This window comes from Anguilla rostrata, chromosome 16 (assembly GCF_018555375.3).
Source record: "Anguilla rostrata isolate EN2019 chromosome 16, ASM1855537v3, whole genome shotgun sequence".
Lineage (NCBI taxonomy): Eukaryota > Metazoa > Chordata > Actinopteri > Anguilliformes > Anguillidae > Anguilla > Anguilla rostrata.
The window spans coordinates 30198359-30341540 of record NC_057948.1 but is presented as its reverse complement, the minus strand read 5'-3'; the positions used below and the strand labels follow the sequence as shown (position 1 = coordinate 30341540).

The window sequence follows — 143182 nt, the reverse complement described above, 5'->3', positions numbered from 1 at the left end:
CAGCCCTGTTTAAGGCTGTGGGACAGCCCTGTTTAAGGCTGTGGGACAGGCTTTGGGCGGCCTTGTTTAAGGCTGTGGACCGCCTGTTTAAGGCTGTGGGACGGCCTGTTTAAGGCTGTGGGACACCCCCTCTAAGGCTGTGGGACGGCCCTGTTTAAGGCAGTGGGACAGCCCCTCTAAGGCTGTGGGACGGCCCTGTTTAAGGCAGTGGGACAGCTCTGTTAAGGCTGTGGGACGGCCTGTTTAAGGCTGTGGGACGGCCTGTTTAAGGCGTGGGCGGCCCTGTTTAAGGCTGTGGGACGGCTCTGTTTAAGGCTGTCGGACGGCCCTGTTTAAGGCTGTGGGACGGCCCTGTTTAAGGCTGTGGGACGGCCCTGTTTAAGGCAGTGGGACGGCCCTCTAAGGCTGTGGGACGGCCCTGTTTAAGGCTGTGGGACGGCCCTGTTTAAGGCAGTGGGACGGCCCTGTTTAAGGCATTGGCGGCCTGTTTAAGGCATGGCGTGCCCTGTCTAAGGCTGTGGAAGCCCTGTTTAAGGCTGTGGGACGGCCCTGTTTAAGGCTGTGGGACGACCCTGTTTAAGGCTGTGGGACGGGCCTGTTTAAGGCTGTGGGACGGGCCTGTTTAAGGCAGTGGGACGGCCCTGTTTAAGGCTGTGGGAAGGCCCCTCTAAGGCTGTGGGAAGGCCTGTTTAAGGCTGTGGGACGGCCCTGTTTAAGGCTGTGGGACGGGCCTGTTTAAGGCTGTGGGACGGCCCTGTTTAAGGCTGTGGGACGGCCCTGTTTAAGGCTGTGGGACGGCCCTGTTTAAGGCTGTGGGACGGCCCTGTTTAAGGCTGTGGGACGGCCCTGTTTAAGGCAGTGGGACAGCCTTGTTTAAGGCAGTGGGACTGCCCCCTCTAATGATGCCACCTCTGGCTGGCGTGCTTTGGGCATGGCTCGCTGCACCCGTCCTGCCAGAGCCGGTGAAAAGTCCCTCAAATGGTATGCCAATCGCTTTTTAAGTGTTCCCTTGACCCTGGCCTCTTGCTTTTTTTTTTTTCAGTGGAGGTTTAAATTAATTTGAGGGTCACCGTTTGTACTTCTGACTTTTTTTCATCTTTTTCCGGTTTCCGCTGTGCTTCCAGGGCCCAGGAACGCAGCTTCCTTCGTTTTTTTTGGGGGGGGGGCCTAACGGGGACGGGATGTGAGCCGTGTGAATCTCTGGCTGACGCAACGCTGTGTCACACTCACCCAACGTGCAAGACGGAGAAAGTTTTTTGTCTGACTCTCTCTCTCTCTCTCTCTCTCTCTCGGTGCTGTTTTAAAATTTTAACGCACAAACCTGGCAACATGAGCCAGATAATTACACCGTGTCACTGAGTCTTTATCAATGCGCTGGAAATCCCAGGAAATTTGACCAAAGAATCCCCACTTCAATCCAGTGCTACTCCTGAGGGGGGAAAGAGTGTTCATTCAAAATCTGAAACACCTACAGGTGTACGATCTGTTACCTTCTTGAATCCTGCTTTATTTCCAGACATTGTGGTTCAACTGGTACATGCACGCCTCTCATTTATTCAGGACCCACCTTTACAAGGAGAACAAATGGCCAGGAGCAGGTGTCAGCACGCCGAGCACAAATAATACACTTATCAGGAGAGAAAGCCTCCCCCAGTATTCAAGTGGGTATTTTCCTGTGGAGCAGAGGAAGGTTAGGCCCGCTGAGTTATGTCTCGTGCTAATCTAGCTGGCAAATGATTGACCCTCTCGGCAGAGCGTGTTTGCCAAAGGACCGGAAAATATTATCAGTGACCTTCAGAGAGGGTCACTGCACCAGGCAGAGGGCAAAGGTTAACAGTTAAAAGCTACCCATGTTTCAAAGTAAATGGCTTTTTGCTATATAACAGAGAGAGGGTTTGGAGCACATGGTCCGCACGTATGCTTCTGCTGCACTGATAAAGATTTTTTTTTTGTTTTTTTTTTTCAGAAAAATGTATTAATTTCCACCAACTGCAGAAAAATTGCTGATTCGATCTTTGGTGTACAGACATATACAGTGCATAAGTTTTTGGACAGTGCTTTTTTTTTTGCTGCTTTGGCTCTGTACTCCAGCACATCAGATTTGAAATGAAACAATGAGTATGAGGCTGAGGTGCACACCGTCAGCTTTAAGCTGAGGGTCTTCACATCCATAACAGGTGAACTGTGTAGGGATTGCAGCCCTTGTTATACATCGTCCATAACAGGGAACCAAAGGTAATTGGACAGTTGGCTACTCAGCTGTTTCCTGGTCTGTTTGTCTTTGCGTCAGTAGTTCATGCACAAGAAAGCTAACAAAAGGTTTAGAGTTGATTCTAGGTGTTGAATTTTCATTTGGAGTCTGTTGCTGTTGTCTCTCAACATGAGGTCCAATGACGTGTCAGTGCCCATAACACGGGCCATCATGAGGCTGAAAGATCAGAATTAATTCAAAAAAATGCGCTGGTGAGCTGAGCAATAGGAAACAACCTGGGGGACCACGGAACAGCACTGTAGTGGACGACTGAACTGAATGCTTTCAGTTGTGTAGAAAAATCACTTTTCAAATGTCAAACAGATTAGGAGCCCTCTCCGTTGATGCGTCAACAACAACGATCCATTATCCACCACGTGCAAGCACTTCATAGGATAAAAAAAAAGGTTAAAGTAGTCTCCTAATTAAGGCCTAGATACAGTGTATTTATTCTAAATGGGTCTCCAAAGTATCATGGCTTTGGGAAGAGCCACGGGAAGCTGATGATGGGAGATCAGGAAAAGGTCTTATGGACAGAGATTGCAGGCCAATCTGTTTGTAGAGGCGAAGGGTCAAAGTTTGAAGAGAAGACTTCAGTCCCCAGCTCACTTAAGTTGGCACCAAAGTCCTCTGGAGTGACACGCCGAAGGATCCATCCCATAATATACCGGTCTGATCCACCTCAGTCTGGTTAGCTGTGGCACGAAAGAAAAAACTGACCTGTACAAAGTCTGTCCGTATTTATCTGTCCTGATACCAGGAGCTCACAGTCTAAATCATTGCGGAGGCTGTTAGCGTAGTTAGGCTTCATTTTCTCAGCCAAGATCACCTGCATGGCGTTTGTAGAACAAAAGGTTATCGGCTTCTGATCGTGCAAATGAGAAATCACGTTGGGATGTTGGGGGAAAAAATAGAAGCTATTGCTATACCACATAAACTCGTCTCCAGTAGCAAGTTTACTACTTATTTTTACTGCACAGCAATGAAAAATCATATTTGATCAAATCTGACCAAAACTTGCTCAACAAAAAAACTTTTAAAAACTACTGTGTTATGGACACTGGACTGTGATTCACTGGGCAGCTTCATTATGGAAATATAGCTACATGTCCACTGGTACATATTTATCTACATATATGTATATGTATGTGTCTATACATCTATATATCTTAAAGTGGTTAACAGTCGCTAATTAAGGAAATGCTATGGGAGCACTAGGGCCTCACACTTATGATAGTGAAATGCCTTAGATGCATCACTTGCACACACGTACTATTCATAGCTCACACCTGAAATACTTGCAGATGTGAAAATATGAAATGTTTCATATGTGCATGTGCGAGTATTTTATGTGTGTGGAAATGCTCCCACACACACACACACACACACAAAGCATTTTGTGTACCAGTGTGAATTTCTTTTATGTGCACATGAGTAATATGTGTGTGAGCATTCCACATATATAGCATATTTAAGTACAGTCATGCACTCCTATAGTAGTGTGTGCAAGGTGTAAATTAAGTCCACTTACGCTGGGGGAGTGGATTTCTGGCTGAACACAGTCAATGAAAAATCAGTTGGTCACTGTACACACCAAGGGCCACTGACTGGGTGAGCTTTCTCGTCTTGTCTGTCCTTGTGTGAAGACTGGGCAAGTCTTCTTAAAAAATTTTTTTAAAAAAAACAGGGACAAGGAGGTCTGTATTTCTGGGAAATGCTGAAAAACTGCATTATAGATTTGACATCTTGCCAACGGGTGGGAAAATTTGAAAAGCGAACAAAAATGGAAGTTTTTTATTGATGATAATCACAGACAGCAGAATCGTAGACCATAGGCATGAATAAACCATTTTTATATCACTGGCCACTGGCTACATATCATTTTCGGTATCAAGCCAAATCCTTTTACGTCCAAATAATTCTCAGAAACAGCAATTACAAACTGTTTTAATTTACCGACACAACCATTAGTCAGGTTTGGTCACATGGGGGTTTGTTCAAACAAACTTTATTTGTTGTTCCGTCGTGAGACAATTACAGCACATTGAGCTAGATGAGAACCTTCAGTCATAAAAAAAAGTAGATCCAGTTTTTTTGGCACAAAAATATATTCTGAGGGTGAATGAAGCTAAGGACTCGGTGTTCCTCTCTGATGTGCTCGACAGCTGGCGGTGAGATGGTGTGGGAGACAGAGTCTCATACTGGGCACAGATACTGCAGGCCTCGCATGTGTGCATTAAGCCAGAGGTGCTCCTGCTTACTGGCCACACAGCACACGCGTCTCGAAGAGGATCGGTTTGTGTGATGTTTTATTGCGTTACGATCCGATATAAAAACTAAAAAACAAACAATGACGTTTACCGAGCTGTGCTCTTCATGAATGTACGGCACTGAGTCACAAGGACATCGGCTGTGTTCACTTCATTTTATTTTGTTTGCACTCCGTTGAATGTTCGAGGGCACTTGAATTGTGAGTTGTGTTCTCAACGAGTGTTTTCAAATGCGGGCGATACATTTTGCCTCGTTTTTCTTCCTCCTTTTAAAATAAATAGCGCCCCAGCTGAAGCATGCGCGAGCATAAATCACAATTTTTTGCGCGAGCTTTAATAAAACATGACGGGGCTGAAAGGGCCATGTGACGGGTTATCTGTCAATATTGATCACCTCACTGCTGACATAAGCTCGTCTGTATTATCTCTGCTAAATGACTGGAGTTAAGAGTTTTCGGTTATCATACTGGCAACCTTTGAACACGGGTCACATAAATTGGTCTGGCCTATCGACCATCACCTGGTTTCAAGCTCTCTCTTTTTTTTTTTTTTTTTTGGCTCGCATAAATCTACGCTGGCTAGCACTCCTGGTTTTATTTGATAGGTGTTTATGGCCATCAACCCCAGTGAATCAGCCCATTTTCATGACTTGCAAGTTTTTCATACCCCAGGATTTAAGTCATGCAACACTGAAATTCACTACAGTATCACTGGTATTACAAATGCAAAGTTTTAAATGAATTTAGATGAAATTACTGGATTTTGCAGACATTTTACATGTTATTAGATGTTATGTTTCTTCATGCAGTGTGTAGTGCAGTTCTTTGTGTCTGTATGAACCTGAAAAGCAGATGTACATTTTCCAATGCTGGTGTCAACATATTTCTGTGAACATATTTCATCTTAACATGTGTCCAGGGCTGTTGTCCAAAAAATAATCAAGAGTTAAACTTTATGCAGTCATTATGCATGAATAATATGTATGCTGTAGCTTCAAATTAACTCTACAACTCAAGGGTTCTGTACGAAGCCAATATGTTGTTTTTTTTTTAATGTTTAGTTGGATGTATCGTTCCCACTCAAAGTAGCACTTACCGGCTAACTTCTAACTGCTTTGCTTAAGTGTTCGTGCTGAGCAATTACAATGCAACAGTGAAATAGTCCTTAAATGGGGGGAGAAGTTGAGTGTGTGGGGAAGATCGTACCAATGCTGAACAAGACAACAGTATTCCAGGTTTGTGCTCTGACTACAGTGCTTGGGCACTTAAAAGAGAAATTAAACATAAACTGAGTGAAATTGGCACTTTCTATTTTTGTTGCTACATAATGTGGAAGCATTAAGAGGCTATTTTCCAGGTTACATAAAACAGCTTACACTTTCACCCTACATTGTTTATGGAAAAACGTGCAAATGGTTTCATCCATTGAGTTCATATCAGAAACCCAGCTGTCAACAGCCAATTTAGCCAAATTAACATTTAATTTGCTTTGGGTGTAGCAGATGGGATGGGACTTTCATGGGATACTGAAATACATTTTTATTCTCGGGATTGCTGCTGATATTGGCTGGCAGAGGGGCCAGGCGATGCGATTGGCCGGCAGAGGGGCCAGGCGATGCGATTGGCTGGCAGAGGGGCCAGGCGATGCGATCGGCCAATGAGCACGTACGTATCTGCTGGGTCCACGAGAGGGGCTCCACATTAACCTTTCACATTGCACTGTGGCCATTTAGCAGACGGTGTTTTTCTGAGTGACTTTCACAGCTTACACTTTTTAAATAGTATCTGTTCATACTTGCTTGATATTTTAGTGAAGCGGGTCAGGTGAAGTACCCGTGCCTCGCTCAAGGGTACTGCGACCTCCGGGTGACAGTCCCGGTTCTCTGACCGTTACACTGCACTGCTGTGTGACGGGGGGGACCCCTTAACTCCACGCCCTCTGTTCCCCCTTAATCTTTCCGTTCCACAAGCAAGCGTTTGTTAATCTGGGCACAGATTTTAAACCTCAGCCTGCAACTGCCTCGCACAAACACAACACATTTGCTTCCCATTGGTGGTAGTTACGTCATTTTTTTGTTTCAATTTATTTGAAGTATCTGAATGGAGTTTTTTTTTTTTTAGTCAGGTTGAAACTTAACTCGTGGAGGAAGGGAATGTAACCCCCTGGCAAGATTTGCTTCCTTTAACAAGGTCAAACTGAAAAGTTGGAAAGGTCAAGGGTAGGAGGCTTGTATAGGGTTTTTAGTATGCTGGAAGTTCATGAACGACAGACTTTTAGGTATACATTGACCTGACTAAGTTACCATCATGAAGGATAACTGCCATATTTTAGCTGTTCACCTTTTTCTTTCTTTTTAAAATTGTTTTCTTTACTTTTGCTTTACGTAACCATGTGAAATTCCTTACTTCTCTGGAATCATTAGTAACTAGACGAAGAACAGTGGCAGTTATGTCACAGAATACTCACCTTTGTGCTGTTCTTTGATCACAGGAGAAATCTGTTCTGTGAAGTAGGTGGAAATCCAGGAGGAGAACAATCACAGAAACCATTTTTAAAAATCCGTTATCTAGGAACAATCTGGATCTTTATCGTTACATTTATTTCAGATAAATGCACAGTTTGCTCTAATTCATGACTTTCAGTCAGGAGGCTCCATGGTAGATAATGTTGTGTTTATTTTGTCCTACTTTTCTAATTGTGCAAAGAGAGCTTTAATTGCATCAACAAATATGTTATTGCGGAAACTTAATGCAGAAAATTTTTTGTTGGCTTTATCTTACAGGGGAATGGCACAATATACAGTATAATATACAACAAATGCACAAACAGAAACAATGACACAAATGCAATGCAGAGTAAAAGCAGAGTATTTTTCAGAGCCTAACCCACTTGTCTATGTCTGTACTCCTTCTTTACAAATGCTACACAATGCAACTCATTGTTAATGTGATTCCACCTTTTTGTCAAGACACATCCGGTTCAGGTAACAGGAAATGCCACAAGGAAGTAAAATGACAAATTCACAGAACCTCATTAGAGGTTTGAAGAAAGGCAAAGCTGCTGGCTCTTCATAAATGATCAGGAGTCAGACTGTTTTAATATACTGTAGGTACATTGATTTGAATTTGGCGGGCTAGTTTCACCAATTTATAAATCAAATATTTTTAAATGTCAATAAATACAACATATTGCACATGCCCTGTTCTTCAGAATGCACAGTCCAAATTACTGAAGTACAAGTAGCTGGATAGACAGATGTCTTCAGATATTTTTGATGACTGTTCTATTCTTTTTTTTCCCCAGTCACTTTTGGGAAGTCTTGTTCAGAAATCATATCCTAAACCTTTGTTTGCTGAGCAAAAGTTAAACAGGAAAGTGCAGACTATACACACAATGGCACTGAGCTCTGCCCCCTACTTCTCCCTCCCTCCCTCTCTTTCTCTCTCCCTCTCCCTCCCTCCCCCCCTCTCTCTCTCTCCCTCTTCCTCCCTCTCTCTCTCTCTCTCCCTTCCTCCCTCCCTCCCTCTCTCTCTCTCTCTCGCTCTCTCTCTCTCTTCCTCTTCCTCCCTCTCTCTCTCTCTGACACACACAAAGACACACCATGCTGTGCACATGTTTGTTAGCAATTCAAACTCGAAAGTTAAGTCAGTTCTTTTTGGCCGTAAAACATAGATTTTGACCTACACAACCCTAAGATGTAGTTAAGCTCTCTCCTTGCTTACTTCCTCTGTGAATTCGGCTTGTCTGTGGAAATCCCTCCAAAGAGATTAGTTCGGAACACTTAACCCTACTTGCTCTGTAAGCAGCTTTGCTCGCTCAAGTGCAGAAAGCGTTGCATGATGCTCCCTCACTTAAACCTTTCAGCTTTCCTTGTTGTTTGTGTTTACGTTTACTTCTTTTTTACTTTCGTTCACTTTTGTGTTTAAGCTGAAAATGGCTTCCTCGTGTGCCTTGCTGTGCACTTGGAAGAGCAGCAGAATCTTTGCCCTTTTTTTTAACTGCTGGAAAGATGGCCGTTACTGCATCTGTGAAAATGATAGATTAGCAATTAGAGATTAGGGTGCAATGTGCTATTACTACTGAGTGAATTTGGTCATAGTTGAATGTTTATTGAATGGCTACTGACATGTTGATCAGGCAAATAATGTCTCATAAAAGATCTCCTGGACTTGAATGTTTCAGAGATTGCACAGTGCTTCCTGGTGTCCTGGAGAGTGTGATGGTTTTTTAGAACATCTTTTTAATTTAAGAAAAAAAGGTGTACAACAGCGAGAAACCAGTGTAAAAGTTCACAAAATAATATATCCCCCATCCCTTCCCTTCCCCTGTACATGCACACACAGACGCCTACAATCAGAGTCACACACGCAGAGGTCACGTATATCAAACACTCACAAACAAACAAAAATAAGCAGTGACCGGGTTATAATTCATGTGAACATAGTTAGCCTGTGACAGACATGAAGGCTTAGTTCATACATAAAATATGTGATCTGTTTCCTCTCAGAAAAACAAAATGGTGGTATGATGATTTTGGACGTTGGAGCTTATTGCAAATGGAAGCCTACCTAATTTGTCCACAACTCTTTAACCATGCCTAGTGTGGGAGGGTGGATATCATCAAAAAAAGGCCTAAAAAAGTCAGCTGGTACTGAAACTGACTCAAATCAGGACTACAAATGGAGAACTGAAAACACATTTAAAATAATGGAGACCTTAAAAAACTTTCATTTGAATGCCTTGATTGATTGTTAAGTTTACTGCAATTTGTGTAGCTAATAGCTTTATGTGTTTAAAAGTGTTTCCATATTGCATATGTTTATTAATGTTGCTCCTAATTTTTTTATTCTGCTTGAGATAAAGCAAACCCTGTTTATATTGGATCTTTCTTTTCATTTTTACGTAAGATTAAAATTTTTAAAACTCATTCACACGAACCACGCAGAACTCTCAGTCCTTGTATATAGGAGGACTTTGCTCTCTTCCCAACTTGAACAAGATAACACGGTTAAGTCAGTCCGTAAATATTTAAACCTATCAAAAGCCAGGCTGGAATTTGTCCAATCGTGGCCATTTATCTGTCAGGCTGAAAGTGAATGAACAAAGCTGTTGGATTGTGGCTCGCATTGGTGAGGCTGGAAAATCGGATAATAGCCTGCTGTAATTTGATTGCTACCATTTTGCCCCCAGACACCACAGTGGATCAAGAAACAAATTGGTTGCTTGAAAAGTTTTGTGATGATTTGTTGGTCTTGTGGAGGACTGCTGATAAACGAGTCCAACATGTGAATAAAATAAAGAGCAGAACAAAATCTGCAGGGAGGCTGCCAAAAGAACGCTTCTCTCAACGCCGTTTTAGAAACCCATATTTTAGAGCTTTAACGGTCCCGCAGGTCTCAAACTGAACGCACTCCAAATCCCCCCTGGTCAGCCAATGCTGGAATGGCAGAGAACTGCACAAAATGTGCAAAAATAAATAAATAAATAATTCCGAGCAAGGCTCGCCAGCGTCGTACGCAGTTTTATAATTCATTGATTTATGCGTTTTTTTATTCGCTTTATTGGGGTTGCCAAGCGGTGTTTGAAAACATACGTGCGATTGGTGCGCCGTGATCTTGACTCAGCCAGATCACGGCACACCGGGAAAACGCAATCTGTGGAGTCGCAAGCGTCTTCTCTTCTCAAAGTCCCCGTATCCTGTGAGGTCGATTGTGGAGAAAGGGAAAAAGCAGGAGTTTGTTCTCTCCTCCCATTCTGAACCCGCGACCCGCCGAGCCGCCAGCTTCGGGCTCCTTAATGAGGTTAGTGGTGGAGGTGCCTGGGATAGCTGGGGGGCAGTGCACTTGTGGATTCCACCCCGAGGAAGCGAGGGAGGTCTCATGAGAACATGTCAGTGGCTCTGACAGAGATGTTTAAGGGAGGGGGGGGGGGCGGTCATTGTCTCCTCCATTAGCAGAGGCTTAAGGTGATATATCAGTGGCAGAAACGCATTGTGTGTCACAAGAGAGGCAGTGTCAGTACAGTGGTTTGAAGAGCTGTGATAAACTGCATCGTAGCAGATTCCTTTCTGAAGAGCCCATTCTTCAACTGATTGATAATCCATTTTTCATCTCCATCTTCTGTGCATTCTTTCCTGCATGCCTTGTCTCGGCGAAGTGACAAAGGTGTAGTCCGCCAAGGTGATTTAGTGCCTTCTGCACTCTGAAAAGATTTCATTTAGATATGTTCGACTCACCCGATCACTTCCAATGTCCAGTGTAACACTTGTCTCAAATAATTTTACACATAGCATGTTTTGTCTAAACAAAGTAGTCCATTTTTTTTTACTACTGTATGTAGAACAAAATGTTTTATTTATTGACATATAACATACTGCAATCACTGAAAAACATGGAAATATGAAAATGAATACTTTTTAAATTATATTGAAAAAAATGCTATATTTAAGCCATGGATGCCACTACTTCCTATTTTAATGGTGGCATTTCTGTAAGTATAAAATCTATATACCTGGCTTATGATAACCATAGGCACAATATCTTACATACAACAATTGTTTCTGCAAAAACACAGCCCTCTTAGAGATGACATCAGTGGTACTGCAAGTATACGGGTATTGATCAGCTAAATGGAGAGCCAGAGTTCCTTGATTACTTAAAGTTTGTATCTAAAGACTGTTTTATTGATTCCAGGCCCGATTGTGTCTCACTTTATCTGATGCAGACACTGAGCCATGGAAGAGACTGTTGGGGGGGAGCGGGGGAATGACAGCACATACCTGCTGATAAGAGCCCTTTTCACAACGCTGTGCCTCGAGTGAGCTGTTCTTTGGCTGATGGGGCCATTCTGTAGCTAAATAGTGTGACACCTGACCACACGTCCGTCGGGGTGGGCTGACACGCCCAGTGCACCTGTCTTTTGTAGCGGTCGTTGGGCTTTGTGCTGATGGAAGGGCTGAATTCTGAAATCTGTCTCTCTGGATCATCACAATACAGCCGTCCGTTTCCACAAGAGACTGTGTACAGCATAACTGGTATGACAGTCACGGTTGAGTGTGTTTTTTTGTTCCTAGCGCAAGTTCCCATTTGAGGGCATTGGTCCATACAGTGTCCTCCCTAATCTTTTGTAAGAGTTGTCCCTACGAGGTTAAAATATAAAAGCACCCAAATGAATGATAATTGAAGTTCAGTTCTACAGGTCTATGTGTAAGCATAGCTGCTTTTATACAGACATCTCTGTTTCACCCCCTAAAACCTGAACAAACTCCAAAAGATACATTTGCAAGGTTGGCTTTGCAAGGCAAGATATAACTTCTTTTTTTTTTTTTTTTTTTTTTGGATAATCTGTTTTCCTGGTGTTGAATATTTTTTACTCAAGCTTGGAGCCGATATCCAGGGAATTGAATACCTTTGCTTTGACCCCTGGCTGTGCGTGCGTGCGCACCATATGCATGCATGCATGAGTGTGTGTCAGAGAGAGAGAGAGCGAGAGAAAGAGAATTCGAAAGAGAATGCTCTCTTGTTTCACTTCAAGTTCTTCTGCCCTCACTGGTGGTTGACATTACTGGAGTCATTCCTAAAAGCAGCACTTCTCAAGTGAGGGCTTTTTTGACTTCTCAGTATGCGTGGAATGCGGCACAGTGAATCGCTTGCATCAGTATATTCCGTGACCACAGATGAAGCATTGAAAAGATTCACACTGTGCTCCGAATCTCAAAAACCACAGGCCTCAAACCCCCCAACCCGCTACAAATCTGCTGATTGTGAATCGCTTTTTCGGGCTTTCTGAACGGGCACCGGGTATGTATTCCCGTCTGCCACTCTCGGTCTATTAAACAAAAGTTTTTCACTTCCTCTTTTTCAGTGCTGTCTTTCACCCTGCTGGGGATTGATACAACAATTAGCTCAATGTTATTTATTATTTCCTATGCACAGCATGCCAAAAAAAAGCTCACTCTCCTCCTGTGGTAAGATTGCCAGCCTCCAGGAAATGCACTTGATAGCCCTATATCTGATCAAACCTTTAAGACTGGTACCACACCCCTACAGCTCCTCGTCAGAACGATGCTCCCCTTCAGAATCAGCCCCTTACCGATACGTGCCATTTCAAACACAAACAGAACGGTATAAACACCCATTTCTCTGTTCACCTTGACTGTCAGCCACGGTAAACAAGGTTTTCTTTTTAACATTTATTTCTGCCTGCAGTGTACTGGTCCTGTTTGGGAAAGTTAGGAAAACATGAACTTTGCTTTCGAAAACCTGCAGAACGCCCAGTTGTCCATTTGTTAGAATTGCCTCAGTATTGATCACCAGGGTTTATGCATTAAGAAACGTGTTTGTTTTTTTGAGGACAGAGTTGCCAGCGCGTGGGGTGGGGGGGGGGGGGGGCAGGGGGGTGGGGGGTGTAAAGACAAACATTGAAGCATAGCTGAGGGTTACTGCGGACTGCGGCGTGGTTGTTGCTGGACTGTGTTGGTCTCGAGCAGCAGTGTGCAGTCAGGGGTGACCTGGGGCCCTGTATTTAGAAAGCACATTTTGCTGAGTGTGTGTGTGTTCAGCCTCGGTGTGCACACACACACACTTGCACACACACACACGCGCTTGGCAGACAGGAGAGAATACGGAGAAGCTTCTAGCCACGCAAGATGGCTAGACAGTTAATTACAAGTCATTGAAAGAGCTGTGAATGTTTTTTTTTTGTTTTTTTTTTGCTAATATAAAATAGCAGTTCAATCAGCAAACTTCTAAAATAACCTGTCGACTTGACTAAAACTCTTCCTCAAATGCTCCTCTCCGTAGGACCTTAGTTTCCCTTCTGTGCGACTGTCTGCCAGGGCTTTGCTGACATAGGAGGCTCGTTCTACCCCTGTCCCCTTTCCTGTCTGTCTTTAAAACAAGACGGATGATCGTGACAGTTACTGGCATTCTCTCTGACACGTCGCTGCATCGTGACGTGACGTCACGCCTGGCCAAAAATGCCCTGTGTCAAAGCTGAGACTAATTAAGTAATCGTGCGAGATTTCTGCTGCAGTGAATGCAGCAGTCAAGAATTTAGATATTTTCAGTGCGTGTTCTGTATTTAGATTCCTGTTGTTTTTGCTAGTCTTGCCCTGTGTTTCGTGTTTTGAGCCTGCCTGTGGATTAGACGTTTTTGGTAAGAATAACATTTTGTACCGGGCCACCTGAAGCCTGATAGGGTGTTGACGCCATCTTAGCAAGCTCAGCACTTTTCCATATCACAGCATGGCCAGGGTCATGGCCAGGACCCTGTTTATCTGTAGCATTAGATTTTTATCAGTACAACCGCGCATAAAGCATTTAAGGATATGTGTTCAAGACCCATTTGCATTCAACCAATGTGTCCACATAACCAGCAAAATGAATCCAAATATTACTGATGCAAATTATTCCAATCAGAAGGTTCATATGCATCTAATACGTTAAATGCGCTGAGTGTAAAAACCCGATGCGTTCAATGAACCGAACTGATGAGCTGTTGTGAAATTTCCGAGGTGCATTGTTTCCCCACACCAGGGTTCACTTTGTTACTCTGTCGGGTCATGTCCTGTTACGGTGTCCACATTTGTGTGTGATTACAAAAATGAGTGAGAGGTTTCAGTGCTTGGTTGACACTGTCCAAAAAAATACAACTGAGTGGGTCAAAATATTACTTTTAGGGCATTTAGCAGACGCTCTTATCCAGACATTCTGCATAGCATTTACATTGCATCTATTTATACAGCTGGACATACACTGAAGCAGGTTAAGTACCTTGCTCAAGGGTACAATGGCGGTGTCCTCCCCGAACCTGAATCGAACCTGCGACTGCCGCCCTATAAAACAACATGGTGGCGCAAGGTGTTCCACAACATTTACTGCTGTTGGCAGCCCGTCCGGTTTCTCTTGATTGTATCTCATGATTCATTTGCATATACAGCTGGAAATTTTTTCCCATGGCCACAGATTGTTTGACCACATGAATACGTTTTATTTCACGTGAACCACTTGCATGGTCTGCCAGCGACTGAAACAAGGGTGCCAAACTGCTGTGACTGGAGGGCCGCCATGTCTGCAGGTGCTTGTGGTTTCCTTTCAGTCAGCAGCCAATTAAAGCCCTGAGAATGAAGTGTGTGGACTCCTTAGCCAATCAGAGACGTAAATTAATCACTCGTGCGGAAACACACCGAGTTTGACACCTCAGCACTGAAATGTCACCTTCAGCCAATCATCACTCACCTTCCGAACTCTCAGTTACAATGTGCTGTTGTCATGGGGGTGGTTCCCATGGCAGCAATTAAAAAGCGCCTGTTCTCGAGGATGACGACGGGACAAGCTCTATAAACACTAGGTGGAGGCTGTTTGCTTGCTGTTAGGGGCTACTTGAAGGGACCGGTAATATATATATATTTTTTAATGTTTTTGGACCGCAGCCAGGACAGCCCAGAATGTGTAGGTGAGATTTCCATTCAGCGCACTGTGTGTTCTGGGCATGTTGCGTCTCCTTATGGACGCAGTCCCATCCTGCCCCACCCCGTCCCGCCCCACTCCGCCCCAAGCCCCACCCCGTCCCGTCCATTCCCGCCCCGTCCTGTCCCTCCCCGTCCCGTCCTGTCCCAGCCTTTGAAAGGGATCGGTTTTGGCTGCAGCCGGTCCTCTGTGGCAGAGCGGGCCCTAATGAATACTCATAAATTACCTCTCCTTCTGGCAGCCTTCATCCCAGCAGCCTTCATCTTCAGCCCTTCAGCAACGTGTGTGTGTGCGTGTTTGCGTGTGTGTGCGTGCGTGCGTGCGTGCGTGCGCGTGTGTGCGTGTGTGCGTGTGTGTCCGTGTGTGTGTGCGTGTTTGCACGTGTGTGCGTGCGTGCGTGTGTGCGTGTTTGCGTGTGTGTGCGTGCGTGTGCGTGTGCGTGCGTGTGTGTGTGCGCGCGCGGTTCCTTTTTTTCCAACGCGTCCATTCTTCCCATGCTGTGCCCAATGCTGTCCGTATTTATAGCGGATTCGCGGTGCGTTCTGTTCGCTCTTCAAGCGCAGGCGGGCGTTTCAGGTGCACCGTCAACCGCGGACATTTTTTACCCTTTCTGTTTCGCAGGAAACTTTGCCGTTAATTTTTCTCAGCCCGAGTCTTCTCGCTGTTGTTACATACTGCAGAGAATAATGAATGGGGCCTAAATTACTTCCCTGTAGAAAATAATTGTTAATGTGAAAATAATTTTTTGTTGCACATTTGTTTTTAAATCCAACACATAAATATTTAAGCAGTTCAAAACCATCTGAAATGTGCTGCCAATATATTTCACAATGCATCATAAATTGATTGGCAATTCATTATAAAACTGTAAAAATCCTTTGCCAGAGAATATAGAGCAATTGCCAATATGTCATAAATCAATTTAATTTGTGAATCATGTTGAGACAATTCCCGATCAACGCGATTGAGATACATGTGTCAGATACATCTGAATATTGCATATTACAGCCAGACTGTCATTGTTATAATAATGTTATAGACATTTCTTTCAGTAGCTGATTGTATTTCATTCATCTTTTCTTTGCGGCAGTTTTTTGTGTCACAAACACACACACACACACACACACACACACACACGTTCAGTCCAAGTCACTGTGGAGTCTGATGCAGGACTAGTCATTCTGTCTCAGTGAAGTCATCTCAGTGCAGACACCAGGTATATCGCTCTCTCATGTCTAATCCATCTAAGCAGTGTTTCCCTTTGTGCCTCTGTTGTACATTGTGACGTTCAATCATAAATTGAGTCATTAAAATGACATGAGCAAACATGGATGGAGTAGCACTACTTAGAGGATGCTAGGAAGTGTATGTGTAAACCTCACATGCATAAATCATTTTATCCATCTGCTCTTGGCACAGTAGCAGCATGGCTATAATACAGTAGCTATGGGTGGGCTCAGATGGCAGGTCTTTTTATTTTGCAGGTTCGGATGTGTCGAACGGTGTATTGTGGCAGTGAATGTAAAGTTCTGAGATCTCTCGGCACACTGCGTGTCGACGCTCACCGTTATGAATTGCGTGCGGTGGTTTATTTTCGCTGGTGAATTCGAGTGCGGTGCAGTGCATACATCATCTCGTCAGAGGTGTTGAGGAATCGCGCTCGCTGTCGTAATTGGGTGTTTCCTGTGAACTTTGAAAGGCTTCCCTTCATCAGTCAAACGCAGATCGCTTGGCCGATGTCCTGCGTGCTCTGAGCATCTCAGAGAGTGTAGCTCTGTGGGGAAGCCTTCCCCCCTCGGTGGTGGAAGTCAGCCACATTGCTCCTACAGATGCATCTCTCTCGCTATCTCTCTTTCTGTATCTCTCTCTCTCTCTCTCTCTTTCTCTCTATCTCTCACTCGCACACACTCTCTCTCTCTCTCTCTCTCTCTCTCCTGGCACTCCCTCTATCTCTCTCTCTCTCTCTCTCACTCTTTCTCTCTATCTCTCACTCGCACACACTCTCTCTCTCTCTCTCTCTCTCTCTCTCTCCCTGGCACTCCCTCTCTCTCTCTCTCTCTCTCATGAACACACACACCCTCTCTCTCCCTGGATCTCTCTCACTCTCTCTCTCTCTCGCCTATTTGTTATTTATTCATTCTTTCCCTTTTCTGTGAAGCATTAGCAGATCTGAATACATTTTGAAACCACTAACCCCCGTCCCCCCGTCCCCCTCCCTCGCTCCCTCCCTCCCCTCCCTTCTTCTCCCATGGTCTCTTGATGGGAAGCAAGTCCAACTACTGCACGTCTTCGTGACACATTTTCTTCTCTCCAGGCAGAAGGGCGTGATGGAGAATCCAAGCAAACGGGGCCAGCGTTTCTCCCCCCCCCAGCATCCCCCCCACCCCCCACACTTCTGTAAACTATTAGACACAGCCCACTTCACATCACATCCTCGCTGTCCTTCTGGGCCCGGTGCCTTTGCGAACATGACGAAAACGCTCCTGGTGGCAGGGCAGAGGTGGAGGCAGCGCAGGGCTCGGTAATTACGGTCAACGGGCCGACGCTGGCCACCGTCCACGGCACCGAGAGAGAGAGGGGGAGAGAGAGAGAGAGAGAGAGAGAGAGGGAGAGAGAGAGAGAGAGAGAGAGAGAGAGAGGGGGGGAGGGAGAGAGAGAGAGAGAGAGAGAGAGAGAGAGACACGGGCCATTACCGCTGGCCACCGAAGCACCTTGCGGAAACGGCCTATTCCCCGTTTGACGGAGCGCTCCCCCCGCCGGTGCTCTGCGGGGACCGGGCCGTACGATGGGAAACACATGCAGGGCCCCGCGCCCGGCCCTCATCGCCCCCCGCGGGGAGAGCGCTTGATGAAGTGCTGGAAGATTGATGTGAACAGTTCACAGCTCCTCCGAGGGGCTTAACTTACAATGGGGCTGACTAATACCCCCCTCCCCTCCCCCTCTCAGGAGCGAGGAACCAATGAGGTCCTTACGCTCGGGCGTTTAATGCGGCCATGTTTAGTGAATTCGGTAAGCTCCATTTACATGTCCTCTCAAATAAGACATGCACAGATATGTCCCTGTGTTCCTCTGTAAACCTTTCAGGAGAGAGGAGTGACAAGCTGAATAAACAGCCCAAAGAGCACTTCCTGCAGAACACTGAAGTGCACACATTTTTAAGAGCACTTCATCTCCTGTTTTAGAGGACTCATTAGCTTGTATGAGGGTTTGAAGCATGATAACCACTTGGGTGAGTGTCATCGAGTCAATCAGCCACTTTGATCAACAGACAGTAGCAGATACATTCAAAACAAAGAGTCAGTGATCAACCAATTACAGAATGGGCAGCAGTGTGATATAATGGGTTAGGAACTGGTCTTGTGACCTGAAGGTCACATGGGAACTAGTCTTATGACCTTAAGATCACAGGGGAACTAGTCTTGTAACCTAAAGGTCACAGGTTTGATTCCCGTGTAGGACACTGCCGTCGTACCCTAGCTGTATAAATGGATGCAATGTAAATGCTTTGTAAAAGCTGCGTAATTTGCTCTGGATAACAGCTTCTGCTAAATGCCTGTAATGTACAATAAGAACAAAATGGGTACATCAGTCACCCTGTCCTCGCTCTCAGCTAAGGCATCCAGTAATTAGCCTGCGCTAAATGCCACAGGACCTGTAGGCCTCGACACAACTGCAGGCCTTCGGACCGCTTGTCTACTTTAGCCCCCCTGCTCTGCCCTGCTGAAGAGCATCATGGGTAATGAAGAGCACCTGAAGGCCGGCTCCCCCAGGCCCGCGGGGCTACATCACAGACCCAGCGCACGTGTGCATTGAGGCTGGAGGAGCCCCGTCACACACACACACACACACACGTACGCACACACTGTTCTGAAACACACACACTCACACGCACACACACACACACCGTGAAGCGAGGTCAGCACGCAGCAACGCAGTTCTGAAGCACACACACACACGCACACTGTCACACACCACACACCACCACGCACCACCCAAACCCCTATAAACAAGGAGGAACTTCTGCCAACCCTTTGCACATGCTACTCGTACTCTGTCGAGCAGAAGATAAAACGCGTTTTATTGTCCAGTGTTCCTTAAAGTATTGATCGTATTATGACTGGCAGGCTGAAGTGGCAGTTTGAAACAGGCGTAAAGTGTTTATGGATTCGTGGAGGCGACGCCGTTAATTCCTGTAGGGTGGCTGTGCTGTATATGCTAAACCCCCTAGCCTACACCACCCCGGACCCCCCACTCAGAGGCCCATGGCAGGCATTCCTTCCCCGTGCACATGGCAGAGTCGGCTGGGGTTAGTGCAGGCTCGGCTAAACCCTGCCCACCCTAAGAGCATTATGTTCTCCACGATATTGTGATGGGGATTTGAGAGGAGGTATAATACTACCTCCTGATGTAATTCTTCAGCGAATGCTTGAGGATTGTTTAGAGCTTGTGTGAAAAGCAAAATGCGATACACAAGTTAGCGAAAACCGTGCATTTTATTTTTTGTGGATTGACTTCTCTTTTTTTTTTTGTCCGGTCTCCCCGCCCCCCCCGACAGCTCATAAGTTGTAACTTCAGCAGGGTGGAGTAAACACGCATGATTCGGGTATCAAATAAAAACATACTTTTGGAACAGTGTCGTATAAAACTGAATCACTAAAAATGTTGGCGTGCTTAAATACAGTATATCATAGATACGGAGGAAAATAAATCGTGCAGACCATGGTTAATGTCTGTCAAGTGGAACCGGTCGAACTCACTGTTATGTATGTATTCACTGAAGAGCAGTTTTAACTTCCTTAGTGTTTTGCGTCATTCCGGTATTTGGCTTGGACCGACAAAATGAGCTTATCCCACATGAAGCGTGTGACTTGTGAATGAAAACCATTTTGTGTATTTTCAACATGTTGTGCTCGGGGTATTCACATTATGAAGGCAAAGTGTTTTTCTTTTTGTTAATATAACATTTGCCAATAATAAATGCTGCCTGTAAATGGCTGACACAAAATGCAATTTTTAAAATGAGAATTATTGGTCATTTAAAATGACTAATATTTACTGATGCAACATTAATGTTGGTCGTATAAAAACACTTTCAGATTTAACTCTAATATTTCTTTTGTAATAATGTGTAGTATGAGGAACACTGAGTGGCTGTGCTGTACTGTGGGGAAAACATGTCGTCTTAAGACTGTTCAGCCTCAAGACTGTTCAACAACATCAAATACGCAGCTGAGAAGTTTTCCTCCTTTGGTGTTTTAAAACTAAAAATAAATGATTTTGATTAATCAGCTTTTGATAGGTAATCAGCTTGTAAACAACATCAGATCAGAAAAAGCATTACTGGAGCTTTGATATTTTAGATATAATTCTGAGAATGAAGTAGTCCTCAGATATATATAATATATAAATACAAACAGTTTATTCTTTGAAAAGCCACACTCTTTCTGCCACCAAAATGTAATTTTCATTGACTATATTATTTTTGTTTCATTGTGCCAAAAACAAAAATGTTCAAACATTTGAACGTTTTACGGTGTGACATTGATAAAATCAGTCTTCCTTGATAAAGATAATATAGATGCAGACCATGGGCGCAAGAAAAATTTGGCTGTGCTTACTATCCTTATGGGACATTTGGTTAGTAATGTGGGACATTTCTATCCATATCCTGCAAGAACATATAATTGTTTTGTATATTGTTGTATAATTTTTAATTCACCAAATTTCCCTCGTAGAACATTTTCTGATATTTATTATAAAATGAAAAATTCTTTATAAACAAATTATTATTATCATTATTTTAAAATAAAAGTCCTTTGTATTTTTGGATTATAATGCTGCTGAATACTGCCTAGTACTGTTATACTGTTAAGTTCTTTACTCAGTGTTTTGATAATGCATACAGTTGTGTTTCTTATTTATGAAGCAGCGACCTCTTTAGATCCAGTTGACCACGGGCAGGTTTTTGCAGAACTACCTTACCACAAACATCAATAACGAAGAAGCAGTTTGCTCCCCTGATTTCAAAATCTCAGAATGTGGACATTTACAACACCTCATGATTTCAAAACTCAGTTGACAGTTTTTGTTTTTTCTTTTGGTTGCAGTGCAGTGTAATAGATAATACGGTACCTTGCGCATGTAAGATGGTGCATGGTGTTCGAGATTTGCTCCAGGGCATATCAGAACCATTAAAATGTTTTTAATGTGAGGTCTTGGAGTATGTGATGCATACACACATACATTTTTGCTGACTTACAGTATGCTGCTGATCTTGTGTGTTTCCATCCAGAGTTTAAGTGTTTATTAAAATGAAAGTAATTACCAGGGAATATCCTAAATGAGCATCAGAACTAACAAAGAATAACTGTGGAAAAATAAGGTTTAAAAATAAAAACATTTAATTTATTAATGTGTTGTTCTGTGGTTGTTTTGGCAGCAGCTATAATCCCATGATGTTTGTATGTGTTTTGGTTTTGGAGACCAGAAATCGATTCCAGCCTCTTTTGCACCACGAATGCATAGAGGCCTTTAATAATGGCACTTGAGAACAGTTAAACGTATCATAGGCGTTCATAGTCACAATACATGTAACTCAGAAGTTCTGCTTTGCCTGTGCAGTTGCGAGTACTTTTCCCTTTTAGTCATACGTCATTGACAAGATCAACCAGGAGATGACTGGAGGTAAAGAAACACAGTATGCAGTGATATCAGGTTCACCCGCTGCATCTTATCTGTGAAGATAAAATGCCTGAAAGCTGGTTTGGATCTGGCCGTAACTACGTTTAAGATGCGGGCGATATCGCAGAGAATAGGGGCTGTTTCACGTTATCTGATACTGTACCTGTTATCTGTTTTGCATTTTCTGGCTCATTGGATCAGGCTTAATGTTTAGTTTTGCGTAGGTATGTGGATCCCTGGCGGCTCATTAAAAATCAATCTGTCGATATATTTTCATGTACGTGAACGAGAAAACGGTATATTTCCAGTGTTACGTGAGCTGCTGTTCAGAAGGTTCCGTGAGTTCGAACACGTTTCTGTGTGTTCTAAGCACATCTAATTATATTATTCCATCACCTGTTCCATTACACAGTGAAGATGGACAACCATTTTAGCAATTTAATTACAATGTAAGCAGTTATGTAATCAGTTTAGCAAGTGTCTTCACTTTATTTAATATGCTACTCGCATAATTAGTTGAGTAATTATTTTGCCTGAAGTACATAAGTCTCTTCTTTTTAAAGATGTGTTTGTTTTCGAGTTACAATTCTACTTTGCCATTATGGTTTGACAGTTTGATAGGGTTTGATTTATGCAATGTGCTTAATGTAAAGTAAAAAATGTCACAGAGTTGTGCTAATTTAGTATAATAAAATCTATTCATAAAACTTGACATAGAATCAATTGTTGATACAATATATCAGTATAATTGCTTAAAACCAAAAGTGATAGACTATCAATTGAACAAATGTTTTTATTTATTTTATTTAATTTGTCTGTTTCAAAATGTGTTTAGCTCTTCTGGTAATTACAGTCCAGCTATAAATATTTAAGTCATGGGGCCTTAGGCTTAGCATGCGCAGGGCCTGGCACTGTGACTGGAATGAGCTTTTAGCCACGTTCTCACCCTCAGTGTGTTTAAGGAAGAATATTATACATTTTATTTCATTCTGGACACTGATAAAAGGCACCTTGCATTAAAAAAAAATCAGAAAAGTTAAAATAGTGGATAAACCAGGGACAATCCTGATAAACAAGAACATGCCTGGACTGACATTAGAAAAAAACATCATAATATAACAATAAAGAGACATTACAGTGGGCAACAAGTAGGAACCAGCGTATTATACGTTATGACCCAGAGTGAATATGTGAGTTTTGAGGAGTTTTTTAATGTTTGATGTCAGGGGGGAGGGAGTCCCAGAGTGTGGAAGGCATGGGGCTGAGAGCTCGTTCTCCCGCTGTAGGGGGGTCAGGTGGGAGGGATGGGGAGCAGACCAGCAGAGGAGGAGCGTAAAGTGTGAGTTGGGGTGTAGTCCTGAAGGCGGTCAGAGAAGTAGGGGGGGGTGTGAGGCTGTGTAGGACTTTTGTAAGTGAGCAGGAGGATTTTGAATTGAATGCGGTAGTAAATGGACTGCATTTATATAGCGCTTTTATCCAAAGCGCTTTACAATTGATGCCTCTCATTCGCCAGAGCAGTTAGGGGTTAGGGGTTAGGTGTCTTGCTCAAGGACACTTCGACACGCCCAGGGCGGGGTTTGAACCGGCAACGCTCCGACTGCCAGACAATTGGTCTTACCTCCTGAGCTATGTCGCCCCTGTAGTGGACCGGTAGCCAGTGTAGCTGAATGAGAGTGGGTGTGATGTGTTCAGAGGGTTAGGTATTTGTGAGGATTCATGTGGCTGAGTTTTGAATCATGTGAGGTTTACTGATGAGTTCGAAGCGGAGTCCTGAGCGGAAGCCATTGCCGTAGTCCAGTCGAGAGGTGGCGAATACCTGGATCGAAGTTTCAGCACTGGAGACAGAAAGTGAGGGGTGGGATCAGGCGATGTTAGTGAGGAAGTGAGGAAATGCAGTTTATGGTATGTTCTTTATGTGCAGCTCAAAGGAGAGGGTATTGTCCAGAATGACACCAAGACTTTTAACTTCGGTTGACTGAGGGATTGGGTAACCGTTGGTGGGGGTGATGAAGTTGGGTGCTTTAGACGGGGTTGATTTTGAACCGATAAGCTTAACTTCTCTTTTACTGGCGCTGGGTTTGAGGAAGTTGACAGCCATTCGGGCCTTGATGTCATGGAGGCTACTTATGAGGGAGGGAGGTAGGGGGTAGAGGGGTCGTGGGTTTGGATGACGGATATAGTTGTGTATCGCATGATTCAGCCAAGGGGGAGGAGATAGGTAATCAATCGGAGTGGGCCCAGCACTGACCCCTGGGGAACACCGAGTGTAACTGCAGCCAGCCTATGAGATAACAGTTACGCACCAGCACCTTAAAAGGCCTGCTGCCTAGAGGTGGAACAGTGACTGACTCAGTGACTGACTGTCCCTTTTCAGTAAACCACTCAATAGGTGTCTTCATGTTTTTTTACCCGTATTTTGCCAATTTGGAATGGGAGCCAATAGAGTTGAATTTATAAACATAGCTCATCACTACTACGTCCTCTGTGAGTTCAGATAGTGCCGTCTCTCCTTGCCCACGCGATGCTAGCAGCGACAGCTGCACTGGTGCAGTTTGGATCTGAATCAAGACCGTGGTCTTCACGTTTTTGAATTGCGCTGTTAGAAGCTGTCCACGTAGTGCATCACTTCATTTAGACTGGTATAGAGCTCACTTAGGTTTTTAGATTATGTGGCAGTCATGTTGTGTTTCATTATCGTTATTAGCCAGCTTGCATGAGCGGTGATTGTAACAACATCATTCAGCACATTCCAAACACACTGCATTTAATAGGTAAAGGTTTAATGATTGTCGCAGTTAATTGAAGGATTGTTTGACTCACGGCTTGAAACAGAGGCTGTGTCAACTCCTTTCTCTCTGGGGTGCGGGTCTCTCTGGTAGACAGTCTTGTTTGACTGTAACTACAGATAATGAACCTAAAACTGAACTGTAAATCCTGTGGGACTGGTTACACAACATACTGAGGTATTTAAAGAGCCAAACAAGAATGGTTATCTAATGACCATTGGCAATGAGGGAGTGGTAGAACCTTGCTCTCCCAGTCCCATCACCCGCCCCACCTCTCTTTCTCTCTCTCTGTCTCGCCGCCCCCCCCTCTCTCTCTCTCTCTCTTCCTCCCTCCCTCCCTCCCTCTCTCACTCTCTCCCTCTCCCTCCCTCCCTCCCTCTCTCGCTCTCTCTCTCTCTCCCCCTCCCTCTCTCCCTCTCTCTCTCTCTCTCTCTCTCTCGCTCTCTCTCTCTCTCTCTAACTCTTATCACTGTGGGCCATGGTCACTTATCTGATGGTCTAGACACTGTTTATCCAGCAGGTCAAGCCGGTCACCAGGCTGGCAAAAACTGCTCAGGTGGACTGTTAGGAAACCCAAAGCCGTCCCCTCCCTTTTTTAGACTACGGCACTTCTCACAGTTCCCAGGTCTTCGTGTGCACAGGCAGGTCAAGGGCAATTTTATCCCCCCCCCTCTCCAAATGGCAGACTGCATAAGTTTATACTATTGCTACCAACAAGTGGTAATGTGTCCAGCAAAAGGATTATTTAATGGAATACTAATTAGCATAAAATATCAGCCTGGGTTAATTTTGGTTATTTTTTCAATGTGGGAACTGAAAATGTGCATCGTGTACATTTTAATTAGTTAATTTCGTGTCATTGATTTTCAAAAAGCATATTTATTTACATATGAAAATTTTACTTTTTTTTTTTAGGTAATTTACAACTAAAAATAATTGCTACTATTTATTGTATCACAGGATTTCCTGAGTTGACAGAAAGAAAAGGTTAGTATATTGCACAAATTTAGAAAGCCAAAGAATTTGCGTAGAGACGGAATATTTCTGTCAACGGCAAAGGCCTGATATCAAACAGATTGAACAATATAACCATCAGATGAATGATTATTGTTTATCGCCACCAATGTTCCTGGTAGAACACTGTCCTCACCACGGTGTGAAGGCTTGGCGTCATTAGCTAACGTTAAAGGATTCAGGGCCCTGTTTATGATTAGCAGCAATTAAATGGTAAATGGACTGCATTTATATAGCGCTTTTATCCAAAGCGCTTTACAATTGATGCCTCTCGTTCACCAGAGCAATTAGGGGTTAGGTGTCTTGCTCAGGGACACTTCGACACGCCCAGGGCGGGGGATCGAACCGACAACCCTCCGACTGCCAGATAACCGCTCTTACCTCCTGAGCTATGTCGCCCAGTACTCATGCTGAAGTACCAGCACACACACTGGAGTGCCGACTCCTGAGCACGCCTACGTGCACAGGGCTTAACACGGCACAGCCCGCTCAGCAGCGAATTAAAATGCGTAAAAATCTGAGCGTAATCTCGATCACCATAATCCCATTAAACAAGCCACTGAGAGAGAGGGAGAGACTGGAGCTATTTTGAGAATGTGCAGATTACAAAACAATAGGCAAAGCTTCATGTTCTTAGTCTCAAACTACTTCAGACATTCAATGCCAAGTTGGTGAAAGGTGCCATCAGGCTAATTTTGTTCAGTCTTGTGCTTAAATTCAAAGATGAGCACGTATGGCAATAGTATGTGTTTTGAAATTACATTATTAAGTACATTTATCTTCCTAAATTTATTTATTTATTTAACAGTTGCAGGAATTAGCACAATCTGATGTGCCGTGCAACTAATTCCAATATTTTAGCTTTATCGAAGAATTATCTTGCAAAATTTTTATTGGTCATTTAAAAATAGATCATGACCATGACATTTCACACCAGTACCTCTTTACTGAGATCAGTACTGAAAGATGCACTTAAAAAAATCAAGGATTTACAAACTTATGAATAGCTCATGTCATCATTGTTTTTGAGAGGTTTATGTGAATCACACACATTCCCAAGTACTTAGTTTTTTATTTTTTATTTGCTTTGATCGATATGTGGTGTATTTATTTTGGAAATGTTGAGTGACAGAAACTGCAGTGCACGTACACGGGGGCAGAATGCTGATGGCCGTATCGGGAAGTAGCCTCTGCTTCCTCTTTCGTGTCTGATCAGAGAACAGCAGAGGGGTCTCATGATTGCAGGGTATTTATAGGGACGAGAGGGTACATCCTCTCCCTGCCACTCTCGGCAACCCAACAACGCAGCTTTAAGGCAAACGCACGCACGACCCCAAGTCCCCGTTCATGTGTCTGTTACCTGCTCCTGCCTCTGATGCTCGATTGTAGAGACCCTCTCAAACATATCGTGGGTTCATTCGTTGTTTTTGTGTTGTGTATTAACGGCGGTGGGTGAAAGGCAATGGGGGTGGTATGGGCGGGAATGGATCTGTGGGTTTGCTCCTGTATTCCTGGGAGCCGTGAAATAGCAGTGTTTCTGGGGGCTGTTGGAGATTCTGTGAATGGGGCGGGGAACTGGGCAGGTCTGGGGGCGGGGGATTGGGCAGGTGTGGGGGGGGCGGGGGATTGGGCGGGTGACTGATGACTTGTCAAGTTTTCCAGTAATTATCTTCTGTGTACTTTTGTATTTTATGGAGGGGGCGGGGGAGTTGGGTTTCAAGTTCTTTGCAATCAGCTCTTGCATATTTTACACGGATCTCTGGCATCTTGGGTTCAGACCTGAAACCACCCCCTCACCCTACTGTAGCAACATTTGTGACTGTGATCACCTTGGATGGCATAAACTGAAAGGAAGAGAGACACAGTGTTAAAAATGCTCTGGATTTTTTGTACAAGCTGACCGATGTGCAGTTGCATCATGATGCAGGAACTTTCCAGGTTTGACCGTGGTTGCAGTTATGGTCAGATTTAGTGTTACACATTCGGCTAGGTCCCACTTCAGGAGGTTGGATTTTGAATTCAAAAGTACCCAACTGAGCACGCTTCAGAATACAACCAACTTCGTTGTTCTGGTTAACACCTTCATAATGTGATATTTGAAAGATCCCCAAGAGACACGAAAAGCCCAGGGCCTCCATCCTTTCCCTCCATCCTCTTCTGCCAATGTCACCTGAAGTCCTCTGACGTCAAACTGGGCAAGGGGAATAAATGATTGGCCTCGGAGATAGCCAATGTTTGAGGAGCTTTTCAAACTGAGGTAATCACAACGATAACCTCTGAATAGCAAACTGATATGGGTGCCAAATCTGAAGACGTGCGAAAGGCCTATCAATATCATCGCTGGTAATGGATTGCTCGCAAACTTTGACCGCCAGCTTAAATGAAAGCTCCATGTGGTAGATAATAGACAGGAACCTACCCCACCGAGAAAAAAAAGAGGACACAAAACCACAGCACACAGAGGAGAGGGGCAGATCAGCAAAAACAGCTTTTTGGATTGTTGTTCCCTTGGTTACAGAGCCAACGGCCAATGGGGTCACCTTCAGTCATCTGGGTTTCTTTCCGCAGTGCAATTGCTGTCTTTTTTTTTTCTTTTCTTTTTTTGTAGTTCATTAAAAGACCGTAGAAACAAATACATTCCTTATTAAAATGATGAATTGTTTCCCTCCATGACATGGCACAGAACTTTGAGGTGTTCCAACCGATCGCTTTCTGATGATAGACTCATTTTACTGTCAACAGGAATTTAGCAGAAAGCGCAAAGAGAAAAGAAAGTGCCTGCAGATCCTAAGCAGGCTTTTGAGGTGCACTGTCATTATGAAGGCTGTTTCCTTCAGTTCCAGCCAGAAAAGAAAGAAATGGAGAAAATGTTATTTAGAAAATATAATGTCAGTATTGTACAGTACTGGAAAACAAATTGTTAGCCCAACAAAAGAACATAGTAGTTAAAACCACAGTGGTTGCGTTGAGTGCCTACATGTTCAGCCACTCACAATGCACACTGTTGCACAGTTACACAAGCAAGCGATTCTTTTCTCCGGTCGCAAAGGAAACAAAAAAAAAAGGTCCTTAAGAAAAATGTGTGAGCAATATTTGTTTGGCTTGCACAAATTTTCCTGATGTAAACAATTACTTTTTTTCCATCAACAAGACATCAATAAACTCGAATGGCCGGGCTAGCATTCAAAGAGGAAACACATGTAACATTAGCTGTCGGTAAAATTAGGAAACCAGCTGTTGCAGTTAATGGAGTTGAATCAAAAACCTCAAGATCTGCAATGCAGTGAAAATGCACCACATATCCCCTACCTATCTCCCAGTTAAATCCTGCTTTTAGAAATCACCTGGGAGATGATGAGAAGGGAATGCAACACACATGCTTGAAATTATATAAATCTTTTTTTATTTTTTATTTTTCTGGGTTTCACTTTTTACGAGCAGGATTTTTGCAGCGGCGTCTTATTTTTGTAAGGCGGTCACTTGCCCCTCTCCTTATTCTGCCAAATTAATTCTATATGGATGTTTCATGCATCGAACTGAGAGGCAAAACAGGATGAGCGTATGTAGCATTATGTCATTTTTTTCCCCCCCCGTTCCCGAAGGTGCTATCAATGTTATTGGTATTATTATTTTAGTATCAAACTCAATTCCAGCATCAACTCTGGCAGCCGTGGCAGTTTGCTATTGTTCTCAGGGGTGGATGATATAGAGTAAACATTCTGTCCGCTTTGAACTCCGCAGAAAGCCGGGGAGGCCGCGGGCGGGAATCTTTTTGAGTGCGGCTCCAAGCGATGATGCCGCTGTTTGATTCATTTTGCCTGCCGGCTTTTGGGAAATTGTGCTGACATCGGCTTGACATCTGGACATCCTGCGCCGGCCTGTCGATACGCCGGTGAGTTACGGGCCGAAGCGGCCGCGAGCCAAGGATACCGCGCGGGGCCCACACAGCGCTCGCTGGGTTTTTTCCGAGCGCGCCGCGTCACGAGCGTCGCGTCCGATTCGGGGACGATGACGTCGTCTATCGGGGTGGGGGGTGGGGGGGTGGGGGGCGAGGGAGGAAGTCCAGGAGAGGGTAGCGTGAGGCTACTCGCGGCTGCGTTGCGTTGCGTTAGCCGCGCGCTGCGCAGCAGTGTCCGCGGGGGGCACGGGGTGTCAGAGCCGCCTCGTCGGATGTGCAAGGCTGTTAACTGCAGTCCAAAGGTCGCCCTGCGCTCGCGGCCGAGGCGGACGTTAGCGGAGTCGGCGGTGACGTGTTCCCGTGGCCGACGGGCGGCCGGCCGCGCGGGGCCGTAGGTGCGGGTCGGGGGCGGGCCGGTGCTGCTGGAGGCCTGCCCAGTCACAGCTCACTTTGGACGCGCTGCGATAGCGCGCGGCCGCCAGAGCGGGAAATTTGGGCTCGGGCCCAAGCGGTACCTCACCTATCTGGCGATAGGACGGGGTCCAGAGGGCCTGTCCTCAGCTGCTCTCCGTAACCTTGGCTGTCGACGCTGGCGCTCAGGAGTCCCCAAAAAACCCCATGCCATTTTCACGCCGTCCCACCATGCATCGCGTGAGCGCCGCCGTTTGCATCACCGGCGAAACGAGCCTCTCGGCTCTTCCCTCCGGGGCGACCGAGTGACCTTACCGCTGCAACGTATGTCCAGCTCTCCGCAGATATTTTATCGCTCTCGGATTTGAAATTCGCTCATATTCACATTTGGACGTCGTTAAGTGCTCTTATTTGTGAGGGGTGGGGGGGGTGGGGGGGGTAGTGGGGTGGGGGGGGGTGAGGGCGGTGAGAACAGGCTCAGGGATCGCCTGAGGTGAGCAGATAAATTTTTGTGACAGAAACCCTGTCCTTTATTCAGCCTCAGGGTTACGAAACACTAAAGATAAAAACCGTTGAAGTGTCTTTCCTTCATCTCTCTAATGGTTTTCTTACTTCTTTCTACAGCGCTTTGACCCACTTCCTGGTTGGCCTGAGGAAGGTATTCCTCGAAAAGCCAGTTGAGGATCTAGTGCGCATAAATGTGATTCGCTGCATGCGGCTTGTTTCAGGTGAATGGATCCCGGATAATCTTTAGTCTTTCTGTTGAGTTATCTGTTAAAAAAAAAGGGGAAAAAAAGCTAGTTAGCACTTGTCTCTGGAGGTAATGAGCACATCAGTGCCACACTCACACAGTGTGCTGTTTGAACAATGAACAGCAGGTGTGCGATGATGTGGTCTTGATAACCTGCAGTAACCTGCGAACACCAGTAGAGGGAGGCAGTCTGCAAATGACCACGGCCAGGACCCTGGAGCCGAACTCTGCGCTGCACCCTATTTCTTACGGTCTCTGGTTGCACCACGGTACCTCGGTCTGCTATAATGGAGCTGTTGCGTTTTGGGTTTAAAGCGTAGGTTTGCAATGATGTACCCGTCTCTTATACTTTAGAATATTCGTTTACTGGCTTTCGTTTCCTGGTGACGGTGAAGCCGTGTGTAAATCTGAGGGCTGTGTTCTGTTCTGTGACCCCTCAGCAGACCGTGGCCTCTTATTCCTCTTGTGCAGATGCGCTGCTGGCAGAAAGCAGCCCTCAAGTCACGCCATTCCAAGTTCTTTATTTGTGAAGAAGCAAGTCCCAAATGAAAGCCATCCCAGGCCACGGTCCAATCACACTCCAGCTGGTCACGTTCGTGCAACTGGATAAACAGAGCCCCCTACTGCGTTGCGTACGCCGCTCCGTGCTGTTTCATCAATAACCCGTTTCTGAACCCATCTTCGGATTCCATTTTCGGATACCGTCGAGTCTCTTAAAAGCCATTTACAAGCACAGGCTTTGAAGAGGCAAACCACCATGACACTCCGTAATCTCCATGGAGGTGGCTAATAAGTAAGTGTATACCTCTGATGGAACTGCATGACCCTGATTGTATTTTAAATAAAATATGTGTTTGTTTGTTTTGTGTTTTTTTTTTGTATGTTTGCTTCCTTGTTGCCTAGCCGATGTGTAGAAAGTGATCACTTAAATCATATTTTAGCATACTTTTGCAGTTCAATTGAGCAGGTTCAGCTTTTAAAATGTCTCCTAATTATCAGTCATTTAAATTCTAGCTATTGTTCTTTGACATTCACTTTGACAGACGTGAGAACAAATGAACATCCATAAATGTGTTTATATGACATTGTAATGGTGCCAGACTAAATTTAACACATTTTTAAAGATTTTTACACTAACAAGACTGCAGTCATGTCTCTTCACACGTGCACACAGACGAGATGCTGTTGTCACAGGCTGTTTAAACTGTGAGCTTGGCAGCGTTTTTGGCGGAAAGGGGGGCCACTCCTTCGCGTTCGAGCCGACGGTCGTTCGTTAGGCCCGGTTCCCGATTGTTTTCATTCCTCACGCTCGCCGAGCTTCGCGTTTCGGCATCGCGTCTATCTGTGACAAACAACCGTGGGCCGCGGCAAGCTCGCGGAGGCCTTTCTGCGCGGTGCATCAGGCGTCTGAATCACCCGCTATTGTTCTCTGGATCTCGACTGTGGTGAGCTTTTCCTTCTGCTGAGAATGACACGCTATGTACTTCCGCCCCCCCCCACCCCCACCCCCCCAATTCCCAGCCAGCCCACACAACCAATCATGTGCAGCCCTGTGGTTTACTCTTTAAAGGTTAACCAATGAGGAGGCCTGACGGAAAGTTACTGTAACGAGCCATCGGGAGCTCTGTGCTGCCCATCCTGAGGAAATGGTTTCAGAGCCGTGTGTGACAGGTTCCCTGACAGAAAGAGGCAGTTAGGGCAGCGCGAACTGCGGCGTTTAGAGCACTGGGCCGCCACGCTCGCGAAACACGATTTTGAATTCTGTGTGAGAATTCAGCCGGCGTAACACATGTCTTTCCCTCCTCGTCTTCTCCAGCAAAACTGCCGGTGAAGCCCCACAGCTGTACACGCGGATTCCTGAACGCATACGAGATAAAACCACTCCAGCGGCTAGCAAGAGCGTGAGCTAAGCAGACCGCGATGTCCAGATCGAGAGGGGTTCTGAGTTGGCGTTTCTGCGTTTTCAGTCTTCTAACACAACCCCCTTTTTGCCCAAACACTGGAAAGCAGAGACATCTGAATGTGATCAAATAAATAAATAAACAAACCCCCCCTACATTGCAGGCCTCTAGCTCTTGGTTATCAGCTTTCGAGAGAAGTTTCCCTTCAGCAGAACAGGACTGGCCAGATTCAGGGAGGGGAACTGCAGACCCAAGACCCATCTGACAGTTGGATGATTCATTAATGCAAGGCAGGCCTTGGAAGGTAGGCAGCTTTCAAATCGAAAAACCTGAACAGAGTCTACATGTACATGTCATTACCGTAGACTCAGCCTTCTTCACAGTGCTAGAATTTTTTTTAAATGCCCCATGCCTAATGAGTTAACTCACAAATAAAATCTCAAAACATTCTTACGCAGGACCCTTTGTTTAGTAACTTATCCCAAAGTCATTGTCGCGTTACAGATCTAATGCTTTGTAAACATTCTTTTGAAAGAGCCACACAATGGACCATGTGAAGAACAGCAATGAACTTGAAAGACAAGCTCGGGTGCAATAGGCCCATGTAAAACCTGTCAAATTTGTCAAACGATGCGTACGCGAGTGGGTAACGTTGTTTTCGTTTCATTATAGCGCTCCCTTGGAAACCTGGTCCCCTTGGAAACCAGGCGGATTTGCTCGGATTTACACCCGGCAGTTAGGGTTAGGGTTAGGGTCCTATTAGGCCCAGGAGGCCTATTTTCAGTTTTTCTCAATGGATTGTGCCGTTCGCTTCCGTTTAATGTTTACCTATGTTGTATCAGTGACAACAACAACAAGAATCTTATAATAAGGACGTCATGTAGGCATGATTGCATGTGCTAGTTATGGATTCATAACTCTCAGGTTCTCTTTGTGTGTTTGTGTGCGTGCGTGTGTGAGGTCTCTGGTGCTGTGTATGTACAATGCTCTTTTTTTACACCAATGCCTTCATACCCATAAATAATTTTAATATTTTCGCTAATCTATAGCGATGTCTGGTCAAAGTGTTGACTTAGCAAAATATACAGCTACTGCAGAATGTTGTTTCCAAGCAGCTGCTCTGCGTAAAATTCTAGAAGGGGGCTGTGGTAACAATCTTATGCCCTGGATGGGGTTGGGGAGGGCGGCAAGGGGGCTGAACTGCCCAATCTCACGTCACAGAAGGAGAGTGGGAAAGACATGGTGATATAGAGAAAGATGGCGGGGTTGTCTCTAAATTCATTAATTCAGAGCAAGGGGAAGATTCTGGAAATCATGCGGAAGAATGGCACTCCAAGAGTGAGATGCAGGGAATTCCACCTGTCTGTGAAGATGTCTGTGATGGTGTTTGAGGATTTCTGGAACAGGCTTTCCCGGCTGGTCTCTAATGACTGCCTCTTCTTGAATCCCGTCTCTCCTGAGTGTGTTACGTCTCGCAAAACTACTGACAGGACGTGCCGATAAGTCACGTGAAAAATGATGGTTCCTGTGTAGGCTTAACAGCGAAACGGTGGTTCCTGTGTAGGCTTAATATTCAAACGCTAGGCTAAAGCCTGTTTAGTGGCCGGACTAACCATGAGAAAGCATGTTTTAAGTGCGGAGTATGTGAGGAGCATAAAGTGCTCAGCGTTAAGACGTGACTCTTGTCGATAATGCCATTCCTGAACAGATTTGCTTGGTAAAAATACATGAATATCCTCACACACACGCTGGCCGGGGGGCTATTAATACCCTGTAATCGGGTAATTGCTGACACATTTCCATGTAAAGTGCCTTAGTGTGAATTTGAATTACTGCATGACGTAAAGCTTCTTAAACCACCACCCCCCCCCCCCTTTCAGTGCATTAAAGTAGTCAGCTGTTATGTCCGACCTCTGTATGATGCTGTTTATGTGGTGCTTATGCTGTTTTGGTCGTGAAAAAACATGGAAGTACCAAACGCATACTGACACATTGGCATGGCACATATGCCTACGTTTTATTTATAGACTTGTAGCATTTTATTTACAGTGTATTTAGTTACTATTAATTACATATTAAGTAATCATTTATATGGCAAGGCTACAGTTGCTCAATAGTGAATGAAGCCATAGGTTTCAATGGCATTAAGGAATTTGTGTAAAGAAAAACGTTTGACTGGGGAATAATTGGGGAGTTATATTGTAAGAAATTTAACAGTACACAAATACCTCATTGTTTGTTAGTTATAACACTTGAAGTAGTACTAAGTATATGATTAATTTCTAGTTAATTAAGAGTATATTGTGCACTAGAACTATATTGAAAGGACTATATGAGCTATCAAGACACTATGTTTGGTTGCATTGCTGCATTCAGCAAAAATAAAAATTCAAGTCAAAGAAACAACAACTTTAAACACGTGGCCCATTAAACCATATTTGAATGTGATGATTATCACAGTAGTTTCACCGCAGCCGTGTCTACAAGGAGTGCCAGGGTTGGTCTGAAACCTGCTAAGTCCTCTGGGATTTTTACTGATGGCAAAGCCCTTGCAGGGAATTAAGAGCAATTACCTCTTGTCTGGTTTGTGGCTTCTTCTTGGCTGGCGGAGCATCAGTGTTTTTGTTATGGTTTTTCTTTTTTTTTTTTTTACGAAAACGACTCAAAACAAAGGTGTCTGGACTTCCTTGACTCATATCACATCCCACGCGTGCTGCACAATGGAACAGCCCCTAAAACAACAACATCATCAGCATCACAGAAATCTTCTTTGCTTTGTGTTTTCTGAAAAATGCACATTCCTAAATGAGCAGATCATACTCAAAATTCCTACTGAAACCGATGGGTTCACGGTATTCCAGCTCAAAAAAGGGTTGTGCATAGTACCCTTTGATTGCAACATCTACAAACGGTGGTAATAACACCTGGAATTGGCATTTGCTATTGTACCTATCAACACAATGACCTGGAGAGACACTCAAAATTCTTCATTTTGCTATAACATTTTAGGAATAAAATATAAAAACAGTCATATGTGAAATAGCACAAATGAGCTTTTCAACTTGCATTTTACTTTGCAGTTTTATTGTAATCATTATAGTGCCCTACCTACATTTTTTTTTTTCTTTGTCTTTGTCTTGGGCCTTGATCTGTATTCGTATACTCATGTGGGCAGAACAGTAATATGGCAGCCCTTTAAAGCAGGTTTACCATCTTTTCCAGTTCATAAAGCACTAAATATTGCTAGCGCTTGGACAAGGTAGCAGAACGGCTGCTTCCAGTGCGAACCTTTCTGTGCCAGCAACGTTGAGTTGTGCCATGAACAGAATAGGCCTATTCCCCCGGAATTACGATACTTATCATGAACATATAATCTTCTGGTCTTTTCTTGCGCTTTTAAAAAAAATAATATCTCATGTGCCCTTTTGCTTTGTGTCCTCTTCTCCCCCAAAGCTGGCACCAGTGTGCCTGTTAATCAAATAAAGGTACAAAGCAAATAAAATTAAGTAATAAAAAAAATAAAATAAATAATACAGCATTCCCCGCTGTGCTGCCGTCTGCCAGCGTTCGCTAGCCATTCCAGAGCGAGAGATCTGCGGGGGCGGAATCGCTTGGAACCGTTTCTTGGGGTTAGACGAGTGAAATGGACTCCGAACCGTTGAGAGGAGCCAGGATTGAGAAAGAGGAATGTTGGGGGGAACATGTAGTTTGCTGCCTTTTGGACAGGAGAGTGGACAGAACCCCAGATAAAATAAAACCGTTCCTTCTCCATCGGAAACGTATGGAAGGAAGGCGTCTGGGTGAGCTGTTCTGAGCTCCTCACTGCAACCTCTAGTTCAGTTTCTGCCCTTTTTAACTTCTCAAAGTGTTGATATGAAGCCAACAGCCAGATTACCTCATATATGTGTTTCTGTTACTATAATAACTGTGTTCCAGAGAACCTCAAACAGAATGTGCATCGTTTACGGTATATGATATATCTGCCAAGTAACTCTTGCAGGGCTGCTCAGTTAACTAAAAAAATACTCAGTAATGAATTCCATTATCTGTATGAAGGTGACAGTGTAATTTTTTACACAACACGCATGCACATACTCCCCCACGCACACACACACACACACACACACACACACACAGAGTACACCCCACACAAATCTACAGTATGCCTGCACTCACAGATAAAATCAAACATACATATAAACATAAACACACACACACACCTTTCCTCCTTTCATTATCCCAGTAGTCTAGCATGAGCACACAATAAAGCAGCTTCCTAATGACAGAACCCCATGTGCTCATGAGTACAGGCTTGCCCACTAACCTGCACCAGCCTACCACACCTGACACACCACGCTTTTACTGTGCCCAACTTTATCTCAGTCCTGTTTTGGAAACATCCCTGAGGAACTGAATGGAGAATTAACACTAAGTAAGAGTATAATTTGCGTGGCCGATAGTCTGACAGTCTTTCATCTTCACCTTCTTTTTTCTTGAGAAATACATTGATACTGTTGTCATTCACATCTGTGGTTAAAGTATTTCTCATACAATAATAGTGCTTTTTTTAAAAAAAATTTTTAACTCGGTTCAAAAGAGCTTGCCACGCTACTGAAAAGTTCAGCATTAGGTTCTGCTGAAGTATTGCAAATATAAAATCATTTGCCTGTTAGCCATGGTAAAGATTCATATCTGAACGTTAAAGGTTCCCAGAAATGCTAAGGTTTTAAACTGCTTTGGACAGCAACTAGCAGAGGTCAGTGATTAAACAGAAAATCAAAAAGCAAAAAAGCTCCTTAAGTGAATCCTGGAGTCCCTTGTTTTTTTTAGCTCTGGGCTCTGACCTGTTACATGTGCTCTGGATCAAACCCGGACTGGAGTGCCCTTTCAATTGGTTTAATGAAATTGGACACAAATGGTAAGTTTTTTGTTTCAGAGTCAGGAAACATAGAAACAATGTAAAGCTAACTGCTTGGATCTAAGCAACGTAAAAAAAAATAACGCTTGTGGCGTTGATCCTGTGGGATTCTCACATATCATAACTAATACTGGTGCAAAACAAAAACACAGACGTCAGGGGTACAGTACATAGATGTTTGTAACAATTGCCACATGTTGCTTAACTCATGCAACCTGCAAAAGAAGCGTCGTTCCAACTTCTTGGGCATAATTCACTTGAGCATACCACTTATGTGAGATGTCAGGAGGCCGGGAACAAAGACACCAAATGAGAACCTACAAGCTGTGCTATAGGAGCGGAATATTGTGGTATTAACCTCTGTAATTGGATGATTCTCCCTGAACATGGAATAAGTCAAGTCAATGACTTTCAGTCCGCTGGTGAAGTGTCAGATAATGTAAACCCCCCCCACCCCCCTACCCCCCATTGCCGTGTGCATAGTCTGCCACCTAGTGGTTGAGAAGCAAGATGGCATTGCAGCTTAACTTTGGATACGTTCAGCGCTTTAACTGTTGTACCTTCGGACTGCAGTTGTTCCCTGGGTATACAAGAGCTGTCACCCTGGAGCCAAAACTCCTTTAATGGAGAACGTATTGTACCAACATGCATGGTTCCTTCTACTATTTGATCATTTGAATGGAGACTGTGGATATACTTTTATTGCATGCTAAAAAAGAAATACAAAGTCAGTTATATGGACATTTCCATTGAGAGCTCTCAGTTAGACCAAAGTATAGGTCACTGTACCCCATATCAGATGGAAGGACCGTAAAGCAGTAATGTTAAACTGAACCTTTTTTTATTTCCAAGAGCGGCTTTATTGTCTAATTAATCATTATTTACCGTCTGCACGCGATGTTGCGTGCAGCCTCTATCAGAGAAGTGTCTGCTTAAGAAGACAGAGAAGTTCATGTTGGATCTTGACCAGGCCTTTCAAACTTCGGTGCAGAAATATAATATTGTCCTTATCATGTTCCACTGAATCACTGAGAAGGAGAGATGGATGGCCGTGGAGTTCAGTACCAAAGTACCCAGAATGTTGAAATATTCCCCAGACCTGAGGGGGGGTCATCTATCAGAGGATATGTTTTTTTTTTTTTTTTTTAGATTTTCAGCACGCGTTTTGATTTCGAAATGGACATTTGGCCCCTTTGATATTTTAGTGTGCCCAGCGGAGGGCCAGAGAGGTTAATTGGCGCGTGCGACTTCGGCTTTGGGGGGTGTGTTGGCAGGCCGGGAGGGTGGGGGGGGAGGGGGCGGGAGAGCGTGAGGTCTTCCAGCACTTGGGGAAGGGTAGAACGAGAGGCCAGGCCAGGCCAGGCCAGGCCAGGCCAGAGCTCGGCCCATCAGCGAGGTTTAGCCTGGTCAGCGGGGGCCCCTGGCCGGGAGAGCGGCGGCGGCCAGCACGCGCGTGTGTGTGTGTGCGTGTGTGTGTGCGTGTGTGTGTGTGTGTGTGTGTGTGTGTGTGTGTGTGTGTGTGTGTGTGTGTGTGTGTGTGTGTGTGTGTGTGTGTGTGTGTGTGTGCGTGTGTGTGTCTATGGGCCCTCCGCGGTGAAGCAACACCGCCACGTTCCCTTTCGCCACACGGCCGGCTGAGCTTTGCACCGCGCCTCCGCTCCAAAGCGCGTTCCGGCGTGGGCGTGCGGCGCCCCTCGGGGTCCGGGGGGGGGGGGGCGGAGGGTCGCCTCAAAAGCGATTTCACCCACGGACGCTGCGCTACGGCCAGGGGGCTGCCATTGCCCCGGCTTCCATCCATCCATCCATCCATCCGCGATCGCCCCCCCTTTGGCTGCTGATTGGTGCACGGATTTTGGACGAGGCCCAATCAGATGAGAGGGAGTCCCCGGGCGCACGTGGCAGGAGCCTGTTGCTCAAAGCCTGCTGGCCTGGGCTCAGGCCCCACAAGTCCTGGCTCCTTTCCTGTGTTCTGCTCGTCCCTGGACAGGGCTGGGGGTGACGTGTCCGGGGGGGGGGGGGCGACGTGTCCGGGGGCGTGGGGGTCAGGGCAGGGGGGGCTCCCGAACAGGCTGCACACGCACAGACAGACCCCGAAACACCGTTCCAAGCAGCCTGACCCAGCCTGCCCCTCTCTGGTTCGGGACAGGGGAGCTTTTCCTCTTCCGTCATGTCCTTCCCTGTGTCCCATTTGCGGTCAGACATTAATCTGATGGTTGTTTTTTGCTGATCAAGAGGTATGGGCCTTCTTTATTTTTACCCTTTTAAAAATGGAATTCACTCTATGATTATTATTTTTTTTATTTTTGTTGTTGCGTTTTATGGTGATGATGATGATGATGATAGGGGTGGTGGTGATTTTGATGTTGTTTTGTAATTTCAGGAATTTAATTTCTGTACATTAAGGAAACATGTCCCCCTCAAAATGAATTACTGTGACCATTTATATGGTGCACTCTCACTTTAAGGACAAAATTGAGATGTGACCCCACCTATGAGGATCCAGTATTATGTTGGTGTTTACATCTACCCAGGGGAAGGATTTGGAGAACTTGTGAGCAGCAAGCACAAACGATGATGCATCATCACAACACGTTATTGATTACGACTCGATTGTGTTTTAGTTTGAATGTAGATCTGGTTTCACACCAGGTCTAAGGACTTTACTTTGCATCATTTTGCATTAGTTTCCTTAGAAGGCACAAGGGAGTTATGAGATGGATTTAACATTTAAAAATCAACATCGGGTCAATGTTTGGGGGCATTTTGTACAATGTCCTTCAAAATGGTATGGATAAAATACATTTTAAAACTCCAGTGAAATTGACACTAATGGTTAATGGTTAATTTAACCTGTCGATTGTTTTTAGAGGAAAGCCACAGTTTTGCATTGCAAACAGGCCTTCGTATGTTGCTCTGTAATGACCCCTATTGGGTGCAGTTTGCACAGTGTATGTCAAGTAACTCAAAAGCAGCGAGTACGGTGACGTTATGTCTCCCAATTGTTACCCAATTATATCTATTCTTATTTTCAGTTTAAAGTACCTCCTATGCCACCTGCCACCTGGGACCACTGCGTGCAAGGAAACAAGTACTGCATAAATCTGATACGTTTACAACTGTGAACAAAAACTGTAGAATGAATCTGTTCATATGTACGGTCCTCTGGAAACATAGCATCGCTGAGAAACCTGCATTGGAGTTACTTGAAGTGCATTTTCCTCCTTCAGACCACAAATCTCTGAACGCCTCAAGCCAGTCATTATAAAGTCACCATATATCACCAGAAATTTGTGTATACTTCCATAAAATCCTGCATCACACACTAAGCGCTGTCTGGCGTAATCAGAAACAGAAAGTGAACTATCCCTTTAAGGTGTTTCAGATGTTCGGGATATAGGATGAGGGCCAGAATTACCCAGCCAGATCGAGAGAGAATTTGTCCAGGGACCGGAGAGACACCCATACCCTTTGTAGTGAACAGCCTGAGAGTTTTTTTACTTTAGTTTTTGTCTCATGCAACAACAAAAAAAAAAACGTAAGTTGATTGGCCGTTGACTCTTTTCGTGACTGAATAACTTTGGCCAGTGAATGTTTTGGCTTCCCGTTCTTTAATCACCTTGTCTCAATGCGATTCTTATTCTTAGTCTGTCTGGCTGCTGCACAACAAACCAGATCAAACAGGAGGTTTTCCTTTGGTCCGGGCTGTTCTCCTGACTTGAACTGAGGTATTGGATTGGATGGATGTGTGTGTGGTGCATTTTGATGTGAGGTCTGGTTAAGCAGTCCCCACGGGATATCGATGATGTGCGTATTATGTGATTGTTTTTTTGACCTCTGAAGCATAGGTATGTTTAATTTCAATTTTGGCAGAGACACAATGCTGGACCACCTGGTATCGTGTAGTCAAACATCAAGTCTCACAAGCATGCTAGGCATTCTAGAAATCACATCATATAAAAATATCAGTGGTGACGTGTTTCATTCTCTGTCTTCCCTCAATCCTATGCATATGTTCTGAAGTTTGGATTCAGTGGACTGGGAAGGATGATGAGGATGAAGATGATGATGATGATGATGATGATGATGATGATGATGATCTTGTAGCTGCGCTGCACTGTGCCTCTGGAATTCAATCCCAAGCCATATCGGAGGTGCAGCTACAATTGGTTCTTTTAAATCGTATCTTAAAACTTACTTGTTCTCATGTGCCTATCCCTCTTAGGTTATTTATTTATTTATATTTTTTATTTATTTTTTATTGTAAAGCGCCCTGGGATGTACACATGAAGAGTGCTATATAAGAGCTTATTGTATTGTATTGTATGATGATGATGATGATGATGATGATGATGATAATGATGATGATAATGATTTTTATTTTTCATTCAATGCCATGTATCATAAAAATGTCCAGCCTGTGTGCACTTATAAGACACCATTCATTTAAAAAAAGGCAAATCAAAGATATACACCATCCAAGAGGCACTGACATAAATTATAAAGATGAGGAGGATGAACCAGTCGAAATGTCGTCCTCGCTGACACGGACGGAACCATTCTCGCAGTTCTAACACTTCACCACAAGAGAGTGGTATAGTACTTTCAGAGCAGAGTGAGACCGTGGACGTATAACCTGTTAGCTGTCTACAAGATCACGTCCAGGTAAATTAAGAGTTTGCATTCCATAGGAAATTCATATGAGTTTTTTTAAAAAGGCCGATGCTTTTATTCAGAAAACATAGATATTCAAATATTTCATGTTTTTAATTTATTTATTCATGTTTTTTAATGTTTTAAAAACGTTTAAACGCTTGTTTTCACGAGGTCATCCACAACAGTAGATGGCAGACAGTTTGCAATAAAAGGACAGTTTAAATTGTTTGAGCAAGAAGTTTGAACCTGTCGGGCCACTGTCGTTGTAGTAGCAAAATGGCGTCTGACAGTGATGGTGAAGAAGATTTTGTGACTTATGGAACCCCTTTAGAACCTCTCGAAGAAGGTATTGAAACATTTATAACGTATATTTTCCAGCGGTCGTTTGTAGTATGTGTTATTTCAGAATTATTGGTTGGCAGTATAGTCCCCGTCTTTCAATAATCGCTAATAAGTGGTGAATGCTCACACTAGCCCGCTAGTTCGCTATCGTGCATGTCTTGCTAACTTGTGCTAGATATATTTAGTTGCTTGGGTAGCTAGTTATTAGCCAGATAGGAGAATCTATTCCAACTGAAAGTCAACTAGCTAGGTACCAGCAGCAGTCTGCACTTTGTCAGTAGCGAATATTAAATCGATGATCAGATAAGTATAGCATGGTAGTTCGCCAGGTGATGTTACCGTAAAATTTATTTTCACCATGAAGAATCCCTAACTTGTTTGCATTCTGGGCGTATGTGACTACAACGTGAATCTAACGCCGTTTTCGTCACAGCACTTTAAACGCCAGAAGAGATTCTGACCCGCTAGGGTAGACATGTTTTAGCACGGCGGTACAATTAGAAATAACATCTTTGGGGGAAAAGGCTATATGCTGTCACTATATTTAGATCGAGCCTACCATGCATACAAATAATTAAATAACAATCGACAGTCACCCCCTCAAAGTGACCGAATATATCATGTCAGGAAAATGACACTGTTAGCATTGAAGGCGATAGTCATACTGTAGCGTTACTCATTTAAAGATGACTCTGATGTTTATTTTCGAAGAAGGTGCAGTAGTGTGGACACAATTTTGTCATAGGTACGTATGCTATGTGCACCAAGATGTTGTTAGCTGGTCGTCTTACTTTATGCTGTAATATTGACGTCAGAATCAATTAAGTTATTTTGCACGCTTGTGCCCTTAAAGAGATGTTAATCAGACGTGTTTATTTCAGGGGTTTGCTTGTGTAAATAGTATCATTTGTGCGTTTTTTCTATGTGAAGGTGAGCCCCTGAGGAAGCCGATCCCAATTCAGGATCAGATGGTCAAGGATGAGAAGGGACGCTTCAAGAGGTTCCATGGAGCCTTCACGGGTGGTTTTTCGGCTGGCTACTTCAACACTGTGGGATCCAAAGAAGGTTTGTGGTTGTTGTCTACTTTATTTATTCTCTGTATTATTTGTTGTTTGGTTGATTGGTGAACCATGTGTACTTGAAATTCTGCATTGTGTCGCAGTAGAAGGGGTGTTTACCTCAAAGCATCGGGTGGATGATATGGACTGCACTTAAATACAAACTCGAGACACAAACTTCTGTTTTTGTAGGATGGGCACCATCGACTTTTGTGTCGTCACGACAGCAGAAAGCGGAAAAACAAATGGTCAGACCTGAAGATTTCATGGATGAGGAGGTAACATTTTGGGCCTTGATTTTTTTTAATTGCTTTGGTCAGGGAACTGTATTTCATTTTCTAAACCAAATGAACATGTCAGATTTTTGGTAGTGAATTTTGTTATTGCAGACAGGGAGACGGTTAAGTGTTAGCAGTTCTCACCCAAAACAAATGTATTTTTAATGACTGACCAGTTCTTCCTCCTAACATGTAGATCCATGCTTCACTAATTCTTCCTGTTCTTGTAACTGTTTGACATTCACTGTAGGATCTTGGTGAGCACGGCATAGCGCCCCGCGAGATCACCACCACGGATGACTTTGCGTCCGGGAGACGGGACCAGGTGCGGGACAAGGCCCGGGCCATCACCGCTCTGACCGCGCCCATCCCGGGGGACACTGTGCTGGAGGACCTTGTTGCTCCGGCCAGGTGCAGTGTGTGCATCACACTCACACAGAGTCCTGTTAGGATAGCTGCGTCCAGGATGTAACAACAATGTTCAGATACTCTGCTGAACGTGTGGGCCCGAGGAGTGGAGTCTGTATGATTGTCAGAGGAGTGATGTCTGTATGCTGTGTCAGAGGAATGATGTATGACAGAGGAGTGATGTGTGTATGCTGTGTGAGAGGAGTGATGTGTGTATGCTGTGTCAGAGGAATGATGTCTATGCTGTGTCAGAGGAGGAGTCGTATGTGTGTCAAGGAGGATGTGTGATTTTGTCAGAGGAGTGATGTGTGTATGCTGTGTCAGAGGAGTGATGTCTGTATGCTGTGTCAGAAGAATGATGTCTGTATGTTGTGTCAGAGGAGTGATGTCTGTATGTTGTCAGAGGAGTGATGTGTGTATGCTGTGTCAGAGGAGTGATGTGTGTATGTTGTGTCAGAGGAGGGATGTGTGTATGCTGTGTCAGAGGAGTGATGTGTATCTGTGCCAAGGTGATCTGTATGTTGTGTCAGAGGAGTGATGTCTGTATGCTGTGTCAGAGGAGTGATGTGTGTATGCTGTGTCAGAGGAGTGATGTGTGTATGTTGTGTCAGAGGAGTGATGTGTGTATGCTGTGTCAGAGGAGTGATGTGTGTATGCTGTGTCAGAGGAGTGATGTGTGTATGCTGTGTTTCAGGACTTCAGTGGGGGTTGAGCTGCTGAGAAAGATGGGGTGGAAAGAAGGGCAGGGTGTGGGGCCCCGTGTGAAGAGGAAACCTGCCAAACAGAAGAACGGTGAGTCCTCCTTTTACCAAAACATTTAACCTGTTTAACCAATAGCCTAAACAAATTTGTTTCCCTATAAATGAATCATGTAGTTAAATCAAATGGGTTCATTTTTCTCTGTTACAAAGACTCTTGCCCATTTACTGTCTCATTTGGCACTCTGTTTCTCACAGATGCTGGGTTAAGAGGGTATGGCTGTGCTTTGCCACCGAATGGATCTGAGGAATCTGAGGTACCTGTGACTTCGTATGATGTTGTTGCACTGGGCTGAATGCTCATGTGTCTGCATAAATCAGGCATCATTATGGGTTAAAAAGTTGTTGGAAAATGGCCTTTGGGAGGCAGTGGACTAGGAGTGGAAAAGTCCAGGGTCTCCTGAAACTTTGGTGGGCGCTGGTTGATGACCTCACGTCAGTAACTCTACGTTGCATCTACAAGATTCACTTTTCAGAAATTGTCACAAGATATCTACATACTTACCTGTGTATTCACCATGGTTGTGATGAAATTATGGGATGTCCCCAGCTGAATGCCTCTCAGAGGAAAGAGTGTGCAGAATATTAAGTAATATCTTTGTCCGCATAATTTACTATCTTGTTATATTAATCTATGCCTTCATTGAGATTTACTATTTATGGTGTTGAACTTGTTAATATTTTGTAAATATTAGCATGGTTATTAAATACCCAGCTGAATGACTGTTGTTGGTGTGGACTTGGCAGGAGGAGGAGGATGACTACGTCCCTGAAAACGTGACGTTTGCGCCGAAAGACGTCATGCCCATCGACTTCACCCCCAAAGACGACCTGCACGGGCTGGGGTACCGGGGCCTGAACCCGCAGCAGGCGCTGGTGGGCGGGTCCGGGGCGGGGCACTTTGACCTCTTCACCCTGGACTCGGACAGGGCCAGCAGCCTGCTGGGCGACTCCGGCCCTAAAAACAGGCGGAGGGGCGGGGTAGCGGGTCAGGTCAGTCCCGTTTCATATCTCCATTACATTACGTTTATTAGGCAGACGCTTTTATCCAAAGTGATGTGCAGTAAGTGTGTACCGAAGGTCATTGGAACAACTACAGAACACAGGTCCGATAAGGTGCAACACTCATTATGTAAGAGTTATTCGTAGCCATGAACACATTGAAGTCCAGTTCACACAGGAAGCGTAGGTCAGAAAGTTATGGTTGGTCAAACTAGGAGGCATGACGACGAGCTACATCTCCAGTGTCATACCACGTGTCAGAGTCTCTTATATTAACTCAGTAAAAGCACAATGTGGCAACGTGGCTTGTGCCAGACTGCAGATTTTAAAAAGTAAATATATTCACTTCTGAGGCACATCTGTGAATGTCTCTACAACAGACATGTGTGTTGTAGGCAGTTCACAGTCCAGAAACACTGAGTCAGTGGGGATAGAGACTGGGATGGTAGTTTGCTTCTGCCCTCGCATTTTAGCAGGATCCATGTTTTAATTGCGATTTGTATTTTGCGTATTTATGCGTTTTGGACCTGTAGGCGTTTGGCGTGGGGGCGCTGGAGGAGGAGGATGATGATATCTACCACAGGGACGCCCTCTCCAACTACGACACCGTGCTGGGGGGGGAGGAGCCAGGAGACGGGCTCTTCGGCTGGACGGCGCCACAGCAGTACAGAAACAAGAAAAAAGGTACCAGCCAATCAGAAATGCACAAACCTCCTCCATTCCAAATGGCTTGCATTTACTGCACTGTGTAGGTTGTGTTTTTATTTTACATAACCCTGTGCGACTAAAATGGGTCATACATGCACTGGTATTCACCATAATGCCAACATATACACACTACAGTAGTTGTCCTTTGTGGATGAGACAGACCTCTATGGTACGTTACTGTAATTTGATGGTTTTGCGTATTTCAGACTGACTCTGAAGTCGGAACTCCTTCACGATTATTTCTATCCCATTTGAGATTCCCTCTGAATAGGTCCATTGTGTCTTATCTCAGCAAGAGCTTCCTCGATGCAACGGCAAGACAATAATCGTTTTGTTCAGCTTTGGGGAAAAAGAGACTCATTTGTACCGCTGGTGTAGCTCTTAATCAGAATAACTCCTTAATTAAAAGGATGTCTTTATTTTGTTATACTAGCCGTAAACAAAGGCTTTCGTTGTCAGGGTAGATGCCTTTACAAATGTAAGTGTGAACACGTTGGACATGAATTCTGCTTTCTCTCATTTTACAGTCTCTGTCCTTGTGTTTCTCTCTCTCCATCAGCGCCCAGTAAAGATGCAGCTTATCTGGGTAAAATACTGGAGGGCTTCACCCTGGCTGCCAACCCCGTGGACAATAAAACAGTAGGCTTTTTTATTCCTCTCAGTTTGGTATCAAAGTCTGTGTCATAAATACAGTTTTATAAATGCGTGTGAAATTGCTCTGAAGTGTCTCAGGCTGTGGGGACACAGTGGTGGTACTCTTCTGGCTTGTTCAGGCGTGGATGTGCTAAATGTTCAGTGTTATTAAATGATTAAAGTTAAGAGTTTGGTATATGCTGAGTGGGGGGGCGTTAAGTTTCCCTTGCAGGTTACCGGCAGTCCACACCCTTTCATATCTAACCCATAAAGGATTTATGTGTTCAGAATCTGTTCTGACATGCTGTACACACTATATTAGCTGAGATTCAGTACACAAACGACAAATAAGCAAAACATTTTAATTTGGCCACTTCGTTTTCTCTGGCACTCTGTTTATTAAAATAAGCACTTTGCATAAGCACATGGTATTTTTCCGGTGTGTTTTTAAAAATGTATTATTTATTATTTGATCGTTCACGAAAATAACTCGCATGGTAGTCAATAGCTGTAGGCCTAGTGTGATTTGTATCATTACATTTACTTGTGAAACATTTTTCTTCCATCAATAAGTTGAAAAGAGAGAGAATATATATTTTTACCATTAAAATCCATAGCAGAATTTTCCTAATTTTTGTATGGTCCCTCATGTTGTAGTTTTTTGTTGTAAACCCCAAAATATTTTGTGAATATTGCAGATTTTCCCCCCTCCTGTGCTCCCGCGGGACTACAGGCCGGTGCACTACTTCCGGCCCGTGGTGGACCTGTCCACCGTGAGTCCCCAGGTGGCCCAGGCCCTGAAGGCGTCGGCGGGGCACCTGTCCCAGGACTCCCAGCCTCAGGGGCGTCACCAGCTGGACTCCTCTCAGCGGAGAGAGCTGCTGGGGGAGTCGTCTCTGCAAGGTACCAAACCTCCTCCTAACTTACCTCCACCTGCGTTTGAGCTGCTGCACCTATGAGCAGCTTCCCATCCTCCACCTGCCTGTCAGCTGCTCCACTAGGGAGCAGGTACCAAACCTCCACCTGCCTGTTAGCTGCTCCACCAGGGAGCAGGTACCCAAACTCCACCTGCGTTTGAGCTGCTCCACCAGGGAGCAGGTACCCAACCTCCACCTGCGTTTGAGCTGCTCCACCAGGGAGCAGGTACCCAACCTCCACCTGCGTTTGAGCTGCTCCACCAGGGAGCAGGTACCCAACCTCCACCTGTGTTTGAGCTGCTCCACCAGGGAGCAGGTACCCAACCTCCACCTGCCTTACACTGCTGCACCTGGGAGCAGGTACCCAACCTCCACCTGCCTGTCAGCTGCTCCACCAGGGAGCGGGTACCCAACCTTTACCTGCGTTTGAGCTGCTCCACCAGGGAGCAGGTACCCAACCTCCACCTGCATTTGAGCTGCTCCACCAGGGAGCAGGTACCCAACCTCCACCTGCCTTACACTGCTGCACCTGGGAGCAGGTACCCAACCTCCACCTGCCTGTCAGCTGCTCCACCAGGGAGCAGCTTCCCATCCTCCACCTGCCTGTCAGCTGCTCCACCAGGGAGCAGGTACCCAACCTTTACCTGCGTTTGAGCTGCTCCACCAGGGAGCAGGTGCCCAACCTCCACCTGCCTTACACTGCTGCACCTGGGAGCAGGTACCCAACCTCCACCTGCCTGTCAGCTGCTCCACCAGGGAGCAGCTTCCCATCCTCCACCTGCCTGTCAGCTGCTCCACCAGGGAGCAGGTACCCAACCTTTACCTGCGTTTGAGCTGCTCCACCAGGGAGCAGGTGCCCAACCTCCACCTGCGTTTGAGCTGCTCCACCAGGGAGCAGGTGCCTCCACTAGTGGTCGCGCTAGCCCGTAGAATACTGCACCTTTGGAACGCAGGACATTTAAAAATCTGCGCTTTACACCAATTCACTTTGCGTTCTGATAAAAATAGTGCTCCTTAGAGCTATCCTATGACATTACTGTGTTCCTGATGGCAATGCGGTCATTATATTAACTATTCCGATACTACCGCCTTATGGAAGTACAAAAAACGCAATTTTGTAATTACGTTTTTTATTTTATTTTTTTATATTACGTCCAGATTAAGTACACAACTATGAGAGCACAGGCTTCACGTAAACCCAGGCTAACGATGCTACAGCCCTCTCTATAAAGCGTGCGTCCGCTCATGACAGGCACAGCATATTAGCCCTAATTAAGTGCAAGTAACTGAATTTAAATTGGATGGCTGAGATGTAGCCTGCGTAATAAAGTCGAGGGAAAAAACAAAGCCAGCGAACTTAAACTCACACCATCATGACTCCTACAATATAGCATGCCCTCGCACAGGCAGAAAATCATCAGCTGTACAACTTTAAAAGGGCAGCAATTTTTGTAAACAAAACTGCTTGCATCTCTACTGCCGAACATTATAAAACAAATCAAATGCATTATGGTAAAAAAAGCTAGCTAGAGAGCATGACCTCTCATTTTCCACTTTTTATTCAAATCAAGTGCTTCCTCTGAATCTCGCAGTACTACCAACGGCTGTGTAAATATTATGATCAATAAAAAACACAAATGTCAGACCAAAATCTGCGTTTATGGAACGCGGTGTATTTTTTTCCCTGTGTTTTGGCTCTTATCTGCGTAAAAAACGCAGAATCCTGTGTTAACACGACCTCTGTGCTGCCTGCCTGTCAGCTGCTCCTCCTGACACAGTGTGCCCACTTCTGCTGCTGAGAGAGTGTGTGTGCATGCCTGCGTGCGTGTGTGTGAGTGCATATGTCTGAGTGTGTGTGTGTGTGTGTGTGTGTGTGCGTGCACTCACGTGCATGAGAGAGAGAGGGGGAGAGAAAGGGAGGGAGGGGGAGCTAAAAAGAAATGTGCTCAGATCCAGTTTGGACTGGAAGGTAAAGGTGTTTGGTAGAGCGCAGCGTTAAATAACTGTGCCCACACGCTGAGATGCGTGTAGGACTGTGTGTTTGTACTTGGCCTACTCAGTAAAACTCCCCCACTGTGTGAAGCAGCTTTTTGCTTCAGGTTCTATCGGCTGTCCTTACTTTACCTATGTTTGTGTGTGTGTGTGTGTGTGTGTGTGGCCACCTTAGTGCTTGTGTGTGTGTGTGTGTGTGTGTGGCCACCTTAGTGCTTGTGTGTGTGCGTGTGTGTGTGTGTGTGTGGCCACCTCAGTGCTTTTGTGCGTGTGTATGTGGCCACCTTAGTGCTTGTGTGTGTGTGTGTGTGTGTGTGCGTGTGGCCACCTCAGTGCTTTTGTGTGCGTGCGTGCGTGCGTGCGTGCGTGCGTGCGTGCGTACACCTACCTGCACAACTGTTCCATGACCGCAGAGAGTCCGCATCAGTCACCCCGCTCCCCCTGCCTCCTCAGGCTGGTGTGGTGCAGCTGCGGTGAAGCCGCCATTTTCCTGCGGTGTTCCTCAGCCCCCTCTGTCCCTGCAGCCGCCGCCGTGTGACTCACCGGCACACCGTGTGCCGCTCGTGTAATTAGCGCCTTGGCGGCCTTAATGACTCTCTTCCCCGGCGCTCTGCGCCGCGAAGCCGGTCCCTCATGGCTGCTTATCGGCCCAAGGACGAACAAACAGTCCTGCAGCTACGCCTGTCGCGCCGCCAGCCTCAATATCCTTTACTGTTTATTTCTGAAGACATGAGGGTTGCTGGAGACTGACATGGTGATGTACCTTCTGGTGGTGTCAGGTCATCGCTGTTATTTGGTCATTTTAATGGGGAACTTTGCTCTATTTTGATGATGTTCAGTAGTGGTGGCCTAGCGTTCTTACTTCTGCCATGGCCTGCATTTGACAAGTGCCTCTTTGACTGTGATATGAATCACCGTTACTATGCCGACGGTTACTTGTGCTCTTCAGTGTTTTTTTATTACACCTGTGCTCCTGGGTAATTTAAAGATACTTGTTTAGTGTTCATAAAAAAGTATTAAGAGAATTCTCCAGCTGCTCTGTGTGAGTGCGCAGTAAATGGCTGATGCTAATCTTTCTGGGATCACAGGTCTCCAGCTTGTTGTCAGTGCAAAGCCACAGCTCTTATCCTGATCTTCCAGTCAGGAAGTCCTCCAATATCCCACAGTGCCCCTGGGGGAAGAAAACGGAAGGCTTGTGAAGAACCATTCCCCTCAGTTGAGCTTGTCAGGCTGTGTTAAATGCTGATCTCCTGGCCACCTTTTAGACCGGGAGCGTGAGGGACAGGGTTTCTGGAAGCTCAGATTCTTCCTGTCCGGTTCCCTTCCCCTGTGGAGTAAATTGAGATTTGACCTGCTAAGCTTCACAGCCTGTCTGTGCTTAGAATGGTCTCTACCCACACTGCATTGCTTATTAAAATAATTGATTTACATTATGTATTTACAGTATGCATGTACTATTCTCCCCCTATTATTACTTAAATTCACTTTTAAAATCCTGTGTACATGAAAAGTCAGTTGTATTTGCTTCCCCTCTTCGGGATGTTCTGAGCGTGTGCAGTGGGGGATGTTCTGAGCGTGTGCAGTGGTGACTTTCTGAGCTTGTGCAGTGAGTGATGTTCTGAGCGTGTGCAGTAGAGGATGTTCTGAGCATGTGCGGTATGGGATGTTCTGAGCGTGTGCAGTGGGTGATGTTCTGAGCGTGTGCAGTGGGGGATGTTCTGAGCGTGTGCAGTGGGGGATGTTCTGAGCGTGTGCAGTGGGTGATGTTCTGAGCGTGTGCAGTGAGGGATGTTCTGGGCGTGTGCAGTGGGGGATGTTCTGAGCGTGTGCAGTGGGGGATGTTCTGGGCGTGCGCAGTGGGGGATGTTCTGAGCGCGTGCAGTGAGGGATGTTCTGGGCGCGTGCAGTGGGGGATGTTCTGAGCGTGTGCAGTGGGGGATGTTCTGAGCGTGTGCAGTGGGGGATGTTCTGAGCGTGTGCAGTGGGGGATGTTCTGAGCGTGTGCGGTGGGGGATGTTCTGAGCGTGTGTGGTGGGATGACGTTCTGAGCATGTGCAGTAGAGGATGTTCTGAGCATGTGCGGTATGGGATGTTCTGAGCATGTGCAGTGGTGACTTTCTGAGCGTGTGCACTGAGTGATGTTCTGAGCGTGTGCAGTGGGGGATGTTCTGAGCGTGTGCAGTGGGGGATGTTCTGAGCGTGTGCAGTGGGGGATGTTCTGAGCGTGTGCAGTGGGGGATGTTCTGAGCGTGTGCAGTGGGGGATGTACTGAGCGTGTGCAGTGGGGGATGTTCTGAGCGTGTGCAGTGGGGGATGTACTGAGCATGTGCAGTGGGGGGTGTCCTGACAGTGTTTGTGGTCTGCAGGGCCCAGCTCAGTCTTTGACCTGCTGGACGGTAAGGACAAGGAGCGTCTGGAGGGACTGCGGAAAGCAGCGCAGGAGAGGAAGCCTGAAGGCTCGTCTGAAGACCGGCGCGTGGCCATGGTGGCAGCGGGCGTGGCCGCCGCGGGTGCAGCCGCCGCCGCCGCCAGGGCCTCTTCCCAGCATGCCCTGTCCAGCCGCTTCCAGCCCGCGGGCGCTGAGCAGGCCCTGAGCGCCTGGAGCAGCCCTACGGCGCAGTCCGCCCAGACCTTCAAGCCCTTCGACAAAACCCCGCACAAGCAAGCGCGCTACGACCTGTACATCAGCAGGCTGAAGCAGGGAGACAAAGGTAGAGCTCCCTCTCACAGGGACCGCCCTGCCAGTGTTCATCAGCACTGCTTTTTGGTTCAGTACGCCATTACAGATTACAAACATTACATTACATTGCATTAAAGGCATTTAGCAGATTCTCTTATCCAGAGCAACTTACACAACTTTTACTTAGCATTTACATTGCACCCATTCATACAGCTGGATATACTGTACACTGAAGCATTACAGGTTAAGCACCTTGCTCAAGGGTACAACGGCAGTGCCCTACCCACCGGGAATCGAACCTGTGACCTTCAGGTTACAAGACCAGTTCCTTACCCGTTATACTACACTGCCGCCCACAAACACACGGTGAATGTTGTGTGTGGAGGACGCAGAAAATGTAAAATTTGGTTTTTTTAAAACGGCTGCCGCTGCTGTGTGCAGGCGCTCTGGAGGCCAGCCTGGACCCCGGGATGACGGAGTGGGAGCGGGGGCGGGAGCAGGACGAGTTTGTGCGGGCCGCCATGCTCTACAAGCCCAGCAGCTCGTCCCTGAACAGCCGCTTCACCCGCGCCAAGCACGAGGACGACGGCAGCACCGTGGAGGTCCCGCGTGACCCGGAGGTGGGCCCCGGTGATGTCATCAGCGCGGGCTCGGCCAATCGGACGGCCCCGGGAGCCGATGATGTAATCCCCTCTGCCCTTTCCCTCCCTCTCAGGGTGACGCCGACGACAAGCAGGCGGCGGTGAAGATGAAGATGTTCGGGAAGCTGACGAGGGACACGTTTGAGTGGCACCCCGACAGACTGCTCTGCAAGCGCTTCAACATCCCTAACCCTTACCCCGAGTATGCTTATGAGTAATACAAATCATACTCAATAAAACATGTTAAAGGTTGCACTTTTCATTATATCAAAAAAGAAATAGGTCCTTTAAATCAGATTGCAGTTTTCATTAACAATCTCATAGTGCTTTGCACTTACAGACTGCAGAGACGGAAGAATAAAACATAGATTAAAAAATCTGAAATGTGCTCTTAACACAAACAACGGAAGTGAGACCTGAAGGAGATTTGTGCATGTTCCTGTTCCCCTCTCGGGGCTGAATGCAGTTGCATTGGCACAGTCTCTGACTGAGCGTGCATCTTTTATTTACTAACCCGCCCCCGTTGAATTCCCAGGTCAGGGCTTGTGGGACTGCCCAAGGTAAAAAGAGACAAGTTCTCCGTGTTCAATTTCTTAACCATGACGGACGGCGGCGGCGGCGGCGGCGGCGGGGGGCAGCAGCACTAGTGGGAGGACCGAAGCGCAGGGTCCGCGTGGGCCTGCCGCTCCTCAGGGTATGGCACAGAGCTCCGGCGTCGTGCCTGTGCGGGGGCTCGGACGCGTTCGCTGCCCCTGCACGCTCTCACGCTGCGGTTTCTGCGTCCTTTCCTTCAACTTTGCGGTGCTCCGCGAACAAGCGGCCCTCGTTAAACGGCTGGGCTCCTGAAGAGTGACTCCCAGCATGCTTCTCTCCCACCGCCTGTGAGTCAGGCGTCGTGCTTCTCACGACACGGCATCTGAAAGGAGGTCACACTCGGCAGGACGGCCTAATTAAATGTGTCACCGTGCAACTGGGCGTCACTGTGTGCCAGCAGCATTTTTCTGCCCGTGCTGTTCTTTGTAATTATAAGTGTTCTTGTTATGCTGAAAGAGGCTGAAGTGTGACTGCTTTTCTGTAGCTAAATGGGTCACTTGGTGAGGAGAGGCTTTGTGGGTGAATGGGGATAGGGGTGGAGTGATTATGAGGTGTGTCCGTCCTTCCTCTCCCTGTTCGAGCAGGTGCCCCCAAATCTGCAGAACCGGCGAAGAGGTCGAGGTGGGACGTGTCGGCCCAAGCCAGCGCGGCGAAGGACCCCCTCAGCGAGTTCCTGAGCGAGGCTCGCTGCCTGGCCTCGTCCACACCGCAAGAGCAGGGCAGCCAGGAGGGCGGCGCCCCAGCACCAGACGCTGCTGCAGAGGTACTGACACACTCACTGACCGACTACTGACACCCAGCACCAGACACTGCTGCAGAGGTACTGACCTACTGACACACTCACTGACCGACTACTGACACCCAGCACCGGACACTGCTGCAGAGGTACTGACCTACTGACACACTACCCAGCACCAGACACTGCTGCGGAGGTACTGACCTACTGACACACTCACTGACCGACTACTGACACCCAGCACCGGACACTGCCACGGAGTGACACACACTTATTACACAGCCAAGGAACTACTGACACACTCACTTATTACAGAGCAGGAGGACTGATCTGTGTCTGTGACCCCATGACTGCTGGGGAGATTTCATTACCAGTGAAATGAAGGGGTTATTTGCTTTTACACTGTGGTGGGTTATGATATGCTGCGTCTGCAAAGCTCTTGATAAGAAGCCTCCTCAGAGTGAGAGCACTTTCCTGAAATTAAATAATGAGCCATGTTTTGATTTAGTTGTTGCGCTGATGGCAGATTGTTTTTGCTTGGGGGAGGAGGGCTTGTGATCATTATCTGTCTGTAATCACATCCTCATTGCTGGAAATGAGAATTACCTCGAGCACAGAAAGGATTTCACGCTCGGTGGTTAGAACACTCGTGGAGTTTTCTCTCTCTTTTTTTTTTTTTTCTCTCTGAAGTCGAAAGCAGAGCCGCAGCAGGAAGAGGAGGAGGAGGAAGAGGAGACCCGGCCGCCCATGGATTTGTTCAAGGCCATCTTCGCCAGTTCATCCGACGAGAAGTCTTCCTCGTCGTCTGAGGGGGAGAGCGAGGACGAGCAGGAGGAAGGTGGCCAGGAACAGCCAGGGCCTCAGGCAGTGAGCCAGCCCAACACAGGCCCCCACCCGCCAGCTGCTGCAGCTCCACCCACCCCCACCCCAGCCCCGGCCCAACGAGGTTAGAGCAGCGTAAACGTAACGAGCGCAGTCCCCTCACGCGTCGCCCATCTCGCGCTCTGCCAGGCGGCTCTGCCGGGTTCTGCGGGCGCTGGGCTGGTGGACTGGCGCTGCTCGTTTTGTGAAATGAGGCGAGCTGCTCAGAGACCAGGCTAAAGCTCCCTGTAATCCCCCCCACGCTCAGCGCAGTGCTTCACATTCAGATTCCCCACGCATGCAGCCCACCAGTGAAAGTAGGCGTGCAGTGGGAGTGAATGAGAGAGCTTAGATAATGGTCAGTGGTATATACAGTACATGCTGATCTCATTTTTAATTTTTATTTTTCCACAGAAGTGAAAGCTGCCCCAGTGGCGAGTGGGTCCTCTGGCGTCCCTCCCCAGGGCCGGAGAGAGGAAGAGGAGGAGTTTGGGCCCAGACTGCCGCCTCCGTCATACCCTTGTCAGTTAAAGTTCATCCTCACGGTTGGCAGTTATGTAAACACGATATGTTTAATATCAGCTCTGCTCACTGTCTTCCACCTCATCCTTCCTTTCTTCACTTCCAGGGGGACAGCAGCTTTCCTCCTCAGTCCCTCCATCCAAGGAGGAAAAACACAAGAAGAAATGCAAAGAGAAGCACAAGGCCAAGAAGGAGCACAAACACAAGAAGGAGAAAAAGGTTTGCTGCAGGCGCACGTGCAGTCGCTGCATGATGTTGCATCGCGGCAGTTAGCAGATGCTCTCGTACGGAGAGATTTAAACAGATGATGTTTTTACACGCAGTCCATTTGAACAGCTGGGGAATTGTTTCTAAAGCAATTAAGCAATCAATATTTATTTTATTTTATTATTATTATATGTTTTACAGTGTTTACAACAGTGAAACAAACCAGGGTAACACTGTGATAGCCTTATAAGAAGTATTTGGGTTTCTAATACTTCTTATAATAAGCTTTGCCCAGCAGGCGTTTTAATCATATTTGGACAGCTTGTAAAACTTCCCTACTTTGGCGAGTTTTTAGGCTTTGTGAGGCGTACGCTTGGCTGGCTGGGTCCTCCTGGTATCTCGTTTATTGGCCCTCTCTTTGCCCTGTGCACTTTCAGCACAAGAAGAAACACAGGAAGCACAAACACAAGGGAAAGCAGAAGAAGAAGAAGGCGGCGGAGGACTCCGGCAGCAGTTCCGGTGCCTCGGCGGACAGCGGCAGCGACTCGGACGACGGCCCTGGCGCTTTGTCGACCGAGGAGCTGCTGAAAAGGTCAGAGTTCACCGGCGCACCAGAGTTCACCGGCACTTCCTGTCGTCCCGCTGAGCGCTGGGGTCTAGTTCTTGCGGTCGGCTTTTCGATCGCCGCGGACGTCGCGTTCGTGTTTCCGCAGACGTCCGCCGTGACTTGCTGACGCAGGTGGTTACGACGTTGTGACCGTCTGCCTGCAAACAGGATAACTTAAAAAGTCACTGACACTGCGTTCAGTATAGGGAAGGAACTGTTAGCCTTTAATGCAGCTGACTGCACTCATCAAGGATGGCTGGGGCTACTGTATTCACTCACGCTGTATCTGAACTGTTTATTGACCTGTGATTTTTTTCCCCCCTTGTTTGACAGGCTGAAAACTCTCGGTGGGAAGAAAGTGCTTTGAATGCGCTGAAACGGAAGAAGCGCACGTGTCCTCTGTGAGGATGCCCTTTGGCTCACTGCTGTGGTGTCACGTGGTGCTCAACGCATAGCATACGTTGTATAGCCCCGTTCAGAGCCCTGTACAGACGGATCCTCAGTTCCCTCAGACTGCAGCTGGGAACTGCTCAGTAGAGTGCCACAGGAATTGGAAGTGAATTATGATTCTTTATGACTCTTTATTTTACAGTTTCTAAAGACTGTAGATTTTCAAGTCGTCACCCATCAAGATGGTGGAGATTTTGTTTTTAAATAAATGCGAACTTGGCAGAGTGTAAATATTTGGACTTTTAATTTAGATATTTGGTTGTGGATTTTTGATGAAGTTTGTATTAAACATCGACATCTTGGGGTTTTAATTTCTGTTCATTGTACACTTCATATCTCCCACTGCAGCGGATTTCAAAGTGTACTACATATATGTCCGGTTTATATCCAAAATAGGAATGATCATAACTTTTGAAATTGCTGTCTTTAAGACTTGTGTGAACTACCTGCTCAGGTAACTAGATGAGGATGAGAAGAACAATTCCTGTACCTGAACGTTACCAAAATATTCTTATTTTAAGTGTGTATGTATAGGTATAGGGCCGCAGTGTGTGGCATAACAGGTAAGGAGCTGGGCTTGTTATTCTGATGGTCAGTTTATTTCCTAATAGGGGCTAACTGCTGTTGTACCCTTGAGCGCTTGGTACTTAACCTGAGCTGCTTCAGTAAATATCCAGCAGTATAAATGGATTGCAGTATAAATATGTTATGAATATATAGTTGTGCTTTCGAATGAAAAGCAAAATTCCATTTTGTCCAGGGGCGAAGATTCCCCCAGTGAAGGCCGACGTGTGGAAACGAAACGGTAGTTTAGTTTCAGTGTTTATTTTTGGAAGCAGTCCGCAGTATGCTCAATTAAAAATGTAGAGAACCATAGAGTGCTGATCGTCCAACAAATGTGTAGTAACCAGAGGAAGATTGTGCAATCCGGGAGCAGTGTTGAGCCTTTGGAGGAGCTGCTACTGAAGAGAGGACAGCAGCTTGGCTACCGCTCAGGGAAATCCATTAGGGATGTTGCTTAATTTCTAGGTTGCCGACCAAGCATGTCAGCTGTATTTTGAGCATCCTGGGTCATGTTAACAGCGTGCAATTTTAACACTTTCTTACCATATTTTAAAGGATTGTGTAAGTCCCTCGTTTGCAAATTATTTTTGCTATCCAGCTAGCTTCTCACATTTGCCTAGCTGGGTTTTCATTGTTAAAAGGGTAACTAATCTATCAAGCTCACTCACTTGAACATACGCTCTGTGACCAAAATTATCTGGACACCCCTTGATCTGGGGCTGTTTTTCATGGTTCTGTGCTTCCCCAACAGTTTGGGGAAGGCCCTTTCCTGTTTCAGCATGACAATGCCACCGGGCACACAGCGATGTCCATATAGAAATGGTTTGGTCGAGAATGGTGTGGAAAAACTTGACAGGCCTGCACAGAGCACTGACCTCAACCCCATCCAAGATCTTTGGGATCCGTTGGAAAGCCAACTGTGGGCCAGGCCTAATCGCTCAATCAGTGCCTGACCTCACTAATGCTCTTCTGGCTGAATGGAGGCAAATCCCTGCAGCAATGCTCCAACATCTAGTATAAAGCATTTCCAGAAGAGTGGAGGCTGTTAAAGCAGCAAAGATTTGACAAATTCCATGTTGTGATGTTGGATGTCAGGTGTCCACATACATTTGGCCATGTAGGGTATATTTGTACTATATTTTTCAGGACAGTATGTCACTATACGGTAACCCTGGTACCCTCAGAGTTTGATTTTTCCCAAAGCAAATAGACATGATTGCTGTCTGTGTACATGCATGTGTGCATCTGTGTACATGCATGCATGTGTTAACATTAAAACAGCTTGAATAATAAGCAGTGTGAGCGTTATGATCTTGCAAATATATGTATGGATGTATATTGTCAGTAGTTCCTCAATACAAATGTAACATGCAAAACATTCAGTATCGAGTGAGGAGATTTATAAGCAATCTGAGCATTAAAGTGTCATGTTCTCATTAAGTGGTAGTGGCTAAACTAATCAGTGTTGTTAAAGTTGTTTGCCAAAGTGAAGTACAGTCAACTGTCTGAACAGATTGCTTTGTTGAACAGATGGAATGCAAATCAGGGTGTGATGATCCTGATAATTGTTTTGAAAGAAGACGGCAGATCGTTTTTCACAAACTGCAATGAGGAACTTTTTTTTTTTTGGATTTTGTCCCAACCCACATCTGCTGTCTGATGCTGCCAGGATGGGAATTGCATTGACGTGCCCTTTAAATTCCAGCTCTGGTCTGTTTCTCATTCCCTCATTCTCCCCCCCCGTCTCCACTTATTTACCATTTTCCTTTACCCCACAATACGGCTCGGAGTAAAGCTCCCTGCTGGTGTTTCAAATTTGAGATTCAGTTGACACACTGTGTGCCTTGTTACATCATTAAAAATGCTCAAAGCTGCTGTCCAAGAAATGTTCTGCCGTTCTAGTATTGCCATATGTTTCTCCCCGTGTGGAAATGAGTGACTGGGCGTATTAGGTAGAAATGGTTCAGTGGGGCCTAACCATATTTCATGCTCCTGGAGGCATTGTAAGTATGAGGCAATCCCATAATTAACAGGGCATTGTGCAGCTCCTGGATGCAGATTGATTGCAGAGACTGCTCAAAACTGCACAATCAAAAGCTTGCTTGTATGGCTAAGGTTATAGAAAGGTGGTTTTCTGTGGGTGTGTGTCCATCTGTATTCAGCTGATGAACCCTTTTCTGGGCTGGTTTCCTGCTCTTTGGTGTATTTCAAGGGCACATTGGGTTTCTTCAGGTACACGTGTGCTTTAATGGTACATGCATCCCCCCAAAATCTCAGCCTTGCACCACATGGCATAAATCCTGACATGCTTAGGCTCATCAAAGGCAATAGTAGACTTTGTGAGTTATACATGCATAGAGAACACAACGCCATTTAGCTTGGTCTAGATTTCATGCATTTTAGCAGTATTTTAGGTCCTTTGACCTTCACATGAAAATGGAAGGTTGGAGCAGTACGGCCTAATTGGGTGCAAATTCAATGCTAGTCCTTGACACTGTTCTCAGTTTTAGGATTCACACAGGTCTCTTAAGTGTTCCTATTGAGATCTATTATTGCTGACTTCTCTCTGCTCCCAGTTGGCATTGACACTGTTGCTAGGCAACAACAGCAATACAGAATGCACAGTGGGTTATAGACCCATGGCTTTCACGGAGATGGAGATGGGAGAAGAAATGTTTAATAAAAAGGTTGACTAAAGCATCTGAACATGACTGATGTCATTTTTCCCACTCTTCTGCTCTAAAACTGGTTGTTCAATTTATGCTCAGCCAGAAAACCAGTTATTTAAGAGCAAGTTTTACATGGTATATTGTGCAAAACACTGTAAAACTATGGACTACTACATTACTGGAACTAGACTACACAATTTGTCTTACAGTTATGGTTTTGCTGTGTGTTTTTTAACCTGTTACTTAAGAGAAACTTGAAGAAAGGTATGCCAGCATAAAGACAGCAGAAATAAAGTGATAAAAACAATGAACACAAAACATGCAAGGCAACCGAATGTATGCAACCAAAGGCCTTTTAAACAAGCTAAATAAGTTTTTTCAGCACGTTATTCAATAGTAATGACGTCCTGTGCTCAAAGAAAGAACCTTTTTTCCAGACTCGATACAGCGGTTGATTCTAGTCTGACAGAAAGAAGAGATGCGAGAATTGTTCAAAATGAGTAAAAACACTCCAGGACGACTTAGTGGGTCTACACGGATATCAACACAAAGTTTGCTGAATGATGTATCTATTGTACATAACATAACGATATGTTTTACAAAATACATTGGTTCATTTTTGGTTTGTAGTCTGGATTGATGCTACGAATTAACACCAAACCATAACACCATATGGTTTTTGAACCATAAAGTGGTTCCACACAAGCTAGCTAGTTATGCTGACATAGCCTTTCCATATGCATAGAATGTCATACGACAGCGATTATGACTTTGACCGCCTTCTTTCCTGGTGGGTCTAAGGTTAATTAGCTTGTTCGTCCTAACTTTAGTTAGCTCATTGCTAGCTAACTTTTATCTCGCTTTAGCGAAGGTCTTGGTGTTTGCCCCGCGGTGCTTGCATTGTTTTAACAACAATCTAATGTAGCTACTCTTAAGTGTTTCGTTAAAACATGCGTTTGGCTCAGAGACTGGTTTTGCTTCTGTTGTGAAATAAAGTTTGGCTTCTATTCTGAAATAAAGCTTACTTAGTGACAAGCAGTAGTTCGGTCTTGAAGAATGATTAGTCTTTTAAGAAGGAGGGCAATTGTTTCATCATTATTACTTAGCATCGGTTGAGAAGGCTTTTTTTCGCTCAAGATTCGCGGTGGCGCCGTGGCTTAGTTGGTTAAAGCGCCTGTCTAGTAAACAGGAGATCCTGGGTTCGAATCCCAGCGGTGCCTTTTTGTGTAGGTTAAGAAATATTTGTGTTTTTGGTTGGTATAAATTATATGCAGACTCAGGAAAATGTATATATAAGTGATGGCTTCACTGAGTGGTATGTCACACAATTATTTGAGAAATAATATAGGACACAAATCAAATGTTTCATAATTGTATCAAATGTCTAGGTATTTACATGATATTCAGCTATTCTATCATATCATCCCATCTCCAACAGCTTGTTATGTGACTTCAAAACTGCATACAAATTACCAAGTAACTATGGCAGGCAATATAAACATTTTATACATATTTGGCCTTCACACCACCAACCCTTTTGATACTTGAAGGACACACAGTTGGTATTCTGTTTCCAATTAAAATGTACTGAAATTACAGTACAGTCTTGTATCCTGGCTACTGCAAATTGTACTGTATGTACTTTTATTATTTAGACTCAGATGGAGAGTCTATCGTGTGCCTGCTATTTCTCATTTGCCTTAAATTTCCAACACTAGGCAATGTTGCAGTCTTAGCGTCTTCAGTTGGGCACAGAAATAAGTCTTTCCTCAGCCAGTGTGGGCCTCTTCCCTCTCTACAAACATCCAGAATTACACCCACCTGACTTGAGCCAGCTCGGCAGTCAGGTTCGTTGACAGATATGAAGACAATTCCTCCTATTCTGGGGAACGATACTGAATGAAAACAAATTTTGTGACCAGACCACCCCTCTCTTCTACCTCTCAAACTCTGTTCAGTGACACCACCTGCACAAAGAAATGCTTTACTGTCCATTGTGAAGAAAACTGAAGTTGAAGCTGAAACACTAGAGGTCTTACACCAGGGTCTATTTAATATGTTAGCACTGAAACAATGACAAAGTTTTTTTCTTTCGACAAAAAATCAGAGGATTCTTCAGGAATGGTGGTTATGAAACCTTTCCTGCAATAATACCCTTGCTATCTGTATGATGCTTCACACAAGTAGGCTACTATTTCTGTTCACAAATGTATTTCCTTCTACCTGCGGTTCTGAACTACTGTTATAGATAATTCCTTAAAACTTTGCACACCTCTGGTGTACAAACTGGTTGTGTTTTTATTTTCTTTAAGAACGAGTCAATGTCTATGTATACAGTTAAAACGCTATAGCCCCGAACCTTATTCAAAGGAGTACATTTTTTAACGCGGTTTGGGTCAGCCGAAGAACTCAAGGAAAGGAAAGCACTGAAATATGTATGATGTTATGGCAGTGCTGGTAACTGCAGCTCAAATGTGAAATGTATCAGAAAGTGAGAAAATTCCTTGGAAAATACAGAGTGAGGCTATTAGGATCTTGGGATGTGACAAATAAAACGAATAACAAACAGATATAATTAATTTTTTAAATCTTACCGATCTTCTCGAGTCGGCGTCAGTCATAGCCTACATGTTTTTTTCTGCTTTTATTTATTGTATTATTAAAGCCGTTTATTGGGCAAATATGAGTTCGAGTTCGAGTCCTGAAAAATATAGTACAAATATACCCTACATGGCCAAACGTATGTGGACACCTGACATCCAACATCACAAATGATGGGCATTAATATGGAATTTGTCAAATCTTTGCTGCTTTAACAGCACTCCACTCTTCTGGAAATGCTTTAAAAAACTATTGGGTATTAAAAATATCTAAGAAAAAATGTATTCCATTAGAATTATACATTGCAGGTTACACTCTACGATCAGTAGTCTGTCCACATAAATGCTTTCGAAGAGATTACATAATGAATTCTGAGGACAAGATGAAGCATGCAGCGATATATCGTGGTATGGTTTTGACATTAGTGCCATTTTAATAACTTAGGGACAGGCAGGTAAATGGTAAACTACAGACGTTCTGAGATACGTTTTGCTTTTGAAGATGATATTAGATACTCGATTTAATATCGCAACATTCTATGGAAACAGGTGGATAGCCGACTGAAAAAATAGCTGCGCCGCAGCTAAACAGATTGCGGTTCAGTTGTGCAGTTTCGCCCTCCGTCCACGAGAAGGCAAGATTTGACAGCAAGATTTGATGTGTACATCTAAACGGGATTGTACTGTGGGATAGAATTGATGCAGTGATCGCAGCCCCGCAGGTATGTTTTTTTAATCACCGCGTATCCACGTAGCCTAATAGCATACATCACCAAATATCAGCACGTCCACTGCTGCTACCTGGAGTAGTTGCTATGTGATAGTAGGGCAAGGACAGGAAGTTAAAATGAAAACTGGCTTCTTGTTCCCTGACATCAATTTTACAACAGGCGCTCCGTAGATTCACTAACCACTACAACATATGGATGCACTCATCTCTCAGTCTGTGTACTATTACCCCATCCATATAATACTAACATCAGTTGGGGTCCGCAGCTCCTGCTACGAACCGATTCTCGTGAGAAAAAAGGATTTCTGCAGCTTGTATTTTTCGTCTTGACTTTTTTCTCAAGCCTCTTGAGTTGACTTAATATGAACATTTGCGTGCAATCAAACTACGTGCGTTAAATGTTTGTCGGTTAATTCCCTCGAAGACCCAGGTGTAAATTGGAACATTGTTATCCTTTTCTACCAGCTTGTCCAAACGAGCAACACCATTTAGCGAATGGCATGTTTGTTTGGTAGGTGAAGATGAACGCAGTGCAACTGACTAGCATTTCAAACTAAAATTACAAAACGACAACAAAGGAAGGAATGGAAAATACGAATGAACGATATACACACGGGAAGGTAATTCTGGGGCAAAGTTATTTTTTTCCAGTGCTCCCACGAAGTCATGCAGAGACTTGCACCGATTCAAAAAGACATCAACCATGAAGGAACACATCCACATCCGTCGCCCGTTTTCAGATGTTGGCGGTGGTGTTCCATTCTGAGCTCGCTAACGAGATGTACTATTCCTCTCTACACCTTTTAACAGCTACCCTTTGGTAAAAAGTGATGGAATGGTTTAATGTCTTCAAGATGACATAGAGACCGTCCGAAAGCTCTACTGCAGATGCTCAGAAAATAATTTCCAGGATGACAAAAGAATTGCCTGGCCATTTCGAATGATGGAGAGAACGGTAACGACAGAGCCTGTGATTAAATGGATTTCCATTCGATTCGCTGTGTTTTGTGTCGGTAAGTGTTTGCATATTGAATTTTAAGAATAAACCTGTGTAGGCTAATTTTCTCAGTTCCGTACCGCTAGCGTCTTCATATCACAAAGTGTTTTGCATTGTAGCCTACCATCATGCCTGGTTTGCTTCGGGTTTTGTTTATAAGCGATACTGGGATGTCATCTATCCTACTGTTATTATTTAATGTTACAACCAGATGTTACAAAGTAGCAAGCGATAGATGCCTATTAAAACAGCGTAAACGGTTAATTTGTGTTGATAGTGGACTACCTTACGCATGTGTTCACTGAGTTGAATAAACTTGTGTGTTAATACTGCAGAATGCAACATGTTTAAATCATTCCATGCAAGTAATTTATGACAAATTTACAGGTAAGTGCTCAAGCGGTTGCTAATATACTCTGGTATAATTAACATGCCGTTTCATTGTTTTTAACCATTTACCGTGGGTCCTTTGAAATAAAGCATTATGCTAGTATGAGACCGCAATCAGGATTTTTCGACTTTAATGACCTTTAGAGAATGATGTGCCCCACCAACGCTAATCATATTAAGCACCGCTACCTCTAGAACACCGTTCCCTGTAACAAAAAAAAAAAAAATTATTATATAACCAGTAGTACAAGGTAGTATGCGAAGCGTGTTTGTTAATACTTTATATTAATGAAGTGTTTCTTAAGTTTGAAAAATAAATGGGCCTAATATGACTGCACCAATACACTAAGACATATGCAATTCATAATTACACATCCAAAAACATCTTTACCTCTTCAATGAAATGTTTTTTTTCTTCATCATTTAGGCATCGTAAAAGTGCGTTTGGTACGTGAGACTGCCTGTCCCTAAAGTTGTAGCAAACTGCTTGTACTGTATTTTACATAATGCCCGTGATAGAAGACCCTGTCCCCTTTCGCTGTGAAAGCTGGCGTTCGCGTCATCTGACAAAACATTCGGCAGCGCGAGGATGGAGCTCTTATCAGCCGTCGGTGTCCCAGCCTCCACTCTCCCCCTGATCTCAGACAGATTAAAGTGTGCGTTTTGCGTGAACGAGTGGGCTGAGACAAGGGAAGGGAAGAGGAATCCAGATTTCTCCCCCTTCCTGCCACGGTAAGCCCTTCTCCCAGGTAGGCTCTGCCAGGCCCAGTCAACCTGGTGGAGGCGAGGAAAGCCCTTTGTCTCACCCAGGCCCCTGAGGCGAGCCCCTGGGAGAGCCGGGAGGTGTACCCAGCACGGCGTGCGCCTTTGCAGGTTGGGCTCGGGTCTTGGTTCATCTTCAAAAACAGTCTGGGTGTTGCTAATATAATTTTTCTTCCTCTCTCTCCTTTTTTTTTTTTTTTTTTTTTTGGCAGCCTGTGTCCTCACTGTTCAAAGGACAGGATCCACCGCGGTTCTGCTGGGTAAGACTCCTTCTTGCAAGTCGTGACAGATTGTAACTAGAATGTGGAATTTCAGAACAGAAGATTAAACCTGTTGTTTTTTTTTTTCTTTCCCCCCCCCCCCCCCAGAGAGGTTGGGGGGAAAAGAGCTACCCGTAGGGCTTCCCCTTTGTTTTCAGGACAATGGATGTGCGCCTGTAGGCCGCAGGTCTCGTCACGCTTCCATTCGCCAGACTGTGTGTTTTCCTTCAGGATCATGTGGCAAAAAAAACCCCAGCAGATCTCATTGTTGCCACCCTCCGTGTAAAAACATTAATCCCATAAAAATCCTTAACGCTTGATATCAGTCCGGTGCGTTGACTTGGTTCTATATCGCTAGAAATTCCTGTGACAAGGCCAGCTTTCAGTAAGGTGCTGCATGTTGACCAACTGCGTCTAGAGCGGAGAAAACTATCACCAGGATTCAGGATGGCCGCGTGCTCAACTTGTGGAGCAGTTGCCAGCACTGTGGTTATTTCATCCTTTGGGTCATGTGACTTAACAGCCGTTATCTGGCTGTCTCGGATTTTTGCAGGCGGTATATTTCAGTTTCCTCTTTTGATTGGATTTCAGTATATTGCCATTGATTGTATCCGTTGGGTCTCAGTGGACCTTAAACAGCCATAAGGAAAGGTGGAAGCGTCAACTTTTTTTTTGCGCCTCATTAACTTCTCCTTGTACTGTAATAATCTCTCTCTCTCTCTCTCTCTCTCTCTCCCTCTCTCTCTCTCTCTCTCTCTCTCTCTCTCTCTCTCTCTCCCCTCTCTCTTGCTCTCTCTCTCTTCTCTCTCCACTTCTTTTGCTCTCTGTCTCGCTACCTGCTCCACTCACTCTCTCTTTCTTCCTGTCTCTGTGTTCCTGTGGACATGTCCTCCTGGGTGCGTGGACAGCAGCAGTCCAGTGCTTGAGCTTTTGATTCCTGCTCTCCCCCTGATGTAATATGTGCTAGCTCCGCAGGCATTGACTGCATGTGCACACCACAATCAACACCAGCTTACTGGGCCTTTTTGAGTCTTATCTTTGTTGAAAATGAAAGCAGAGCTTAGTACTTCTGGTAGTTTTCCTCAGATTGATGTAGTTTTTTTGTGGGGCTTTTACTTAGCTTTAAAAAAAAAAAAAAATAGCTCTGATTCATATTGGCAGTGATTCATTTTTTTTTTTCAGAAGTAATCCTGTACTGAGCAAACCTTCAGGTACTGTGATTGTGGAGCCATGGTATATAAATTGTGCTGAGAAGAAAGATGAAAATGAAAGGGGTTTTGTCATATATTTGTACAGAGCCCTGATTTGCTGTAAGACTACTGTGGGATGAATGGGTTTTTTTTCCCACTGAAGATTAGGGCCCGCAGTGTACTTGGTGCAGATAGAGGAGTAAAGGACCCAGCTACATTAATTCAGTATGAGCCATTAACAATGTGGGTGAAGCTTTTGTTGCGTTGCCAAGTGCATACACACACTCACGGGCCGAATTGGCAATAATGTTCATCAGTCCTACGCTGGCTCTCTGCCACACAGTGGTCAGGTAGAGGTTTGGTCAGCCATCTCTCTTTCACATATAATAATGTCAAATTGTCCATTTTTAATCAACTTTCTGCATCGGTGCTGTGAGCGCAAGTTACAGTTATACATGTAAAAATTTCTAGAGCAAGGATGCACCAAATAAAAAAAAAAATGTTTTCAAATCCATTTTATTATTCATTTAGTTGAATATCTTCCTTTGTTATATTGAAATTTTACCAAATAGTAGGCTATATAGCGGGGACAAAAATTGGCACCATTTCCCCTGAAGCTTGTGTAGTAGGCCCATGGGTTATGCAGTGTAATGCAATATCCAGCGGTGGTTAATTTCTGGTAGTTTTCATAAACATTCACTGCTGCTTTTAATTTTCTGACCAGAATCCTGGAAAAAGCAAAAAAACAAGTGCATTTCTAAATACTGCATGCTGAACGATTTCAAGGGAATGAAGGATAAACCCTGTTCAGATATATCTGTGCACCTGAGTGTGATGCAATCGCTGCAGCGCTGGATCGGTGCTGGCAGTATAGAAGGCCATTATCATGATGTATGGCTGTGGCTACGGTGTCGCTGACCCCGTCACGGAAATGCCACGGGACTTCGACCCTGAACTGGAATGCAACTCAAACAAGGATGTGAGACTCCCTCGGCCTGTGGACTACAGCAGGGGTGTCCGATCTTAATTTGGGCCGGTGGGAGTGCTGATGTTTGTTTCAGCACAGCATCATGACGCCTAATTCAACGAATTAACTAATCTTCAATCAAGACCTTGATAAGCAGAATCGGGTGTCATAGTGCTCGGCAAGAACAAAAAAACCTGCACCCACACCGGCCCTTTTTCAGATAAGATTGGACACCCCTGGACTACAGTCAGAGCACAGGCTCAAGCAGTTTAGGCTAGCAGATAATATAAATGCAAAATTACTCTGTTGTTTAGGTTGTTAGATCAACACAGCTGCTACAGCTTCGTGTACCGGGGCGGCCCATCCGGGCTCGTTGGTTTTCTTCTTTGACAGAATAACGTGGGACGCGTAGGAAGCAGTGACGCGGATTAGAGCCCAAATCTGACACTGTGACAGAATTGGCATTAACAGGATTTGGGGACATGTAATTGTGCTGCATAGTCTTTAATCCACATGATTTGACAGTTTTGACTTTTCAAAATATCATTCAGTGGCTTAATTAAATTTGTACTTTGTGTTTATTGACAAATATTATTTGTTTTGTGAATGGTGTGTGTGTGTGTTTGTTGGTCTGCTTAACAGTCCGAAATACACACACTCAAATGAGTGCAAACACAAACCCTTCAGTACATTCTGAAAACCATTCAGGCAGAACGACACACCCAGTCCGAGTTTTGCTGACTTAGTCTGTCAAAAAAATGAATTATTCCAACTATAATGTGTTCTCCCATAACTATGCGTAACAGAATGTACATAAATATTTCCTTCTCATGTATGAAAACATGATTGTGTCAAGACATCCAAGCATTTTCATTCATTATTCTTTCTGATGTTCCACAATAAAACCATCATTTGGGTTTCCAGGAAACCTGATGTTGATGTGGTTGTACACTTGGTGTTGGAGGTTCTGTGACACTGCTGCTTTATAGACTGTGTAATGGGTCACAGAAAAAGCAGTTAGTCTGCCTGTAAGTTCCGCTTGGTTATTCCAGTCAGGTCATCTGTCCTGCATGGACCCGAACTTGGCAGGATGGAGAGAGGGGCCATTTAAGGTCACATGGGCAGAGTCGTCTATGCTGGGTGCCTGTGGGGCCTGATCTCATCATTTACTGAACGCTAAGTAAAATGGTAGCGCAGCACCGCTTATTTCCTTCCTGTGAACCTAATGTAAGATTCGCTGGATGGTTCCATTTTGTTTGTGCTCCGTCTGTGTTTCCCAAGCTGTGTGTTTGAGACATTTTGCTCCAACTTTATGTGCATAAGTCGTCAGTGACATTGACTAATGGCACTGCAGTGCACTGGAAATATAAGAGGCGAAGGAGAGAGTTTGAAGTAATTTTGCTGAGGCGCATGTTAGTCCTGGAACTGTAAGCCAGTGGACACATCGCTTATTCAAATCAAGGTCAGATAAAAGCAGAGAGACAGACAGAGAGAGAACGGCTTTGTATGCTTTAATAAACGGTGTGTCGGGAATGAAGCCTTGAGCTTGATAAAGGGCTTTTTGGGAAAAATGTAGCCTACATTCGTGCTGATTTTTTGCCATGACTGTACAGGAGTGAACCTGTGTCCTTGCGTCTCCGGAAAGCCGCCGTCTTGGAAAGAGCGAAGCAGGGGAATGGAGCGTAGATTAGCCTGACCTCTAGAACGCTCTGGGAGCTTGAATTCATGAGTAGGAAATTAGAAATTGAACTTAGCCAGGAGAAGGGGGTATTATCGTACTGCCAGTAGTCTCGGAGAGAGAGAGAGATGACAAAGGTCCTGTTCATTAAGACCGTTTGTTTCACTCCATCATCCTTCCCCTCAAACGTTTGACTTTAAAAAAGGGGTTCAGTTGCCTTGTTTGCCGGCGGTTACTCTAGCATTTCGGCTGGTTGTTGTGGAAAGTTGGCAGTTGATATTTGCCGGCGAGAAATCATTGTCAGCTGGATTTGGCAAATGAATATAAAGTGTGCTAATTGTGAACTTCCTGAAACCTCGGCCTGTGAAAGATGTACTCCACCAATTCATTTTCCTCTCACATTCTCTTGTGTTACTGCAAGGCTTTGTGGCACACCAGTGAAAGTTTCTGAATGCCTTGTATTTATAGCAAGACATTGGCGAGCACAGTGAGCCCTTACACTCACTGGCATGAACAATCAATTCAAACAATTGTAGTAGTCACACTGTCCGACTCCAGAACAAAGAGACGTTGATTCATGGAAGATCTAAGATTGGAGTTAATCAAATCCTCTCAAAGTTAGGTTTCCTTACAGCCTTTGTGCTGTTTTTGGTTGGAGAAGCAAAAAAAAAAAAAGAACAAAAAAAAAACAGCCAGATTGAGAGGAATTTGCTGACTGGTGGTGAATGTTAAAGTTTAACCCTTGAAAATATTTTTTTTTTCTTGCATGAATCTTCTGTGTGTTTCCATAATTCAGTGTTCCATTACATTTCCACACCTCAGTTGGTGATGCATGTCAAGTAGACTCACCAGCTTATGGAATGGAGATGCACTCTGACTGCTTCTGGCCCAGCTCCGAAGTTTGGCACATGGAGTGTGTGACTCAGAGCGAGGTTGTCACAGCTCGTCATGTCATCATGTCTCTGGTGCTGTGCCATCGCACGGTCTGAAGTCCACCTGGCGGGCCTAGTCGTATGATGGACACTGACTATGAGAGCCATTCTGGGAAGATAGGGGGCTGTTGTGTGTAGGTGTCAAAGCTAAGTATCTGAAAGGCTGCATGGTTCAGGATGTACTTTTTAAATGAATTTACTATTGGTCAATTCCTTTTTGTTTAAGTTCTTTGATTGTGGGTATGACAACCTCATATATAAGTGTCCTTGCTTGACGGCCTCAGATCCTCATATACTGTGCCGTAATGCCATCCGTTATAGTCAGGTTCACAGATCTGGCGTGGAGGGCGGAGCTTAACTAGTTCCCAGGCCACCTGGGAGTTGCAGGTTGAGAGGCTGCGACCCACACTTAACCCCGGCATGGGAAAATCAGAGGGCTCTGTCCTTGTTATGTGTCTCCAGGCCCGGCTCCGATTTCTCCAGGGTCAGACGCGGCTGTCGATGGCGTTTTATTGCCGCTGACACGCAGAGGTCACGTGCACGCAGGGCAGAGGCGCTGGGCTCCCTCCCGTGAGAGCGCGGCAGGCGGTATGTTGCGCTATCAGGTGTCAGGCCTGCTGGTGAATGCAGGTCACCCCTCTCTCTGCCCCCCCCCCCCTCCCCTCTCCTCCCCCCGCCCTCCTGCATGGACAGAAATGTCCGGATGGCAGGGTTTTAAGGCTTGACCCTGCTTTGCTTTCCCACACTGCGGGATGCTGCTGGTGCGCACAGATCTTGGTCTGGTGTGTGTCACCTCCCCTGCTCTCCTAAAAATCTGTAAGAGGAGGCATGGGGGGGGGGTCAGGCCCTGGGGAGGGGGAGGGGGGGGAGGGGGGAGGTGGGGGGGATTTTGGGGGCCTGCTTGTAAAGGCGAGGGTGATGGGGTGTTTGCAGCAGCTACACATCAGTGTTCAACGGAACACGCTGGCTCCACTGTCTCATGCCGATAAGTCTCTCCTGTTACTTCCATCTCATGGTCTTCTAGGGGGATCTACTGAATATTTCATATTAATTTTGCCAGTGCACTTTCACTGGCTGAAATGCTCTTGACAAGGGTGTCCCGAGTGGGCTGTCAGTTCGTCAGGGCAGGGTGAGGTGTCCATGAAAGTTTGATCAGGCTGTGGGTCCCGTACAGGTCAAGACCAAGTGAAGAGGCTTGGCTGAACTATTGGGCATGGTCCTTTTTCCATTTTCTGTGTAATGTATCAGTTGTGTTCTCTACACATGTAATGAGTGTTTGTGACTATATGTGCATAAATATAAAATGTCTGCAGAGCTACAATTTGTACAGTCCGTGTGTGTCTTATGATGTATGTGTGTTGTCTAGTCTAGTGCACATAGCATGTATATGTGTAGGAGCTGTGTTGGGGAAGTCAAATAGGGATTTGGAGTGTGTATGCGCGTTTTGAGGTTGACAGTGTTTGTGACAGCCTTTCATGTTGTCTGCTTTTGTTTTGTGTGTGTGTGTGTGTGTGTGTGTGTGTGTGGTGTGCGCGCATGTGTGTGTTTTGAGGATGACGGCCTCTGATGTTGTCTGCTTTTGTTTTGTGTGTGTGCGTGTGCATACCTGCGTCTGCATGTGTGTGTTTTGAGGATGACAGGCTCTGATGTTGTCTGCTTTTGTTTTGTGTGCGCAGCTGCCTGCAGTGGGAAGGTAGAGCTGCACACAGAGAGGAGGGGTGTCATCTACAGCCCGTCCTGGCCACTCAACTACCCCCCAGGAATGAACTGCAGCTGGGACATCCAGGGCGATAAGGGCGATGTCATCACTATCAGGTGAAGGCCGCACAGCAAGCCTGCACACGCTGGGGGGGTTAGACCTGATGTGAGGCCAAGGAGGAAGCCCAGACACACGTACACACACATGCGCACGAACACTCACACTCACTCACGCACACACACACACACACACACACACACACACAGGCATACATATATGCACACATGCATGGACACGCACACACACACACACACACACATACGTACGCACACGCACACACATACGCACAGACATACACACAGGTGCATGCGGGCACCTATGTGCTCACCAACGTATGTATACATGCACTCGCACACACAAACACACACAGTCACACAATCACAGTGATGCTGCAGCTCCTCATCTGAGTCGTCATTTCACGGTGAGAGTGTCCAGGTCTCACATTCCCGTTAGCTGGACAGGCAGTCCATTCTTTAAGATTTGTGCTGCATCACTTTTCATTTTTGTGTGAAGCACTGTGACCATGCTTTTCAGTTAAAGCAAGATTGCTTGAATGAAAAAGGGAATTCGTTTATGGCAAAGCTGTATATTTCTCTGCTACAGATAAGCTCAGCAGATTAGTCTTGGTGGCTGAGGTAGATCCCCGACTCAAACTTACATAGTTAGATGTTTCTGCATTTTCATGTATGGTGCATCAACATTTTAGCCTCAATGATAGCATCCTTTTTAGCCAGGTCACTCTTGTGACAGTAGCCTGTAAATTTGCCTGTTATCCATTTTGTATCGGTCTTGACAAATGGCTAAATATTATATTATCAAGGGAGAATTTCTGATGTACATTAAGGGGGAATTTCCAAAAGGCCCTTTTGGTTCTAACTTTTGATCATTTTTCTTTATAAAATACAATACATTGTATTTATGGTTTCTTGAGGAATTTCTACTACCCCCAAGAGGTAGAATGGCACGAAGGTTTGGTAAATATTAAACTTATGACATTGTGGACATTTTATATCTCATGCTTATGTGCTCACATACCTTGTTTATTAATTAGATTCTTTTCATGATTTTTGTTTTTATATTGCCAGCTGTAAGAATGAAATTTGGTGCCAGTAATGTGATGCTTCCTGTAGAATAGCAAAACCGCCCTAGTGTAAGTGTATTTTAGGTGTCTGACTCAAACATACTCGGATGACAGCCAGTGAAGGCAAAAAAAAAAAAAATCAATAAGGCAGTTATTAGGAGCTGACAGGATGAAACTTTGCTCTTGCCATCTAACAAGCCTCTAATTGACATGCTGCTGAAGGATGGAATTGCTGAAGGATGGAAAAGCTGTCTTCCTCAGAGCAGAGTCCCTGAATCTAAACAGATTTGCTTTTACTTACATCCACCAGTACAGAGTTCATTCAGATCTTTAAGCAGAGTCTTTACTCGGCGTTCTTGTTCTTCCATCGCCTTGTCTTGCGGTCTCTTGCGGAATGCGGCCACTCCTGATCAACCATGAAACGGCTGATGACCTCACCAGTACTCCTCTTAAACTTCCTCTGATAGGGGCGACATAGCTCAGGAGGTAAGAGCAGTTGTCTGGCAATCGGAGGGTTGCCGGTTTGATCCCCGCCCTGGGCGTGTCGAAGTATCCCTGAGCAAGACACCTAACCCCTAACTGCTCTGGTGAATGAGAAGCATCAATTGTAAAGCGCTTTGGACAAAAGCACTATATAAATGCAGTCCATCTGATTGCCACACCATTGCAGGTCGCTCAGGGACCCTGCAAGCTGGAAGACGAACCCATCAATGAAGACGGACTCAAACATGATGTCATGGCCTAGACCACAGACAGATGCGACTAGTTAAAGGGGCAGAGAGAGAATTGCATTGCTGGGATGGCATGAACCTCCGCAATGGCACAACTCCAACGAATTAAAAGCAAAGTCCTGGGAGTATCTAAAATCCTACAGCGGCGAAATGAATGGAGATCATTACTGAGTGGTTCAGGAGGAGGGCCAAGTATTTATGAGGATCAATACTGCCGAGAGCGGGCCCCGGCTCCCACGTGATAAAAACACTCCGCTGGATTTCTCATTCCACCCACTGCTTTTTGTTTACTCTTTTTATTTATTTATTTTTTTTCCCACGCCTTATAAATTTTCATGTGGTCAAGGCAGCGAGGAAAAAAGTAACACAAAAAGAGGGAAAAGCAGGGGCAGAAATGACGTCCTGGAGGAGGTGGCGGTGGCGGCGGCGGCAGCTTTGGCACGGGGGCTTTGTTCCGCAGGCCCGACCGAACAGGAGGCAGCGGGGGGGGGGCTGCCTGGGATTGACAGGGATGATTGAAGTTTGTGATTCAGCGGAGCGCCATGCATTTTAATGAGGGAGCGGAGCATAAGGAGCAGGCTGCGCCGGTGCTGTCCCTGCGGCCCGGAGGCAGAGAGGCCTGCGCAGTCAGCACCCACACAGGCCCAGCACCTGCGCACACAGGCCCAGCGCCTACGCACACAGGCCCAGCGCCTACGCACACAGGCCCAGTGCCTACGCACACAGGCCCAGCGCCTGCGCACACAGGCCCAGCGCCTGCGCACACAGCAGGGGGCTAATGCTGAGGGTCATCAGCACAGACCTCGGTTCATAACTGGCAGTGTTTCAAGTGCCGCCGCACGTGTGGAAATGATTTAATTCACCAGACTTGATCAAGATCATTTGAAAATGTGTCAGTTGGGCCCCAGTCTCGGGTATCTTTTCCCACTTAAACTTCCATGCCTGCTGTGCTTTTGAAGATCTGCTTGACGACGGTGATGTTTAACTGATTGCGACCCCTTTTTAAAAGTAAGACCTTTGAGGAACTCTTATTTAAGTTACATAATAAATGAGTGAGTCTCATCGGCCGCTACAGAGAAAAAACCAAGAGGCCCGGTTGCCAAAGAGGAAACTGAAGGGGAAGCATACAGGGCTGGAATTAATTTGCGGTCGAGTGGAAAAGTCCCCCTTTCACCCCTACCTTTCTTTAATCTCCTTCCCTGACAGCCTCAGCTTGGAGCTGCTGTTTGGATGTGTTTTTTTTTTTTGTTTTTTTCCGTTCTTTATCTGATCAGATATGATTAGATTTCGCCGCCCCTCAGCAGCGGTTTGGCTTCACTCTTTTTACATCCGGAATGTGCGTGTGCGTGAACGTGAGACACTGACGTCTGATAGCACTTCGCCCCTCATCTTCACTCCACTCTGGGCGCGGAGTAATTCAGGCAAGTGGGCTCAACTGTCAGTCAGGAATTTCATAATGGAAGCCCTTGTTTTGGCAGTAGCTGCGAGCAGCGTCGGCACCCATGCATTTCCTCAAGTTTCTTTTTTTTCTTCTTTTTGCTGGAGAGTAAAAACTGTGGGCACTACTCTAGTACAATTCCGTCAACATAGGATAGTGCTGTAGTAAAAAAAATAATAAGCTGGTACTAAAAAATAAATAAGAAAGAAAGTCTTAACACTAGAAAAAAAAGTCCTGTGTGTTCTGTTAGATGTTCCGCTGGATGGATTCCTATCCACAGGGTGGATGGGCTTCTCCTGCAGAGAGAGTATCTGCAGCTGGGTGGTGATTACTAAGGAGGGTAAATGGGTCCTCCTGCACCAGGATTCTCCTCGCTGTGAGCCGGGGAGTTGCTCTCAATTGCGTCAATTCATCACAGGTTTTCCCCACGGAGGTCTTTATTATGAACACCGGGCCCTGCTTCGCCCGCCACGATAATCTGTGCAGGTCATCCCTGTCTGAGAGGAACGATTACTCCGATGTTGTGAGCAGGGGCGGTTATGCTCAGAGCCTGAGGGTGCCTTTTTTCGGCTATCGTTCTCCCCCCCCTTCCTGTAGAGGCTGGAGTGGGGGCTAATGTGTCGAGCTTATGTCCACCCAAAAATCCCCTTACTCTCAGAAGGACGGGTGCGGCCTGTTTTTGAACGTGTCAAAACCGAATCTTTCATCTGTGTATCTAAAAAAAAAAAAGAAGAAAAAAAACTCAATTTGAAGTGAGGCATTTTGAATGCAATGACACTCCTCCCTATCTTATTAAAGTCTGTGGTGGGTGTCTTTTGAATCTGTGGCATTGTGACAGCCATATTATTTTCTTCAGTATTTCGTATGTAGAGAAATATGTCATGCATTCATATATGTGTCATAATCACAATACGTAGGCCAAGACGTAACAAAGGTTTTTGGATCTTGTTTTAGCCTCAACTGATTTGCAGCCTCCTCTAAATTCACTGTGATGGGGCGACGGGGTGTTCTACCTGAGCGACGTCATGTTGCTGCTTTTGCTGTGACACGTTTGAAATGAAATGGATGGCGTAGTCTTAAAATGAGGCCAAACATGTAAATAATGATTTTGGCTGAAAAATTCCAAAAATTCCCCTTTTAAAGTTACCTGCATGCTTTGTGCATGCAAATGACCCACATCCCACTGCAAATGTCGCATGATACAATCGCTGTTTAAAGTGTATTCAGACTGCACATGGTGGCATTATTTTATGGCAGTTTGTTTTCTCCTTGGAGGCTGTGACCACTGACCAGGTGCTCACGTCATGTGCCTCACACCTGTCTGGCATGTGTGGCTTTTTACGAACCCTCCAGTAAGACCTGTTGGCCTCTCAGCTGTTCGAGGATCCATTTTCCGGGAAGTGATTTTGAACACAGAGGGTGATGGGAGTTGTTAGTGTGTATTTTTCACTGCACAGTGGGGGGCAGTTAGACTGCGGAAATGGACATTTGTGGGTGGGGGTGGGGGGGGGAAGGAGGGGGGGGTTGGGAGGCCTCACTCATTCCTGTCCAATGTCCTGCAGCGTCTGTAAAGGTCATCGTTTGTAGCCACTTAATTATTTGACTGCATGAAACGCTTCAGCCGTCATTGCTTGTGTGAAGTGCCTGGGAGGGGGGGCCGCTGCTGCTTTTAGACGGAACTGTTTCCATTTCCTGCGTCTTCACAGAGACCATAATGTTTCTTCATGGTCCCTTTCAGCTGAACAGGGGGGTGAGGGGGAGGATCAGTGCTATGAAAGCAGGGGCATGTGACCCTCCTGTTTTCAGGTGAGAGGAGAACATTGTGATTTTATGCCTGTCGCTGAAGTGGCTGTACTCTGCCCCCTGCCCCCCATCATTAAAATTCACTTATGCAGTGAATAAATCACATTAGGCAGAACTTGGGCGAATTGGACTGTGGAAAGATACACAAGCTGTCCAGGGCCGTGGTTTAGGTACAGTCAGGCCCTGCTGCACTGGGCTTTTGGGCTGTGCATGCATGATTCAGTGTAGTGTGTTCTGACTGGATCCATTTCGAACTGTAAAGTCTGGGCCCAAAAATACTTCACTATAAAATACAGTTTTTGTGGCTTGTGGTTAAGAAAAATGAATTACAAATAACAATTTACAAGTCGTAACCAAAAATAAATGAAATCCGTATTGCAAAGAGGACAAAGCTCATAACGCTCATAACACGATTTCCCAAAAGAGCTGTTTTCATATTGTCTGCACAGTTAGGTTTTGAGCTGTCACACTGGCCAAACTTCTCAGACGTCTTGATAAAATGCTGTTGTGAAAACCACAGCTTGCTGCTGGAGATGTACAAGTATATCCAGTGAGCCTTTCTTCCTCTATGGTTGTATATTGGGATGTCCAACACTTTGTGCTTATATAGAATAACTGCAGTTTTAGGACTTGGACTAGGAGCATGCTAGTCTTACACACTTATACTCAGATAACATACAATGCTGCCAAAGTAGTTGAATAGCAAAGATGATTGTGTGAGTAAAAGCTTATTAACAAGGTTTTTTTTGCCTTCAGGACTGGCTGTAGTCATATCAGGTTCATTGTGGTTTTTCAGAACAGGGTTATGTCTGTAAAGCCCCTGTTTAATCAACCCTGGTTGTCATCTTTGTGCACTTCATTGTTCGCTGCACGTTACGCTAATGCTAGTGTCTGTGGAATGTTCCTTTTCATTTCCCTGCATTGTGCCTGTTGGCCAGAGCATTGGTTTTGCTTGAGTGTTTTCAGGAGCTCGTTCCAAACATTATTTCACTGTTATTGCGTCCAGTACTGCTGATTTGCAAAGGTACACTTTCCAATTATGTTTCACATTCAAGGTGTTTAACAGCCTCTCTCATCCACAGTAAAAATGTACAGCTTATTTTTATTTTTTCATGTAGTTATTCAGCTGGATATTTACTTGAAGCAATTCAGTACTTTGTTAAAGGTCACAGTGGGAGTGCCAAACCTAGGAATGTTCATCTATATCGCCTTCGGTAATTTTTCTGGGCAGGAGTTGTACAAGTGTGACGAAGCCCGTGTTTGTGAGAGTCTGTCTTTATCAACATGCCCTGAGATCCAGCGATGGGTCTTATTATCTACACATATTTCCATAGATATTGAGTTTTATGAAAATCGCCTATTTTAATATTAATATTACTGGAAAGGTGCGATGTCCGTTACAATGCAGCACATGTTCTCAGCTGTTCACCTGGAGCTAACCTGTCGCTAACCTGTCGCTAACCCGTCGCGTTCTCTCTCACCCCCTTTCACGCAGCTTTCGAAACTTTGACCTGGAGGAGTCTGGGAAGTGTGCGGGGGACTGGCTGATGCTGGGGCCCACGTGGAGGGAGGAGTACCGGGTGTGCGGCTCCCTCCTGCCCCCGCCCTTCATCTCCTCGCGGGGCAGGGTCTGGCTCTACTTCCACTCCCAGGCCAACAGCTCCGGGCTGGCCCAGGGCTTCCGCCTGTCCTACATCCGGGGTGAGGTCCCTTAGAGCCATCTGTGCTCAGATATTCACCCTGTTACACACACTATTAAACCCACTATTCCACATAATCCCTCCTGTAGGTCAGTGTTAATGGTTCACAAACCTTGTCATGGAGTTCCTCCACGTGTGCTGCTTCTCATTCTAACCAATCTCAATGTTAGGTTCTAGATACACACACTGTCCCACACACTATTCCACATAATCCCTGCTGTATGTCAGTCTCAGTGGTTCCCAAACTTTGTCATGGAGTTCCTCCACGTGTGCTGGTTTTCATTCTAACAAATCTCATTGTTAGGTTCTAGATACACACACTGTCCCACACACTATTCCACATAATCCCTCCTGTGTGCCAAAATCGATGGTTCCCAAACTCCGTCATGGTGTTCCTACAAGTGTGCTGGTTTTCATTCTAACAAATCTCATTGGTTGGGTTCCATAATTTTTGTTTCAGATTCTGACACAAAGCAGCCGCCTCATTGACAGTTGCTTTTACACCCAGTATTTAACACTTGGTGATTTCAGATCGCAAATTGCCAGCTAAAATGTTTAAATGTGTGGTTTTTGAAAAGGAATCACTTAGCAGGGCACGTTTCAGAAACTAAAGCATTTGTTGTGTGATAACTGGTCAGACTGATTTAAAGGCCTCATTGTTTGTAACCTGATCTAATGTGGTATTAATAGGGTAAATTAGTCCCTCATTAGATGTTAAAAGTGCCGAAAAACAGCTCATTACATGGTAGGAATTGCAACAAAATACACAGGGGTACTGCAGGGGTGAAGTTTGAAACATTTTATCTTTCTGCTGAACCTTACGGAGTGGAACTATGCCTTCTGTTCAATGTGGCAGCTTCTTTCTACCCTGGGCGTCATTAAGCGCTAAATACTCACTTTAAAAAATAAAAAAAAAAAGTGAGTCGATGGACGGTTGTTTTCACATCGCTATGAGGCACTTTCTAAGATCGATAAAAGCAGAGGAAATGAACAATATTCAAAAGCTCGTCTCCTTTTTATCAGTGTGTTAAAACTGTTGGCCTCAGATCTGTATGTGTTACCTAAGCCATCAGGGGCTTGATGAAATTGGAAGTGAAAGGAATTGGATTTGTCTGTTCTTGGAGGACAAAAGTGACAGTTGATGATGTTGACCAAGAGAAAGTTATTGCGTGCGGTCTTTCTCACCCCTTGTTGCATCCCTGATTGGGCAAGTGTTTCCTGTTGCTTGGAGCCGACAGCAGGTTCTCTATTGAACTCAGCAGGGCCCATTAACAGGGCATGGTCAGCCCTGAAACATGCTGGAGGCCAGACTTCACACCCAATCTCTATACAACACTGGCAAACAGGAGCCACGTTTCTCACACACAGATATGAGGTGCTGACTTTGTTTGAAGGCTCCGATCGGTTTTTTTTTTTGAGAGCCGGAATTGACTACATCAGAAATTGGCCGGCACACAGGTGATGTAGTTTCTGAAACTTCTAAAAATGATTTTAGCCATATTGATGCTGGCAAATACCTGAAGGTTAGATGTGAAATGGCTAAATAATTTTAAAATGTTTATGGCAGTTATGAGTGATAATTCTCTAAAGCTTAAGCACCCAAAAGACTGCAACCGAAGATGAGCACATTTTTGCTTTGTCTGTGCTTGATGGCAGGGTTCTGCCATCCTGATGTGTGTGTGTGCGTGCGCTCGTGTGTGTGCGTGCGCTCGTGTGTGTGTGTGCGCTCGTGTGTGTGTGTGTGTGTGTGTGTGTGTGTGCGCGTGCATGCGTGCACGTGTATACACTTGTGTGTGTTTGTATGTGAAGAATGTGTGAGGAGTGTGTTGAAGAGTGTGCTGTGTCCTCTGTGCAGGCAGACTGGGCCAGAGCAGCTGTCAGAACGAGGAGTTCCTGTGTGGGAACGGGAAGTGCCTCCCGAGGGCCTGGCGCTGCAACGGTCTGGACGAGTGCGGCGACAGCACGGACGAGAAGAGCTGCGCCCCCCCGCCCACCGAGGCCCGGCCCAGCCTGTGCCCGCCCGCCACCTTCCAGTGCACGCAGGCGCAGTCCACCCAGTGCCTGCCCAACACGCTGCGCTGCGACGGCGCCCGCGACTGCGCCGACGGCTCGGACGAGGCCGGCTGCCCCGACACGTCCTGCGGCAAGCGCCTGGCCAACTTCTACGGCTCCTTCGCCTCGCCGGACTTCTTCCGGCCCGACCGCGGCGGCGCCGCCGACCTGCGCTGCTCCTGGCTGCTGGACACGCAGGACCCGAAGCGCATCGTCCTGCAGCTGGACCTGCAGCTGGGGCCCGGCGACTCGGTGCGCGTGTACGACGGGGCGGGCGAGCGGGCCGACCGCCTGCTGCAGGCCTTCTCCCACCGCAACAACCGGCGGCCCGCCGTGGTGGAGTCCAGCCGCGGCCAGATGACCGTGCTGTACCACGCCCGGCCCCGCGGCGCCGGCCACGGCTTCAACGCCTCCTACCAGGTCAAGGGCTACTGCTTCCCCGGGGAGCGGCCCTGCGGCAGCGACCAGGGCTGCTTCTCCGAGCGCCAGCGCTGCGACGGCTACTGGCACTGCCCGTCGGGCAAGGACGAGGAGGACTGCCCCGTCTGCCCGGCGGGGGAGTACCCGTGCGAGGGCGCCAGCGGGGCCTGCTACCCGGCCTCCGAGCGCTGCAACAACCAGAAGAAGTGCCCGGAGGGCTCCGACGAGAAGAACTGCTTCAACTGCCAGCCGGGCAACTTCCACTGCGGCACCAACCTGTGCATCTTCGAGACGTGGCGCTGCGACGGGCAGGAGGACTGCCAGGACGGCAGCGACGAGCGCGACTGCCTGGTGGCGGTGCCGCGCAAGGTCATCACGGCGGCGCTGATCGGCAGCCTGGTGTGCGGCCTGCTGCTGGTCATCGCCCTGGGCTGCGCCTTCAAGCTCTACTCCCTCCGCACGCGCGAGTACAGGTGTGCCCCCCTCCCTCTCTCCCTCTCTCCCCCCACCCCGCTTTCCAGTTTACTCCGCCATCCTCTCACTGTCCTTACCTCGTGCAGTCGGCCTGGCAGCCGCCCACGTTTCCCTGAAACCCCCCCCCCCCCCCCGCCTCTTCCGCCATCTCCAGCATGGCGAGTCAACCCCCCCGCTAATTGATGACAGAGTAAATGGCAAATCGCTGCCGCTTTGTTGCTATTGTGTTGCGCGGGATTATGGAAGCTCAGGCTGTGGTAATCCGTCCTCTGTGTAACCAAATCGGACGTTTCTGAATCGGCTTCCCTGTTGAGTCCGCCTGGCCGGACCCCACAGCATGTGACTGAGGACACTGAGGGGTGTGGGGAGACAGATTTAGCAGCTGTATTACCCCCACTCGCCCTGGATAATTCTATCCTGCCGTTTGGTCCTGTCATGACTCATACAGCAATATTGGCCTGATCGGTTAAATTTGAAACGGGAGCTGTTATCTGAAATGGAGAGCGCTTTGTGCTGTGAGCTGAACGGCCCTGTCTGATGAATGGCACAGACTAGCCTATATTCTGTAGACCTTGCTGTTGTTGTGTTGCAACATCCTTCAGAAAGGAATGAAAGTTCCTGTTTCTTGTTGCGAACTGTGTTTTCTGCAGTTTCCCATTTCCGCTGTAATCTTTGACATCGGAGTAAACAACAAAAAAAATGTTTTGTAATCATTTTTGTGGTCCAAGTCTGTTGTGGGAGACCCATCATGATAGTTTTGGGACCAGAGAGGTAAAAAAAAAAAGACATGATGAAGCATAGACCAATAAAGTTGTGAAATCACACTGTGGACAGTCCTCAGACAAATCCTTTGATATCCTCTTAGTTTGTCTCTGTCTCTCTCTCACCACAGGGCCTTTGAAACCCAGATGACGCGATTGGAGGCGGAGTTTGTGAGGAGAGAGGCTCCGCCCTCCTACGGTCAGCTCATCGCTCAGGGCCTCATCCCGCCCGTGGAGGATTTCCCGGTCTACAACCCGTCTCAGGTGATTTCCCGCTGGCGTCTCACAGGATTTCCCAGCGGTTTTATAATGCGATGCGCTCTGCAGCACCTGCACCTGTAACGCATCCATTGGGTGTGAGTTGTTGACGCTGGTGTGCGATGAGATGCGTGCAACCCGCCATCTCAGTCCCTTCTACCCTGCGTGACACTGCGCATAGTTACACACTGCCTTATAGGGCGCATAGCCGGTGGCTTGGTCTGAATTTAGTATTTTACCAATGCACGTACTGGAACAATGTCTAATCAGGATGAGCCAGCCAGTGTCCCATAGCTTTATGAAGTGTTCAAATTAAAGGTCATCATCAACGCTGCTTGTGTTTGACATAAGGACCGAATAGAAAATGCTCAGCCTTTTTTTTTTAAATTCACATTTTAATTAACACAGTAGTAGTTGCATAATGCACGTTGCACATAATCCCTTGCAAAACCTCTCATTTTCTCTCTGCGTGCTGCCTAGTTAAAAAAAAAAAAAAAGAGTTGAAGTTGAGTTGAAGAAGCCGGGCGTTCGAAATCTCAGCCCATCGAACGGGGGGCTCGCCGCTCATCCATCAAAAAGGCGCGCGGGGAACTGAACGTGTCCCCCAGGCTCCCGAGCCCTATTTCTTCTCCACCGCTTAAAGACGTCCAGACGGTTGGGGTTGGTTCGGGGGGGGGGGGGATGAATAAATAATATTCGCCGGGGCTGATAGACTTGTCGCGCCCGCGTTCCCCGCGTGGGGCTGTCTTGCCCACTGTGAGCCTCCCCCTGAGAGGCGGAAGGCGGTTCTCGTCTCAGAACCCCTTCTAGACGCAAGGCGGAGGGGGAGGGGGAAAAAAGCGTTTTCAATTTTTCACTTTATTCATGGGTTTACATAAAGGGTATTACAGTAGATTTAAGGCTCTTTGTCATCCTGTGGAGCAACAGGGGACACAATGTCACATCCCCTTTAATGCTCTCCCAGTGCAAATAGCTGCGTGCTCTTTTAAGTTGAAGCAGAAGTGCCCTGACAGAAGGTGTTATCTCAGAGCCTATGCAGTACCTCGCCTGTTCTAGTTACTTATTTTAGGCCATTTGTTTGAGATGCATTCACACAAGAATTTATACTCAAGGAAATTATAGACACTGCTGCCTTTCATTTAATTCCACTTTGTGCATATATATAGCCAGTACTGTTTTGTGGGCAGTTTTCAGCCAAAGTAAAACATGTTCTTTGTATATTCTATTTGGTTTAGTAAAATAGAATTGTATTTGACATGATTCGTGGAAATTAAGCATATTGATATTATGTTCTTTATTATAGCTATGCTGATTAATAATGGGATTATATTAATTAAGTACGAATTTGTTTATTTGCACCCAAGTTCGGCAAATTCAGCAATCTCTAAAACTCATCAGACTGGGGTTGTGGAGAGAAAGTGCAATGCCCACGTTTCACTTGTCTGTCAAAGTTAAGGACCAATGCCGATTGAATATAAGCGATTACGTAAGACCAGCCGATAACATCAACATTTCCCTTTAAATGCAAAAATAGATAATGTATTATAAAGCATATAGCCTATGTAATAATAAATAATATATACTATGATCAGTAATTCATAGTACATTTGTTGATGAGTTTGGATGCTCTTCGGTATAAAAGATAGTAAGTGCTCCCTTTGTCCTTGTTCAAGGCATTTGTTATCTATGGTTCGATGCTAATGGTTTATACCCCAGCAATAATGAATGAGAATGGTTGACCACCATTCTACAAGACAATGTTGTTTTCAGTGAGATTCCTGTAGTCTTATAGTGTTTTTTTTTTTTTTTAAATGAATATTTTAGTTTTAGTTCATTTCTGTGAGGTTTGTTTTCATTTTGCACAGAAAGATCAGGTGTGTGAAAACAGCTCTCCAAGTGAGAAAACATTGTTTTTGCCAACTCAACAATACGGGTTTATGTGCCATTTTGCAGCACTGAATTTTTACTTGGAAACACAGAGCAGGCTGTGTGTTAAAAAGGAAGAAGGAATGGCAGTATTATCTATACGACATAGACAGTGATTTGCAATTTTGTCATAATTTTGCCTTGACAGGTGAAATGACATAATTTAGTGTATTACAAGCAATTACGTTAAGGTCTGTCATAACATTCGTCATTGCATGTTACATGGCAGTATTATGGCATTTATTATAAGCTGTCATGAATGGGGAAATGAGTTCCATCTGTGTAGCCCACATTGACAGGAAGTCTCAAGGTGTGATTTACTGGTAGGTGGGCTGTTGTCAGTTAACCTAGAGGGACTGAACATAGCTGCTGGCCTTTCCTGTTAGAATCCGCCAGTTAGAAAATGGCTGACGTTTTATCAGTGCTACTGTGGCCAAAGCTAACCTTGATTTCCATGTAGTTTTGCTTTGCCAGATTACGGTTATGTTATGATACTGGGGTCTTTGGTGATAATGATGAATGATAGTATTTCCGCCAGGTGTCCCTTAATTGTTTAAAGTTGCCATTATGAATTTGGCATTCGTTCAGTTTGAATCCACATCCAGGTTATTGCACTATGCAGTACCACTCAGGGTGAAGTACCTAAACACAATGTCTTCTTGGAGATATTTTATCAGCAGCGAGAATGCCTTTAATTTCTATTTTCCCAGCAGTCTGTAAACTAGGGTTGTCTGTTGTGAACCCTGTAATGGGTCTCAACGGTCAATTAACGGGAATTCAGTCAATTATTATTATTAGTGTTTCATTGTCCTGAGCGCGTCACGCTTCTCATAACCAGCATCATACAAGCACCAGCGCAGGAAAAGTATATCGCTACATTAAAGCTGCTCTCGGTGCTGCTACAGTAATTTAATTAATGTGCTCAGGGGTCGGGGAGAGAGAGCTATAGGAAACGCGGTCCAATATACTGAGTGGAGGATTACGGTGTGTACAATGCCGCTGGCTCGCCCTTGAAAACTCGTGAAGTGAGCGAAAACAACAGAGCCTTAGGTAGCTGATATACTCCTCTGCTGCTTACTATTTTGCCGTGTTTATTCATAATAATAAGAATGTGCAGTAAAAGAACTGGCTAACGCTAATGGGAATATTTATGTATGGCAATATTATGACAGTATAGAATTGCTGCTGTATAAAAACATTTCCTGTCGCCACTTTTGCTTGTACACATTGCATTATTTCTCTTGTTTGGTATTATTTTTGTATTGCCTAGATTGAGCATGTTCCATATTTAAAACATTAGCCACATGCCGCTTGATCTGTTATCTGTTACATCTCGAGAGTCTCGGTTTGACACTCCACACGCAATCAAAGCGCTGCACGCGTTGCCACGGCAGCGCTTTCCAGACCATAATGTGCCGCCCACCAGTCACCGACGCTGCCTCGCGGGACCGCGAAGCGTTCGCTTGGCGCCGAGTCACCAAACTGTCTCGTTCAAGCTGCGCGGCCATTTCTCTCCTCCTCCGCCTCCTCCTCCCGCGTTTCTCTCCGTTGCAGCGGTGGCTGTGCTGAGGACAGGTTAAATAAGCTCTCCCATCCACTTCACCTCGTCCCTCCTCTTTCTCTTCGGTCCTGCATGTCCTGACATGTTCCGCCCTGGCGCTCCCTCCTTTCACACGCTCTCTCCATACTCCATATCTCATACACTGCTTTGTGCTGTCTTTTTTTTTTTTTCTTTCTTCAGTGATTGAAAGTAGGCTTTTGTTGGCTGTTGGCACACGCTAGCTGCTTGTGGAACCTAACACTGTTCAGGAATTGGCAAAAAAAAAGCCAAAACTGCCTTCTCCACTTGTAGCGCTACACTACACAATCTAGAGCAGGGGTGTCTGATCTTATTCGAAATCGGCCGGCGTGGGTGCAGTATTTTTGTTCTAGCCCAGCACTAACACACCTGATTCTACTTTTCTAGGTCTTTAGTCAAGACCATTAGCTAAATAGTTCAATCCAGTGTTGTATTGCTGGGCTAAAACCTGAACCCACACTGGCCCTTTTCAGATAAGATTGGACACCCCTGATCTGAAGTGTACTGCTGATATAGGATTGAAGGCCATATCAGCACTAATGTAAACACGGCAGACATGTTGCAAGCTAACAAGGGTGCTTAAAGGAGCCGAATGGTGGCAGAGACGGTAACGTGTGCACTGGGCCCTGATATTGATGGATGAGCCGTGTCTGCCCCCCCCCCCAGGCCTCCATGCTCCAGAACATCCGCACCGCCATGCGCCGGCAGATCCGCCGCCACTCCACCCGCCGGGCCTCGTCCCGCCGCCGCCTGGGGCGCCTCTGGAGCCGCCTCTTCCACCGCGGGACCCGGCTCCGGGGCCAGATCCCGCTGCTGACGCCCCCGGGGGCCAGCCACCCGTCCCTGACGCGCTCGCACAGCTACCAGGCCGTGGGCGGGGCGGGGTCCGGCACGGGGCTGACGCCCTCCCCCTGCTCCTCCGCCGCCGCCCTGGGGCTGGCCCTGCAGGCGCACGCGGACGCCCTTTACCGGCCCCCCACAGAGTCCCCGCCCACCCCCCTGTCCCCGCCCACCCCTTCCTCGCCCCTCTCCGCCTCAGACAGTCCGGAGGAAGAGGAAGAGGAGGAGGAGGAGGAGGAGGGGGGGTCGGGAGTGGGCTCTCCTGAGGCGCCAGGGGGCGGGGCCTCCCGCAGCGGCTGCCCGCCCTTGGGTCTGACGGACACGCCGGGCGCCGGCAGGCAGCGGGGCGCCGCGCCGCCCGAGAACTCCAGCGAGGCCTACGGCCGCAGGGCGTCCCGAAGGCTGGTGCGGGGGCTGGCCGCCAACCTGGCCCTGCGGCGGTACGCCCCCCTGGGCGCGTCCCCCAGCCCGGACCCCCTCCGAGTGCCCTCCACCCCCCCCGAGGGACACGGCCCCGCCCCCGCCCCGTCCTGGGACCCGGGGCCCTCAGGGACACAGGGAGCTGATCAGATGTGCCAGTCTGTGGAATTGCCAATCGGGGAGGAGCAGGAGCAGGAGCAGCCCTGCTGTGGGAGCGACGGGGACGATGACGAGACCCTTCTCGTGTGCTGAGCCAGCGAGCCGCCCACTCTCTCTCTCTCTCTCTCCTCTCCCTCTCCCTCGCGCCATCAGGAGGCGTTCGCTGGGCCTTCGCTGTCAGGAAAATAACCTCACCGCTTCGCTTTTTTCTCTCCCCCTCCATCTCCTCTGCCACAGACCGGTTCCCTGGCTGCGTCAGAGCTGCCAGTCAGCCGGACAGCACAATTTAGTACCGAGGTGCGGAGAGCAATTCACCAATTCACAGCAAACCGCAGGCTTTTTAAAAAATTCCTTCTAATCTTTCCCAGGCCTGACCTTTCACCCCAAGCCCTTCCGCTCCCCTTCATTGCTGCAGCCCCAGTTGGCTCTGGTACGGACGGGGTCATGTGACATATCGGCCGCTGTCGAATTGTGGGCCCCCCCCCAAAAAAAGCACTTTCTCTCCCCCTGCCTTACAAGAGATCGAAAAACCAGCTTCAAGAAAGGACCAGTTCCTGCCGAAGTGACTATCCTGTGACTTTACTTGCTTTTTTTGCTGTTGTTTTTTTTTCCAGTTATTTTTTTGCCATTTTAAAAAAAAGTAGATGGGCTCACCATCTTAGTGGAACTAAAGGGATGAACTGAAAGGAAATTTCAATCTTGTTTTGTCGTCGCCGTCGTTGTTGTTGTTGTTTTTGTCGTTGCTTTAATCCCGCAGTTATCGCCGTTTTGCCTCTGGAGATTCTGGGAGAGACGCTCGCGAACGGAGCTCACGCGTCGGCCAATCGGTGAGGAGGTTTGAACTCAGGAGAAAAGCGGAGGATCGTTAGGCAGCTTGAACGGAGAAGGGCCTGTCTGAATGGCTTCTTTCAGCCGCGCGGATCTGTTTACTCCGTGGCGGTTTCAGCCCGACCCTTTTAACGGAAACTCAGACCTCAGGGGGGGGGGGGAGCTCGCGGGAGGAGGGGGGGGGCCCTTCGTTGCAGCTCCGCCTTTGGCGGCCCTGGTAACATTAGAAAGCGAAAATTGCTGATGCATGAGAAAGCAAGCAGGGCTGTGGTGGTGATGTAATGGTGTCTCTTGGAAGGCGGCGGGGAAAAGAGGCTGAGGTAATTATGATTTATCTCTTCGGCTAGGCCTCGCTGCAGGCCTGAGCGGGGCATTAAAGAGAGGGAGGTCACTGGAACCCCAGGGGGAAACGTGTTCTGTCTTTGAAATAAGCTCTAATTTCCTTGTTTTCCCGTTAATGTATCCTCCAATTTGGTTCTTACTTGAATTTGTTTTGTTTTTTTGTTTGTTTTTTTGTGTGTGGTATTGCATCTCAAATCTTGTGTTGTGTCTTAGCATTTTTTTGTTTGTGTTCTGTTATGGCCTTTTTCCGTGCTTGCGCACGAGTGCGAGTGCACGTGCTTGCGTACGAGTGCGAGTGCACATGCTTGCTTATGAGTGCGCGTGCACGTGCTTGCGTACGAGTGTGAGCGCACGTGCTTGCGTACGAGTGTGCGTGCACGTGCTTGCTTATGAGTGCGCGTGCACGTGCTTGCGTACGAGTGTGCGTGCTTACTTGCGTGCGCGTGAGTATCAGTGGGTGTCGGTGCGATGGTGTTTCACATGTTTAGTGGAACTATCATCAGGGATGTTTGAAAGAAGCAATAAGTGACTGATCTTGATCTCTCAAAAATGGCGTCAGTCTCAGAGCCAGGGCACCTGTCTGCCATTGCTTCTGCGGCATTAGGCGTTGTGTTGCTCAGAAGCTTGCAGGCATTATATCCCAGCCCTGAAGGGCATCTGGCCCAAGGCGTTGAGAAGGGCAGGTACAACTGCTGGACAATTAATCATAAGATAAGGGAAATCCAGCAGCAGGAGGCACAGTGACAAATAAAAAAAAGAAATATTATGCAGAAGGTGCATTTTTTTTTGTTGTGCTGCTGGATTTAGCATATATCAGCCCTGAAGAGAAGGGGGGGAAACGCGGCTCCACTCTCTGTGCTGCCCGTTCGTTATCTGCAATGCAGTATGTCCTACGCCTTTGACTGAGTGGGCCACATGTTTTGGGGAGCAAAAGTAGGGAAAGCGAAAGACTTTGCCTTTGTGAATAAGCGGAATGAAGTACACTGCAGTAAGACTGAACTGAAATGAGCGAAATGAGCTGAACTCCGCGCCGGGGGGGGGGGGGGGGGCGTAAATCCATAGACCCGCGTTCACGAGCTGACTCTCGGAATGGGATGTTTATGTGGTAGTAAACCGAAATTGATTTCCCCAGAGCATCGGGTTGTGCGGAGAATTCTGCTTTGCGCTGCCGTCCTGCTTGGGAGATTTACCGAATTCATACGTACGCTGTTACCTCACTTGAGAAATGCTGTTGTTGGATACCTATCAATGAGTAACCGACAGTTATCCCCAGATCGATATTCCTTACTTTATTTCCCTGTAGAGTAATTCACATAAAATTTTAACCTGATGAGCCAACACCGATACACTAGTGTGGAGTTTTAAGGTGCAGTACTGTTAGTACACTACACTTAGTGTCATCACACCTGCTTTTCAGAGCAGTAACATTACCAGTGTCAATTTAACTTTAAATGTAATCCGAGTCTAAGAACATGTAATCCGAGTCTAAGAACAAGGAAATGTTTGCCATTAGAGTAAAATTTACTCTACAGGAGTTGATTTAACACTGAATATCTTACCGGGGTCTCTGCTTAGTAAGTTCTGAATAAAAAACGGCTTTACAAAAGGCATTCGTAAAAAGAAATTATGAAAAATAAGTTGTGCTCAGTCAGACTTGAACTATCTCCAGAGATTTTCATAAGATTAAAATCTGAAATTACACGCTTCCATCTCAGGTTGAATGCAAGGCTGCACTTCGCTAATAGCTTTTCTGTTGTCACCCACACGATATTTTAGAGATTAGGATGCGTCCAAAAGCAGATTAATTTCACCTTGTTATGTGGTTGTTAATAGGTGGGATGTTTTCCAGGATGTATAAAGTAAAAATATGATTTTTTTGCACACATGTAGGTAGTACATAATAACATATTAGTTTTTTGAATATTTTACTATTGTGTCATTGAATGTGTTTGAATCCAGCCAAAAAAAAAAAATTGGGTCTGCCAAATGAGCTTGCTGAAAGAAATGAGACGTAGACCTCATCACCTTCATCTGCTTCTGCCCCAGTGGGAGAATTAAAAGAAGACTGTCATTAATTTGGCTGCTAATTATAATTAAGTCGTTTTTCATCTTATCCTTTTCCTTGTAACGTGTATTTCCTTGGAGTAAAATCTTGTGTAAGCGAATGAACGCAGTCCACACAGTGGCTTATTTCACCAGTGCATTTCATTAAAAAACGAGAGTGCAGAATCGTCATTTGCATGTTGTTTGCATTTTTCTGATCGGCACGATAACAGAAAATACCGGACGAGGTATACTAAAATTATATCTTATCTTTTTTAATGTCTCAAAAGGCCTTATGGATATGAAGCAGTCATTAATTAAGTTCTAATTTTTGAAAAAAAAAAAAAAGTTATCGGTGGACAAGCTGTATATGGTGAGAGCATCTATGGACTCTTGGATGTATGTAGACTTGCGTGAGTGATTTGAGTGAGCTGGTCCACCTGTTCTCCATTACAAAGATGCTGCTAATATTAGTGGTAGATCCAGCCATTTTGTTTTTAACCCCAAATGCTGTACGATTTGCTGTGGAAAAGAAACAAAAAAAAAAACCATGCCATTTTGATATTCGTTTGATTCTTTCGCTGTATTATAACAGTGCATTTTTTTCCTTGTAAAAGAAACCGTTATGGGGTGCAGTACATCTGTCCGGTTGAGACTCTCATTTCTGAGTTGTTTGTAACTTCTAGCGTAAACTTGAAAGTTGTCATTCCTTCTCTGCTGGCGCGGTCAATGGGGACGCAAGATGACGACAGTGGTCGGACAATTGATTGTCTCGGTGTCTTCTTGTGCCTGCATTTAATAAATTTTCATTTCATTTTTGTCTGCTTGTGTATTTCCACACAGGGCGAATCAAGAGCAAAGCTTCAAAATATATGCGTGATGCTTGCTTTCTTCACTGTGGAAGTTCCCCAGAGTGAAAATGAATAAAATCAATCCAGTCTTATTATATATTTTTAAAAAACTAGACCACGCTTTTTCCTCTGTATTAAATTTATTATGCTCTTATTGTTATGTTTCTTTATAAAAGAGAGTGCACTACACATGTACAAGTTAACAAACATTCCAGGAATGCAACCCACTGTAAATACCTGATGCTTTACAAATAATTTATAGTGAATAATCTCTTAATTTTTAAGAACGTACATTGCCACTGGGCTTGCAAACTGCATAGGACCGAGTAAACCTACAAATAGTGTTGAGTGTGGGGTGCAGGAACACCGAAGGTCCCGATGCCCTCTGATCTGTGCTGAGGGGGATTTCTCTACTGTATGCAAGCTGGAGATGGGGGGGGGGAGGGGAGACCCCAATCTCCTATGGCAGTGTACTGAGACACAAACTGAATACTGAATCTTCATGCTCCAGACATTCCTCTGAGGGGGAAAAAATCCCCCAGAAACCTTTAGATGTCTCTATTGTAGCAATGGCAAAATCATTGCTATTAAGTAGACCTTTTGGTTATGATACTTCTTAATGTTACGGAGTACTGTAACACGAAAGCATAATTGTCAAAAGAAATTAACAACAAACTGCAAAAAAAAAAACTTGCACAGGAAAAATAAAAGAGTTGGAAATGTCTATAGACAGGAAGTAATGCAGGCAGGACTGTCCCATAATGCCCAGTACTTCCTGTGTCACTAGATGAGCACCAGTGAGGATGGACACTCCATTTGTGACACTGCTACGTTTTGGGCCACAAACGGCGCTGAGAGCTAGTGGGAAGTTAGCCTCTCGGCACTAGAAAATGTGATAGAAAATGTTAGAAAATATTTAGAGTCTAGTCTAGTCTAGCAAACTAGACTGTGTACATGAAAACGTAAGGGTGTATTGGTCAATGTGTTTGCTTACTATTACACCAGCCAAGACGGAAACTGTTTTTCGAGTCTCTTAACTACCTACAAACATCTATCTTGTGCGTATGCAACCAGATGCTGGATCTCTCTTGCTGTTTGCCTACTGTACACGCATGTTGACGTGGGAGTTAATTATTAATATACAGCACATATTTGTCAGTTCAGTAAAAACTACAGGTGCGAGATCTGGCACATGTTAAAAAAAAAAAAGAGTAAAATGGTTTGGACTGTGGTGGAGGATCTTCCTGTGTTCCCATTGCTTATTTTGGACTGCAATTGATATGCTTCCTTCAGAGGGTGAGGGACACACACCTGATCCCGCACTAGCGAAGACCATTCCTGGCCTCTAATAAAAACATTAAGTGAATATAAAATCAGTGGAACTCCATGACTCATGGCATACTGGAGGAAACAGGAAGACCTCAGCAGGCAACGGAAGACCTCTGAGCCAAATCTACACATCTAGGGATTACATGAGAGAATTCCCAGAACAAATTAATAGGTGATGACTTAATACATCAGGTAATAAATGAGAACATTTTTCCTTTTTTTTGTAAGGCACAGTGAAAACATAAAACCTTGGATCGATTCAAAAAGAAAATATCTTGCAAAAAAAAAAAAAATCAAATGAGGAGAAAGACAGCGGAGCAGCAAGCAGTTCCTTGGGGGGGAGGGCAGGGGGTGGGGGGGGGGTGTGGAGAGAGGGGAGCGTAGTCCTTTTGACAATGTTGTACTGTTGGCATTCGCTTGTTTTGCAACTGAGAAGGAAAATAATAAAATAAAATACTGTCTGAAAAACACACGTCTCTGCTCGCGGTGGGGAACCCGAAGCTGGACCTATCGGACGAGAGAGAGTGGACGCGTCGTCGCTGGTAAGGAGGCACCCGTTATTCTCCCTCTCGCAAGAGCTGGTGGTGATGACAAAATTTTAAAAAATTAAAAAAAAACGAAAAGTTAAAAATAAAATTTTTTTTAATTCCCTGGGACTGACACTCAAGACTCGGATTTGTCCTTCCACTCCTGCATCTTCTCTTCGGCGGGGTCCACCTGGGGGAAGACCACGAAACACAGCCTCTGTCCCACGTGAGTCACCCTCTCTGAAAAAGGACAGCCCGGGGGTTTGGGTTTCAATTGTGGGGGGGAAAAAAACTGTTTTGCATCACAAAATACAGGAACACGATTTCCCTTGATTTACATTGAGATTATACTGCAATTCTACACACAGCACAGCTTTTCTGCAAAGCTCCCTGGAATAGGAGGGTGGGTAGAGTGATGCATTGGGTCTCACAGTTGGCGAGCTGGCTTCCCCAAGCACAGTTAGTCAAAACATTTGGGTCGTGAGAATAGGCCTGGTACAAACAGAAATAAAATGAATGCATTTCCCTTTGTCCCCCACAGCGCTAGTAAAAACTGTTATTAGCTTGATTCGGGAGCCTAGCGAGGCTGTGCTGCCCTCTAGTGCAGAAGTCACAGTCTCGACTTGTAGAGCAGCCATCTCACTTACAGTGCAGGGCTTCTTTTCATTATCCCTCTTGGAAAATCTAATCGGTGCTGTATAGGTACGAGGCATGCCGCCCAACCAAGTCGTAACTTGGCGGGATGGCACGCCTGCCATCCCAAAATCTGCCCTCTACCTTACAAAGTTGCGAAGTCATAAGAAGTTCAGAATGAACCGAGAGGGTCCAGCATATGCTTGTCCAGTGTGAGAGCAGCACTCACCGACAAGATCGTAGATGCACTTTGGCTTGTCCTTCCAGTGCACCCCCAGGAAGTAAACAGGCACGCCGGTGAGCATTATGACCAGCCCCACCCCGCACACCACTGGCTCTGAGTACAGGCTGAAGCCCAGCAGGAAGGCCCAGAAGAGCAGGTAGCTGATGGGCACCATCAGGTTCACCTGTGAGGGACAGTGAGCGGACCATAAAGGCATGCACCCGGTTTCTACCGGTCTTAGCCAGAATTTGTGATGGTGGAATGTTGGCCCCCCAGTTTGTTTCCACTTCCCCAGAGTAAACACGCCTTGTACACATACAAGGCGTGTTTACAAATCAAGTTTTTTTTTTTTTTTAAAAAAAGGTCCAGGGAACTGAAATCTATTTTGAATTCTTTGTGGATGTGTTGTTTTAATACTTTTTTTTTTTTTTTGCATTCGCAAACGGCCGAGAAATATCTTTAAAAAATAAAAATAAACGTGTAAAAGCCTGAAATTGGGCTGAAATTGGCTTGCTTTCCTCCTCGGCTAAACGGCAGGTTTTCAGTGGGCGGGGTTAACTGAGTGTTAGTTATGTAACGAAAACCTTAAGGCAACTGAAATCCCTTTCAATGTGTAATATGCAAATGACGCTTCGATCCACTTGTGTGCAGATAAGGCAAGCTGCTGCACTGCAAGTTGAAAATGCCAAAGCATTGCCCCTTCTCTGGTTGCAGAGAAAGCAATACGCTTTTTTCTCTTCTCAAAAACGAAGAGACCTACAAGAAATGGGTTTTGTTTCTGGAGCCCATGGGTAAATGGTAAATGGACTGCATTTATATAGCGCTTTTATCCAAAGCGCTTTACAATTGATGCCTCTCATTCGCCAGAGCAGTTAGGGGTTAGGTGTCTTGCTCAAGGACACTTCGACACGCCCAGAGCGGGGCACTGCAATATTACAATTACCCGTACAGTTAGTATTTGAAGTGCCCATTTTTGCCCAGAACTTGGTGGATCAGTAAGTAGGCCTACCATTAGCTGGCGACAATGAAATAGCTTTCAAGCTTAGATATGTGGAATCAAAGACTTTCTTTATTCGGGCGTAACGTCCGGAGTTTGAGACTGCTATAGAGTCTAAAGTTAGTGTACCGTAGCTCAGTGTTGCAACGTTATCACACATTGAATGGTCTTCAGGTTTAACTATACGATAGTAAAGCCTAGTTTATGTTGCTTTCTTTCGTTTTGTCTGGTAGTGTAAGGTCACTGCATGGGGCAGTCTGCTCTTACCGGCTCTAACTAGGCTACGAATGTTAATGAGCGCAGGATACACACCCACCCTGTCCTTGCCTGCTAAACAGGTCACAATAATATAATAGTGTTTATTACAATTTAATGGTTTTAAAATGGGTTTCAAAACTTTACAGAAATATTAAGAAGACAATCACTTGTCACTTCTGGGGAGTATAACCACAATTCGAATCCAGTTTCCTGGACCTTGAGATGAAAAAGTCCTTCTCCACAGTTATGTAAAATTCTAAATTAGTGGTCTAAATGGCCAGTAGGGTAAAAAAAAAAATGGAAGCATTTGCATTTCACTCCACGCTTACGCTGCATTTTACCTCACCAGCACCCCCCACATTAGACACAATGGCCGCCTGCACATGCAAATGCTCAGTCTGAGTCATCAGTAACTGAAAGGGCTAAACCAGATTCACATTATTTACATATTTCCTCGATAGGGAAATAAGAAAAAAAAACGTTTTTGTTTTTAGCACTCAGCAATTTAAGTTTATTTCAGCGTTTGTAAAAAGGGAGCGGTTAAGGACAGCCGACGGTGGCAGGCAGTACCTTAATGGGCCGGTTCAGGTTGGGCTTCTTCCAGCGGTAGTAAAGCAGGCCAGCGATGGTGACCCCGTAGGAGAGGTAGTTGATGAAGGAGACGTAGTTGATCAGGTTGTGCGTCTCTCCGATGCAGAGGATGACGATGGTGGCAGTGCACTGTGGGATAGCGGGGGGGGGTGGGGGAGGAGCCGGGTGAGAACAAGGCCTGGACGAGGCTCGCAAGACGACAGACCCCCCCCCCCCGTGTGTTTTAGCCGCCGTCGGGAAGGATCTCACGGAAGAACTAACCTTTCCGTCAAGGCGTATAAATAAATAACAGGTCTGGGGTTTTTTTTTGCTAATAATAGCGCCCGTGTGAGAGAGAGCAGTGCGGGACGGGGCCTTACGCAGACCAGGAGGGCCGGGATGGGCGTGCAGCTCTTGCAGTGGATCATGGCCAGCAGGCTGGGGAGGTGTCCCTCTCTGGCTCCGGAGAAACACAGCCTGGGAACAGGGATTCGATTAAAAACCATCTGGGGCGAAACATCCAGTGTCCTCAGGTGTGTTACTGAAGCGTGTCTCTGTCCGTCCCACACAGTGTCCAGTAAGGAGTGAAGAAGGGAGGATATGGATGGGACCACGGAGGTAACTCTTGGGCTAGATAACAAGCTTCCCGAATGACGTTTTTATGGCAGTCTGTTTGTATAGCCGGAATAGCTGAAACGCTCCTGCAGAAGCACAAGGGAGGTATCTGCCTTGAAATGAGATTGCTAATACGGCACCTTAATACGTGCCACATCAGCCCTTAATCCTAATGTTTACTCGTATGAAGTAATTTCACGAACTATCATCCAAAATCTATCCATGACAGTCCCTGACAGAGGGTACATGCATGGTTAATGTCAAATGACATGAAACGATCTCTCACCTGGAGGAGGTGAAGAGGTATCCGTTGATCCCCCCGAATGTGGAAAGAGCCACAGAGATGGGCATGACGGAGGAGAACATCCCCAGCAGCTTCTCCCCGAAGGTCTGTGTGACATCGGACAGCTACGTCAGCAGCAGCACCACCAGCAGCACTGCACATTGTGAGGACTTCATACGACTGTGAGTACGTTTGTTTTTTACGCCGGATTTCATTTCCAACACAATTTTAAAATGTTTTTTTTTTCTCATCTACTAGTATTAAATTAAACCCTATAGATAATCCATTCTATAGTATACAAGCTGGGCCCTACAGCCTGGACATCAGGTTCAAGCTGGTTTAAACTTGGGCTACGTCAGTCACTGACAGTAGCGATCATCCTGCTGGGATTAGAATGTCTTATCAGAGGCTTATCAGCGAAAGCTCTCCTGTAGTACTGCGTGGCCTGTACTATACACAGCAGCACAGACAGTAGTGACTATTTCACACACTTCAGCTGAAGTGTTCATTGCAAAGGTTCTAGTGTCGGTGCCTTGGCCAATTTCAATTTTGGGCAGAAAAAGGGAGAGACACATACCACCGTATTTGGATTTTTGCATCGTCATACATCACTATGATCTCAGTCGCTCATGAAATATTTTAAAATGTTGTTGAGAGCAACAAAAAACCATTTGTTGAAACAAACGAATAACTATTTTTTTCTTATTTTAAATGTCTTACTCACATAAACGACAATGGCTAACGTTTTTTGATTTAATGGGTGGAAATGTGAGAGCTCTGGTTGCAGCGACGGCCAATAAGCACAGCCTACTCGATGCTGACAGTTGACAAGGCGGCGCGTGCTTGTCGTGTTTGCAAAGCAGAGTCCCAAAGGGGCAGCAGTTTACTCACGACTGCCACGGCATTGGAGGACAGCAGCTCCTCAGGTGACATGGAGGAGAAGTAGGCGATGTTGGTGAGGGTGTACACAAAGGTGACCAATGGAATGGAGATGTAAATGGCACGAGGTAGATTCCTGACGAAACAACGAACACGTTAATGGGGCCAACCGTGCCTCTTTCTCATGGCGGGGGGGGGGGGGGGGGGAACACTGGAACGGATGGCGCTAATGATGTCACAACCTTGACGTCTCACTCCCGACGGAGTTGGCGAAGAAACAAGATGATGGCTACCATCCAACAAATCTCTTGAATGGTAAACGGTGAACAACACAAGTGTGACATCATTACTGTGAGCTATACTCGTACACTCATTTTTACATAAATTTTTCATCTTTCAATTGACCAGTTACAGTCACAGTGGCTGTAATTGAAAGACCAACGGCAACGCAACAATGAAACGCTCCACAGTGGCTGTTGTTGTGCTCGTCTGGCAGTTGGAAGAGTGGGTGGTGCGGGGTTGGCGACCAGGGGGTTACGGCTGAGGAACCTCACCGTCGTGGGTCCACCACCTCCTCGGTCACGTAGTTGAGGAAGTTCCAGCCGCTGAAGGCGAAGGAGGCCTGCAGGAAGGCCAGGGCGATCTGCCCAACCGAGGGGGACCTCGCGAACTCGAAGGCCACCGACGGCTTCAGCCCCTCGTAGTGCCCTGAACGGGGAACGAGCAGAGTATCGGTCCATTGACCTTTGACCTCAGGCATCCTGAGAGCCTGTGTATTCTACTGCCCGTGCCCTGAGGCTACAAGTCCTGTTCTGTGCAAAGACAACTAGGCATCATCACTCTTCAGCTGAATAGAAGGGATCAAAATAGTTAAATCCACATAAAATAAGTTCATGACAAATATGGATATTCAGTAAGTTTACTGTTGTTGTTATTGTTCATTTAAGTATTGCAGTCACTGGCTTGTCCATACCATTGCTTGAAACTGGGTCCCAGGAAATACTATACATGTATTACCTGCAGTACTCGGTATTGACCACTAGATGCCACTAATGGGAACACTTCATCTTCCACCTCAACGACAGTGGGGTTTGCAATTTGGATATTTATAGTGTTAATACGCCTGCTTATTCAGGGGTAATTCATTTTTGCCTGAAGGACACTGGTATGTGGGCATAATTAACATGAAGCTATGCTGTCAGGACACAGAAAGGGAAAAGAATGCACAAGCACTCAGAAGTAAAGTCTGTTCTTTTGTTCTATTGTTAAAACTGGAAAGCAATTTCTGCATAAGAGGTTAACCTCTCCCTATTCAGTGGGATAAGAGTCAAGCAAGAAGGGGGCAATAGTAACTTCTTTGGTGTTTTTGACGGTCTGGAAGCCCTACTGTGAGGGCAAATAAAGTTGTGCAGAGGCCCCCTCAACTGACAAGTAGGTAGAGTGTTGTCCTCATAGTTTTTCTGCCTGGACCATCAGCACAATTAGTACTACAGATTATGTTCGCTATTTCATGGACATGTTGTTCTGAAGACTGTTCTTAAGAGACAATTCCCAGGCGCCCAACAACTGGAAGATCCAGTTAAACTGCAAGTCCTTGATGTAGTGATAACATGCACTGTGACCGACTGTGCCAGCCCTGACTGTTGTTCCACAGCGTGGCTCATAACTGATCGTAGCTCCACTCCAGGAGGGAGGATGCCAGTCACCAGGGTTTTTCTCTCAGAGCAAGACCGAGTCCTCTGTTCAAGTCGGGTGCCTGTGGAACAGCCGCATACTGTACAAAGTGCAGCCCCTCCAGCACAATGACTGTGAAGTTCAGCTGAGGGAATGAAAAGACCTGGCTGCTGGCTGACCCGTGCCCTCTGGGGATGCATGCGAGTCTGTTCTCTCTCAAACTGACAGTGGAAGTTCCAGAGATGAGGCAGGCTCATAAATGCAGTGCAGCAGTCAAAGTTGCGAGAAAGGTGAAACTGGGTGAAAGAAATTGGTTAAAAAAAGGTTTCTGATGATGTTTAAAAATGCTGTCGGCCAGTTTCCATGCTCTGTCTGCTGTACCACTACACTAGGAAGCACCTGCAGCCGTGCAGGGTTCAGGCTTTTTGGGAAAATGGGCAGGACAGAGGACACCCACCTTGACAGATCTGCACCAGGCCCACCACAATGATGAGTCCCAGCGCCAGCAGCTTGCCCACGGTGAACACGTCCTGGATCCTGGTGGCCCAGCGTACACTGGAGCAGTTCACCCAGGTCAGGAACACTGCCGAACACACACACACACACATGCACGCACACACACACACAGACACACACATGCACAGGTACACGTACACACACACACACACACACAGAAAGACAACACTTCATCACCAGCATCATGAATGTTAGTGCACTTTCCCTACACAAGCCATTTGACTACTTGATTAAAATACAACAGCGGTTTCAGGTCATTGTCAGCTTGATAAGAAACCTGTTTTACACGCTGGAGGCAAATTCAACTGAGTTCAAATGAGATCACAATAGAGGAGGTGCCCTGGGAAGTTTGCATAGGATGTCTCCTAAAGTCATGTGTTCTCCTACACTTCTACTGCCTGCTATTTTCCATATATTGCTTGTTAAGCGTTTCCAAGTGTCAGGGACAAATGCAGTATTCTTCCAGTATGTTCCACTGCTACTGCAGTTAACTGCCAAAAAGATCAGATTTTCCATTTTCTCCATCCCGTTCGTGCATTTTCCAGGAGACTTCGGCTGCATGTGAACAGCACACTAGCCAGGCAAACTGGAATTCTGGTTCACAGCACAGCAGCTAGTGGATTAACCAGAAAAAAAGAAAAGAAAAGAAAAGAAAGAAAAAAAACTTCAGAACCAGCCCAAACTTGCAGAAGTCGTTGAGTGCAAGATGGGATTACGGATAAATTCTTGTTGGATTACAGTTGGATTAGTCTGATGTAGCCCGTGTCGTTTTGAGCTTCAGCTCAGAATGCTGGTGAAGTTATACAGTGTTTTGGTTTTTCACGACGGGAACGTGGCCCGCCAGCACTGTTACTGTCTCACCCCCTCTTCCATGGCTTTCTACAAGCACAGCAGAGAGCTTGCCCTTCAGCCACTAAAGATGAAAACGATCATCTGGGTACACAAATATATAGTTAACTAATAAGGCAATAATAAAGCAAGTATTTCCTTTATGTATTTTAAACAGAAGTTCAGAATTATTTCACTTTTACCACATAAATCAGCACAGTAATCAACACAGGAAATGGCTGCGGTTTTTCTGAGCCTGTTCAAAATATTTAGGCTGTATATACAGTATGTCGCATAAATAATTGCATAGTTTAAATATCTACCTCCCTACTTTAGAGGGGATATGGTCTCTTATTAATCTATAATTGTAGTAGGCTAACACAACAATTAAATCCAGGGTTGAAACCAAGATGTACATACCATCACAAAACACCTTATTTCACAAACATCTTAGAGAGAAGGCTGTACATAAACGTATACATAATACTGGAATTTTGCCTTACTCAAAAATAATGTACCTTATTGTATGTACATTTTAATGCAGGAAATTCTCCCTGCCCAAAGTTCACAATATGCTATTCTGTTAAACTATTGCACAGGTACAGTAATCATCAAAAGGCAACGTCAAGTAAATAGGGATTCTGTGCTTCACATGGCACTATTCTCTATTAGTAGGCAGAATACATTGATAATAGCAGTGCAGTAGATGTCGACATTGACACAATAAATATTTTATTACAAATTATACTTAGACTGCACATATTTTTTTGTTCAGGGAAGTAATTACTTTATCTGTTCTCTACCACCCCAAAGCACTGGTCCTCTGTAACAAAAACAGGGGTGCTGCTGCACCTGACCCAAATTTCTGTAATCAGTTGAAGGTTGTCATTGCACGGTTTGAATAGTAGGTGAGACAATGTAATTACCACCCATTAATTTTAACCATCCAGTGGTTATTCCGTTTCATTTAAATTTGAGTTATAGTGAGTATACAACCAGGTCCACTTCCTTTCCTACATGAAATTAGTTATTTTTTATACAAACAAGCAAAACCCCCCCCCCCCCCAAAAAAAATAAATAATAATAAAAAAACAGCCTAACAAATGTATTTCACATTCCAGATCTCTCCATTGCTACCGGCCATTCTGTCCTACTGCTGGTGGATCAGGTACCACAAATCGCTCTCAGCTTAGATTACGCTTCCTCTGGTGCATCGATCCGATGGGTCTGGGAAAAGTAGGCCTCGGAGGTGCCGTTAATCAGCTGTTAGTGTTGGGCAGGGCGAGCGCTGTCTCACGTTCACTGAAATCAGACACATCTTCCCTCTGCTAATAACGAGAGTGGGCCAGACCACATGGCTTCCATTCATTTGCAGTAAGTCCCACCTCCATCCTAAAGGAACGGTTATATGTGCAACACACACACACACACACACATATATATATACAGTATATACAGTATATACAGTATATATATATATATATATAGGTTAATTGCATCAAGTATTAACTTCAGTCACTGGTATGACGGTAATGTAAGCCAACACTGTGCAGAGAGTAAGGAAACACCAAGTACAGCAGCACATAAGTGAGCCGTCACTTCTTTCTAAGCATGTCAAAGGGCTCAAAACATCCAGCCAAGGACAGCTCCTTTTCCTCGGTGGCATTGCTTCACGTGATGGGGACCCCGGGGTGCTCAATGGCAGGGTCTTTTTTTTATTTTATTTTATTTTTTTTATTTTTTTTTAAACCATACGGGGCGTATCTACGCGGAGGTCCGGCGTTTGGGGCCTCCGCTGCAGACAGTCTCCACGGCAGGCCGCTCCGGCGGGGCCAGGCATGCGGGGAACGGGTGGGCGGGGCGGCGGATTATTTCACCTCGTCCATCACTGTCGGGGCCCCCTCCGGGCCGCGGTGGCCCAACTGCCGCAGAAAGGGGAGCTGTCAGCCCCCAAATACAAACTGCTTCCGATGCAACCGGACAAAACAACAAGACAGGCAGGTCTTTGAAGACGCTGAGAGCTCACACTTCCCCAGATTCTTGGCAGTCGTCTCCAGAGAGCGAGAGAGAGAGAGAGGGAGAGAAAGGGAGAGAGAGAGAGAGAGAGAGAGGGAAGGAGAGGGAGAGAGAGGGAGAGAGAGAGAGAGAGGGAGAGCGAGGGGGAGAGAGAGAGAGAGAGAGAGAGAGAGAAAAAGAGAGAGAGTGAGAGAGAGGGAAAAACACCAAGCACAATGAAGCCGTCCAACAGCAGCCATTATGGGCTCAAACTGGGGCCAGCGTTCTAATTTCAGGGCAGCCTCAGCTACCCCTTGTCACTCCTCCTTGTTCGGCTTCTGTTCGGGCCCTTTTTCAGACGAAGAGCAACGCGGGTGGTGCGCTCTCTGTGTTTGAGATAGCAGCGCAGGTACACAGAGCACCACTCCATCCAGAGTGCCGGCTGAGGCTTTCTCCAGAGCCCAAGAGATTCGGCTAGCTAGCACAAACCTTGAGGACCTTTGTGAAAAATATGAACATCGCAGAATACAGTTTTCCACTATACTTAGCAATATTGACCCTCACAGGAAGAAAAAAAAGTACAGTTTACTGCTTCAAATTTTTTTTTACTATTATTGTTCATACTATTTTTTTTTTTTTCAGTTCCCATTTGTTTGTCCGAGATGCTGTTTATATTTCAGTGGCCATTTGGTTATACTGCTTGACCTAACACAGATTTTATGGGTCTCCAGTAGAATGGAGCCAGAGACATGAAAAATGTGCCCATTGCCTCTCTCTCCCAATGGCCTCTGTCCTTGACACTGAGCATTACAGAGATGGATAGGGGTAGTGACCCAGTGACTGGCATCTTTTCCAGAGGAAGGGATGGGGGGGGGGGGGCCGTACAGAACTTGTTTTTGTACACCAAGGATGTAAATACCTCTCAGGTCCTTCAAGCCATTCAGGCTTAGAAACTCTGATAGGCTTCCATTAGATACTGCATTACACACTTTGCGATACGGATAATATGGAACTCATGTGGTGCCTTGCTTTGTCCAGAGTGAGAGGGATCATGTGTAGCCTGCCTTTATGTGATACAAATGGTTACCAGTTGGGTTCTGTAACTCAATCAAGCGGTCAAATTTAATTTAAAGAATTTGTCACGGCGCACTTCACTGCATACCTTGTCCTAAACCCAGCCAAAAAGCAGGCCAGCGTTAACAAAAACTCCCTGGATGACAGGTAACCGGGAATAACTTGGGAGGAATCAGACTCAGCCGGGGGGGACGTACACCCTTCTGTGGCCAGCTCAGCGTGTAGGATCACTGGGACTAACATGGTCCAACCACTTGAGAACTGGCAGTTTGAAAGCATCCAGAGATGATTTCTTTTTTTTTTTAAATCTAAAGCACTCTAAAGCTGCATGTTTGTATGAAAGGTGCTATATAAACAGAGATGGTCTGCCGCCGTGGTCTGAAGATGCATCTCTTCAGACTTTACCGTGACTAATCCTAACACTGCTCCTCTGCAGCGTTACTCCCAACCTCAGATCACTGTCTTGCGTTGCGCGTATCCTTGCATCTTTATCTTCCAGCACTTCCATGTCACACTGTTTTCATTTGCCGCTTTTGTGTTGTACTTATACTATCTCTTTATCATATCTCACTCGCGCCACAACTTTACTGATTTTAGCCCCTGCTTACCGCGTGAACTAGACATTATGTTCACGGCTATGGATAGCCGAAACTTAATGAGAGTTGTACCGTATCGGACCTGTGCTCTGTAGTCGCTCCAGTGACCTTCGGTATGGACTTATTGTACGCCGCCTTGGATAAAAGCGTCTGCCAAATAAAGTCTAATGTAATTATTTTTACTATGACATTCCTGGGGTGGGATGGGTTGGAGTGGAGAATGTGGGAAGCAGTAGGCTCAGGCTCAGAGGTCTAGTACGTATTTTACTTATTTTACTTTGTAGTTTGTAGTTATTTTACCTGATGTTGTAGCTTGTAATGCCCCCTAGTTTGACTTAGCATAGGTTAGGTCAGAATAATGTTCACTATGTGAACTGGACTTTATGTGTTCTTGGCTATGAATAACTGTTACAAAATGAGTATTGTACCTTATCCCGTGTTGGACCCGTGTTTTGTAGTTGTTCCAGTGACCTTCGGTGTGCACTCTTGTGCAGAACGTCGACGTCACTTTGGATAAAAGCGCCTGACAAATAAATGAAATGTCTAACTACAGAATTTTGCTGCTTTGCATTACAGCAAGGTACAGTGCATTCGTTCCAGCCCATAACTCTCGAATGATTTTGCAAATATTCAGTGCTGTGAAAAAGTATTTGCCTACATATACATTTACATATTTTTTTTCACATGGGATTAATCTAATTCTCATGTGGGTTAAAGTAGTATCCCAAGTGAATCTGATGGTGAAAAGACACCAACGTTTGTTGCTTCTTTCATTTGTTTGACGTGAGATCAAACCTGCAGTCTTCTGCTGTGAAAAACGTATCGCTCTCTCGCTAAATCAACATAGTTAAAGTGATAATTAAACTCCGTAAACTTAACACAGTGAGGCTTGATTATGACCAGCCCTGCCCAAAATAAATCTCCCTTAATTTTGACCCTCACCATCAGAGTGAAGCTGCGAGCACAAAGGTTCTACAGACACATCATATGAGCCAAAGGATCAAAGGAAATTCCTGAAGAAATCCACAAAGAAAGTTGTTGGTATATTTCAGTCTGGAAAGGGGGCACAAAGTCATTTCTAATGCTTTAGGGTTCTACCAGACTATAGTGAGAGCCACAATTTTCTTAATGAAGTACATCTGGAACATTAAGTAGTGAGTCGTCCCAGGAGTGGCTGGCCTGCCAAAATCTCTCCAAGGGCACAGCGTCAGATCATCCAGGAAGCAGCAAAGAATCCTGGAACAACATCCACAGAACTGCAGGCTTCTCCTGCCTTAAGGTCACTGTTCATGACTCTACAATCAGAAAGAGGCTGGGGGAAACAATGGGATTCATGGGAGAGCAGCAAGACAAAAACGACTGCTCACTAAGAAGAACATGAATGTTCATCTCAAGTTTTCCAAGAAGCACCTGGATTATGCCCTACACTCCAAGAAGAATGTTCTATGGAGAAATTAGTCAAAAGTGCAACTTTTTAGTCAACATGAGTCCAGCTATGTCTGATAAAAACTAGGGCTGTAGCAATATGGAATTTCCTCTACCATAGTGGCATAGGTGGAGGGAAATTTCATCACAGTTGTTTTCAGTAAGAGCAAATGTTTGTTTTCAATATTTTCTTGCACAGCAATAAATAATAGGCCTATTGAAGTAATGATTACCCCATATTAACCACAGGGTACAGGACTGGTCTTACTACTTTCCCAAGTTATGCCGTCTCCTTATTCAGTCTTGACACGTTTTGGGAGAGGAACACAAGTTTGTTCACATTACTCGGGAGAACGTCACGTTTCTGCTTCGCCAGGCAGTTTTTCTAAAATTTTAACTTTTTAAGTTTTTGGAATGGCCCAAGTCAAACTCCAGACCTAAACTCAATTGAGATGTTGCAGAAGGATCTGAAATAAAAAGCAGTTCATGTTCGGAAAAAACCCGCAAGTGTAGCTGAATTAAAGCAGTGCTGCATGCAAGAGTGGGCTAATCCTCAGCCATGAGCATGACATCAGGAACTACAGGAAGTATTTAGTTGCAGTCATTGCAGATAAAGGTGGTGAACACAACTGGGTGTAAGGGGGGGGATGGGTATTGGATAACTTTGTTCATTTAATAAATTAAATATTAAAGTTCTTATTTGTTCGCGCAGGTTCCCTTCGTCGAGTGTTACACTTTGGCTGAAGATCGGAAAACATTCAGTGTCAAAAACACACAATAATATAAAGAGTATAGGGGGAATTGCTCTAGATGGTATCGAGCTGCTGATGGATCTAACAAAAATATTAATTTACAAATATCGAAATGTCAAAAATATGTTTTCTGCTGTTATTAACAGCAGTGGAATTGTGTCCTGTCCAATTCATTGTGCAATTACTACACTGGTGCAAGTCCAGTCTGAACCAGACTCAACTGGTACATGACCCTTAAAAATAGAAAGGTTCCAAAGCAAAGTTCTGCCTGGCTGTCATGGTGTCACATTACTAATTCCTCTTCTATGAAGACAGGTCACAGTTAATTCTAGATTACACATCCTTAAAGCTAAACTGTCGCTATATGAAAAAGCCTACAGACTTTTTCCCCCTCGAATAAATTTACCTGAATGTACAAATAAAAGTAATAGTACTGCTATTTGGTGGTCTGTCTCTAAGGTAAGAACACAGGCACACTGTGTGTAATACGACTTCGGGGACACGTGGTCATAACACTCATACAGTACATTCAGTAGGAGGGGGCCTGGTCACACACATGCAATAATGGTCAGCGGATCCGTAGAGAGGGGCCCCACTGAGTTTATATTACCCCCCCTTCCCCCCCCAGGCAGTGGGACTAGGAGTCTGGTGAGTCTTGCAGTTGTCCAAATTAAAGCTTTGAAAGAGCATTCCAAGCAAATGGGCTTTATCAATTGAAGTTTTTCCTTATTTTACATCATAAATTTAAGTATTATGTTTCCTTCCATTCTTGACCATTCAGATTATTAAGGTCATTCAATTCCATTCAGCTTCGCGCGAGAAAACGTCCATTTTAAACATGGACCGGTCTGGCCCTGGTTATTGGCGGTTTATTTTTGGGGACGTTCAGCCTCAAAAAGCCCCTGTGAGTCAGGGGCGGGGGGGGTCCGCGAAAACCCCCATCAATTCCAAACAATGCACAATGCAGATGGCATGCCCTCCTCCCGCTCAGGGACTCAATGGCTGGCACCATTATGTAGGCTGATGCACACTGTGTGACGGGTCAGGTGACAGGGCCGGCCTCCGCCCCACCCCCTGAAAAGTCAACCATTGATATGACAGACCTCCGGGTTTGACGTCCGGCGGACAACGGCTAGACGGGACAGCCGATCGTGATACGTCGAAATGTCGACGCCTAAAAATAGGGCCGCTTGGCCCTGTGAATGTGCCAAGACCATGGCGAGCACCCACCCCCCTACACACCTTCCTCCTGCTCGGTCTGGTTCAGACAAGCACAAGCCAGCTGACACACGATGCAGTCCAGATTAGGAATACTCCACAGTGTTACTGAACAGAGGCCAGTCATGTGACTCTTCTCTTTACTCCCAACAGACCAGTTTCTTTATTCTTACACCATTCTTTCACCCTAGTATGAAGTCCTCCCGTTTAAATCACAGCTGTAACATGCATTTTTTGCTGCCAACTGTAATTATAGACAGTCCAAGTACACCAAAGGCACAGGCCTCCATTTTTAGAAGTGATGCTGACTGTGGCCAAAAGAGGCCAAGTGGAAGGTTGCATCTTTCCTGTGACCTTATTGAATTAAAATCAGGATGTTTCAGCACATGCTTCCTATAATTAATTAGAGCAACAAATAAACGCCCTAGTTTCTGTTTTTATTGAATTACCCGAATTACAGATGAGCAACACAGTGCAAACTGAGGCGGTAAGTTGAATTTCCTTGTTTATCTTTGCTCGCTATCCAAGGAGTATTACTGAAATAATTATGACAAAACGTGTGAAAATTTTTTTAAATGCATTTGACATGTGCTATCTTGTTTTATTCCAGATTCACAGAAATGGCTGATACTTTTCCACAAAGTGAGAACGTGCAGTACTACCACTGCTGGTGATATAAGCGCGGGGGGGGGGTGGGGAGTTCTACTTGGGGACGTGGACACAGAAAAGAAAAAAAAAAGTAAAGACATGTGGTTCAACGTAGCGCAAGAGCGGGGGCGTACTCTCTTACCATTGGTTAAATCTCTTTCCATATAGTGCTAACGTATCAAATTACTGCGCATACCCTTAAAAATTTAACTCCTGCGCATCCGCACACTTTCAAAATGAGCTGATCAAAGAGACTCAGATGTTAATTGTTGCCGCTTTCATGGCTGGAAACTTAAACCCATAATGACAAAAAAAGAGCAGAAAACGGCAATGACAAGCATTCAGTAAACCAAGTAGTCTCACCGAGGAGAGGTGTACTCTAGATTGTCTAGTATATTCAGTTCCATGTCAGCTTTGGAGCTACCGTCCTTGTAAAATTACAGAAATGTATGCTAGCATTTTGGGGTAAAGTGAGGTGAGGTCTGCTATGAGTCAGAGCACAGATATGCTGTATCCTGAGCTAATGCAGTGCCCCACTCCTAGACTCGTATAGAGCAAAGTAAGGCAAGTCATAAACAAGGAAATTATATGACCGCGTGTAAGTATAGCCCCAAATCGCTAGTCATATATGTGCAGGGCATTTTGCTCCTGAAAACTGATATGTGCTAACAGGAAAAATAATTTATGAGCACATCTACTCATGCATTTGTGTGCTCCTAAACTTCTCAACTCAGGAGCACATGTTGCTCCTTGAAAAAAAATAAGTTGGCATAGATCTCTGATGTGTGTGGTTAGTTTCGAAATATTTGCTATGTCGATGCTGCTGACTAGTGTAGATACTTCTACCAGTTTCCATTCCTCCAGAATGAAAAAAAATAAAACTTTTCAGTTTAAATGCTAAAGAGTGTATACATACTGTATGTCCCATTACAAGCGTCACCATGACGTTTCAGCCCAGTTCAGCTCCTCAGCGGTACTCACATATGCAGGTCGTGGACAGCATGCGGGTGGCCATGTAAGGTGGAAGGCAGTTTGGGAAGATGGGCTGCAGGACATAGTTGGAGAAGGTGAGGGCGATGACAGCCAGGGTGGTGGGGTACATGATGAGCACTGCACTCCACAGCAGGAGAAACCTGAGGGGGGGGGAGGGGGGGGAGGTCAGAGGTCAAGGGGTCGTCACTCGTAACTCATCTAGTGCCATGTCGGAAGGTGCAGTGATCAATCTTCAGACCTGATGGATTTATGTGTACGGAGACAGCGGGTCTCTGTCTCGACCAGTTAAATCATGCAAACCAACCCCAAAAGGGGGCAAAGAGACATGCATGTACAGAATGGCATCAATATTCAAACAATCCTCATCCTTTTTGTATGTTTCTCCTATTGATAATGCATCTTGGAGGCTTATAATGTGTAATGGAAGGATATAGAGGTGACGGTGCACTCTAGTCCATATATAGTACTTCAAGAGCTGTTAATAGGGAAATAACTCATGCTGGCATAAGTGTGCAGCATGTCTCCCAAAATTAGGGTCCAATAACAGAGCTGTCTGCTCCAAGTTATCTGATCAAATTTACAAGCGTCAACGATCAAGATTTTCACACCAGTTATTTTTGGACATGCACCCCTGAGTTTACTAACAAATCTTTTCATTTTTTTTTTTCATATCCGAAAATAAACTGCCATCACATTAGCTACATCATGTACATGAGAGCATTTCCCTGTTGACTCTCGGTTTCCAGTTTCCATCTCCATGACAGCAGGATTATTGGCTGTCATCTGACGCGGAAGACCCACCTATTCTTGGAATTCAAGAATTCATCTTTGAAGTCATCTTGTGTTTTCCTTTTCCTACCTGCAAGTATTCATTTTCTTTTTAACTAAAAATAATTCATAGTAATTACTTTAGGATTGTTAGAGAGCATGCTTTATGGTTTCATATGGATGATAGCTGTTCTGACTCAGTGATTTTGTTTTATGAATTATTATGTACTCTGTATTACATTCTTGAATATTATTTGTATTTGTATTATGGCTTGAGGTTGGCATGGATTAATTTGCATTATGTACTTTATTGGAATTGCACTTGGTGTTCTAGGAATGTTGGTCATATAACTAGGGGAGATGCACTTTGACTTTCTTGCGCTGCAAGTTGCTCTGATTAAAGTGATGTCATTTAATGTAAAATACCCAGGAGCGCTAAGGATCCCGTGTTTTCCCTCCATTTTGATTTTTCTGCGAATAAGATGAAAGAAACAGTACTCACCCCACCAGGCCTCCAAATATCTCTGTCACATAGGAGTAGTCTCCGCCCGATTTGGGGATGGTCACCCCCAGCTCGGCGTAGCAGAGGGAACCCAGGGCAGATATTCCCCCTCCCAGCACCCACACGATCAGCGCCAGGCCCACCGAGCCGGAATGTTCCAGAACCCCCTTTGGGGAAATGAAGATTCCGGAACCTATGATGTTACCTGCGGAACGGGACGTAAAGCGATTGAGAGGACGGGCTGCGAACATTCATCGTGCCACCTTTGTTGTTGGACGTGATTTAAGGTGTCGGGTTGGTCTACAGTCCTTTAGACACATGTGGCAGACATTATAGACTCAGCCCACTCATGCCATGCCATGTCATGGCTGCATTTGACATTACTTCTGACAGACAGCTGAAAAGCTCTTAAATCTCGTAAGAAGTCTGTCTCTGATGCCAATATGTCTGCTGGCCACACATTCCCTTGATCTTATCATTATCACAATACAGTTGGTACAATGGTAGAATGGCGACCAGGTGTGAGAGATTGGGAACCATTCAAGTCAACAGACGTGCTAATTCAATCACAACAGGATGGCCAATACACTATGGCCTAATTGATAGATGTTACAAGGACCGACTACATCCGTCTTGGTATGTGTATTCAACACTACTGATCAAAGCTTCGAAAACAAATAAGAAGCAGCCTCTGGAAAGGTTCGTGGTTCAGTTTGACTCTGCTGAATCCAAGGTGTCATTCGTGCGCTTTGTCACTGCCGGTATTGGAAATAAACTTTGCACTTTTTCATCACGTTCGAGAGACGTCCTTTTTTCCTTACAATCTCGTATCACTGAAGTGTGAGGTTTATTACATACGTCCATAAAACAATACAGGTAATTATGGGCAGCGATTTAAGTCGGTATGTGTTATGTGTCTGTAATGCACAGCTATACATAACTGCAGTAATTGTTCTGTAATATTGCCAGGCAGGGTTTCTGAATTATAGATTTTTCTGCTGCCGGCCTCGGATCTCAGGAGCCTCTCCTGCAGAGTTGTAGGATGATGTCACTTGTTTGTTTTTTGATATTGTTGTTCACACAGTGTGACGCTCAGGGAGGCTGGCCCGGAGACCAATGGAGAGTGGTTACATTCCAAACGCTACGCGAGGACACGCAGAAATAGCACTGAGAGGATCGCACACACGCTGGGGTTTGACTCTGCCCCCTCGTCCCCGTTCTCTCCTGTTGAACTGCAACACACCCTTGGCAAGGCGGTGCTCTTTCTGCCTAATTGAGGGGAACGGGCCCACTGCTGTGGAGGGGACTGCACACATTGTGGCACGTTGAGATGCAATCTCCGGGAGGCATTTGGGAAGGGGGGGGGGGGGGGGCGAGGGGGAGTTGGTGGGCATTCATAAAGAACTCCAGAGGACAGTGAGAGAGGAACTTCAGCTCAGGACAGGCCCCCCTGTTCCCCGGGCCTACAATTTTGTGAAAAGGCCTAATTATGTCCCAGCACGGTTGAGCGGTGTCTGTGTGTTACCCTCACTGTAAAAGTGGGGGGCCATAGCATGCCCCCGCAGACTCGGGCACTGGCAGGAATGCACTGAAGCGGCTGATAGGCACTGGCCTGGCTTACATAACCGGGTATGAATAATTTACCCACAGCCAGGGCCTCGCAGGCAAGGACTGAAGCCATCTTCAGCCACTTACTTTATTGGTAGGCCTTTCATAATGGTTCTTTTGCAATATTTTGGGTTTTTTTTTGGGAGGGGGGGGGGTTTCTGCTACGTGACTGCAGATGTCGGGGTGAACAGCTAAGTATAAACCAGCACTGAGACCAGTGCTGTGGGATAATTTATAGAAAAATAAACACGGATTGAGCGCGTCCAATTAAAACACTCTCCGGTTACTTTTTGTTCATCAATTTTTTTTTTTTGTTTTTGTTTTTAAGTGCAGCTGGTCTCTGTTGGGGGGGCTGGAGCGAGTCCCGCACACCGCTGTACGCTAGCATTCCGGGACACGGAATCTTCAGCTGTCCCAAACACGTGGAAGAACCCCCGACAGGGGATCCTGTCTCTTTGACTCTCACCAGCTTCAAATCAAGGAAATCAACCAGGTGGAACGAGATCCAACAATGCATTTGTAATTAACAGCGCAGCGGCGGCGAGCACTGCAAGATCCAAACGACACGGTTTTAAACGTGTTATGTAACCTCGTACGCGAGCTCAGCAGCAGGTGGGCCAGCGAGGAACCGCTGAATCCAGCAGCCCCATATCTCCTTCCGAAGAGTGAAGCAGTCAGAAAGCCAGCCTTAGAAATAATGCATTGATGTGCACGCACTCAGTTGAAGGAGGTGGCTACCAGACTACGACATGAAGCAATTCGTAAACTCTGTTTCTAGGAAGGTACTATACAAATTTACTTTATTAAAACAAGACCAGGTTAAAACCTAGTATATGGCTGGACCTAACACATGTGATCCGGCCGACCAATGGTGTAACTTCATAACTCGGCCGACCAATGGTGTAACTTCATCACTCAGGCAGTCAGTCAGTTAGTCACTCACAGACATTTGCGTTTGTAGGGCTGTCACGTGATTTGTTGCGGTCCAGCCAAAAAATCATGTGTCTAAAAACCACATGTGAACACCCAACATGTGAAGAGTACACATGTGAACCATAAAAATAATCCCACTTATAGGATGAGAGCATGAAAAGGTAACCTATGCTATTTCAAGTCACATGTATTGTGTTAACATGTGAAAATTGTAATTCACATTCACAAAAAGTCAATCGTGAAAATCTGGAATTTCACATGATTTCATGTCACGTGATTTGTTCTTGAATTTGGAAATTTTCACACCTGAGGGAAAAAAAACTAAGACATGCAAAAAATGTATCGTTCACATGTGACTTCTTTTCACATGTGAGAATATTAAATTTACATGTGAAGTTGCGATTTTCACGTGAAAAGTCAAATTTCACGTGATTTGTTTCCGTAAGGCAAACTTTCCCTAGCTGTATTAATAGCAACAACAAAAAAGTTGCTAAGGAATTATAACAAATACGATTTCAATGAACTTTTCTGCACGCCCCAACTTGTGGACTGTGCCTACCTGCGACAGGTGGACACTGAAGCGCTGCCCTGAGTCAGCCTGTATCATTGCCATCTGTGTCAACAACCTGAAAGCCATGGCGCTCCGGGCCTTCAGCCAGTGGTCGCTACGGACCGGGAGCTCACGTCACTTTTTTTTTTTTTTTTGTTGACCCGACAACATTGACCTAAAATTGCCAAACAGCTGTTGCCCAAAGATTCCAGCCCTCACTGGGCACAATCACTAGAAACCCCTCCTTGACACTGTTGTCCACAAGGCTTTTCTCCACCAAGAGAAAGGACGATTCAAGCTTCTCCTCACCTGATCCTCTTCCTGACTGGCAGGATTAAATACACACACACACACACACACACACACACATACCTCACTTCTGAAACAAAACTGTTGACACTACAGGCCAGTCACTTTTTTAAGGTAGACAAGTCTTGACAGATACTTGCGTTTTTTTAATATCTGTTCTCCAGATGTATCTGTTGCTTGGATGACAAAACTCTACGCAAAAAATGGCATGTGGGCTACTTCATCTCCACCCTACAGTGAAAGATGGCTGTTATGTTACTATAATATACTTTCAATTTGTATTCATTTCTTCCCAGTGCGCTCGCAGGTTTTGATTCTGTAATACGACATGTTTTTCTAAAAACTATTTTGCACGTAATATTGTTACATTAAGTGTATGTTGTCGATTTTTAGAAAATATCATTTTAATCCAAATGTACTGTCTAAATTATAGAAGAACCGAAATAGTACATATATCTGCAGCGAAGACGTATTTCCTTCCACGATGCCGGACCTACTAATTTTTCATCCACAGCCATAGTTATGCCGAAGTATTTGAGCATGTGCAATCAGGAACATATCTGGCGATTTACATATCTTTATCTTAACCATCAAGGCATGCAGTTTCCCGCGATTGACGTAGTAATGACAGCGTCAACGCAACGCACTTCTATTTGAACGTAATAATATTCGTCCGTTCGTTCTTTTGAGCACTTTGAACATCAGAGATTTACTTGTGTTTCTTCGGCCACGTAATCATTGCGTTGCCGTTGCCTATTCTGTATGATGCAAGCCAGAGGTGGGTCTTCATCTGCCACCGGGAGAGGAGAGTGTTCTCTGAATGACCATCCGCTTGCTGTTGCTTAGGCAGGTCGGGGGTCTCAGTATGCTGTACGATAACGATAACGTGCGGAAGTTAGCTATGTGTCTATGACCAGTTGCTCTGGCGAAATAATTACTGTTTCCCCCTGTCTTTCTTGGTCTCGCAACGGAATCTTTGCATGTTTTCATCGGCGAGTGGTTAGTTGAGATGTATTTTTCAACAAATTATGGTAATGTAAATCGTGTACATTTTTGTGATACCGTCATAACAGTCATACTGTAAAGTTATCGCTGAACATTTCCATCATTGTGTTATCCAAGTTTATGACCGTGTCACGTCATGATGGATGAAAGCTAGCGTTATAGTCAATCAGGTTTATCGTCCAGGCTCATAAAATATTGTCAATAATACGCTGCAGATGTTCACAGACCAGTATTTGGGGAAAACTTTTTTTTTTAAATCGCAACTGTGTTGTAAACCAACAACAAAACTCACTGATTTAACAAGTAGCATTTTTTCCCTATGAGTGCCATAAAGCTGTCATAATCTTACCTATGATGATGGCACAGGCGCTCAGTAGTCCAATTTCTTTTTTAAGGGTAACTCTTTCTGGAATCTGGTCATGCTTGTTGTTTCCATCTTTTGTCATCTTCTGTTGCGCCCCTGGCTCCTGCTTAACGGAGTTACTTCTGTTCCGCGTAGCTCCATCCATTTCTGTGACCATTTAAAAGGCTTGCTCAGATCCCACTCTTGAACTCATATACTGCATTGATGCACGGTGAATAGCACACGCATGCGCCACTCTGCCGCTGTTCGGGGTAGAATGTTAAACACCCCACTGTAGTCGCTGACTAGTTTGATCTCGCTTTCACTCACCTGAGGCACGCCCGCCATAAGCTACTATAGTCGATCTGAATATACGTTAGTGACCGGTATGTGTGTCTGTGAATTTTCTTTTTTTTTGTCACAATTTGCCAGGTACTATTCAGCATGTAGTATTACCGTAATGTCAGAACTGCCGTACGAAGGTGCACAACAGTGTATATCCGATGGTTTAGGTAGCATGGAGTTTTTCAACAAGTTCCTTTGGTAAGCAATTGATACACTAAAATGTTTTGAGAGTATGTTTTCTTCTTTAAAAACGTCACTCGTAGGCTTGATTTCGTGTTTATGTCCATAATGAAGATACAACGGAAAAGTGGTTATTTGCCATAGTCAAGCAGATTGATAGCGATGTGGTTGGGTTTTGTTCTTAAATCTTTATAAAATCTTTATTTTATACATATTAAGAGATTTGGGGTGTAAAACGCGCATGTAAAGCACAGTAAGTAGTGGGTCACGATGGCTTCAGAAAAAAGCACCTACATTTGAAACTGTTTTGTGTTAGAAATGCCTCACCGGAGTGCTGTTGAAAAGGTTTGAGCTGCAGCTGTCTGAGCTGCAGCTGTGTTTCCTGTTCCGTTTTGCACTAACTTTGTTGGCGATAAAACTGCTTGCACATTTTTTGCAGCATTTTAGTATAGTTTTTGATCAAACATTTCGGAAGACTGGGGCTTTCAATCACCGTAAGTCCGTCTTATCTCTCCAAGACTTCAATCAAAAAAGCACTTCAACAATTCAAAATTCTGCAAATAAATTGCTGCTTAATGTAAATTTTGACTTTGCTCTTTTTTTAAAGTGCAGAATGCATGTTCTTCTAGTTAGATTTTTCTCTCGCTCGCACCTGTTTCTCAAGTCAGTTTCATTGTATGTTTGTATAGCCTGATAGTTTCTATCCTCAGTTTGTTATTGCTGAAGAAATCCATCATTTAAACAATAAAAACAAATTACAAACCTGCAAAGATTACAATTTTCAGTTAATTTAACTTAAAGTAAGATTTTAAAACCATATATTACAAAAAATATCTGGACACCCCTTGGTCTGGGGCTGTTTTTCATGGTTTGGGCTAGGCCCCTTTGTTCCAGTGAAGGTAAATCTGAGTAGTACAGCATGCAATCACATTCTAGACGATTCTGTGCTTCCCCAACAGTTTGGGGAAGGCCCTTTCCTGTTTCAGCATTACAATGCCCCGAGCACACTGCGAGGTCAATATAGAAATGATTATGTTGAGAACAATGAGGAAGAACTTGACTGGCCTGCACAGAGCCCTGACTTCAACCCAATCCAACACCTTTGTGATCAATTGGAAAGCCAACTGCGAGCCAGGCCTAATCGCCAAAAACTGCCCTACTTCACTAATGCTCTTCTGGCTGAAGGGAAGCAAATCCCTTCAGCAATCCTCCAACATCTAGTATAAAGCCTTCCCAGAAGAGAGGAGGTTGTTACAGCAATGTGTGGACCAACTCCATATCAATTCCATTAAGTTTGGAAGAGATATTGAATGTGAGGTGTCCACATTCTTTTGGCCATGTAGTTTACATCAATAATAAATAAATGCCTTGACTGCCTTTTTTATGGGTTTTGGTAATATTTTTGGATTCATACTTTATGAGGAACTGATATTTTGCCTTATATTTCATATCTTTTTGGGATAACAAATCAGAGTAGTTAGGTATATGATGTGTTTGCCCTTTTAAATTAAATTCACCTTCTGACACCAAACCAGAAAGCACAATGTGGATCTCAGATCAATCCCAAACATGCATCAAAATCAAATAAAACAACTGAACTGAAGACAAAAATAATATTTTCTAATGGACATCTCGGTTTCCAGACATCTGCCTAATTTGATTTTTGTGGCTTAAATTGAAGGGGGCAGCCCACAAGTGCAGACCAAATGAAAAAAAAAGAATATTCTGGATGCAGGAATAGTCTCCCAACCCAAAATATCCACCCAACCAGTCTCATGAAACACTAGAGCCAACAGTATTATCCTTTTTTCAGGAAATTAAATACTCATTTGTTAAAATCATTTTCTATGAGCCCTAACCAGGAATAAACAGGTATAGGTAATGGTGGATGGATGGACTTTTTATGAGCAATTTTATTAGCTCATTACCTGTGTAGTTTATTTAATAATGCCTTTTTTTTTTTTGCTAATTTCTTTCAAGGGTATCAATAATTTTGGATGACTATATCTTTCGCGTACATTCAGCAATGAAAGTACAGTGTGCTTGGATGGGTAATGAGAGGCTTCAGCTCTAATTCAAGCTTCCAAATATGGTCTGTAGTCACTCAGAGTGCTTGTTTTTTTGCCATTACTTTGGGAGTGGCAGGATTACTCCCCAGGGACAATGGAAGTCAAATGTGCCGACGTTACTGAATGGAGCGACCTCAGTCCTTGTCACGCTCAGTATCGTACCTAACCGAGTTATTTTCACATGCAATGATCCAACTTATTTGCAATTAATGCAAACAAAAAAAAATGTTTTACTGTCAAATGACCATGGAAGCTTTTAGCTGAACATTTTGCAGGGGAAATCATAGTGAGAGTTTAGTGTTGAGGAAATGGGCTGACGGGGTTTCGTGTTGAAATGTGTACACAAAACACAAGAGGTGCACAAACCACTGTGCCTTAACCCAGCTAGCAAACCAGGTGCTCTGATTTGAACTCAAATGCTTTAAAAAAAAAAAGAAATGTACCTTATCAGGACACATTTTAAAAAATGCTTAGTAACCTTTTGTAAGACTCAGGGCAACACTGTAAATGAACGCACGTTTTTATGGAACAGGAGCCAAGGTCAGGAGAGCAGTGTCAGACGCCATTTTGATGCCATTGCTCATTTGTCAGTTTTCAGCGGGTGAAATGACTTTAAGTTCAAAAGAAACTTAATGTTTACTGTAAAGTTTGTTTGGCACAGATATTCTATGTGGCACAGCACTGGATCGCAGGTGCCTCAGAATCACACACATGGCTGTGCTAACCGGGTTCCAGGGCTTTGTGTGGTAACACGATATACCCTCCTGGCTGTCAGTAATGCAGGCAGGGCTGTTTGACTGTTTTCCAGAACACGTGACCATAGGCAGTGTTGAGAGAAAACAACCATCCTCGCCATACTTGTGTTGCATTTGGAAGTTGTTACATCCCCAGCCTCTGCTTGCCTGGGTAGTGCAGGTGGAGGTAATACCTAATTGCTTAATTGCTTGATTGCCTCCACCTGCCTGTGGCCCAATATAAGCCCTCTAGTATGAGGCTGGAGAGATCTTCTTTGGGGTTTCTTTTGTGTGTGTGGTAGGTTTTTGTGAAGACTCTTAATGTGTGAACTTTGACTTTTTGTTTTAGTTTGTGTTTCAGATTAATAAATGTCTGAGTTTGTGTTTTTAGATCAGTTTCTGTCCTGTTTTTGGTACTTCGGACTCTGTTGCGCCCCTGCGAGCCGGCCATTACAGAAGTGGTTACCCCTGGTTGTCAACTCATTCTGGTTCTGTGCAATGAGGCAGTTTGGAAAACTTGGCTCCTGCACACTACTGTACTCTGTGTTTTCTTGTTAGTGTATTTTTGGTTTTGGGATATCATTTATGAACTGTCATTGTCTATAAAACTACTCTCCAGTACAGGTTAAAAATAAAAAAACCTATTACACACAGCTCTTCGCTATCAGCCTGCTAAACAAATTTCTCCTCAATGGAATGGAGCCACCTGTGTTCAGGGAGAGCAATCGCTCAATCAAGAAATGCCCGACAGTTGAATTAAGGAAACGAGTGGCTAGGCAATATTTAAGACGGGAAGGTAAGGGGTGCTGGTGGTCTTAGTGCACGGGCTGCTTTTGAATCTTTGCTGACTGGGTCTGGCATTGTGACAGGGTGACTGATTCACTGAGCTGGAGGGCAGGGAGGGTTACTGGCAGTTGGAATGATGCCTCATTATGCAATAGACGGAGACCAGAGAACAGGCAGGTACACTGTTGGATTAGCTGCTACGTATTTTAAATAAGCAGGCAAATGATCTTAGTTATTGCATTCCTGCCTACTTGTTTAATTATTGCCTGTATTATTTGCATAAGCTGCTTTGCTCCTGCTTTTGTTTTTTATTCATCAGATTATCCCACATGGTCCAAGTTAAACTACATGGTCGCTCCCTGCACTTGGAACTATACTTCCCTCTAGGGTTTTCAACACACTTGTCCCTGGTTATGGTTATACACTTTGTTGTACGTCGCTCTGGATAAGAGCGTCTGCCAAATGCCTGTAATGTAATGTAATGATGCAATTTCAGTGCATTATGTCAAAATACATTTACAAACCATTTTGCTTTCAATCGTGTTCACAGTGTGGTGTGAACACTGGGAATTGTGGACATGCTGTTAGTGCAGTGCACATGTTAAAGTTGACACTTTGCCAGTCTGCAAATCTCGATTACAAATTAGATTCGCTGTAGGCAATAGAGGGTCACATTTCATATTGCCAATTGAAAAGGTTTTATTTCGATGCACAAAGGGAGACTCGCCACGGTGCCACGACAAGCGTTTCGAATCTCAACGAGACAGCCACAAGTGAGGATTTAAGTATTCTGTTGAGAGGTGTGGCGATTGCCTAGTGTTAATGTTCCCAGGGAGGAATATACATTGCACCAGACTTCTCGGGGACACCCAAATAGTCTGCTGCCGGTGACACCCCTTTGATCTGTGGCTATTGTATATCCTTATAAACAGTGATTGAACAACTATTTGTAGCCATTTGTCTCTAGCAATGGGAAGCAGTTACAGAGTGTGAGTGGCGGGGATGTGTACTCAGAATGAAGTTAAGACACAGAAAGCAACTTCATTGTTCAAACCTATCAGGCTTGACTTGGGAACTTTTTGTATGAGTTTGCTTATTTATCGCACAGGAGTTAGTTACACTGGCCATCGGTGGTTGACTTACACAGCATCCTTATCTGTGTCTACAGGCCAGCACAGCACTGTAGTTCATTGCTGAACATTTATGTACATGCAGCATCTTCCACCCAAAACAAACTGATGACAGTGGTTAAGATGGAGATCATCACTACCCCCAAAGTCCTGACGGGGAAAGGTTCAGGTCTGAGAGTGACGTGATCCAGCCTTGTGGTCGACCAGGGGAAAGTGACGAAGGTCAACATGCAGTCAGTGCTGGCCCTGTTGGGAACCCCTATGTCTGGGTGAATGCACAACGAGAAGCCCAGGCCACTTGCTCCATCTTATTCATTCAAGCTTAGTAGCAGGGCCATGTTGCCTGAGCAGCCTCAGTTGGAGAAAGCTTCTTTTTTTTCTCTCAAAAAGAAAAGTTTACATTCCTTAAATACTTTACACTTGACCCAAACAGAGATTACATCCCGTGTGTCGGAGAAGAGCACCTGCTTGCCTGCTTTTTCCCAAATCTATCTCAGAAGTTGTGGCAATGCGAATTGGTAAATACCATTCCCACAAAAAACTGGGCACAAAAAATGGTTAAAAGCATTTTAATGTGAGAGAATTTGAGTCAAGCCACTCAACGGAGTTGTAGAAGCCAAAAAGGTCTTCCAAGCACAAAAATTCTGCTGCCCTGGAAGGACTTTCCATCCAGACACTATTCAGAAATCATCCAAATTATTAGCTAAATTGCCAGAGACTGTGCCTGTCTTCATTTTGTGAGATGAAGTAAGATGTATTTCAAACACATCTCAAGCAGCTCTAAAAGAAGTATTGGTCATGATGTACTTGTGCCCTTCTGAACGACCACCAAGTGGGATAAGGCATGATCTGGCTAGAAATAGCTGTACAAAATAAGTATCGTATCTTATTGAACCTGTGTTTTGTAGTCGTCCATGACCATGAAATGCACTTTTTGTACGTCGCTTTGGATAAAAGCGTCTGCCAAATAAATGTATTGTAATGTAATGTAATCTGGTGACCTGGGAAGAGATGTGAGGGGGGGGTGGGGGGGGGGCAGTGAGGCATCTTTGCCTGGCTGCAGAGCATCTTGCGCTTCCCCCCCGCCTGGAAGGGCCCCCGCGATGCCGAGTTTAGGAAGTCAAGTCGTGAAGTTGTACCGAGGCTTTTTTCTCGCCCGCTAGCGCTGTCGAATGCACAATGAAGAGGCTGGCTTAAACCGAACCCGCAAGAGAGACCCGGTAAAAAAAAAAACCAAAAAAAAAGAGGAGCGGCTTTGTTAGCCAACAGGAAGGCCCGAACACTGGCGGCAGTGTGTGGAGGCTAAAGGGAGGAAGCAGAGCAGAAAACCAATACATCAGGGCAGCCACTCTGGAGGGAGGAGTGAGGAGCGGCCACTTCACCAGAGCCGATTCACGGCGCGACGCTGGGGATTATCTCACAGTGCAGCCAGAAAAAGGGGACACTTGATCACTTCGGTCCCCCCCCCAAAAAAATAAACAAAACAAAACAAAAACAAAAAAAAAACAGTCATTGTATTTTAAAGTTGTTTTTTTTCTCTTCACTTTAAATATATCTATATATATATATATTGAGTAGATTCTCTGTTTTTGTAGCACACGGTGTTTCCGGCCAAAAAGAAGTGATAGAAATTATTGCCCTTGCTGTTCATGGCTTTCATTACCAAATATATAAAGTCATCCCAAAACCGAGCATCGCTACTCAGTAAATTATCAATTGCCCTACTCTATCTGTGAGCCTCTAAATCATTGATGAGCCCTCTCTAAAATCAGCTCTTAGCTGTGTATTAAAAATTTAACGAGGTCATGAAAATGTTACATAATTGCACCAGACCGCTTTACGGAGAGTGCGATCTTCGTGCGCTGTCCTTAAAGGGTGAACAGCGAGGGCATTTCGGCGAGAGGCGAGCCTCAGAGGGCTCTGGAACCTGTGAGAGGGAAGTTTAGAGAAGCACGGCACATAGAGCTTATATTCAACCGAGGGGAGGATGCCTGTTTTTTTTCTTTTTTTTTTTGACTGCTTCCTGTTTTTTGAAGCCCTCAGTGTCACGTTCCGAGGAGGAGGGTCTATGTGTGACTTGCAGTGGGGGGGGGGAGTGGGTGAAGGGGGTGGGGTGGGGGTTGGAGGGGAGGGTGAAGGGAGGGGGAAGGGGGTGGGTGAAGGGTGGTGGGGGGGGGTGGGTGAAGAGGGGGGAGTGGAAGGGGGTGGGGTGGGGTTTGGGGTAGGGGGGTGGTTGGTTTGGGGAGTGCCGCTGGGGAGGAATGGACGTCACGGGGGAAACTACACACAGCCAGGCGACCTGGTGCTGACTGGTATAAAAAGGCAGCCCTGACAATGGGCAAGAAAGAATTACCCACACAGGCTGCCAAGAAAGTGCCCTCTCATTGAGCCCAGAGCGCTTTGGTGCAGAGGGATGGAGCCGGGGGATCCGATGTGTGCGTCCCGGGGCCCGGGGTGCAGGGGCCGTCACAAAAGGGAGCGACGTGTCACACTCTTCCGCCCCGGCCTGACAAGGTAATCAAATGAAAAGCCGACATTTTCCTCCCTTCTGCTTGCCCTCTACACATCCCCCCCCCCCCCAAAATACACAGCCCAGCCAATCCAACCCCCCCCCCCCCGAAAATAAGTTCACTAAGTTGCGGGTCGTGCGGTAGGAATCGCCTTGATTGCCCATAAAGGACTGCCATGTTCCTGCATGAAAAAAAAAATATTTGTTAACAAAAAAAAAAAAAGGCAAAGTTCTTTGGGCGAAGGCAGTTGCTGCATAGCAACTGAACAGTAGAGGTGCAATGAGGCTTGTGTGTTTCCTCTTTAGCGTGGGTTGGGTTTTGTGGCCATTTTTCGTCTAGTTTTACTCTTTCGGCTTTCAGAGGGTGAAAAAAAAACTGACAAATGCGAACAGCTTTGTCTTTCTATGGAGAAAAAAAGCAAAAAAGCCCCAGTTCTTCAGTGAGCATCGAGGAGGAAACCACACCTAAAGTTAAGATGCTCTGAAACATCCATATTTAGAGCTAGTTCCACATTTTATCAGTACATCACACTTTCTTTTACACAAATTAAATAAAGCTGTGAATACTTCTTGTGTGTCAACTCACTTAAAGTCAGTTTATTGAAATTAGTAAAAGAATTATTAAAAACACCCCCATTCATCCATGAAAATACCAATAGGTTGATAGATTCAATATTTGATAGATCAATTGTTGATAGATTCATAGATTCATTAATTGAATTAATTTAAAGATGTCTATTATAGTTCTAAAATGGCCAAGCTGATTTAATATGGTGAAATGGTTATCCTGTCTTGATTCCACACAGAGTTACTGCGCGAGGGCTTTTATTATAATTGTCAGGTTATTATTGTTTTATCGTTTTTTGACAGTTATAGTTCTTGCTATTTTTTTTTTATCTCAGTGACTTTAGCACTGAATTATGATTTGCAAAGTTTTAGTTATGGGGCCCAGGAAAGAAATTCCACACTGCCTGTAAATGATTATATAAAAAACAGGCCTTCAAGCATGGATGAAGATACAGCTTGTCGCTTTGTGGAGTGAGAAACAGAAACCAAAAAACATTAGCGCCATCTAGTGGTTATGGGTCATGTCGTAGATGCTGTGTTATCAAATTTATAAAATTTTCAGGGTCTTGTACTTTGTTTCAGTGCAGCAGTTCTGTAATTGTTGTTTTGCTCCCAGAAGAGGTTTTTGAGGTTTATTCTTAACCAAAAAATATTGTGGCCTCATGCAGCTAGATAGACTAGAGTACTCTTTATTTCATCTGACTTGACAGAAATCATACTGCACTGAGCTGCGTGGACACTCTTTAAATCGGGTGCACAACCAATCCTTTTCAGCTATTAATTATATCATTAAATCATATCTTGATCTGATGTTTGTTTATAGCACCAGCTAAAACGACAGACTACGAGTGTATCCTAAAGATTTTACCGTGCTTAAGTGGTGAATCAGCATGATTTATAGAATGGTGAGAAAACTAAAACTGAGGAACTGATTTGAACAAGACCAGTTCAAAAAGGCAGGGCAACGGGGTGAAATTCCTGAGCCTGGGACAGAATTATATTATGATGTTATTCCCAGGCCCGGGGAAATAATATTTACCACAAGCACACAGGTCATTTCCCCCCGCCTCTCTCCTCCTCCAGGGCCCAGAATAACGTGTCCGGTTCTCCCGCCACACCCCCCCCCCCCCTCCCCCCCCACCAATGAAGGCCTGCCTCCAGGCCAGGGCCAGAGTTGTGTGACCTTGCTTTCAATTAAAGGGTTTCAATGGATGTTTCATACGATAAGCTCCGCCATTGCCAAAATTCATAACTGAGAAACAGACAGCACGAAGTGAGACATGCTGATTATAGAAAGGCAAGGAGGCTTGATAAAAGTGGGACCACGTATACAGTATATGGGTTCATGTGAAAGTGGATCTACCTGTTAGAACTCTGCCTTCAAATCTTTTACTGATTAAAAGGCAGCTGAATCTAGAGACTGCATGACACGCAATGAAAATAAATAACCCAGGGTAAGATCTAGGACAGTGCTCTCAAGTTCAGTCCTGGGGGAGTCCTGTGTATGCTAAGCTGGTTTTCGTTCCAACCACAATTTCAGTCCCAGAATTTAAACTATTTCTTAATTAATCCTTAATTCTTGATTTTTCTCAATTACTCATTTCATGTTTATAGGGATTGTTTACCCCCCCTTTGGCCACATTGTGACAGAAATAGCTCCACATGCCATGATGAATAAAAGTCCCACGTTCACGTCGTGCTTATTGTGCTATATTGCAGTGCTACTGCCCTCGGGGGCCTTATTTGAGTACTCCTAGTCTAGAGGACATAAAGCAGTAATTCAGTCTTGTTTGCAGCACCCACTCCCGAGGCAGTATTTTCATCTTACAGCTGCCTTTAGGCATGAGGGTAATCCTGCTGGCAGGGGCTATACCAGGGTCTCAAACTCTCCGCCGGTTTTTGTGATTTCCTTTCGCGATCAGCAGCCCGCAAAGCAAGGTGTTCAGACCCATTAGTCCAGTGGTGTCAAACTCGTTGCCATGGAGGGCCGTGTGTATGCAGGTTTTCATTCCAACCAATTAATGCTGCCTTAATTGAGTCCAATTACTCATTCAGCCATATGCGTTTAACTGCATTGAAGCACAGAATATAAGAAAATTTTTATTTAGACAATGCGGGTCACCATAGACGTCGGGTCACCATTGTGCACAAACCTGCATCCCTAATTCAGCAAATAATTTTACTAATTATATAATCAAGATCTGAGGCTGGAATGAAAACCTGCATACACACGGCCCTCCATGGCACGAGTTTGACACCACTGCTTTAGTCGATCAGCGATTTACATTACATTTACATTACATTGCATTTATTTAAATTACATTTATTAAATTTAGCACTTCAGTGTAGCAACACGACAAAAACCAACACAGACTCAACAGCTCTGCAGGGTTTAGGGTTTTGAGATCCTCTGGGCTGTACCATGTCTTATTCTCATAAGACATTACTGGAATTTTAGCAAACACTCTTATCCAGAGTCTGACTAATTATTTTACCATGCATTTAAATTGCATCCGTTTATACAGCTTGATATACACTGAAGTAGTTTAGGTTAAGTGCCTTTCTTAAGGGTACAACGGCAGTGCCCAACCTGGGAATCGAACCTGTGACCTCTAGGCTACAAGCCCAGTTCCTTACCCATTACGCTACACTGCCACCCTATGTGGCACATGGATGGTGCAGGATGTGCCAATGCTCATAAGTCTCCGGTGGCACTGATAACAGCCTACGCGCCCGAGTGGAGGCGCCACCGGTGTCAAATAACAAACTACAGCCTAGAACTGAGACATAAAATCCCAGACGGAGAAAGCTCCAGGCGTAAGATGTGTGTGTGTATGTGTGTGTGTGTGTGTGTGTGTGTGTGTTTGTGTGTGTTTGCCTGTGTTGATTGCAGAGCTTTGCTGCTGGTTTTGTTGAAGAAAACAAGTCTTTGTGGGTTTTTTTTGTTTTGTTTTTAGAATGGTAAACAAAAAAATGCTCTGTTCTTGGTGATTCTGCATTCACATTTTCACAATGCTGGGACATATATATACATAGTGTATATATATACATATATATATAGTGATGTTGAAGTATATATAGTGATGTTGAAGTATATATATATATATATATATATATATATATATATATATAATTGAATTACTCTTGAATTACTCTTTATTTTTCAGGAATGCGCCTATTCGAAATATTAATACAGGTCTGGTTTCTATATTTCAATATTGTGTAAAGCTGGTGTTACTGTGGTTCAGAGATGAGTAGCCTACCAGGCGTCACTTGGAAAGACCTTGAGCAACTGTATCAAGAATGTCACAAATGGCAATTTGGCGATGTTGCCTGTTGCTTGGTTACCAAAACACTAACTGACCTGTCAGACCTTTACAGTGCAATAAAAGAAAGTGTGTGCAGAGAATGCACCGAAGCTTTGTCCACCTTACTGACCTAGTCATTAGAAAGTAAAGGACTGTCATAAAAAATGTAAATGAAGCATCCACATTTTGAGTTAAATCTATTTTTATCTGCACTCTAATCATTGTGTTTTGTGTGTCTCGAAAAATATAATTCCTGCTTGCACTAGGATTTATAACACTGCTCAAAGGTTTAAAGGGAGTATTGACTGATGATAGAAAAAATAAGTCTGCATGGCAAGAGTGCATAGTGAAGTTGGTTCAGTGAATGGGGAAGCTATTTGGTATCTTTTTTGTGAGTACATGTAAATGAATACCAAATAATAATAATAATAATAATAATAATAATAATAATAATAATAATAATAATATTAAAAATCGAAACAGACATACTCAAAACTCCCCAATATTCGCGAACGCATACAGCATACAATGACGCACTTTATTGGATTGGTTATGCAACGTTGTTAATAACACTTAGCCTATGTTTTAATGCTCAGTTGCTTTCCCGATAGATCTTTTCAGGGGCAAGCACATTGGATATTTCCTAAGCAACAACTAAAGTGAATGCTCTGACATCAACACCAGAAGTATATTATAGCGTATATAGGTAACCTTTTCTTGTCCTTGCTCTATTTGAGATTTACTCTACGGTCACCGTTCGAGTTCGCTTCGCACTCTTTCAGTAAAGTGATGGTGAGATTGAGCACAACTAGCCCGCCCAGGACAAACACTGTACCGATGCCGTCATTGTTTCGGGGCGGGGCAGTTTGCTGAGTGGAAATACAGGGCGCTTCGAGGAAAGCTGTCAGACCCTGTGAGAAACTCGGAAAGTCGGACAACAATCCAAGTGTCAAGAAACGAACACCTGTTGAGTAACGGGGGAACAGTTGACTTTTTCCAGAATTCTTCTTTTTTTAGTCTGTGTCTGAGAATTCAGAATGACGGACACCATATTGCCAAACGGATGCAAGGAAAACCCAGTTGTTGAAAATGGCTATTTTAAAAAGGTGAGTGGTTGCAGCGTTAGCGAGCTAACTTCTTCGTTCCATCCTGAAATCACAACGCATGTCATCAGCAGATAAATTCTAATTTGAGCACCTGAGCAAAGCTTAAAAATGTTTTGTAGATTTTAAACATTAAACCTATTTGTCACGTGAATTGATCGTAAAAAATAAAATAAAAAATATATATCCATGATTTACCTACTGTTGTATCGCGCTAAAACCAGATCTTATTTTTGTACAGTTTACGTGCTATCTTGTAAAACTACAATATTTGTAATTAACATGAAATTGACGTAAGCGGACTTCTCAGATAGATAACAAGATAGATATCCTTTCGTTTATTTATTTTTCTCAATCTTTGCATAAAGTGGAGGAAGGGAACAGCCGATCGATAAGAGTTCTAGAATTTTCAACCTGTAGGGGAGAGTGCAGGTCATTGCTTGGGAGATTTTCTAAGGTGTGCGCAGGTGACAAGGATTGCCTGATACGTACTGGTCTATAATGACAAGAGACGGTATGTTCTTTAACGTTCCATTATGTTTTTATTGTATTAAATGCAAATGCCAAGTGCAGTTGCCGTAGTTTAATTCGCATTCATTCTGCGATGTCATGGCCTATATTTATTTTTACAAATGAGGTTGATTTTATGCAGAACTGAGTTGTTGCTGTTTTGCGGGTAATAAAATCCAAGTTATTACAAGTTGGCCTATTGATTAAGCATACGAACTGTTTACTGTTTTACAAAACATAAGTTGCCTAAGTAAAAAGAGTGTTGCTGCGGTAGAATGATTATGAATGTTGAGGTGATCGGAAGTATTTAAAAATCCGTGATTTACCGCGTCGAAATTGACAGGCGGAAATAATAGACCCACCAAGAATGTTAATGTGTTGGAGCAAGGTTGAGGAGTTCTCAGGTTTTATGACCTGGCCTACTCCTTCGCAACCAAAGTACTGTTTCTCTGTGATCGAGACAAAGGGCAACCCGGAATCAATCTCAGGATTGTTCATTGCATTTAATGTCATCAATAATTCTGTCCAGATTTACTGTGTCTGATAAAAATAGGTTTCAGGTGATATCATGTCTCATCCAGGCAGTTTTGAGATAAGAGGTTTTTTTTTTTTTTTTTTTTTTGCAAAGCTGTAATCTGTGTTCAACTAAGCCAAGGTGGAGTGTGCCTGGTATTCTGTTTGATAACAGTGTCTAAGTTTCTTTGTGCCTTTTAAAATCCTGAGGAGAGTGGGCATGGTACAAGGGGCGACGAGTCAGGGGATGGATTTTAAATTCCTCAAAGCGTTCTCTCCCCCTCGAAAATTCCTGAAAGATTACACCCAGTTCATAAAAGGACTGACATGAGTAATACAACTCTCTGCCAATTCATTTCTCTCGGATTTTTCTCTAAATCTGCACAGTTGTTAATGTGCGAGAAAAGATATATCATTGCTGTGTATTTTGGGAGGTGTATGCACTTATTTCCCATTTGAAAATAATAAATTAACTTGTTTTTTTTACATGCTTCAATTGAATTACGTTTACTTCAGTATTCTAAACTACTTTGTATTATTGCTGAATAAATATTTGGAGAGGAAGCTGTTTGTTCAGCCAGTGTGGTATGACAGAATTGTCGTGAGCAGTTAGTTGGTGTTTATGCCATTTGGCTTGTTGCTCTAAACATTTAAACAGGCATTGTTACACTTTCTATTTGGAAATATGTGTTTGAATAGTTAACTGAGTTTTGATGAGCCTTGAAGGAGACCTGTGTTTCATTAAGCCACTGTTCCTTGTGTGAACTGTATGTGGGCACTGGTAATTGGGCTCCACTTCCTCTGCCTGTTAAAAGTGAGTGTAAACCATTTGTGGGCCAGCTGAGTGTGGAGCGGACACATCGGTCCTTCTCCTGGCTGAACTCCAGGAGTCACGTCCATGCGTAACACTACTGGCTGAGCTGGCGTGTGTGTGTGTGTGTGTGAGCGCGCATGCGTGTGTGTGTGCGTGTGTGTTGTACGTGCATTTGCATGCGAGCGTGCGTGAGACAGTGTTGGGTGGGTCAAGGCGCGGCATCTGAACTCCACTGACACAGAAAGAGCCATGTTGTTTTCTGTTTCCTCCTTATGAGCGTTTGTCAGGTTTTCTGGAAAGTTCCACCCAAGGTGGATTTTTTCCCCCGTAAAAGACACAGGAAACTTGTGCAAAAAAAAAGAAGAGTTTAGACGATTCTTTAAAAGCTGCCCTCACAATTCGAGAGGCCGACAGTCGATGGGTATTTTGGCGGCTCAGTGCTGTCGTTTGGGTCTTTTCCCGAAAGCTTGGGCTGTCTTCCTGAGCTTCACCTCTCTCAGATTGCCACGGAAAAAAAGGCCGAATCTGCATGTTTGGCCTGCTCTCTGCCCAGTCAGACGGCCGTTTGAGCAAGCACTGACGTAGAATCCGCTCGAGGCTTTTTTCAGTACCAAAGCCACAAAACCAAATTGACAACATGTGCTTCTGTCCTGGAGAAGGCATGCTCAAAGCCCTGCACAAGTTGAATTTGCAGCGAAGTTCACATGCTTTTATGTGCAGTAGTCTGAGATACACTTCGCAGTGATGTGTAAAATAGCTTGCATGTATTTTTTTTTTGTCTTATTAACCGATTAAAGTATGTTATTTGTCTAAAAAGGAGAGGATGAGATTATCATGCTAACATGTTTCAGGAATCCACTGAAGCTGAAGTGCATTTCTGTACACTGCAATAGAGAACGATGCTTTTGGTTTATGTAACGCGCAGGCTTTCTGGTCCTTGCCATATTTTCTCGCTCAGAATGGTGCCCCTAAGATGAGGGCTCAGTGGCTCTATTCCTCATGCCAAAAGCCTTTTGTCTTCTTTATATTTTTTGGCAACTGAAGAAACCTAAATTTGTGAATGGGCTTCTGTGTCTCTCCAGTTACATAAGGGGGATGTTAAGCCAGTGTGTTGTGGCAAAGAGCTCCAGTGTGGCTTTGCCGGGACTTTTATTTATTTTTGGCTTGTCACAAGCGGCCCCCCTCCAACGCAGTTTCTGTTTATCGACGATAATTGGCGCTGCGCGGCCCGAACTGCGCATCTTTGTGTTTTTCCGCTGTCCTCTGACAAAGACGGTGCGCCGCGGGACAGTTGGCGCTTGTTCCTGTTCGGGGGGGGGGGGGGTCCTGGCCCAGAGTGCCCTTTTAGAACCGCTCAGGCACATAATGATGTCACTGGGGGTCTCAGCGGGTCACCGTGAGACGCCCGGCAGCGCGGAGGGGGTCTGGATGGCGGGTGACGGGGCCGCATCGGACAGTGTCCCCGAGACATTGAGCCAGAAAAGGGACTCGGCCGCCGCAATCCGTGTTGCAGCGCAAAAAAAAAAAAAAAATTAGGTTAGACATTTCTCAAAAGCTGCCCTCACAATTCGAGAGGCTGACAGTTGATGGGTATTTCGGTGGCTCAGTGCTGTCATTTGGGGGGGTTTTTTTTTTTTTCCCCAAAAAGCTTGCACTCTCTTCCTGAGCTTCACCTCTCTCAGATTTCCATGGAAAAAGGCCGAATCTGCATCTTGAGTGGCAGGTGACGAGGCCGCCTAGGACAGTGTCCCCGAGACGTTGAGTCAGCGAGGGCCTCGGCGTCAGTGACCGCAGTCCGCATAGCGACATCCCACAAGCCTCTTTAGTCAGGGTCTGAGCCCATCCATTCCCGCCAGTGCTCATCAGCCTGCGCAGAACTGCTCCGTCAGCCTCGTAAACGGCATGCGAGGCTGTTACGTGTCGAAACAGAGCCTACGCAGCAACAGTCCCCTTTCCTGACACGTGACTCATTTGGTGACCACTGAGGAGCCGTGATTGAGGTGAAGAATGCAGTTGGGAGGTCTCTGGGCTTTTTAATGCGTGCGTGTCACTGTGATCGTCAAGCGCCTCTTCCTATCTCACCTGCAATTTCAGTAAATTAAGGTAAATCATTAACTCTTAACACTAATCAGGCCCCATACCACAAGGCTGGTTTCGCCTCCCTCCTGCCTATAGTACAGAATGTACTTTCAAGATTTCAGGTATTGGATTCTTGTTTTATGATGCAAGGTGAACTGCATATATCAGTGATCAATACTTGAGGAATGTGAATTTCTCCCCTTTGAGCTTTGCTGTGGTGCGGTAACCCGTCTGACTTGACTCCATGGAAACCCTTGATTTTTGCCTCAGATACCATACTAATTGACGTGTGTGACACACCTCTTTTATAGTGGCCGTGAGTCACCGCATTAAATATGCGCCCTATGCGGCGTGTTGATTCACGCCGTGTTGACACAGCCTCTGGTCGTTGTCGCCGTTTCCTGTGAGTTGGGAACAGGCTGTACAGGTGAGGAGGGTGTGGAGCGTGCTGTATTGTCCCTAGTGTTGGATTAACACGCGACTTGCTGGGGGCGGGGGGTGGGGGTGGGGGGGGTGGGGGGGACTCTTGAGTGCCTCGAAGTAATGACAGTCAGGTTTGGAGAGATGACGATGTGCTTCCAACCCCAAAATACGACTGCCGCGATTTTTCCGATGGACAGTGTCGTGTCAGTGTGACGCTTCCACTTTAATCGTCGTGCGTTGTCTGTATTCACCGGCGTTCCTGTTCTTTTCTCCAGGGTTGCAACCCCTTCGCCCAGACGGGCCGGAGCAAGCTGCAGAAACAGAGGGCCGAGCTCAACCAGCAGATCATCAAGCAGATGAGGATGAGGGCCGGGGCGGAGAACCTCCTCCGGTACGGTCCCCTCCGTGACCCGTGTGGTCACACAAACCTAAAATATGACTCATGACTGCACACGCTGTACTCCCTCTTTATCTTTCTCTCTCTCACTCACTCTTTCTCTCTTTCATTCTCTCTCTGTCTCTGCCTCTCTCTCTCTTTTTAATATATATGCAAAGTTATATTTATAATTATTGAATCTTTCATTGTCTTTATCATAACCAGTTGATGAGTTCATGTTTTTAAATCTAAATACCTAAAACCCATTGTGATCAGCTTTTGCATAACTGGACTGTTAATAATTGGTCAATGTCCCCATTTCCCATTGTGTTCCACATTGCTGCCTGACCAGGCTTGGCTATTCACGTGTTAAATATTATATTTTGTATTTGCCTTGTGGCAATGGAAAAAAAGGTGAGGTCCCTGTTATATGTTTATCTTTATTAAATCTGCTTTCATGAAAGCTTTGCTGCGGAACAATGGCGAATCTCTGCTGAAATGTAGAGGCCCTTTTATCAGTTTCAGCTCTCTAGCTTCTTTCTCCACCCTGGGGTGAAGACAGACTGGCTGCTCCTTTCCAGAGGGAGTGTTTGTGCCTCTCTGGTTAATCTTAAACTCTCTGGAGTCCGTCTGTCTCACTCAGGGGCCGAGGTTGCTGTGCTCGTGTTGAGGTTGATCATTTTCGTCCGGTTTTGAGTTGCAGCCTGTTTTTTTAGCACAACACAGAGGACAGTGGGATCTGCATGTACATGCATCTGTCCTTTGTCTGTGTCAGAACCGTGGTTCAGGCACCTGCTTCCCTAGTGTTAAACATACGGAGACACAGAGAGGGCCTTGTGGATTGCAGTACAAAGAGGCTGGAGACCCAAGTCACTGCACCATTATTCAGGGAGGGTCATGTGATTCTCCCTTGTTACAGTATGTTTTTTTTTGTGTGGAAGCGTTTCACTCCACAGTGCTGTCACTTCAGCTGTCACTGTAGTAATTTTGGTGCTATTTCCCTCTTGTCAAGTGCAATTTAATGCTCTCTGTGACCGGGAGCTAAGTCAACAGATGTCACAAGCCTCGTGTTGCTGAGAGCGGAGCTGCATTCCTTCAGAACGGAACACGGCAGGCTGCGTTGCTCTTTTGCAGCCGTCTTGGTGCCAGGGGAAGACTTTTTAACAAAGATCATTCATTGTTTACACTGACGGCGGGGAGATGATTATAGGTTGTGATTTTAGCTCGTGTTTTCTTTTTCTCTCTCTCTCTCTCTCTCTGAACACCAAGAGCTGTCATGGTCTTTCAGGAGGCTCATCGCCGGTACCACACTTTGGTTTGTCAAGGAAATGACATCCGGTGCTGGTAATGAATAGCCTGGCTAAGCTCTCTGTGTGATTTTCGCCGTGAAGCGCGAATCCTGAGCTGAGCTGTAGACGGGTTCATTTGAAATGCAAATGGCTGATAGTGAAAGGCTGAGCCCTTCCACCTTGCAGGTAGGCTTTGTTTCAAGTTTCAGATATCGAGAGGTGAGGCAGTGTGGGAACAGAGGGAGGCCTTATAGGCCTCGCTAGTCCAGATAACCCTTCAGTTCTGAAACAGTCACGCTTTTGTTTCTCAGAATCAATGGAATCACGGCGGCCACATCCTATTTTAAAGATCACCTGCAAAACGATCCGACAGAAATCACTTTTTAAGTCAGCAGCCTGGAGTTGGGGAGTGCTGCTGGACGTGAGAGTTCCCTTAGCCGAGATTGCCAATGGCCCCGTGCCAAACGAACACTCCCAAGCGGATACGTTGATGAGCCATTTGGGTTATCCGGCATATTTGCATTTCTTACCAGAGCTAAACCTGGGAGACTACGACACTGCGCTTATCAGAGTGTAACACGATGTTGACGTTTCCTTGGAGACCAGGGAATACAAACTCCCCCCCCCCCACTTAATTCACACAGGCGCTTTGACGTCAGGGGCTGACCCGGGCACCGCCCCCTCTGGGGCCGTGCGATTGGCTCGTGAAAGCCTGTGGGTCCCGGGTAGGCGGACCGCCCTCCGCAGCCGCTCTGGCTTGGCTCGCGCAAGTGGTAGTTTGGCGGGTTGCATGGGAACGGGCGATAATGGGCGTCCGCGCAGATGCCTGTAACCGCAGCTTGCGTCTCGGCGAGGCTGCCTGCCACATCCCTGCCCTGGAGTTAGCGGAGCTGAGCTGAGCTGAGCTGCTCGTCTTATGGCGGCGTCAACACCCGCCTCCACGGGCAGGACGTACGAGTAGGGAGGCCCGCAGCTCCGGGGCAGCCTGTCAATCACACGGTAATAGAATGAGTGAAGCCCCATCCTCTGTGCGTAGGTGATTTACGTTCAGCCTACATTACACTGCATCAGGCCTGAATGTGCGTAGCAAGAGACGGGATGACGAATTATTAGTCTGATCCAGTTTTCTAAAAAAAAACCAGTTCTGTTTCTAGGTCAGAGAACTAGCAAAGTTGAAGTTGTATGATTTTGTCTTGGCACGAAAACATTGGAATCCATTTTAGGACAGCTTGAAATAACTTTGTTTAATTTTTTTTTTTTTAAATAATAAAGTCACTGTTTCTCTGTTTGAATTTTTAGTTCTAATGAAAAACGACCTGGCTTCTAACTTTGCCCAGATGGCTATAAATGAAAAGGGCCTAAATTGTAAATAACCTACCCTGTCTCTCCTGCTCACAGTGTTTTGCATACCTGTGGCAGTTGGACATAGTTCCAGTTTCTTTATTACTTACTAATTTGAGGGATTTCTGTTCTCTGGCCCTGTCTTACCCCAGACGAAATGTTCGGTAAATTGAACCCACGAGAGTGTGGAATGCAGTTTAATGCCACTGAGCTTAAATGAACACTAAAAGCTTGGCTGTAATCTGCCTGCCTGGGGGGAGTCTCCCCCGTCTCCAACCATTAAAGTTTGGCTCCAGTCTCGTCCAGAGATGCACCTTGTAATTCAGTTTCTGACCCTCATTTGCAGTCAGAGAAGTGCACCTTTAGCAAGAGGACCAATGCCAGTTTTTTTTCTTCTTCTTCTTCTCCTTAATCCCTACTCTCATTGGCATTCTGCCTTGCATGAAGCTACGTTTATTGCCTGCTTGCCTTTATGGAAATGACCAATGGCGATCCCACTCAACCAGTCAGACTTGTACTCTCATCGCTCTGGGATCTGTGTTTTTTCGCTTACAATGGCTCCTCTTTGCCGGACTGTGTGAAATGGGGCAGATGATGTGGGCTGTTACCTTGGATACCAAGGTGTAAGGGTTTCACAACCAAGTGTGTCAGCACTCATGTCCCACAAGTTCAAGACCCCAGGACGAACTCTGCCCTGTCTTATGACCGGCGGAGCGGGGGTAAGACTTTTTTGGCGAGTGTGTTCAGTTTTTAGGTGAAATCACAGACAGTTTGTTGCAGTCCTGCAGGGGCCAAGGTGCTTGTATACTTCTTTCGTTCTGTCTTTCTTGATATCCTTTTGTCCTTTTTAGGATAAAGTTACAAGTATAGCTGTATAATGCTAAACCATTCAACATTAAGTAAACAGGAAGTGTTTGCATTACACCTGTACAAAGTAACTCCCTCTGGGATAAAAGAATATACATATCCCATTGTAATGTTTTTTCTGTTACATTTCGCATGTATATTTCTCTGCTGGAGAATGGGCACCTCCTAGGTGGAAATGGAAAAGTTTGAGCACTCCTATCTGCCTTTGATTAAAGGCATCTGAGTCTGTGCAGCACCAGCTGTCAGGCTTCAAAGACCACTGCATTCCACACAGTATTTCACTGCCCAGCCCCAGTGCATCGTGGGGAATGGAAGGGCTATATCCATGTCCTGAGCTGAGGCTTAGGACCACCTCTGAGTCTTTACATGACACCTGTAGAGTTGAGGCTGTGTATTTCAAATCCTGGTTGCTCGTAATAGTGCTGTGTCCTTACCCAGTGGCACCTGGCACCTGAGTATTACTGTAGGAGTGTAGTGTTTATATTCCTGTCAAGACGTTGCGAGGCAAATTAACAACAAGGTGACCTTGTTTCCCAACAGTGTAGCAATTCCTCCAGGCTCTCTCTCTCTCTCTCTGTCTCTCCCTCCCCCCCTCTCTTGCCCTCTCTCTCTGTCTCTCTCTCTCCCGCTCTCTCTGTCTCTCTCTCTCTCTCTCTCTCTCCGTCTCTGTCTCTTTCTCTCCCCCTCTCCCTCCCCTCTCTCTCTCTCCCGCTCCCTTTCCCCCTCTCTCTATCTCTTTCTCCCTCCCTCTCTAAAGCTTCTTTTTTTAATCTCTTCTTCTCTCCCTGTTTCTCTCCCTGGAGTTGTGTCCACAGTCAGGTGCTCTCAGCCAGTGCACATTCCTCCCCCTCCTCCTACACCTCACGACGCGCGCGGCCAAACTGGTTTGTTGGGCAGGTGGAGGGAGTCTCTCCCTGTTAACAATCACTGGGCCCCACGTAGCGTGACTAGAGATGCGTCTGACTCTGACACGCAGCTTAAAAAAAAAAAAAAGCAGCTTTGTGCTACTTTGCACTGTACCATTACCAGAGCGGATGTCAGGTAACCATGCAAAATGAATGGAAAAGTAAAGCGAGTCTTAAGCAACTTGAGTCATAGTTTGAATTATACATGCACTCAAGAAGCAGGAGATTCAGGCTCAGAATCATCAGACTGTGGCACGGTCCATAGGCCAGCCCACTCTCGAAACCATTTACAAACATTTTTCATTTTGCAGGGCGAAACTAGCAAGAAATTATTGCGGTTTTGCAAATCTTACGCATGATTATTTGTTCGAAGCGATGGTTGCCAGCCATTACTGAAGCGCGTGTGATGAAACACACGTATCTCTGCTTGCAGAGGGAAAAATCGGTTTTCCGTTGTTAGTCACTGGAGGGAGGAGGACATGTAGGGTAATTTATGAACCCTGCACTTTGTTCTCAAGGTTTCTGCATCAAACGGAATTTACACTGCGCTTCTGATCACCAGTTAACTAAAACTATCTGAGGGCGTATACGGTCCTCGGAAACGGAACAGAATTTTTCGCGGACCTGTGTCCTGGTTTGGCGAGCGGAACGTGGGTCCCAGCGGCGGATATAAGCGGTAATGCGAGTGTCCACCGCTGCTTTACGCCGCTGGTCGAAGGAGAGACGGCGGTATTGTTACCGCTGAGTTATCGCTGCAGGCCCCACACTGCGCGTAGTCCAGAGCCGGCCCTAGGGTTTCGGTGGCCCTAAACAAGCCCTACATTACATTGTCGTGAAATGCTCTGTCGCCGTACCATTTTCAACGTACACCGCTAGTTCCGCGACGAACCCAGCCCCGGATTTGTAAATATTTACTTGGTGACCTAATCGCCCAGGGAAGTCTGACTGAATTGAAAACGTTGTAAGGTGTTTACCTTCTACCTGATTGGTTGTCCTGTAGTATGCAGACAGCTCTTTCTTGCTCTGATTCTTTCTTGCCCCCCACCTGTACCCATCCCCCCCCCCCCCCACCCACCCCAAGCTTCATAACTTGGAAATATTCCAGCACTGCCCTGCATGGTCCTTCGAGTTCACATAGGCTGGAAACATTTAAAGTAAAGGTGAATACTATCGCCAGAGAACACGAAAACCTGGTTGGCAGGTCATTTTAAGAGGGATTCCAGCTCCAAAATAAACGCTGAAGAATGAGGGTTGCCTGGAGTCTCTGGAGTGGCCCTTTTCCTGGACGGGGTCAGTCTCAGTGAGCGACACAGACCTGTGTGTGATTTTGGCACATCCCTCGGGCTGAGAGCAGAAACAGTGAACTCTTCCCGTTGTCCCCCCCCCCACCCCACTCCCCCCCGCCAATCAGTAGCATTCAACAGAAGAGGGCATAATTGGCTCCTTTCTAGCTGGGTGCCATTGCTTTGCCGCTCTTCCAAGAAAAGAAAAAGCAATCACGCCTAATAGCCTCATCGGTACCTCTTAAATCCATCTGATGATGATTGCTCTGATGAAGACGAATTGCGCGCGGCATACGTTTGACCTCCTAATTGAGGTAAATGCTTCTTTAAGACAGGCTTTAATTGGTCGATGTTTGTTGATGTTCATCAGCAATTTAGCCTCTCCCTCATTAGCCGCATAATGTGACGGCTGTGAGCGTTCTCATCTGTCCTGTGTACACATTAGCATCGCTCTGCGCAGGCTGCTGGCTGCACAATGGCCGCCTTATCACCGCTGCGGCAGTCCCTGCACAGCGCCACAGCAGGAGATGTCTTGATACTCGCTGCCACGGCGACCAAAACGAGGGCATAGTTACTGTTTATCAGCCCAGGCTCCCTGAATGATGTAAGCTCCCATCCACGAAATGCTCCCCCCCCCAATCAGTACCTTCCGCATTGAGGTCTAATGTGAACTGGGGCTCCTTGGCTCAAAACAAAAATTGCTCAGACACCCTTCGACGTGTTGCACAATTTGCGTATCTGTTTAACGGGAACAGGGCTTACACGTTAGTCGTTGTGGCTGAAGATAAGGTACACCGGGGGCCATTTCGCTCCACTGTACTTTTGTCTGCTTGTATTTATACGTGGGCTTGGAATGAGTCATTTGTTCACACAAACAATTTAATTTGTATTTGCAAAATCTTCGTGGCTCCTGAATGGCGCGTCCAGTCGTTAGCCAATGCTAACTGTGGCGGGGAGTCTTGTGAGATTACTGGTAGTGTGGAACAACAGAAATTGGGAAAATGAACGGAAATGAATGGTACCAAGCAAGTGACCTTTGAAAGCCTGTTTTATTCATTTTTTTTTAAAATACATCCAACAAAATACTCCCCCTGAGTGATTCATCTGAGGAGAAGCCTTGGTTTCCTTCGAGTGAGTGCCAGAGTTTGACTGAATCCTCCGCTCCCCACACGAGCTGATGGGGGGCTTGCCATATATTTTCATTATCAGCAGTGAGGGGAAGAGGGCTGTGTCCTCTCAGCGTTGACAATGCTAAGCCATCTATCAAGCCATTTGAGGAACGAGATCCAGGAACTATAGCCACTAAAAATCCTCTCCCTCTACCTCTCCCTCTACCTCTCCTACTCCCTCTCCCTCTCCCTCTCCCTCTACCTCTCCTAATCCCACTCTCACTCCCTCTCTCTCTCCCTCTGCCTCTCCCACTCCCTCTCCCTCTACCTCTAACTCTCCCACTCCCTCTACCTCTCCCAATCCCACTCTCACTCCCTCTATCTCTCCCACTCCCTCCCTCTACTCTCCCTACCTCTCAATACTCCACTCCCTCTCTCCCTCTGCTTCCTCTACCTCTCCCATCCACTACCTCTCTCCCACTCTCCCTACCTACTTCCTCCCCAGCTCTGTTGCTCTCTATTAAATACACTTGTAAATGATAAGTGTACAGAAACGCTTTGAAACGTGAACACACATAGTAATCAATCACTCTCTCTCCTTGGTTTCTAGGGCAACCTCCAACAACAAAGTCCGTGAGATGGTCCTGCTGGAGCTGTCCTACGTGAACTCAAACCTGCAGCTGCTCACAGAACAACTAGAGGGGCTGAACAGCTCTGTGGAGGTCTACCAGAATCCTCAGTGAGTAATCCTCATCCCCCCACCCACACACACGCGCACACCCAGTACCTCCCTTTCATCTTCTTAGCCGCCAAACCTTACCTGCCTATTGATACATTTTACCATTTGGCCCCCTGACTACCAAACTATACATTTGTGCGCTTTTCATGGAGTGGGACGAGGGACTTCTTTTGGAACATACGGTAGCAACATCTCTGTGGTACACCTGCTGATTGGAGAGGATCGGTAGTTATAAAATGGCGTGTGTTTGCATGGAAAGCTTGACAGTGTGGAGGAAGGGAGAGCTTTTCGCTGCAGTGTGCAATTGACTTGTGACTGTGCCATCACCATAGAAAGAAGCCTTCAAATTACATTTCAGTTCCGTAAATGTTTTTATAATTGTAAAGCTATTTTTAGATTCCGTCTACAGTGTGATTTTCAAAAGTGCAAACCCATATGAGCCAAATGTCCTTGTGCTGTCACTGGTACATACACCCTGTTTTTTTTTGTTTTTTTTAATGCTTGCTTTTTCTCCAATTCATGCAGAAGCGCAGGGTTTGCAAAACACTGATGATCATTAATCGTTCATTTATTCTGCTAATGATTCTTCTGCAAAATAAAGATGGGACAGAAAGGTGTATATTTTAACAAAAAAAAGTGCATTTCATGGTCATAGACAACTGCTAAACACAGGTTCAGTAAGGTACAATACTTATTTTGTGCAGCTGTTTCTAGCCAAGAACACAGTTTAGTTCACACAGTGAACACTATTCAGACCATATAGTGTGAGGTGAGGATTTAGGGGGAGGTGAGGATTTAGGGTAGGTGAGGGGAGCGTGTGTTGTACCTTACTGAACCTGTGTTTAGCAGTTGTCTATGACCATGAAATGCACCTTTTGTACGTCGCTTTGGATAAAAGCGTCTGCCGAATAAATGTAATGTAATGTAATGTCTTTTGAAAGTTTAAATTCTCACTTCCAGAGCCCGACTGCAAAACATGCACGGGGGCCACGAGTTTGTAGGAACGATCCTTCACAAACAAATTACATTCAGAGAAACAAAGAAGGGCGCAGAGCGAAACACGAAGCATCTGGAGCTTGGAAATATTCCTGTCAAAGATTTTCTTGTGATTTTCTTTTTGTTTTATCACGCTCCACACATCTGCAGCGAAGCTGGCCTTTGTTCAAAGCGCCCATCCCAGACGGCAATAAACACGCACTCTCTCGAAAATGCCAGGGAAGTCAAGCAGTCTGACAAGCTGTGATTAGATTGTCACGCTGTGTCACAGCTTTTAAAGTCCCTAAGCGAGAAAAAAAAAAAACAACAAACATTTAAGGCAGTGCAACAAGGGACACTGGTGGAGGGAGAACCAGAATGGCCAGTTTGGGCACGTAGTGCCATGTGATTGAGTCAGAGAGCTCCACAGATCTCTCTGTGCAGATAACCTCAATTCAGCTTTTCTGAAGGAAGTTAACGCATTTAGCTACAAGGAAGGAATGTCATCTGCCGTGGGTTGTCGTAGGAGACATATCACATCTCAATTCACGTGTATCCAAAACAAAAGAAGCAAAA

The 143182-nt window shown here is 45.3% G+C and overlaps 4 protein-coding genes, 1 long non-coding RNA gene and 1 other non-coding gene across 11 annotated transcripts in view; 5 read left to right on the top strand and 1 right to left on the bottom strand.

The window, feature by feature from the left end:
* The first annotated feature begins 30229 nt into the window (after positions 1-30229).
* Positions 30230-32587, top strand: LOC135241718 (uncharacterized). Its single transcript, XR_010326095.1, has 3 exons — positions 30230-30273; positions 30405-31324; positions 32348-32587. It is a non-coding gene; the product is annotated as an uncharacterized LOC135241718 (long non-coding RNA).
* Positions 32588-39636: 7049 nt separating this feature from the next.
* On the top strand, positions 39637-57708 carry gpatch1 (G patch domain containing 1). The gene is made up of 23 exons (XM_064312325.1): positions 39637-41075; positions 41371-41501; positions 41804-42012; positions 42273-42349; positions 43276-43410; positions 43596-43681; positions 43932-44092; positions 44784-44881; positions 45046-45104; positions 45595-45840; positions 46383-46533; positions 47117-47196; positions 47889-48093; positions 52466-52810; positions 53221-53399; positions 53495-53622; positions 53956-54035; positions 54566-54777; positions 55441-55696; positions 56026-56133; positions 56240-56352; positions 56778-56932; positions 57281-57708. Exons 4-23 carry the CDS (start codon positions 42280-42282, stop codon positions 57312-57314), a joined length of 2901 nt encoding a protein of 966 aa, XP_064168395.1. The 5' UTR covers positions 39637-41075; positions 41371-41501; positions 41804-42012; positions 42273-42279; the 3' UTR covers positions 57315-57708.
* Positions 57709-61776: 4068 nt separating this feature from the next.
* Positions 61777-61850, top strand: trnat-agu (transfer RNA threonine (anticodon AGU)). The gene has a single exon. It is a non-coding gene; the product is annotated as a tRNA-Thr (tRNA).
* A 1760-nt stretch (positions 61851-63610) lies between these two features.
* On the top strand, positions 63611-92568 carry lrp3 (low density lipoprotein receptor-related protein 3). 4 transcript variants are annotated; one of them, XM_064312062.1, is made up of 8 exons: positions 63611-63952; positions 64771-64973; positions 66322-66369; positions 72813-72951; positions 79444-79649; positions 81504-82593; positions 83487-83619; positions 87785-92568. In XM_064312062.1, the coding sequence occupies exons 2-8, from the start codon at positions 64901-64903 to the stop codon at positions 88628-88630; spliced, it is 2535 nt and encodes an 844-aa protein (XP_064168132.1). In that variant the 5' UTR covers positions 63611-63952; positions 64771-64900; the 3' UTR covers positions 88631-92568. The 4 variants fall into 4 exon arrangements, with proteins under 4 accessions (XP_064168132.1, XP_064168131.1, XP_064168130.1 ...); XM_064312061.1 differs by lacking the exon at positions 63611-63952 and adding an exon at positions 63963-64580; XM_064312060.1 differs by lacking the exon at positions 63611-63952 and having other exon boundaries at positions 63963-64973.
* Positions 92569-94554: 1986 nt separating this feature from the next.
* slc7a10a (solute carrier family 7 member 10a) lies at positions 94555-116934 on the bottom strand. The gene is made up of 11 exons (XM_064312064.1): positions 116659-116934; positions 111905-112109; positions 110623-110774; positions 101047-101172; positions 99470-99623; positions 98928-99051; positions 98040-98143; positions 97519-97615; positions 97139-97288; positions 95320-95497; positions 94555-94697 (listed from the first exon to the last, which is right to left on the bottom strand). Exons 1-11 carry the CDS (start codon positions 116828-116830, stop codon positions 94594-94596), a joined length of 1566 nt encoding a protein of 521 aa, XP_064168134.1. The 5' UTR covers positions 116831-116934; the 3' UTR covers positions 94555-94593.
* Positions 116935-129163: 12229 nt separating this feature from the next.
* The window catches only part of rhpn2 (rhophilin, Rho GTPase binding protein 2), a 28952-nt gene continuing 14933 nt past the window's right edge, over positions 129164-143182 (top strand). The window contains exons 1-3 of one of the 3 annotated variants that reach the window (XM_064312482.1): positions 129164-129386; positions 133998-134113; positions 141503-141631. In XM_064312482.1, coding sequence (XP_064168552.1) covers positions 129318-129386; positions 133998-134113; positions 141503-141631 — 314 coding nt within the window. In that variant the 5' untranslated portion in view covers positions 129164-129317. Of the gene's footprint in view, positions 129387-129779; positions 129898-133997; positions 134114-141502; positions 141632-143182 lie in introns of those variants that run through there. The other 2 variants (XM_064312481.1, XM_064312483.1) reach the window with 2 other exon arrangements.

Excerpts from the sequence above, each read along its gene's own strand:
- gpatch1 (XM_064312325.1), top strand. The coding sequence starts at position 42,280 with ATGGCGTCTGACAGTGATGGTGAAGAAGATTTTGTGACTTATGGAACC. Across the intron at positions 44,882-45,045 it reads ACCTGCCAAACAGAAGAACG|ATGCTGGGTTAAGAGGGTAT; the intron begins GTGAGTCCTCCT and ends TGTTTCTCACAG. Across the intron at positions 54,778-55,440 it reads CACCAGACGCTGCTGCAGAG|TCGAAAGCAGAGCCGCAGCA; the intron begins GTACTGACACAC and ends TTCTCTCTGAAG.
- lrp3 (XM_064312062.1), top strand. The coding sequence starts at position 64,901 with ATGATGGAGAGAACGGTAACGACAGAGCCTGTGATTAAATGGATTTCC. Across the intron at positions 64,974-66,321 it reads ATTCGCTGTGTTTTGTGTCG|CCTGTGTCCTCACTGTTCAA; the intron begins GTAAGTGTTTGC and ends TTTTTTTGGCAG. Across the intron at positions 83,620-87,784 it reads CGGTCTACAACCCGTCTCAG|GCCTCCATGCTCCAGAACAT; the intron begins GTGATTTCCCGC and ends CCCCCCCCCCAG.
- slc7a10a (XM_064312064.1), bottom strand. The coding sequence starts at position 116,830 with ATGGTCACAGAAATGGATGGAGCTACGCGGAACAGAAGTAACTCCGTT. Across the intron at positions 110,775-111,904 it reads ATATTTGGAGGCCTGGTGGG|GTTTCTCCTGCTGTGGAGTG; the intron begins GTGAGTACTGTT and ends CCCCCCCCTCAG. Across the intron at positions 99,624-101,046 it reads CCTGGTGCAGATCTGTCAAG|GGCACTACGAGGGGCTGAAG; the intron begins GTGGGTGTCCTC and ends TTCCCCGTTCAG.